Source organism: Oncorhynchus mykiss, chromosome 18 (genome assembly GCF_057628025.1).
Source record: "Oncorhynchus mykiss isolate SJ-2025 chromosome 18, ASM5762802v1, whole genome shotgun sequence".
Classification (NCBI taxonomy): domain Eukaryota; kingdom Metazoa; phylum Chordata; class Actinopteri; order Salmoniformes; family Salmonidae; genus Oncorhynchus; species Oncorhynchus mykiss.
Window position 1 is genome coordinate 35,481,906 of NC_143039.1, and position 115,152 is coordinate 35,597,057.

General features: G+C 43.6%; 3 protein-coding genes and 1 long non-coding RNA gene across 19 annotated transcripts; 2 read left to right on the forward strand and 2 right to left on the reverse strand.

Moving 5' to 3' along the window:
- Positions 1-247: 247 nt before the first annotated feature.
- Positions 248-14,909, reverse strand: cpb2 (carboxypeptidase B2 (plasma)). Of its 2 annotated transcripts, none has more exons than XM_021571501.3 (11): positions 14,695-14,909; positions 13,758-13,833; positions 13,414-13,538; positions 12,987-13,095; positions 12,532-12,633; positions 12,263-12,370; positions 11,913-12,023; positions 11,295-11,385; positions 10,836-11,038; positions 9,423-9,507; positions 248-4,601 (listed from the first exon to the last, which is right to left on the reverse strand). In XM_021571501.3, exons 1-11 carry the CDS (start codon positions 14,769-14,771, stop codon positions 4,405-4,407), a joined length of 1,284 nt encoding a protein of 427 aa, XP_021427176.1. In that variant the 5' UTR covers positions 14,772-14,909; the 3' UTR covers positions 248-4,404. The 2 variants fall into 2 exon arrangements, with proteins under 2 accessions (XP_021427176.1, XP_090064406.1); XM_090208280.1 differs by having other exon boundaries at positions 13,758-13,907; positions 14,695-14,870.
- A 732-nt stretch (positions 14,910-15,641) lies between these two features.
- alg11 (ALG11 alpha-1,2-mannosyltransferase) lies at positions 15,642-24,142 on the forward strand. 7 transcript variants are annotated; one of them, XM_090208281.1, is made up of 7 exons: positions 15,660-15,746; positions 17,099-17,207; positions 17,496-17,702; positions 19,989-20,210; positions 21,004-21,375; positions 21,847-22,424; positions 22,847-24,142. In XM_090208281.1, the coding sequence occupies exons 4-7, from the start codon at positions 20,029-20,031 to the stop codon at positions 23,128-23,130; spliced, it is 1,416 nt and encodes a 471-aa protein (XP_090064407.1). In that variant the 5' UTR covers positions 15,660-15,746; positions 17,099-17,207; positions 17,496-17,702; positions 19,989-20,028; the 3' UTR covers positions 23,131-24,142. The 7 variants fall into 7 exon arrangements, with proteins under 7 accessions (XP_021427172.1, XP_090064407.1, XP_090064408.1 ...); XM_090208282.1 differs by having other exon boundaries at positions 15,665-15,746; positions 17,020-17,207; XM_090208284.1 differs by having other exon boundaries at positions 15,667-15,746; positions 17,123-17,207.
- A 341-nt stretch (positions 24,143-24,483) lies between these two features.
- On the forward strand, positions 24,484-27,083 carry LOC110495952 (uncharacterized). Its single transcript, XR_002469493.3, has 3 exons — positions 24,484-25,124; positions 25,561-25,619; positions 25,758-27,083. It is a non-coding gene; the product is annotated as an uncharacterized LOC110495952 (long non-coding RNA).
- A 4,322-nt stretch (positions 27,084-31,405) lies between these two features.
- Positions 31,406-109,116, reverse strand: raph1b (Ras association (RalGDS/AF-6) and pleckstrin homology domains 1b). 9 transcript variants are annotated; one of them, XM_036952458.2, is made up of 17 exons: positions 108,763-109,116; positions 81,155-81,239; positions 57,677-57,799; positions 55,045-55,150; positions 54,193-54,812; positions 52,991-53,080; positions 52,545-52,619; positions 47,633-47,710; positions 44,168-44,327; positions 43,548-43,669; positions 43,198-43,263; positions 42,952-43,095; positions 39,756-39,866; positions 38,221-38,319; positions 37,809-37,935; positions 37,054-37,190; positions 31,406-36,503 (listed from the first exon to the last, which is right to left on the reverse strand). In XM_036952458.2, the coding sequence occupies exons 3-17, from the start codon at positions 57,797-57,799 to the stop codon at positions 33,534-33,536; spliced, it is 5,028 nt and encodes a 1,675-aa protein (XP_036808353.2). In that variant the 5' UTR covers positions 81,155-81,239; positions 108,763-109,116; the 3' UTR covers positions 31,406-33,533. The 9 variants fall into 9 exon arrangements, with proteins under 9 accessions (XP_036808353.2, XP_036808356.2, XP_036808355.2 ...); XM_036952461.2 differs by lacking the exon at positions 52,991-53,080; XM_036952460.2 differs by lacking the exon at positions 52,545-52,619.
- Between the last annotated feature and the right edge of the window lie 6,036 nt (positions 109,117-115,152).

The following is a 115,152-nucleotide window of genomic DNA, read 5'->3' on the forward strand; positions in this document are numbered from 1 at the left end:
TAACTGTACATCTGCTCTGTGTTTGCATTGTGTCGCTATCAGATGAAAACATCTTATCTTAAACTTTTAAGGAAATTGAAAAAACTGCCATAATTGGTAGCACTTTATAATAACACCTGGTAGTAAAGCATTGATATTGCATTAATAAATAGTTCAAGTATTAATCATTATTCCTAAATGTTTAAATGTTAGTAAGCTATTCATAAACAATTGTGGAAGTCCTACACAGGGACACTCAAAGACAATCTTAAATTAGAAATTCTTTATTATCAGTGCGCTGGAGAGGTTCCAACCAACTCAATGCACCAAGTACACATGTCGATCAGGAGCTCTACCCGGGGCAGTCCTGTTAGTTATCTTATATACAGACAAGTTATATTTGCATGATTTAGCTTATTCATCATTCATAATTAATTCATCATTAACGTTTACTTCCTTCATGTGACCGACCAATACTGGGTCATGCATGTGACAGACTAATACCTCCCAAGGCTGCTTCTCTCTAAGCTGAGACCTTGAAACTGAGATATCTCTTTCTCAAAATAAGGTTCTGGACATACCATAGTGCCAAATTGCAGATACTGATAGTTAGGATTCGTTCAATGAGTCACTCATGATCACAGAAATTGGCTATTAGAAAAGCACATTAATAGAACAGAGAAATTGATTATTAGAAAAGCACAAACATAAACATTTCCACCAAGCAGCATTTTCATAAACACTGTAACAACATATTTTGTCATGTTTAATATAATACAATTATGACTAAGGTGTCTGTTAATTGTATTTTTATACTTTCTAAATGATTTATTATTTAAATTACAAACCAGTTGTAAATGAGTTATTGGTTCATGAGATCACTTAGAAAACATACACATAATGAATTGGATATTTACTAATGGTTATTAAGTGTGATTAGAACTATTATCATCAACATTTACTAATACTGCAATTGATGAATAGACATGGAAAACCAATCATTATTATTTAACTGTCTTTTTCGTCAGTATGCTAGACTAGCTAATTCCAGAAGTATTTCAATCTTCTTGATTTTGCCATATCGGATAATGGGATCATGAGGAGTACAGGCACATCTTCCATCCCTGGATTGGGTACGTTTTCTAGCCATATCCGCATTCATCACCGTGGTACAAACATTATGGCTGAGGATCGTTTTGACTTGAAGGGGAAGATGTATTTACTGCTGAACCTCAAGTCGAAACATATCGGCTAATAGAAACCCTAATACCACGGCCTCAGTCTTTCTATCTCTCTCTGAAGCTGGTTTGCGCTCTTTAAGTCAGGTTGTTGTGGCTGGTCTCTAGTTGGTCTCTCTCTTTAGTCAGGTTGTTGTGGCTGGTCTCTAGTTGGTCTCTCTCTTTAGTCAGGTTGTTGTACTCATCACAGCAGGCACATCGAACTATGATCCTAGCCGGTAGGAGAACAAACAGCAGCCCCAGACACACTGCAGCAGCTCCAGAGGGTCTCTTCCACCAAACGAAAATTGCTATTATAACATCAATCTGACAGACATTTTCTTCTCTTGCAACCTCATCTTTATTTGTGTCTTTATTTGTGTCAAGCTCTGAGAATCTTTAAAAATGTTCTTCTGGTAAGAGATTTGATGTGTGTGTTTGTATTGTTGCCTGAATGATGAGCACCAGCTCTAACCTTCTTGCTGGGCTTCAAGGTTCTCGCTTTGACAGAGACTACATGACAAAAAGTACGTGGACACCTACTTTTCGAACATCTCATTCCAAAATCATGAGCATTAATATGGAGTAGGTCCCTCCATTGCTGCGACAACAGCCACCACTCTTCTGGGAAGGCTTTCCACTAGATATTGGAACATTGCTGAGGGACTTGCTTTCATTCAGCCACAAGAGCATCAGGGAGGTCAGGCACTGATGTTGGGCTATTAGGCCTGGCTCGCAGTCGGAGTTCCAATTCATCACAAAGGTGTTTGATGGGTTTAAGGTCAGGGCTCTGTGCAGGCCAGCCAAGCTCTTCCACACCTATCTCAACAAACCATTTCTGTATGGACCTCGCTTTGTGCACGGGGGCCTTGTCTTGCTGAAACAGGAAAGGGCCTTCCCCAAACTGTTGCCACAAAGTTGGAAGCACAGAATCGTCTACAATGCCATTGTATGCTGTAGCATTAAGATTTCCCTTCACTGCATGAAAACCACCCCAGATCATTATTCTTCTTCCACCAAAATTTCCAGTTAGCACTATGCATTTGGACAGGTAGCATTCTCCAGGCATCAGCCAAACCCAGATGTGTCCGTTTCCACTGCTCCAGAGTCCAATGGCGGCGAGCTTTACACCACTCCAGCCAACACTTGGCATTGCTCATGGTGATCTTAGGCTTGTGTGCAGCTGCTCGGCCATGTATATCGATGTCATTAATGTGCTGATGTTTCTTCTGAGAACAGACAATTTTTATGCCCTACATGCTTCAGCACTCGGCAGTACCGTTCTGTGAGCCATTGTTGCTCCTAGACGTTTCCACTTCACAATAACAGCCCTTACAGTTGACCAGGGCAGCTCTAGCAGACATTTGAACTGACTTGTTGGAAAGGTGGCATCTTATGACGGTGCCACGTTGAAATTCACTGAGCTCTTCAGTAAGGCCATTCTACTGCCAATGTGTGTCTATGGAGATTGCATGGCTGTGTGTTTGATTTATATACCTGTCATCAACGGGTGTGACTGAAATAGCCAAATCCACTCATTTGAAGGGGTGTCCATTCTTTTGTATATATAGTATATTGTCCACATACTTTTGGTCACCTGTACTGCTCTGGTCTGTGTGTGATTTATTGTGAACTATTTTTACATTTTCAACTACAATGAACAGGAAATCAACACACTCTGATCACCTTGTGACTCCTGCCAACCTTAGCTTCCCACAGTGTATTGTAGTTTTAAAACATGCAATTGAATAATTGAAGTCAATATGTATTAATAGGACACAGTGAAGTGACCAATATAGAATGACTAAGGTTTTGACAGTTCGGCTTGCACATGTGACCAGCCAACAATGGCCATAAAGGGGTCTTTTTTCTATCTATGCGGTCTGTATATGGCAATGACATCTGTGTGAAGATTATTCTGAGATGTGTGTGTCACCATAGCAGTGCAATGATGGTATGTTTTCTAGCCATGCTTCAAACTAAAGGGAAGCCAGTGGAAAAAATTGACATTCTCAGAAAGGCCAAAACATCAACATTTAAATATCTAATTTCATTATTGTTTTCTGTTGGAATATTCATCTTGTTACACCATTAGAAGCCTACACACAGAGAACTGTCAACACAATTATAGTTTTAAGCTTCAAAGCTGTAGGAGGATATACAGTTGGAATAAAACAAGTGTCTATGATTTCTTACTACAAAAACATGAATGCTGTGCTAGGGTGACACTAGGCTGGCCTAGCGGTCTAAGACGCTGCCCATGGAACACCACTTGCAGCTGCATGGGTTCACATCAGACCCATTGCTATTTCAGCACTCTCTCCCCCGTCTCTCCTCTCCTCCAACAAACAACTCATTATGTCATGATTGGGACTGCCCTACTCCTTAAAAACACAAAATGATGATACAATTTACAATCATGTTTGACAGACACGCACACAAAACATACTTTGATAAAAGGGATTACTTTGGACAAAATCAGATGTGAAACTGCTCAGGTTTTCACAGACAACTTCTCAGGGGCATAAAGGGTTGCAGGCTGACTACACTGCTCTCGTTGCGTGCGCCAGCGTTGCAAAATAAATGTAGAAATCCATGTTATTCAATTATTGCACACACACTGCTCGCGCCCGCCAACGAGCGTCTGCGTTGCCAAGGGCTAAAATAGAAGTCAGTTCTATTTCTGACGCAGATCGCGCTGCAAGTCCTGCCTCTCCCATCTCCTCATTGGTTTATAGAAGCAGGTACCCACGTGCCATCTCCTCATTGGTGATACCCACGTGGGTGACTGAAAGACGAACGAGGTCAGTGGCGGTAATGCACCTAATTTATGAAAGTTGCCAATCGCATTATAAAGTCAAGAGAAGAAAAGGCCTGGAAGGTGTAGAAATGACTAGAAACGATTCGGTTGACCGTTTTATGTGTGGATTAATTGGCGGAGTAGAGGACCTTGTGCATTTCAGGTAAAATAACAACTCAATGTTTATATCCTAGGACAAATTAGGTAGCAACAGCAAGCTAGCTAAATAGGACAAATTAACTAGTAAGTGCAAGCTAGCTAGCTAAATTGCCATACATGTTTAATGCTTTCGACCTGTTCCCAAATTAATATCAATGGTTCAGAGTTTGTTTTGATATTTTAACCTGATAGCGTTTGGTGTGGGGGGACAAAATACATTTATGCACAATGGCGCACACACGTTCCGTGTTAGGGTTGGGGTTGTGTTTTCTGAATGACTCTGAGAGCGATACTCTTAAGAGCGAGGAGGGCTTCATTGCAGGCCTTGGAGATTAATGATGGCGGTAGGAGGAAACCATATCGACCACGGTCCTCCAGCTCAAAAGTGAAGGAGTAGTGGATGCCCAGGTTGTAGGCCCAGTCGTCAGAACCTCCAGGAGCTAAGTCTGTAGAAGGACGAAGGAAGAACAAGGAATTTAACTGGTTTTGTAGTGACTGTTTATAAAGAAATAACTTAAAACAGCTTTACAAAGCAATTGTCAGCATTTTATTATGAAACAGCCTGGTCTCATAGACTATCTGGGACACTCAAATTAGTATGATATGTTGCATTTGGTATGGTTACATAAGAGTGATGGTTGCTTAATGAAAAAACGAAAGTAGAATGGTTGGTCAAGGTGGATTGGTGGGCGTGTAACGCGAACATCTAGCAACCCAATGGTTGCGAGTTTGAATCTCATCATGGGGAACTTTAGCATTTTAAGCTAATGAGAAACTTTTCAACTACTTACTACTGTTTTGCTACTTTGCAACTACTTAGCATGTTAGCTAACCCATCCCCTAACTCTAACCTTAACCTCAACCTAAATCAAAAAACATTGTACATTTGCACATTCGTAATACCGGGAGCACCCCCCTATCCACATCGACAGGACAGTAGTGGAGAGGGTAGTAAGTTTTAAGTTCCTCGGCGTACACATCACGGACAAACTGAATTGGTCCACCCACACAGACAGCGTCGTGAAGAAGGCGCAGCAACGCCTCTTCAACCTCAGAAGGCTGAAGAAACTCGGCTTGTCACCAAAAGCACTCACAAACTTCTACAGATGCACAATCGAGAGCATCCTGTCGGGCTGTATCACCGCCTGGTACGGCAACTGCTCCACCCACAACCGTAAGGCTCTCCAGAGGGTAGTGAGGTCTGCACAACGCATCACCGGGGGAAAACTACCTGCCCTCCAGGACATCTACACCACCTGATGTCACAGGAAGGCTATAAGGATCATCAAGGACAAAAACCACCCGAGCCACTGCCTGTTCACCCCGCTATCATCCAGAAGGCGAGGTCAGTACAGGTGCATCAAAGCAGGGACTGAGTAATACATGTATCACTAGCCACTTTAAACTATGCCACTTTGTTTACATACCCTACATTTCTCATCTCATATGTATATACTGTACTCTATACCATCTACTCCGTCTTGCCCATGCCGTTCTGTACCATCACTTATTCATATATCTTTATGTACAAATTCTTCATTCCTTTACACTTGTGTGTATAAGGTAGTAGTTTTGGAATTGTTAGGTTAGATTACTCGTTGGTTATTACTGCATTGTCGGAACTAGAAGCACAAGCATTTCGCTACACTCGTACTAACATCTGCTAACCATGTGTATGTGACAAATACATTTTATTTGGATTTGATACATTGTACCTTTTGAAAATTTGTAACATACAGTACCAGTCAAAAGTTTGGACACGCCTGCTCATTCAAGGGTCTATCTTTATTTGTACTATTTTTTACATTGCAGAATAATAGTGAAGACATCAAAACCATGAAATAACATATGGAATCATGTAGTAACAAAAAGTGTTGAACAAATCTAAATCTATTTTATATTTGAGATTCTTCAAAGTAGCCAGCCTTGATGACAGGTTTGCACACTCTTGGCATTCTCTCAACCAGCTTCATGAGGTAGTCATCTGGAATGCATTTCAATTAACTGGTGTGCCTTGTTAAATTGTGGAATTTCTTTCCTTCTTAATGCGTTTGAGCCAATCAGTTGTGCTGTGACAAGGTAGGGGTGGTATACAGAAGACAGTCCTATTTGGTAAAATACCAAGTCCATATTATGGCAAGAACAGCTCAAATAAGCAAAGAGAAACAAAAGTCCATCATTACTTTGAGACATGAAGGTTGTGCAGTTGCAAAAACCATCAAGCGCTATGATGAAACTGGCTCTCATGAGGATCGGCACTGGAAAGGAAGACCCAGAGTTACCTCTGGTGCAGCTGCAGAGGATAAGTTCATTAGAGTTAACTGCACCTCAGATTGCAGCCCAAATAAATGCTTTGCAGAGTTCAAGTAACAAACGCATCTCAACATCAACTGTTCAGAGGCGACTGTGTGAATCAGGCTTTCGGGGTGGAATTGCTGCAAAGAAATCACTATTAAAGGCCACTAATAATAAGAAGAGAATTGTTTGGGCTAAGAAAAATGAGCAATGGACATTAGACCGGTGGAAATCCATCCTTTGGTCTGATGAGTCCAAATGTGAGATTTTTGGTTCCAACCACCGTGTCTTTGTGAGACACAGAGTAGGTGAACAGATGATCTCCGCATGTGTGGTTCCACGGTGAAGTATGGAGGAGGAGGTGTGATGGTTCTTTGCTGGTGACACTCTGATTTATTTAGAATTCAAGGCACACTTTACCAGCATGGCTACCACAGCATTCTGCAGCGATACGCCATCCCATCTGGTTTGCGCTTAGTGGGACTATGATTTGTTTTTCAATAGGACAATGACTCAACACACCTCCAGGCTGTGTAAGGGCTATTTGACCAAGAAGGAGAGTGAGTGCTGCATCAGATGACCTGGCCTCCACAATCACCTGACCTCAACCTAATTGAGATGGTTTGGGATGAGTTGGACTGCAGAGTGAAGGAAAAGCAGCCAACAAGTGTTCCGAATATGTGAGAACTCCTTCAAGACTGTTGGAAAAGCATTCCAGGTGAAGCTGGTTGAGAGAATGCCAAGAGTGCACAAAGCTGTCATCAAGACAAAGGGTGGCTACTTTGAAGAATCTAAAATAGATTTTGATTTGTTGAATAGTTTTTTGGTTACTACATGATTCCATGCATGTTATTTTATAGTTTTGATGTCTTCACTATTATTATTATACAATGCAGAAAATAGTGAAAATAAAGAAAAACCCTTGAATGAGTAGGTGTGTCCAAACTTTTGACTGGTATTGTATATACTGAACAAAAAATAAACACAACATTTAAACTATTCGTCCTATGTTTCATGAGCTGAAATAAAAGATCCCAGAATTTTTCCATACGCAGAAAAAGCTTATTTCTCTAAAATTGGGTGCACTAATGTTTGTATCCCTGTTAATTAGCATTTTCCTTTGCCAAGATAATCCATCCACCTGACATGTGTGGCATATCAAGAAGCTGATTACACAGCATAATCATTACAAAGGTGCACCTTGTGCTGGGGACAATAAAAGTCCACTCTAAAATGTGCAGTTTTGTCATCAAACAATGCCACAGTTGTCTTTAGTTTTGAGGGAGCGTGCAATTGGCATGCTGATTGCAGGAATGTCCGCCAGAGTTGTTGCTAAACAATTGAATGTTAATTTCTCTACCATAAGCAGCCTCCAATGTCGTTTTAGAGAATTTGGCAGTACGTCCAACCGGCCTCACAACCACAGACTACATATAACCACGTCTGCCCAAGACCTCCACATCCAGCTTCTTCACCTGCGGAATCGTTTGAGACCAGCCACCCAGACAGCTGATAAAACTGTGGGTTTGCACAACCAAAGAATTTCTGGACAAAGTGTCAGAAACCATCTCAGGGAAGCTCTTCTGTATGCTTGTTGTCCTCACCAGGGTCTTGACCTGACTGCAGTTTGGCGTCTTAACTGACTTCAGTGGGCAAATGCTCACCTTCGATGGCCACTGGCACACTGGAGAAGTGTGCTCTTCACGGATGAATCCCGGTTTCAACTGTACCGGGCAGATGGCAGACAGCGTGTATGGCGTTGTGTGGGCGAGCGGTTTGCTGATGTCAACGTTGTGAACAGAGTGCCCCATGGTGGTGGTGGGGTTATGCTATAGGCCGGCATAAGCTATGGACTATGAACACAATTGCATTTTATCAATGGCAGTTTGAATGCACAGAGATACCGTGACGAGATCCTGAGGCCCATTGTTGTGCCATTTATCCATCAGCATCACCTGAAGTTTCAGGATGATAATGCACGGACCAATGTCAGAAGGATCTGTACACAATTCCTGGAAGCTGAAAATGTCCCAGTTTTTCCATGGCCTGCGTACTCACCAGACATGTCCCCCATCGACTTGTACGACAGTGCATTCCAGTTCCTGCCAATATCCAGCAACTTCGCACAGCCTTTGAAGAGGAGTGGGACAATATTCCACAGGCCACAATCAATAGCCTAATCAACTCTATGCGAAGGAGATGTGTTGCGCTGCATTAGGCAAATGGTGGTCACACCAGATACTGACTGGTTTTCTGATCTACGCCCCTACCTTTTTTGTTGTTTAAGGTATCTGTGACCAACAGATGCATATCTGTATTCCCAGTCATCCATAGACTAGGGCCTAATTCATTTATTTACAATGACTGATTTCCTTATTGAAACTGTAACTGAGTCAAATCTTTGAAATTGTTGCGTTTATATTTTTGTTTAGTGTTATACGAATTGTAATTCGTAACATATTATATGAATTGGGTGATGGACATCCACAAATTAATACATACTATACGAAAAGTAACATATCATACTAATGGATTTATGTACAGAATACTACTAAATGCTCTGAGACCAGGTTGTATTAAACGGTATATTTGGATCCTGGATGCTGATAGCCAGGAGTTATTCACAATAATTCCCGGGTAATACCTGTTAACATTTCCATTTGAATTATCAATGTGCATCCACTGTCCCACCGCCCAGCCAGGCAATTCATAAACATAATCTCCACTGGAAAAAAGCATCTAAACATTATATCCCCATGCTTCTAGCCAGCATTTGGTTTGCAACAGTGGGGGTTTGTCTGAACCTTGCTGCCTGCCTCACCAACCTATGTGATGCAGACAAAATGCTGTGAGTATCACAATGTTGTTTTTGATGGAGACTAGGGTTGGGGTCAATTAATTAATTCCAATGCTTCCTGAGTTGGCAAAATGTAAAATGGAATTGACCCCAACTCTGATGAAGACCAACTCACATATTGTTTTTGCTGATGCGCCGTATTTGTAGTTGTTCCTGTAGTATCTTCTGACTTTCATGGCTGCCTCCTGTACAAGCTCAAACTGTTAAAAAAAAACAATGGAACAGAGTTAATAAAAAAGAAAGTCATTTTTTGTTGTTGATTATATACAGTGAGGTCCAAAAGTATTTGGACAGTGACACATTGTTTGCTATTTAACTCTGTACTCCAGCACTTTGGACTTGAAATTATACAATCACTATGATGTCAAAGTGCAGACTGTCAGCTTTAATTTGAGGGTAGTTACAGCCCTTTTTGTACATAGTTTAGGGAACCAAAAGTATTTGGACAAATTGTATTAAAGTAGTCAAAATGTCAAGCCCTGATCTATTTCACCTGTCTGTGATTGTGTCCACCCACCTCCAGGTGTCTCCTGTTTTCCCCATTAGTCCCCGGTGTATTTATCCCTGTGTTTCCTGTTTCTCTGTGCCAGTTCGTCTTGTTTTGCCAAGTCAACCAGGATTCTCCTAGCTCCTATTCTTCCCAGTCTCTGGTTTTTTGACGCTTGCCTGTCCTGACGCCGTATTCGCCTGCCTGACCACTCTGTCTGATCTGACCTCGAGCCTGCTTATCCCCTGGTACTGTTTGGACTTGGACCTGTTCACTGAACCCCTGCCTGTCCTGACTTCGAGCCTGCCTATCGCATGGCCCTGTTTGGACTCTGACCTGTTTTATGAACTCTCGCCTGTCCCCGACCTGCCTTTTGCCTAACCCTTTTGGTATAATAAGTATCGGAGCTCAACCTCCTGCCTGTGTCAGCATTTGGGTCTCGCCTTGTGCCCTTATACAAAAGCTTAGTATTTGGTCCCAAATTCCCAGCACGAAATGACTTCGTCAAGCTATAGACTCTACAAACTTGTTGGATGCGTTAAAGATTATTTTGTGCCAAATAGAAATTAATGGTAAATAATGTAGTGTCATTTTGGAGTCACTTTGCTTGTAAATAAGAATATAATATATTTCTGAACACTTGATTACCATAATTACGGATAAGCCTGAATGAATTGTGAATAATGATGATTGAGAACGTTAGAGGCACAAAGACACCCACAAGACATGCTAACCTCTCACCATTACCAATACCAGGGGAGGTTAGCATTTTTTGGGGTAATGATATTTACTGACTGTTCAAAAACCAGTATATGGATCACCATATAGGCATTTATAAGTAGCATCCTATGCCATTTCAGGTACTATTAGCCATTTATTGTTTGTGTGAATAGAAAAACACTGAAAAGGCTTAATAAATGGCTAATTATACAGAATATTGGCCTAATTAGCTGCCTACAAACACCTTTATCAACTGCAAATGAATGCCTAATATGTGATCCCTAGGATTCATCCACCCATTCATCTCTTCCAACAACTCACCAACTCGGCGTGGTTAGGCACCTCCTCATTGGAGCAGGAGTATGGGAAGAGCAGCATCTGACCATAGGAATGGATGGAGAGATAGAGCTTTACTGAGTCTTTGTGGCTGCGCAAGAAGTTAGCCACGGCTTCTGCCTCAGGCTCCGACTCTGGGAACTGGCCGCAGTATATCTCATCACAGGGCCTGTTGGAGGCTCCCTTTGCTGCAGAGGGAATATAATAGAGCGTTTATTTTCCATTTGGTTAGAACACAAAGTCGTCTTCTGCCTTTTTCCCAACACCCCCAGAAACAAACACATGCGTTGAGCGACACAGAGTCAGTTGCTGTGCAACACCCCTGGATGGAGAGCAATTTTAGGGATAAGAGGCTTGCCCAAGGGAACAACGGCAGTAGTTTGATTGTGGGATCAGAGACCAGTAGCCCTCAAGCTGCCAGTTCAGTTTCCATTTCAGACTTACTGCACCAGTTTGCGTCAAAGTTTCTATTGAGGTCGGTTCCAACACAGTTGCTTTCCTTGCTCATGGAACGATTCTTTCTCCACATTCGGTTCTGGTCAAACAAAGGAGCACACACAGTATAATCACAAAACAAATACTGACATACTGTATCCACTCAAAACATATAGCCTACTCATAAAACGTACACTGACGTAAACTCACAAAATAAAAAATCTCTCTGACATTCTGTTTATACATTATGCAGAATAAAGTTGAGTTGTTTAGGAGTGAGTGGAATGGATCTGTGTGTTAGATCATGGATCTTGGCTCATAGATCATTCATATGCACTAAGTATGTCCATATGATGCACAGTGCCCGTAGAGATGACCATTTTTGTGTAGCTCAGATTGACATATTTGAAGGCACTGGCAGCATTCCAGACTGACATTGCAGACTCATGCCAGATCTCACTGGATCGGTGTTTAACATATGAGCTAACCACATCACATAGCAATCTGACACATGACTGCACAGTCGATGAGGTGGCACACAACTATTGGTCAATACCACGTCTGCAATGTTGTCGTCCCGGAACGCAACCACTGACTCAATTTCTTATTAATCGTCTTGTTCTTTACCGTTGTCCATGTGTACTTGTATCCATCCGGGTTCATGACAGGCAGCACATAGATGTCCATACTGTTCAGCATCTCAGTGATGTCATTGTTTAGATTATAGAAGTTCAAGGACTGAGGAAAGAGCACAAGGAAGAGTCAACAGTTTAATATAGCTGTCTATGTTCCAAATCAAAATAGTGAGCAATACGATTTAATACAATTCCAGAGCCATCATAAACATTTTCAATCCAACTTCATCACCAATGAGTTATGAAGACGCTATATAACCAAATATGTATACAGTAGGGCCTATCAGAATAGATAGAGCATAAGTTGGTGTGGAATCGGGATTTTAGGAACAAGGTACTGACATATTGCACAAACCACAGGCAGAAAGCTGGGGAGATCCACTCTCTAGCATGAATGCCACAGTCAATCCATATTGCTCTCTTTTCAGCTCTCTCTTGTCGTCCAGACAACTGATGAAGACAACAGAGAAATGCAATCATTTGATCAGATGATTTGGATGTGACTGTTGCTTGTATGAAATGACTAGGACTTATAAACGGACTATGACAATGACATTACTTTCAAATATAATAATTGTACGAATCATTGCTAAAAAAGCAGCTTGGGGAACCTTGAGAACGTAAAGTGGGCGTTTTTCATATGATGAGCCAATCAGGGTGACTTTGACCATGTCTGGGTAGTCCTGGGCAGTCTTGTTGATCCAATAGTAGATCTATAAAATAGACAGCATGTAAACATTTTCATAATAAATACAAACTTGATATCTAGCAGCTGGGACCACAATGACCAGGGCCTTGTATTCATAAAGTGTTTCACAGTAGTAGAACTGATCTAAGGCTAGCTGCCCCTGGCTATATAAAGTTATTCATTATTATCTAAAAGGCATCATAATGATCCTAGATCAGCACTCTTACACTGAGACGTTGTATGAATAAGGGCCCAGAAAAGGTTATGACTTTAAAATAATGTTAATGGGATGTTACATTGAGATTATGTCAATGTTACATTACATTACAGTTATGTTAATAGCATTAGGAAATGACATGACACAATCCGGTATCTTACGTCCTCCAGAGAATGGTATCTCTCATAATAAGATGCACTGCTTCTAGGGTCCGACGATTCATTCCTGGTCTGCATCTCGATCAGTTCCTCTGTGTTGTCCAGTAGCACTCTGAAACAAACACACATTCCTGCTCTTGGGGATTTCTCTGAACTATTAAAAACATTCTATCTGCATTTCATAATACTGATAGCTTATTCAATGTCATGGATATGACCATAATATGGGCATAACACAACAAAATCAATATTGAAGTTAAAGCGAAGTCAGCTGGTAGTCCAAACCGGGGCTTGAACTCAATCTCTTGCTACTGTAAACCCAACACCTTAGCCATTAAGCCAATAAAACAGAACTTCTTGATGAGGCAGTTAGGTGTTGTGTTAACATTGCTAGTGTCACTAAAATATGACAATTGATCACATGACATACTGGTGTGTTAGGTGGTGTGTCTGCAGCAGGTCTGTGACAGTCCCCAATTTGTTGGCAGGAACAAACAGGTGCACCTCAGTGTGTGCTCCGATGTACTCAGGTGAAGTAGGTGACCACAAAACTGTCTGGGAGACACACACAAACACACATGTTCATACACACACAAATGCATGAATAAACTTTAAAAGAATATATCCTAATTGTGCGTAATATGAAGTCTGAAAACAACACACCGTAACCTAGTACAGAAACAAAAATAGTAATTGGCACAATGTTTTTGGTTTAAGTGAAACGTTTTTTTAAAACAAGATAATTATTTGTTTATTATCACATCATTATCGTACCTCATATTGGCTGGATATGTTCTTCACAATATCTGCTTGTTGATGTGTTGTGACTTGGATTGAGAGAACTTGGTCACTGCGAAAGACAAAGGAAAAATAGGCTAGGTCTCAATAGTCCTATGTGGCTTCCTTTCCTCGTCTCCTCTTCATCTGCACATAGGAAAGGAGATGAGGAGAGGTCACTAGACTATTGAGATATAGAGGAGAGTGAGGTAAGTTGAGCCAAAGGGGTAAGTTGAGCCACCCTTGTTTCTAGGAAACCAAACACAAAATTAATAATTTGACCAAATATTTAGGAAGAGGTCATCATTTCATGGAGTCTGTGAAGGAATAAACCACATGGAAAAAGTGTTAAGCAATTTCATAAAAAATAAAAAAAACAGATTTTCACCAAGTCAAATTAATTTATTGGGTTACAGGTTTCATGATGCTTGTATCTAAACCAAAGTAGATCATTTTGAGATTTTTCTATACACCAGTTGGGGTCTCTATAAGCTTAAATATGAGGTCTTAAACCTAGCATGAAAGTGCATCCTTGAAGCTGTGTGGGCTAACATAGTCAAAATGTTTGGCGTGGACTAAGTTGAGCCAAAGGCAAATTGACCAAATTGAAGTGTTATCCTTCACAGATTCATATAGTTCGTTATTCATTACAGTTCTGTATTATAGCAAATACATGGGTTTATATTTATCCTGTCATCTCATGAATTCTTGTGAATGTGAATTCCTTAAATCATATCAATGATGTCAACTTCATGTCAATGATCACTTCATTCTACTTTAAATAAAATACAGAAAACATGTAGGAGGATATACAGTGGAAAGAGTAAAAATTATCATGTCCTTCTGGATCTGTCAATCAAGCGCATCTATTTTTCATTTAAGTTAAGCAAAGTTTCCTAAACAATTATGATAATGTTTACTGTGGGAAACTTACTGTGTTGAAGCGCAGTCACCCGTCTTAGGGAGCTTGTAAAAGTTCAGTAAAACAGCCCATATTAGAAGAGCCTTCATGTTTAATGTGTCCAAAACTTATGCAAGATGTTTGGTTAACATGAGAGAGAGAGAGAGAGAGAGAGAGAGAGATCTGTGTTGATTTAGCCAGAGTAAAGTCTAAGTTAAACTTTACTTTTTCGAGGAGAGCTTTGGGCTGCTTTGCAATAACAGTGAGCTGTTTACTACACCATGACCCCCCCCCCCCCCCCCCCCCGGAAAAAAAAGATTCAATAATATAGGTCTTTCTTTTCAAACCTTTCCACACCTTGAAATTATATATTGTCATTTATTTGGGTTAAACTTTATCCTGGAACTGCCTTTAGCCAAAAAATAATTTTCTTAAGCTAGGCCTAATATTTGCTTTGGTAGGTCTACAGAATATTGTATATTCATTATGCAAAATCTGTCAGCTCACAGACAAATTCACTGTGCTACACCCAATGATGTGTATAAATCATAGATTGCAATTTGTTATTTATTGGCCATTGAGAGGCTTTGAAGCCACCAGACGGCCATGTTGGCCACCAGTCGGCCGTATTCTACAGCATTTCAATTTCAAGGTTTCAAGGACATATCACATGTTTTTAAGTTGTTGTTTTTTTGTAGTGGGGACATTAATATTAGTACTCTTAAAAAAATACTTTAATACTTTTTTATTTATTTTATGTTTAGCACACAGAATATAATTTAAAAGTATGCATTAAGGTGTCTGTAATAGAATAAACGTGAAAAACGAATGTAGACATTCATAAATTACTTTCTATAGCTTCCAAAATATTTGGTACAATTGAGGAGTGCCAAAATGATTTTATACACATCATTCACTACACCAGGTGGCGCTATGCTCTCACCGAGGTATAATAAGAACGGACGCGCTAACCTCAAATAAAAACCAATAGTGAACTTGCAGCACAAACATTTCCGGTTTGGAGGTTGTGTTGTCAAGATGTCTGTCCATGATCAACTTGCTCAATGTTTGTGTGATCTAATCAGGTTGGATTTTTTTTATTTTATGTACATCTTTATCTAATGATGTTAGATATTTGCCCAGCTAACTAGACAAAACATTGTGCTATTTATTGTTTTAGTCAGCTAGCTAGGCATTATCGCTAACCAGCTGGCTAGCTAATTAGCTGTCAACAGCAGTACATCACCTACGTTAGTTAGCTAACGTTAAGTCAGCTATTATTTTATCACAAGTAATTCATAGCTTATGTTTATCAATGTCGACTCGTGTCATTTTTCTTAAGTCGTGTCTTGTTGCTCATGGAATGTAGCTAGCTAGCTGTCAAACTCTTATTCATGGCGTAGGGTTTTCAGCGCTTAGCTTCGCCCACGCAGTAAGTTTGGGTGGCTGCATATGAACTACAATTCCGACGCTGTGTATTTTGACGTTTAGAAACGTCAATCATCGCTTGCAAAATGGTTTTTGAAACACGCTGATATGCCACCCCTTATCTTTCATGTCAACTAGAAAGATGCATACAAAATAGTTACTGTAGTAGTTTTACACATCCATAATCCACATCCCCCATCCCCTTAACACTAGTTAAGTCATAAACCCTGCCTATTTCTACAATGTATCTTCTTAAATATCTGATTTTAAACCTAACCTTAACCCCATTAACATTATACCTAACCATAAATTAAGAACACAAAGCTCATTTTTTATTTTCATGAATTTTTACAATAGCCAATTTTGACTTTGTATTTGTGGTAAGTGACAACCAGATGTCTGCCTATTTCTTCAGTCTTCTGTAAACAAAGGTAACATGGAGATATGGCCATGTGAGAACACTAACACTATCAAGATGTGTAATAATTTAACCATTTTGTTTTTTGAAAATGATTTCTGATATGAAAGATACGTTCATTATGTTTCCATAACCGTACCGCAAGCAATGTGTTTAAGCATTCAGAATGATCGTCGGGGATCTTAACAAACCTCCCCTGGCCAGAATATACTATCAATAGGGTATATCAGAACATGTTTTGTAAACCAGTTTGAAAGCCATGATTATTTACGTTTCTAACATTAATACACAGCGTCGGAATTGGAGCCAATGGTGGGCGAATGTAACCGCTGAAATCCTACGTGCGAAGGTTTTTCTAAAGCAAACTTTTGGTATAGATAGGGTCGGAAACTTTCCAGTAAATTTCCAGATTTCCCCCGGAAATGTTCTATGGGAAGTTAAGTCTGGGAATTTAGCTTAAATTCAACCAAAAAGTTAGCATATAACAGTGAACCTTTTTTTGTGGGATACAGGAGGCAATTCTAGGTCTTGTGGCATATTTTGGTTAAACTGTCCCCAATTAAATGGAATTGCAACCCTCTGCATGCACAGTGTATTCTTCCATCACATGTACAGTTGATTCTCAAGATCTTGCACAATAATGAGATGCTATTGAGCCCACACTACTACACTGTCTGAGCCAAGGACTGCATGCTTTCTGGTAAGTTTTGATTACAATGCAGGGTGGGGTGAATATATTTTATGACATGCATGATTTTTTGTTAACTAGTAAATACAGCCTGGAACTAACTTATTAACAATTTCTGCTAGTTCGTTTTTGCTACCATGTGGGTTTTAGCTTGCTTGAGCTTGCTGAGGAGTGTTACTTCACCTGTTTCCATACATGTTTAATTTTAAAACATGTATCTTACAAAGGAGTTGTTTTAATCTAGCTATCTGTACATGGAATTGTATTTGTTTTGTTTTTTACTCATTTTTTTCTTTGCAGGAAAATGCCACGGGCACTATCTGATGTGATAGAGACATTTCACTGCAGCTTATGTAGAAAGAAAAGTGGTGTACATTTGAAAATACTATGCCAAATCATATGTGAAGAATGCATCAAAGATGCAGAATCATCTGGCCAAGTGCATAAAGTTCCCTCAGCGCTCTCAACAAGCAACCTCTGACAAAAGTCCCTCTACTTTTATTCAAGGTGAAAATGATGAATCCGACACCTTATCGATAGCAACAGCTCATGGTCCTCCTGGAATTTTGACTCAATGGAGGAACATAGTCAGAGAAATGCTGATGAATGTCTTGCTCGAGCTGTGTATGCAACTGGTTCACCTCTTGATGCTCACAGGCAATGTGTATTGGAATAGATTTCTGAATGTTCTTCGCCCAGCATACACCCCTCCAACCAGACATTTTCTATCTACTGATTTGCTGGATGCAGTATTCAAGTGAAGGTCAATCAAATCGAAGAGAAAGCAGAATGTATTGCAATCATCTTTGATGGGTGGTCGAATGTTCGGCCATGGAATAATTAACGACAATCTCCTCCCCTCAACCGGTATTCTACAAGAGCACAGACACACGGGACAACAGACACACCTGTCTCTACGTTGCAGATGAGCTTAAGGCAGTCATCAATGACCTTGGACCACAGAAGGTATTTGCACTGGTGACAGACAATGCTGCGAACATGAAGGCTGCTTGGTCTAAAGTGGAGGAGTCTTACCCTCAAATCACACACATTGGCTGTGCTGCTCATGCATTGAATCTGCTCCTCAAGGACTTCGTGGCACTGAAAACAATGGGATACACTCTACAAGAGAGCCAAGGAAATGGTAAAGTATGTAAAGGGTCATCAAGTTATAGCAGTAATATGAGAAGCATAAGAGCACCACATTGAAGCTGCCCAGCAACACCCATTGGGGTGGTGTTGTCATTATGTTTGACAGTCTCCTGGAGGGGAAGGAGTCTCTCCAAGAAATGTCCATATCACAGTCTGCCGATAAGGACAGCCCCATCAAGAGGATCCTCCTGGATTTTGTATTTTGGGAGAGTGGTAAGCAGCCTGAAACTCCTGAAACCTATGGCAGTAGCCATTGCATGGATTGAGGGAGACAATACCATCCTGTCTGATGTTCAGACTCTGCTTGCAGATGTAAGAGAATAAATCCGTACTGCCCTGCCCACTTCACTGTTCCTCCAAGCAGAGGAAACTGCAGTTCTGAAATCCATCAAAAAGCGTGAAGACTTCTGCCTGAAGCCCATACACGCCACAGCGTACATGTTGGACCCCAAGTATGCTGGCAAGAGCATCCTGTCTGGTGCAGAGATCAATAAGGCCTATGGTGTCATCACTACTGTGTCTTGCCACCTTGGCCTGGATGAGGGCAAGGTTCTTGGCAGTCTGGCGAAGTACACTATGTACAATATGGTAGTTGTGCCAACATATCTCATCAGCCACTTGGTGGAAGGGACTTTGTGGATCTGAGGATCTTTCCCCTGTTGCCTCCATCCTCCAAATCCCACCAACATCAGGTGCCTCAGAGCGCAACTGGTCTTTGTTTGGGAACACCCACCAAAGCACGCAACAGGCTGACCAATACAAGGTTTGAAAAATTGGTGGCCATCTGGGCAAATTTGAGTTTTTTTTTTAGGCTGACAACGAGCCATCCTCAACAAGGTTGGAAAGTGACAGGGAAGATGAGGCCTCAGAGTCTGATGTTCAAGAGGTGGACATTGAGGAGGTCCAGGGAAAAGGCATGGAAGCCTGAGAGGAAGAGCTTTCATTTCTAGACTATCATTTTACAGATGTATGTTGAAAACATTTTTGGGCATTGGGGGTCATTCAATATCCCTTTCTTTTGGTGTTCAGTGAAATCATCCCATGTGAAGAGTCAACTCATTTAAAGTTCAATTCGTAGCTAAATAGTTTTATTTCTATTGGGAGGATTTTATAATTTGCAATTAGGTCTACTTATATGGTAAAAGGTTTATGTTTCTGTCTCCATATGATATTGTAAATATATCCAATGCAAAAAACATCTACATTAGATTCCGTAAATTCCCATATATTCCCACGGAAAGTTTCCACCTTAAGTGTAGATTATCAGTTTAACAGGGTTCCTGGGCCTTGTTCAGTAGTAACGTTTGGCAAACGTTGTGGAACGTTGCAGGTAGAAATGTCATGAATAGAGCTGCTATAGCTCATATGGCTCTCTTTTTCTACATGTCAGAGCGGTATGTTTGCTCTAGCTAGCTACATATCTGAGCATTCAGTGGGAAAATAACAGATGGTTGCAGATAGAAATGGCATAAATACAGCTGATGTGATTCCACATTCTACAAGTCAGAGATGCGTGATTGTTCTTGCTACATTATATATTTCTATCTGAACGTTACACAACGTTGTCTTACTGAATTGGCCTTACCTTTTCTGTAGAGCAGGTCTGTCACCTTATCTCTTATAGTTCTCTCATTACCCCAGGTTGTTGTGGACATTGCTTCTGCCATGCGTGTTTCTGTGCATGCTCCTGACCGCCACCCTGGTCGTGCTTGTCATGGGGGTGCGCGTGTGGCTGCAGGCAAACAGGAACGCACGGCGAGCGCGTGATGGGCGTCCCACGGTGGCTTTCTTTCACCCGTACTGCAACGCGGGAGGTGGTGGTGAGAGAGTGCTGTGGTGTGCCCTCAGAGCTTTGCAGAATAGGTAAGGGAAAATTGCACTTTCAATGTATGTCGTTGCACCTTGACTAAGCTAAGCCACACCAGCTAATAATCACCAGTGACTAATAATATTATTATTGTAAACTGGGTGGTTCGAGCCCTGAATGCTGATTGGCTGACAGCTGTGGTGTATCAGACTGTATACCACCGGTATGACAAAACATTAATTTCTACTGCACTAATTACGTTGGTAACCAGTTTATAATTGCAATAAGGCACCTTGGGGGTATGAGACGTGTTGCGTTGTGCATAAGAAAAGCCTCGGGCCTTATTGCTTAATAATAATATTCCTAGCTATAGGATGTTACTACATATTGCTCAGTGCATTCAGCATGAATAATATACTTTGGTGGATTATCTACCGAATCTCAGCTTGCTACCTGTTTCTCAAGCATTATGTTGATTATAATGTTCACACAGTATGAAAAAACCCATATCCAACAGTAATTCGTTGCCATGTTCATTAGGCACCAAAGGGAAGAAAAAGGATTGGAACAGGGAGGGACTTAACGCCCATTTTAATTTCTCCTTGCGTAACATTTTCTGTATTGTGCCCTAATGAACATCTCCCAGTCTTCCACATTAATTCACTCACCTGGGTCATATTCACTAGGAACCAAATGGAAGCAAACAGACCCACAGGGAAGGGAAGTACAACCAACTGGGGACTACCTGAACTTGTCCAATAAACTTTTGTTTTCGTTGCAAAACGTTATCCATTGCAAAAGGGTTTGCTACTGTATGCAATAATAAATATGGTCTTCTCCATGTCATAGGTACCAAGATGTCAACTTCATGGTGTACACGGGCGACCAGGGTGTGACGAACCAGCAGATTCTTGATGGCGCCCGGCGGCGCTTCAACATCCTTTTACCTCGACCCGTCCAGTTTGTCTTCCTCAAACACCGCCTGTTGGTCGAGGCCAGCCTCTTCCCCCACTTCACTCTGATTGGTCAAAGTGTAGGCTCAATCTTCCTTGGTTGGGAAGCCCTTACGGAGTTTGTCCCAGATGTCTACATCGACTCCATGGGTTACGCCTTCACTCTGCCTGTGTTTAAATACCTAGGGGGTTGTCACGTGGCTAGCTACGTGCACTACCCCACCATCAGCACAGACATGCTGTCGGTGGTGCGCGAGAGGAACCCCAGGTAGGTAATCGTCTCAGAACCCTGTTTCTCACTACAGACCCCTGGCCCCCGAGACAGTCAAACTAGGATAATATAGCCAGGTCCATATCGGAATGCGCTTTAGCCAATGCCTCTCTGCCGATTTATTGTCAATGTCACACTCTGACTACCATGGCATGACAATGTTAGTCAGAAAAGTTAGCTAAAAAGTCACCTACAGATCTGGACTAGGCTAAGATCAAGATCAAATCAGGCTAATGGGAAATTGGGAATGCTCTGGAAACTTACAAGCACTATCTAACACATAGCACCGCTGTCATTGTTTTGACTGTCATCAATCCTGCATCAATCAGTGTTGTAACTTAGGTACACTTTCCGCTATATCATTGACATCAGGGCATGACTTCCCCTTGTTGTTTATTCTTCCCTTCACCTGATCCTATCATGTTATCATTTACCATTCCCTAACCAACCTCCCCCCTATGTTTCCAGGTTCAACAACGCAGACTACATCTCCAACAACCTGTTCCTGAGCGCGGTCAAGGTTGTCTACTACTGCCTGCTGGCGCTGCTCTATGGTCTGGCCGGCTCCTGCAGCGACGTGGTCATGGTCAACTCCAGCTGGACCCTGAACCACATCCTGACCCTATGGCGAGCGACCAACCGCACCTGCCTAGTCTTCCCGCCCTGCGACACCCGCGCCTTCCTCCAGCTCCCGTTGGACGAGGACTCGGACCGGAAGTGCCATTCCATCGTTTCCATTGGTCAGTTTCGACCGGAGAAGGACCATCGGCTTCAGATTCGCGCCTTCCGGAAGGTGCTGCAGAAGAAAGAAGCGGGGCTAGTTGCGGGGCCGGGAGGAAGGGAGTCGCTGAGGTTGGTGCTGATTGGTGGATGCCGGAACCAAGAGGATGAGGATAGGGTGTTGATGCTGAGAGGTCTGTGCCAGGAGCTGGGCGTGGCGGACAGGGTGGAGTTTAAACTCAACGTGCCGTTTGAGGAGCTGAAGAGGGAGTTGGGGGAAGCTACGGTGGGACTGCACACCATGTGGAACGAACACTTCGGGATAGGTAAAAACAGAATTACCATCATTCTATACAACTGTCATTTATATTATTCAACAGCTGAAGTGGCTATTATTCCAAAGCAAAGCGCTCATTCTCTACATTCCGAAAATGTAGTACTGTATAATCCTGTACTGACTGGAGTTCTCATACACCTATATTCAACAGCCCATTCTGAAATTGTAGTACATTGTTCTGTTACAATATGCTTTTGTTAATCCTCCTCTTTATAAAAATAAAAGATGAAGGCATACAGGCATTTTTAACACCCATAGCAAGTTTCTCAAAATGGCTGGGTTGCTAGCCAGGTGGCTGTGGATGCTAAAATGCTATTTTCAGTGTTCAATATACATGCAGTCTTAGGTAATGCAATTATACACCCTGTAATGTGTCTAACTTTAAAGCCAACACTTACCCTCTGCTCTCAGGGGTGGTGGAGTGCATGGCGGCTGGGACCGTCGTCCTGGCCCACAAGTCTGGAGGCCCCAGGCTGGACATTGTGGTGCCCTACGAGGGCCGCCAGACGGGCTTCCTGGCCGAGGATGAGGACGGCTACGCAGACGCCATTGAGCGCATCCTGGCCCTGTCACCCTCGGCCCGCCTGGAGATCCGACGCAACGCCCGCCTCTCGGTCACCCGCTTCTCCGACCAGGAGTTTGAGGCCTGCTTCCTGGCCGCCATGGAGCCTCTCATGGGGACACTGGAGCGATGAGGGGGGGTGGGTGGAAGTGTGTCACGCTCATGGGTGTGCGCGTGCATGCATACTAGCCATTCTTTTAGTTGACATAGGATACAGTTTGTGTTAAAATGCACCAGGAATACGTTGACTTAAATGAAAGAGATGTATTTATTGACGTGTCAGTCCAGGCGTCCACTCTCTTTCTAGAGGGTCTTAAATGTTTAGTATTTGTTTTGTTTTCAAGACCATTGTATTTTGTACTTGAGGCATAAGATTAGTGCTCGTCTAGCCTCCCAAGTTCCCCGTCTCGATTGTCAACGCATACAGAGAGCCGGCTGGTAGACTAGATTAGTCCTCGTCTAGCCTCCCAAGTTCCCCGTCTCGATTGTCAACGCGTACAGAGAGCCGGCTGGTAGACTAGATTAGTGCTCGTCTAGCAAGGACTGGACACAACTGTGATTTTGATGGCATTCCAGGTTGTCTTTTTTTCAGTCAAACTACAAATATCAGAAGATTAAGATAATTAGGTGGGTGCTTACATTTGTATTATTTCACACGTGTGAATTGGAAATTGTTTATATCCCACCCAGTCAGGGATCAGCCGTTATTGACGGCAACCCTGGAGCAGTTGCCTTGCTCACGGGCATGTCAACATATTTTTTTCACCTAGTTGGCTCGGGATTTGAACCAGCGACCTCTTACTGGCCCAACGCTCCTAACCGCTAGGCTACATATAGTGTTTAATGTGGTTCTTGGGATGTGAAACATCTCTAGGCATTGTGAGATCTGATCTCTTGTGTAGTGTGACTACAAAAAAAAGACTACCTGGAATGACAGCAGTATCTGACTGTCTTTGATGATGACCAAACTCTGTTTGCTGACATCAGCGAGAGGGTGGTGATGAGCCTGTAGAGACTAACTTTACAATTCTGATGACTGCTGTGATAATTAAGATTGTTACTTAACATTTTTAAATAACTAGAAATGCCGTTCTGTATCCTAAGTAGGAAGTTGTTTTTTTTTATATTAAAACATTTATAAAATACATTGGTTTTGTCATCTTTAGTGCAATGATAAATTGTTCAAACATTTGAGTGCAAACATGAATAGGACAATCAGAAAACTGTTGTAGCGGTCTTCTTGCAAGCAAACTTGTGTTTTTTTAGCACTGCCTTCGCACATGGCGGCTATTTGAAGGTTTTACTTGCTATATATAGTAATTTCCGGACTATAAGCCGCTACTTTATTCCCACACTTTGAACCTCGCGGTTTATACAATGACCCGGCTAATTTATGGATTTTTCCCGCATTCACAAGATTCATGCCGCCAAAAAACTGAGCACCGTCACATAATGTGACGTAAATCGAGGGCGCTCAAACTTCATCATTCTGATTACGGTAGTAATTTTGTCACCCTCATCATGGCAAAGACACGGAGAAATGCATATGATGCAGCTTTCAGCTTTCAAGCGATCGATCTGGCTGTTGGAAAAGGAAATAGAGCTGCTGCATGGGAGCTTAGCCTTAATGAGTCGATAAGACGTTGGAAACGGCAGCGTGAGGAACTGACTCAGTGCAAAAAGACAAAAGCTTTCAGAGGGAAGAAAAGCAGATGGCCCAAAGTATTTGCAGCCACTCGACATCAGTGTAAATCGTGCATTTAAGGTGGCGCTCCTTGTTCAGTGGAAAGCTTGGATGACAAGTGGGGAGAAATCCTTCACTAAAACGGGCTGCAGGCGAATAGCATCTTATGGTCAAGTCTGCCAGTGGGTCCTGACAGCGTGGAGCATTGTCAAAAAATCCACTATCATCAACGGGTTTCGAAAGGCTGGACTGCTGCGTGTTGAAGGGGGCAGCATGAGCTCAGCGGGGAATTTGCATCCGGATGAAAGTGACGAGAGCGACAATGAAAACGATCCAACATCGGATGAAGCAATTCTGAGGCTATTCAACTCCGACACCGAAGGAGATGACTTCAGTGGTTTCAGTGCACAGGAGGAGAAAGATAGTGACCAATTACTTTCTTGGTAGGCTGTTTTAATTTTTGTTACAAGCCGTGTTTCGTTTAAAGGCTGTGTAAAGTTCATTTGTTTCAATGTACCGGTAGGCACCTGCGGCTTATAGACATGTGCGGCTTATTTATGTACAAAATACATCTTTTTTAATAATTCAGTGGGTGCGGTTTATATTCAGGTGCGCTTAATAGTCCAGCAATTACGGTAGTTGTTTGCACTGATTTGTAAGATTGAAAGTGCATCTGGTAAATGAACATGTGGCAAGTTTAGTTCCAGGAAGAAGACCACTTGAAAGTAATGAGATTTCCTTCTGTAGGTCAATACTGTTGGCATTGAAATAAACCCAAAGCACTAAGGTTAGTGGAAGGAACAGTGCTGGGTAGAGTCTGATCGTACTGTATTTAAGGAATGGGGGAGTTGATGATCGAGGTGCTTTGTTTTATGATAGACAGAAGATGAAGTGGTGTGTTGTTCTGCTGGCCTTGCTGCAGTCTTTGTGCTGCTCAGGTAAGTGATATACAATCCTTTCAGGTGTAGAACTCAATTTTGCAGCTGGTTCTAATAGGGCTTCTACACATGCCTCAGTCCATTTGATTTTGTTCATTACACGTCATCACATGCATTAAGATCTATCTTCTCTTCCAGGTAGTTAATTTGGGATAAAGGAGACAAACTGTCTGAAGAGCTCTGGAGAACTCACAGAGATGTACTTTCAGAGTGGGACCTTTGTGGTGAGACCCAATCCTCGATTATTGGCCAAAGAAAAGATCTGATTTGTCTGAATTGGGCACGTGTCATCGCAGCCTATGAACTCAGTACAAGAAATAGAACCTGGCCTTATCAAGCATCTCAGAATAAGAGTGATGATCGGTTTTCCCTTTCAGATCGTAATTAATAAAAATACACTATGGACAGGGAGGCCCTGATCCTAGATCAGCACTCTACTCTCTATACACTACTTTGAGACTGAAATGTTCATAAATCATTTCTCCCCAATACGCAGCTGATGAAGGATTGGGACTGATAAATACATGAACACATCTCTTTAGCAAAAAAAAAAAATCTTGACCCACAAATCGAATATCTTTTCTCAATCTTCGACCAGACAAACAGCTACAGCTGTATTTTACATCAATATGAGCAAATTTTTTGGTCGTAGACTACTGTGGTAGTCCGATAAAGGGTTTGTGAGGTTCATCTATAAACTGATGGTTTTTAGGACATTCTCAACTGTTGACAGACTCCACACACTGTTGATTTTGGCATGGGATGCTGTGTTTGTGACAGACAGGGGAGAACAGAATGTCACCAAATTAGTTTCTCTGCCTTGATCATTCCAACAGGACTGGTGCCTGTTATAAAAGCTAAAGATATAGATTTTTAGATAAAGAAGCCTTCATTGTGTACTAGCATAGTGATCAAAGTGCTTTATTGTATGCCCATTTACTTAACTACCACTAATCCTCCCCTCCCTCCCACCTCCTGCACAACACGTGTGTGCAGAGCTCACTCAGGTTGTGTCCCTGAACTGTGGCCAGGACACCGCCGAGTCCAGTAGTGAAGAGGTGAGAGGGGGGGGGGGGGGGGGGTTGCCCAACAGATTAAGAGAAATAAAGGGTGTTTTCACATTAGTCCTCTTTAAAATAATCCATCTCAGTCCTCTTTAAAGTGAGCTCTGGGGATTTGAATGAGGACTCGGCTCCTTTGGGAGTCCTTTTTGCTTAGAAAATAACCAAGATTTTTCAAAAATGTACTCATAACATCAGAACCGGTTATGGAACAGCCAGGGGTTTCCCTACATACATTTTGGAAGTTAATGTTGTTTGCATTTAGTTACAAAATTAAATGTACATGTAAAAATTACTGGTAAAAGGATAAATGGCAGAACAATAACTGCAGATTAAATAATGCTGTAATTGGGCTCCCGGGTGGCGCAGCATCTCAGTCCCTGGTTCGAATCCAGGCGGTGTCCCATAGGGAGACACCTGTCCACAAGCTCAAACAGTCAAACTCCACTATGGCCAAGACCAAAGAGCTGTCAAAGGACACCAGAAACAAAATTGTAGACCTGCACCAGGCTGGGAAGACTGAATATGCAATAGGTAAGCAGCTTGGTTTGAAGAAATCAACTGTGGGAGCAATTATTAGGAAATGGAAGACATACTGATAATCTCCCTGGATCTGGGGCCCCACGCAAGATCTCACCTCGTGGGGTCAAAAATCCCAGAACCACACGGGGGGACCTAGTGAATGACCTGCAGAGAGCTGGGACCAAAGTAACAGCCTATCATCAGCAAGGGCATTGAAAATGAAACGTGGCTGGGTCTTTCAGCATGACAATGATCCCAAACACACCGCCCGGGCAACGAAGGAGTGGCTTCGTAAGAAGCATTTCAACGTCCTGGAGTGGCCTAGCCAGTCTCCAGATCTCAACCCCATAGAAAATCTTTGGAGGGAGTTGAAAGTCCGTGTTGCCCAGCAACAGTCCCAAAACATCACTGCTCTAGAGGAGATCTGCATGGAGGAATGGGCCAAAATACCAGCAACAGTGTGTGAAAACCTTGTGAAAACTTACAGAAAACATTTGACCTCTGTCATTGCCAACAAAGGGTATATAAAGGTATTGAGAAACTTGTTATTGACCAAATACTTATTTTCCACCATAATTTGCAAATAAATTCATTAAAAATCCTACAATGTGATTTTCTGGATTTTTTTCTCTCATTTTGTCTCATAGTTGAAGTGTACCTATGATAAATTACAGGCCTCATCTTTTTAAGTGGGAGAACTTGCACAATTGGTGGCTGACTAAATACTTTTTTGCCCCACTATGTTAACGTGGGCTACTTGTAGAGGCATTTCTTGAAATGAGGGCAAAATCGGAATGTAGACAAGACCAGGACAAAGGATTCATGTTTACACCAGGTATAAACAGAGCTAAAGTGTCTAGCTGGGGCATACAGAAAAATAACTAAATCCAGATTCTCTATCAACAGAACTTCACGAGTAAGAGGCAGCAGTTGAATGTGTAACAATTTGGGAACAGGGGTAAGCAAACCTAGCCTGTTCCCAGATCTGCTATTGTGGTCTTTATCTCCTTTGGTCAGTCGGCAAGATGGCACAAACAGATCTAGGGACCAGGCTAAAGCAAATCTGCTTCAGTTGACACCAATGTATAGAACACTCAAAATAATCACTGTGCTAACCAAAATAATGTATTGCTGCAGGCCCTGCCCTGCCTGTGCCTGGCATCTGAGGCCCCTCTCTTTCCCAGCCACTCTTTCTCCAGACAGGAAATGGAGCCTCTGCTGTCGCCTCTTTGGGATCAGCTTCGGCAACCACCTGGAGTATATTCAGTGATGTGAAACGTTCTGAGTGTTGCAGATAGAATAGTGAATTGTCAGCTCTATACATTACAATTCTGACAGACAACCATATCTGTTCTACACCATACAATTCTATAACGTGACATTCTCCTGATCAGGCCCTGACAGTACTCGTTGGAAAGAAGGGAGGTTCTGATGGTGGCGATGGAACATGAGCTAATTTCCAATTAAATTGATTACTCGTCTGAATGTGAGTCGTCATTCATTTTCATGTTCAGTCAATGGGACATACAAGCCTCTGGGATTTAATTTCTAAGAATGACAAATTATCCACTGTCCATCGTGATTGAAAGACGGATGCAGGGTGATCCTGTGTATGCAGACCACAAGAGAGCACTCAAAGCCCATCAACCCAGAGCCACATTCCCTCTTATCAAAGATAGTGTTTGTCTTCGTTTATACAGGCAGCCCTATTATGATATTTTGCCCCATTATTGGTAATAGAGCTCATTTGACTAGTCAAAAGACCGATTAATGGAAAATAAGAATTGGATGGCCTGAGTGTACAAAACATTAGGAACACCTTTCTAATATTGAGTTGCAACCCCTTTTGCCCTCAATTCGTCAGGGCATGGACTCAAAGGTGTCGAAAGCGTTCCACAGGGATGCTGGCACATGTTGACTCCAATGCTTCCCACGGTTGTGTCAAGTTGACTGGATGTCCTTTGGGTAGTGGCCCATTCCTGATACACACAGCAGACAGGCGCTTCTACACCTGCATTGCTTGCTGTTTGGGGTTTTAGGCTGGGTTTCTGTACAGCACTTTGAGATATCAGCTGATGTACGAAGGGCTATATAAAAATAAATAATATTAGATATGAAACGGTTGAGTGTGAAAAACCCAGCAGCGTTGCAGTTCTTGACACCCTGATACCTACTACCATAACCTGTTTAAAAGGAACTTAAGTATTTTGTCTGAATGGCACACAATCCACATCTCAATTGTCTCTAGGCTTAAAAATCCTTCTTTAACCTGTCTCCTCCCCTTTATCGACATTGATTGAAGTGGATTTTTAACAAGTGACATCAATAAAGGACCATAGCTTTCACCTGGTTCGTTTCATAGAAAGAGCAAGTGTTCCTAAATGTTTTGTACACAATGCTTATCATACCAGTGACGGGTATACAAATTAGCTCTTCTAGAATACAACAGGACACTAAGCCTATTTTTTTTTTAAACGTTCTTTCCTTGAAGTAACCACTGATCCAACATAACTGGATTTGTATAAGCAACCTCTCAATTGCATTGGTTACACTATATACAAAGTATGTGGACACCATTTCAAATGAGTGGAGTTGACCACTTCAGCCACACCTGTTGCTGACAGGTGTATAAAATCGAGCACACAGCCATGCATCCTCTGAATGGCACACAATCCACATCTCAATTGTCTCTAGGCTTAAAAATCCATAGGCAAATATTGGCAGTAGAATGGCCTTAGGAAGAGCTTAGTGACTTTCAACGTGGCACTGTCAAGTCAGTTTGTAAAATGTCTGCCCTGCTAGAGCTGCCCTGGTCAACTGTAAGTGCTGTTATTGTGATGTGGAAACATCTAGGAGCAAAAACGTCTCAGCCACGAAGTGGTAGGCCACACAGGCTCTCAGAACGGGACCACCGAGTGCTAACGCATGTAGCGTGTAAAAATAGTCTGTCCTCAGTTGCAACACTCACTACCGAGTGTTGCAATATCAGCACAAGAACTGTTCGTCGGTAGCTTAATGAAATGTATTTCCGTGGCCCAGCAGCCGCACACAAGCCTAAGATCACCATGCGCAATGCCAAGCGTCAGCTGGAGAGGTGTAAAGCTTTCCGCCATTGGACTCTGGAGCAGTGGAAACGTGTTCTCTGGAGTGATTAATCACACGTCACCATCTGGGTTTGGCGGATGCCAGGAGAGCGCTACCTGCCACAATACTGTGCCAATTGTAAAGTTTGGTGGAGGAGTAATAATGATCTGGGGCTGTTTTTCATGGTTCGGGCTATGCCCCTTAGTTCCATTGAAGGGAAATAACGCTACAGCATACAATGACATTCTAGACGATTCTGTGCTTCCAACTTTGTGGCAACAGTTTGGGGAAGGCCCCTTCCTGTTTCAGCATGACAATGCGTCCTTGCACAAAGCGAGGTCCATGTCGAGATCGGTGTGGAAGAACTTGACCGGCCTGCACAGAGCCCTGACCTCAACCCCATTGAACACCTTTGGGATGAATTGGAACGCTGGCTGCGAGTCACGCCTAATCGTCTGGCCTCGCTAATACTGTTGTAGCTGAATGGAAGCAAGTCCCAGCAGCAATATTCCAGCATCTAGTGGAAAGCCTTCCCAGAAGAGTGTAGATAGTTATAGCAGCAAAGGTGGACCAACTTCATATCAATGCCCAGGATTTTGGAATGATGTTTGACAAGCAGGTGTCCACATACTTTTGGTCATGTAGTGTATGTCAGATCAGTGACTACTTCAAGGAAGGAAGCATTAGATGCTCCAGCCTCAATCTTTAAGTTCCATTCTTTCACAACAGTAGACAAAGGTTAAAGGGACAATCTGAGATTGGTACATCCAATTCGACTTCTAAATCAATTATATATAGCCATTATTTTTGAATAATGCCTTGTGAGCTTAATAACACTTACCACAATCAAAATATAAGCTTGTTTTACTCCATTGCATTCACGATAAATGCTGCAGATGTCGGTTAAATTGTAAATTACCTTATGGTGCATCGTTGACAGGCACAAGCAGAATGAATCCCAGCCCTGGTTAATCGTTTTAGTGGTTATATTGCTCCAGTCCCATTTCCTTAGCTATTTAGCAACAACAACAAAAAAGCTGTTTGAGTCCCAGATTTCCCCTTTAAGTTAACCAATACATTAACCATAGAGTTGGTGATAAACAAGACACTGGGACATGGTCGAGGTATGATTTGAACATTTATATTGTGATCTTCGGTTTATATGCAAGTAAAGACATTTAGTCTGCAATCTCCCCCCGTTTTCTTCATTTGGCTCCCAAAATCAGAAACAACACTTCAATAATTTAATGCCTACTTCAGTTTGACATACTGCAAACCAACAACCTGAAAAGGATGACATTCAATCATGAAAATGCACAGGCTCTGGGGTGAAGTTTCCCCTAGGTACAGATCTAGGATCAGCTTCCCTGCCCCCAACCATTAGCGGCAAAAACGACCCAAGATCAGCAACTAGAGCCAACTTCACCAATACAGAGCAATGTAGATACGCAAGATTAATATGACAGCATGTTGTGTGTCTAGTAGTGGTCCCTCAACATTCATGGTCCACTTGAGTTCAGCACGGGCAATTCAGCTTTGTGGTTATGGTCGCTATACTGTACCTATTGCTAACAATGGTGGGAACCGTAGCTAATGCTTTTATCAATCCAATCCAGGATGTTCACAATTCGGGAGAAGAGTGGAGAATTGGGACAAACCCTACATTGAACATAAGATGTCTACCCATTGATATCCAGGCTTATTAGGATAATAAGCACTAGCACCCTTGAAATGAAGGCATTGCTGCGAGAACACCGCCCCCTTTCTCTGCACTGCACTTTGGCAGGAGAAGCAGGAAAGTGCACTACACTGGAATGTTTAGGCCATAAAAACAGGATATAGAAAGCAACAGAGTAGAAAGCAACATTCAATTTTAATGCGAGCCAGACAGGAATTTGTGGGTTAATTTTGCCAGTCAGGTCTAGCTTAATGCTAATGACAACATAATTCAATGCTCAGTACCTTCAAGCACCAACGTGTTGCTTCAATTTTAGCCACCATGTTGAGAATAACTGAGTATATAGTAAACTGCACCTGGAGCACAGCTGTCCCCACTCTGTACATTATATTTCTATCATTTTTAGGCCATGTCATGTAACAATTTAAAGGCAGCAGGGGGCAATGGGAGGGAAGCAAGGGCTGTTACTGTACAGAAACAGAAGCAGATGTTCATTAGGCACCAAACGTTTTAGAACATGTAGCAACGAAAAGTGAATGTGTGTGTTTATTGGACAATCCAGTAAATTCCTCCCTGTTTCACAATCCGTTTTCTTCTGCTTGGTGCCTAATAAACACGACCCAGATGCAGGTCAGGTCAAACAAACACAGCACACACCCCACAGGGCCCTCGAAGACATAAACACAATATGCCTCGTGCCATTTCAGTCTTCAGTTAAGCAAAAAAATTGTTACGCATTAAATAAAACATTTATGAAAAAAATTATTTCAAGTCACAAATGTTTCCAGTTGCACAGTCATGGCTTCGTGCCTTTAGGAGGAGGGAATTTCCTTTTTTCATTTGGAGATTCTTTCGAGAGGGCAATCGTCTGAAAAAAAGGCGTCCTGATTCACGTGTCACCGAATGACAGCACAAAGAGCGAGACACTTGTAAAACATTCAGGGAATACTTAGGAAATGTTGGGAATTCGTAGCTCATTGATTAAAATAACCTCTCAGCCTATACTCTAAAGTTTTTCGATCTCATGATTTCCAATCAAATTGATTTATCCAACTAGCTTTTAAAAACTTAACAAAAAAATAAGAAAATCCTTTCATGTATTAAATTATTTCATATAAAAACAGAGGCAAAATAACAATCCCTATTACAGAGGCCTTCCATTATGGGCTGTTAACCCATTTCCCCTTCTATCTCTCGCTCTCACACACGGATGCATGTGAACACGCGCATGCACACATACACGCACACAAACGGGTCCACATACACACACACTCACCAAAGAGCGTCATGTTTTACAGCATGTCCATGCAGTACCAATGCAGAATGAATCCTAACGTCGTTATTATGGTTTTCTGATTACGTGGCACAAACATATGGCAAAGAAGAAGCGGATACATGGTTTGGCGTTTCCTTATTTACATGGTTAAGTATTCACCATCATAATCATGGAACACGAGGAGTTCAGTTTGTCAATGTCCACTGACGGTCCTGTGTGATAGATAGAAGCTCCTCTCCAAGAGAGGTAATGTAGGCATCATCCAACAGTCTCCTTTTCTACCACTCCCCTGGTCAGTGTGTCAGTTTGGTGTTGCCCCCCCTCTTGGGTGGGGCCGGAGGGGGCCCCCGCCGTAGCGTTGCATAGCCTGAGACGTTCCCCCCCGACAGCAACTCGGGTGGCGGTGGGGGCAGCGCCAACTCCATGTCGTCCATGGTGCCCGCAGCGGGTTCCAGGTTGGGACCGGAGAGGCGGGACGAGGAGAGCGAACCCTGCCGGCTCACTGACTTGCGCTTCAGAGTCCGGTTCAGGTCGTCCATGAAGTTGCCTGGCTGGGGGACGCCGTTGTTGCCGTTCCCATTGGGGGGCGAGGTGGGCAGCTTGGGAGGTGGGGACAGGGCTGGGGGAGATGGCTGGTTCCGCTGCAGCGTAGGGGGAGGGGCCTTCTTCAGGGAGCCCTTGCCCCAGGAGGAGTTGATGGTGGCGGGGGGAGGGGGACCCGGGGGGGCGGGCGGTACTTTTGGCTGGGGGTTGACCACTGCCACCTTAGGTGCCCCGACGTGGCCGTCACTGGGCAGCGGAGGAGGGGGGAAGAGATCAAAAGTCGGCGGGGGAGGGGGGAAGTCAGCGGTGGACTGGCGCTGCTGACCCACTTTGGCCTGCAGGGCCAGGTTGGCCAGGTTCAGCTTGCCTGGCTTTGGGGGCGCCGCGGGGCCGGCCGGGGAGGGGTCCTTAGAGGGAAAACTACCCAGGGGTACGGCAGGGGAGGACGGGAAGGTGGAGGGGGAAGAGGACTGGGAGGCAAACTTGCTGAGAAGGTTCCTGCGGGACTCCTGGTATTCAGCAGAGGAGTTAGACTTGATGCTGGAGGCCTTCTGGGGGGTGGCAGGCAGGGGTTTCTTGCCCCCCCAGACAGAGGAGCCCGAGGAGGAGGTGGAGGAGCCCAATGGAGATCTCTTCAGGGGCGAGCCTAGGTTGCCGGTGGGGAGAGGGGGAGGCGGAGGGGTGGGGCCAGTGATGGGAGGGGGAGGGGGAGCAGGTGGGGCAGGGCCGGTGACCGGAGCAGGTGGAGGCGGGGGAGGAGGGGGGAAAGGCAGGCTGCTCTCAGAAGGGGGTGGAGGGAACTCTGGGGCCTGTTGCTGGGCCTGTCCACCACCTGGCTGCCATCTTGGTTTGGCCTTCACCGCAGGAGGAGACAGGGGGGCTTTGGGGCTCTCAGTGTGATTGGTAGACAGTGTGGACCCTGGGAACTGGCCTGCCATCTGTTTGACCAGAGAGGTGGTGGTGGGCGGAGCCATGAAGGACAGGGGTGGCGGCTTGGAGAGGCTGTGCTGCTTGGGAAATGTGGGAGGGGGCTGGTTGGGGGTGTGGCCTATCTGTAGGCTGTGCTGCTTCTTCATTGACACCGGCGGGGGCGGTGGTGGGGGAGGAGTTGGGGCAGCAGGTGGGGTGGGAGGGAGAGGGGAAACTGGGTAGGGAGGCTTCTGGGCACCATGGTGGAGCAGAAAGCCTGGGGAGAAGGTTTTGGGTAGGGCAGTGGGGGGAGCAGCTGCGGGCGAGTACTGCTGCTGAGGAGGTGGGGGAGGAAAAGGGGGTGTCTGCACCGAGAGCTGCTGGGGAGGCGGTGGGGGAGGAGGGGGTGTCAGCACCGAGAGCTGCTGGGAAGGCAGTGGGGTAGGAGGGGGAGGAGGTGGGGGGGGAGGAGGAGGAGGAGGGGGTGTCAGCACCGAGACCTGCTGGGGAGGCGGTGGGGTAGGAGGGGGAGGTGGTGGGGGAGGAGGAGGAGGGGGTGTCGGCATCGAGAGCTGCTGGGGAGGCGGAGGCGTTGCCAGGGGCGACTCGACCAGTCTGGCAGTGGAGGGAGAGGGGCCCTGGGGGGGACCGCTGGGGAACTTCTGGGCCAGTGCCTGCTGGAGGGTGTTGGCGCCGTAGCGCGATGTACACAGACCTGGCATGGTGTCTGGGTGAAGAGGAGGGGGAGGGGGGATGTCGTTGCTCTGCGGCGGCGGTGGGATGAACTGGGGCACGACAGCCGGGGTGGGGGGCCCGAGCCGGAGTGCGGCCATGGCCGACCCCAGGGCAGGCATGGATGGTGGGGGAGGGGGAGGCGGAGGAGGCGGGACATTGATGTTGTTGACCAGCGGTTTGACAGCCGTCTGATGGGGAGGAGGCGGGGCTTGAGCTAGCACCCTTGGTGGGCTCTGGTGGTTGTTTTGCGCCCTATGGAGATTGGCGGCCTGGTGGGCGGCGTTCTGGTTCTGCAGCCGGGTGATGGTGCTGTACTTGGCGAACACGGTGGGGCCCGAGTGGTGGGGGGTGCTGCTGGCAGGCAGGGGCGGCGGGGGAGGAGGCGGCGGGGGAGGGGGCGGCGGGGGAGGTGGGGGTGGAGGGGGTACAGCTTGGTTGTAGCTGCTGCAGGGCTGTGGGGACAGCTGTTCTAGTGGTGCAGGAGAGGGCTGTGGCGGCAGGGAGGGCAAGACCTGGGTGTAACTGCTACGGATGTGGGGGGGCAGCTGTTGGGCTGGTGGAGAAAGTTGGGGGGGCAGGGAGGGTGGTGTAGGGGAGGGCAGAGAGGGCAAGACCTGGGTGTAACTACTGCGGATCTGGGGGGGCAGCTGTTGGGGTGGTGGAGGGAAAGGCTGGGGAGGCAGGACATGGGTGTAACTGCTGTGGATCTGGGGGGGAAGCTGTTGGGGTGGTGGAGGGGAGGGCTGGCGGGGCAGGCAAGGCAGGACCTGGGTGTAACTGCTGCGTATCTGGGGGGGCAGCTGTTGGGGGGGCAGCTGTTGGGGTGGCGGAGGGGAGGGCTGAGGGGACATGGACTGGGTGTAACCGCTGCGGATCTGGGGGGGCAGTTGCTGTTGAAGCAGGGGGGAGGTGCCCTCCTGTGGCTGGGGGGGTGCAGCATGGGTGTAGCTGCTGCGAGACTGGGGAGGCGGCTGCTGTTGTGGCGGCGTAGCCGACGCAGGGGGCTCCAGTTGTGGGGTCTGGCGGTGCGCAAGGACAGGGTGGGGGAGGGTGGCGCCTCTGGTGGACTCCCTCATCTGTGTGGGGACAGAAGTACACACAATGAGTACAGGATCAACATGGACCATCTGTTGATACGCAACAGTTACAGGTAAGGGTTAGGATAAGGTTTAAGGTTAGGGCTAGGGTTAACTTTAGGATAAGGGTTAGTAGATAGTGAAATTAGCCCCGGCGTTATGAGTGGGCATTAGGTGGCCTGGACCGCCCTACCGTACCTCCTTGTCCCCCCCCCTATGGAAATCAAAGGCGTCCAACTGATTTGTTCTGGCGCCGGCCCTGGTTGAAATGTTACTGATTGTAGAGCATCTACAGATGGACTGACTATCAAAATAAAGTGTTACCCTAAAGTAGAACCTTACTAGAACCAGCAGTGAGTGAAAGAAAAATTCAAGCAAAGAGAGAGGAAAAACTTGCGACCGAGACAAAAATCAACCATTTCAGTAAAAAAATCTGATGGAGACAAAGAGGAGAAAGGAGGGATGCAATGGAGAGACATATAGAGAGAAGAGAGGAAATACAAAGGAGGGATATGCTGGAGTGAAGAGGTCAAAGGGGAGAAGGACTAACCCTGGTGTTCTCCTCCATCTGCGTTCCTCTCTTCCAGGCCTCAGAGAAGATGGAGCTGACCACGCTCTGGGAGCGCCCGTGGCTGGAGGCCGTGTCCACTCCACTGTCTGACTGGCCCGAGTGGTTCGACTGGGACTCTAGGGGGACACACACACAGCCATGGAAGAGAGCCGCTAGATGCTGATCTTGGGTCATTGTTGAATTTCCCCACTAATGGTTAAGGTTAGGATTGGGCAAGGGGAAGCTGATCCTAGATCTGTACCTAGGGGGAAACTTCACCCCGGAGCATATAAACACTAGATTGCTGACCTATGCATTAGCTAACAAGAGGCTCTGAAGCCACCGAACTGCCATATTAGTACTCGCTATTTTGCAGATTTGAGTAATGGGAGTGAGTGTGTAAAAAAAAGGTGAATCCATGTGTCTATAGATAGACTCAAAGCCACAACAACTGATTCAAGATCAGAACTAGAATCAATTTACCTACTGCTTGACAGGGGTTGTGGTCAATTCCATCTGAACTCCAATTCAGAAATTGAATCAAAAAGTAGTCTTTGAAAATAATAGGATATCAATTGATTAATAGCATGTCAATCTCTTCTGAATCGACTGAATTCGAAATGACAACCAAGCTGATGCCGGATCTGTGCTTGTCTATCATAGTCCCCCAGCCACTACCATTAGGTCTCAGTGGACCACCGTGGACATGAGCAGCTGATCCCACACCAGTTAGAAGCCCTGGAAGACTGACTCACCGGGCAGACTGGCTGACCCGGAGCTGGAGCCAGAGCGGATGCTGGAGGTGGAGAGGGAGGACCAGTCGTAGGCCGCCTCCGTGCGTTTCATGGCCTCCTGGTAGTTCACATACAGCTGTTTCCCGTACTACACCACCGCCATCGTGGGGGAAAGAGAGAGGTCACAGTTGCTAATTGTTTACATCGAATGGTGTATATTTTTTTCCCCCAGTGTATTTTGGTTGCATGCTTCATGTAAATATAGGATTTAATATTGACCAAATCTTGTAACACACCATCTTTAGTTTTCGGGGAAATTAAAAAAATTAAAATAAAAGCTTTAAGTTTAGGGGACCCCTTTTGGCTTAAGAGCAAAAGTTCTATATAGCCTCTAATAGTCATGTTTGAGAGTGACGAGGAGGTTAAGGTTTACCTTGGCGATGCGAATGCCGTTGAACCATTGGTGGAGGGTCCTGACATCATCACAGCACAGATACTTGATGTACTGGGACTTTTTCTGGATCTGGGGGTGCTGAACACACAGAGACATGCGTGTTACCATGACAACACAACACATGTAGTTTCACTTCGTTCTTTGGAGGAATGGACAATATGGAATGGCCAATCAGGTCCTTCTGCTGTCCAGAAGTTTGATCCCATGGGCTAAATTGTCCTGATCAGTGGTTTTAAGTTTGTATTTTTTACAAGCTGATCATAGTGAAAAAGGAAACACATCTACATTTCCCGCTGTGTAAACACATTGCAAATAGGTTCAGGATAACTCCCCCGGAAAAAGTTGGGTAGCTGATATTCAGAGTTTAAATAGCCAAATTGATTACTCACAGGAATCAGGACTAATAAAGACAATGCAACAGACAGTTTATTTATTTATTTTTTACAAACGGTGGGCCTACCCACATGAATGGGCATTCCTAAAATTCCATTGTGGGCCACACGGTAGGCTACACCCCAGTAAGCGTGGACCGACACTGACGTATTTTTGGATCTGTCCGGACGTCTTTTTTGGGTGTTTTACAAACGGTAGGCCCACCACATAGATGGGCATCCTAAAATTCAATTTCAGGTGACACTGTGGTCTATACCTCAATAAGCAGGGACCAACACTGACACCTTTTGGATGTGTTTTTTTGGTCCTGTCCAGACGCCTTTTTTTGTGCAGTTTAAAACGGTCTGGATTTCCACGTACGTTGGTTTTTGGTCCAGTCCGGAACAAATTGAACCAATCATAGATGTCTATGTTCAGATTTTGTCCGGTCTAGACCAGCCTTGATTTGGCCCAAACATAGACAGGCTATAAATTCCATCTGTTCAACTTTCATTCAGAACCGATTTGAACATCCAGAAAATACATATTTACAACGTTCATTCAGCACCTAAATTGAACCCAACTTCAACGTCGGGAACACACAGATTTTAGACGTCTTCTCAAAGTCATTTTCCTTTCTAGTTCTATTTGAGTTTTACTGAGTGCTGCAAATATTCTGTCTAGGTGTCTGAGCAGCCATGATCGTTCCGGTAAAGATATTGATTCCAAAACCATCCTTGATAATTGCCTTTGTGCCTGTTAGTTTGACTACAGCTAAAGACAGATCAACATTAATAATATAGGAGAGTGGCGCCTTAAAACTTATTGTTGGTGTTTTTCAGGGGTTGTGTGATTTTAAAAAGAAGTGGCGTGGAGACAAACGATCTTTCCAGTATGCAGATCGTAATGGTCCTATTAAGTGGACAGGGCATTGGTGTTAAGACCTCACAGGATGGCATTACCCAGACCACATCCACTCACACAGCAGATCCATCTTAATGGGCTTGTCCAGGCTCACCGCAACATCTCTACTCTAAAAATGTGCCACCCCTTGTCTAAAAATGAGTCCCTAATCAATTCTCCACAAGAAGCAGAAGTGGAGTGTTCCATTAGGTGAAAGGGAGGAGGGGGGTTTGGCTTACCTTAAGGGCCAGGCAGTAGTCTGTGGGGGCCTTGTACTTGCTGCGGTAGTCTTGGCCGTAGTACACATTAACGTGGTCCAGCTGTAGAAAGCATACCAGGTCCCGGGAGGCCTATATAGAAGGAGAGACAGGATTCATATCTTTAGATATGATTGGTTATATCATTAATTGCAAGGGTACTCAAATACTATTTGATAAGGTCCGGTCACACAATTTCCTAGGTGGCAAAGGTCCGGATGGATATTGTTGTTTATCGGCATAGCAACAAACCCCCACTCGGACCACCTTCCAACATTGGGGAACATCCCCCCCCCCCCCCCCGCGCATCTATTTCTACTGGCACAAGCACCGTTCATGACACAAACGGTTCACACCCCTCTTGTTGGTGGAGAGAATGTTGCAACGTTAAAACCTATTTCCTGCAATTCAAACATTAAGTCATGGGGTGCAAAGACAGTTTTGCAGTTTTAAAGCACATTTTCTTGCAATTCTATACATTTTGCCATGTCTAATGTGTATTCATGTGATATTTAGTGACATGAAAATTACAACAATATCTATGGGCTACAAAAACGAAATAAAATTGTTAACCGACATGGGCTAGTTGATCTGGACATTTCTAGCTCTCTAAAGGTATATAATGACTAACATGACAAGAGGAAGTGATGATACACTACCCAATTTCCAAATTGCACCTTGTGCATTCCACTATTACAAGCGAGTTTAAAGCCGGACTGAATTCCTTTTTTTATTTTTTAGTTTGGGAACAACTGCTCTAAGGTCTGTCAGTGAATGACGAGAGGAAAACTGCCCATGCAATACCACATTTCTAAATACTTCTTGTGCCGTCTACTATTGCAACTCTCAACAGCAGTTCAAGTTAAAAGGCCGACCGATTTTCGCAAAAACTTTAAATAAATAAATTGTCCGAGGCTTTAGACTAGAGAAGTCTATATGGAGGGAGAAAGAGGAGAGTGAGTAGAGATATACTCAGCAAAAAAAAGAAACATCCCTTTCTCAGGACCCTGTCTTTCAAAGATAATTCGTAAAAATCCAAATAACTTCACAGTTCATCATTGTAAAGGGTTTAAACACTGTTTCCCATGTTTGTTCAATGAACCATAAACAAGTAATGAACATGCACCTGTGGAACGGTCGTTAAGACACTAACAGCTTACAGACGGTAGGCAATTATGGTCACAGTTATGAAAACTTAGGGCACTAAAGAGGCCTTTCTACTGACTCAAAAACACCTAAAGAAAGATGCACAGGGTCCCTGCTCATCTGCGTGAACGTGCCTTAGGCATGCTGCAAGGAGGCATGAGGACTGCAGATGTGGCCAGGGCAAGAAATTGCAATGTCCGTAATATGAGACGCCGAAGACAGCGCTACAGGGAGACAGGACAGACAGCTGACCGTCCTCTGAGTGGCAGACCACGTGTAACAACACCTGCACAGGATCAGTACATCCGAACATCACACCTGCAGGACAGGTACAGGATGGCAACAACCACTGCCCGAAGTACACCAGGAGCGCACAATCCCTCCATCAGTGCTCAGACTGTCCGCAATAGGCTGAGAGAGGCTGGACTGAGGGCTTGTAGGCCTGTGGTAAGGAAGGTCCTCACCAGACATCACCGGCAACAACGTCATCTATGTTGCACAAACCCACCGTCGCTGGACCAGACAGGACTGGCAAAAAGTGCTTTTCTCTGACGAGTCGTGGTTTTGTATCACCAGGGGTGACGGTCGGATTCGTGTTTATCGTCGAAGGAATGAGCGCTACACCGAGGCCTGTACTCTGGAGCGGGATCGACTTGGAGGTGGAGGGTCTGTCATGGTCTGGGGCGGTGTGTCACAGTATCATCAGACTGAGCTTGTTGTCATTGCAGGCAGTCGCAACGCTGTGCGTTACAGGTAAGACATCCTCCTCCCTCATCCTGACATGACCCTACAGTATGACGATGCCACCAGCCATACTGCTCGTTCTGTGCGTGATTTCCTGCAAGACAGGAATGTCAGTGTTCTGCCATGGCCAGCGAAGAGCCCAGATCTCAACCCCATTGAGCACATCTGGGACCTGTTGGATAGGAGGGTGAGGGCTAGGGCCATTCTCCCCAGAAATGTCCGGAAACTTGCAGGTGCCTTGGTGGAAGAGTGGGGTAACATCTCATAGCAAGAACTGGAAAATCTGGTGCAGTCCATGAGGAGGAGATGCACTGCAGTACTTAATGCAGCTGGTGGCCACACCAGATACAGACAGTTAATTTTGATTTGACCACCCTTTGTTCAGGGACACATTATTCAATTTCTGTTGGTCACATGTCTGTGGAACTTCAGTTTATGTCTCAGTTGTTGAATCTTGTCATGTTCATACAAATATTTCCAATGTTAAGTTTGCTGAAAATAAACTCAGTTGACAGTGAGGACGTTTCATTTTTTGCTGAGTTTATATTGACATATAATTGATTATATGATATTGGTTACAGGCGGGCCAAGGCCCATGTCTAGAGGCCAAACTGGTTTGTTAAGGTATTAATGTAAGTAGAGGTTGAAATACGCACTGTTTTGCCAACACACAGTGACAGGCTTTTAGTGTTGTGCGTGTGTCTGTTGCAACAACTCAACGTGCCAAATCTTATCAGATTTCTGGTTCATTCACTGCAGAATTAACACCCCACAAGGTGGCATTGTATATACATAAAAAAAGGAGACAACTGATGGGATAATCAGAGAGGACAAGAAAGAGAATACAGAAACGGTGTGGGAGTGGGACAAAAAATACGATTTGAACCTCTACTAACCCCAACGCAATGGGAAAACGCTTTGAAAAATACAAGTCCAAGGTTAACTTCTGAACACAACCCTGGGTTAAAAGCTAAAGCATATACACACACACACAACACGGGGCTGCAGTTGAGAAATATTGGTCTCGGGGGGTAACCAATGACCCATGATGCAATAGGAGAGGAGGCACATGCTCGGTCGATCCCGGTGGAGTCATATCCCGAAACAGGAAATACCAGAGAGATGGTGTAGATCTGTTTCTCATTAACTGACAACATGTGAACCGAATACACACGATCAGGGACACACACACACACACACACACACACACAGGGTTAATTTTAAACACTTTTTACATCAGCAGTTGTCACAAAGTGGTTATGATCGACGTAGTCAGTGGGTGGCTCACCTTAGCTTTGCCTTTGGGCACGTAGTAGATCCCTGATGCGCGCAGCAGGAAGTATCGTTTCTTCCACGACTTCTTCCCGTCATCCTTCAGCCATAGGATTCCCTCTATTTCTGGTACCGAAACCGAGCTGCCACAGAAACACTCCTGCACAAACACATCATTATTAGTGTAATCAAAGGGCGGGGGGCGAGAGAGATGTGGGTGGTAGATTGGGAGAGACTGTGTGAGTGAGCATGTATGTCTCACCTCCAGTAGGGCCTCTTTATTCCTATCGGCCATTTCAGAGGTCTCCTTCCTCCCCAACAAGTAGTTCTGTAAATAAGTGGGGAAAATAGAGAGAACGAGGCAAGGAAAGCAAAGGAGAATTAGACATGAGTTGAAAACAGCAGATCACACACACTCCTCCAGGCAAGCTGGCTCACCTAGCCTTCTCATGTCCAATGCATTATTCAGTCGTTTATTGCCAGAGCTGTGACCTACTTCTTAAAAACACACACTCAAGGGCTCTTAGCAGGCATAAGAAATGTGTATACTCCACACTAAAGCTGTGCGAGTAGTGTACACACAACACATTGGGAGGGTTTCCTAGTTCCTACCTGGGGGTTCTTGAAGAGGGCATATTTCTCGATGCGCTCGATGAACATCAGTTTGTTATGGCTGTCTCTGGTCCAATTCAGTAGGTTCTCCACCAAGTTCTCATGGTCCTCAAAGATCCGCTCTGAGGACAGAAAGAGCGAGGGAGTGTGTGTGTGAAACATGATTCAATCCGGACTAAGCATACCCTGGTCACTATAGAAGGAAAAGGGCGCTATGTGTGACGCAGCTTAAATAACCACGCTGCCTGCGCCTAAACACGAGTGCTTCGTCTAGCATTATAAAGGCTGGGCGCCCATACCTGCCTCACGCCGTCAGACAGATCAACAGTTACAGAGGCACTCTAGGGCAGTCTTGAAAACACAAACGGATACAATACGAGCTACTACCTAGACTACCTAACACTACAAGCCGACACTGTCCGAGTGTCCACGTTTGTCTCAGTGGCACAGTACTTCCCCAGTATGCCTCACTCCCCCCCCCCCCCCAGTATATCCACCAGTATCATCCTCAATATCGCACTCGCCCCCAGGGTCCTCCAGTATCTTCTCAAGTATCTCCCCAATATCTGACCTCTCCCCCCCAGTATATTCCCAGTATCTGTCTGACAGTATATCCATACCCATTTGCAGCTCGTTGATGGTCTCCACCAGTGCCCAGTCGGGGCTGTAGCCACAGTGGGACTTGTCCAGCAGGCTGTCCAGCACCTGTCTGACAGTCTGTCTCTCATCCACCATCACGGTCTTGGAGCTCTCGTCCGACATGTGCACCCGGATCACCAGCTGAGGAGGACGACGAAGAGGGATGAGGAGAAAGAGGCGGCGGAAGAGGTGCAGAACATTCAGGCTCTTTGTATGGAACGGTTCTCACACTAGCCTGAGTGCCAGGCTCTTTGTATGGAACAGTTCTCACACTAGCCTGAGTGCCAGGCTCTTTGTATGGAACAGTTCTCACACTAGCCCGAGTGCCAGGCTCTTTGTAAGGAACAGTTCTCACACTAGCCCGAGTGCCAGGCTCTTTGTAAGGAACAGTTCTCACACTAGCCTGAGTGCCAGGCTATTTGTATGGAACAGTTCTCACACTAGCCTGAGTGCCAGGCTATTTGTATGGAACAGTTCTCACACTAGCCTGAGTGCCAGGCTCTTTGTATGGAACAGTTCTCACACTAGCCTGAGTGCCAGGCTCTTTGTATGGAACAGTTCTCACACTAGCCTGAGTGCCAGGCTGTTTGTGCCACCGTGCCAAACCTCTGGTCATAACGAATGTTTTGGCTTGAGAATGACGGCAATGGAGTTAGCAAGAACTTAACCTCGTCCACCAGCTGGCTCCCTCTCGGTTGAACTGTCGAGTTTTACAGCGCCTCAGAACAGGACTTGACCGAAAGTCTATGGCAGGAGCGGACTAAACAACCGCTGGTTTTGAATTGGCTGATCTATTAGTCCATCACCATCTAGCATAACCCCTAACTCCCCCCTACATTGTAGACTTCAAAGGACGTGAGTTTGGAAAGTCTGAAAGTACATACCTTAGAAATAGTTCACACATAACAACGTTATACGCCCTAACAAATGGGTCTTCCCCCAAATAATATGGTCAATGTGATAAAACGTTTATTTTGATTGGCAATTTGCAATTTTTCATCGAATACAAGTCCCATCTAATACAAGTCCCATCTAATACAAGTCCCATCTAATACAAGTCCCATCTAATACATCTAATACAAGTCCCATCTAATACAGCTGAAGCAGCCTCGCTCTCTCTCCTGCCTCAATTTTTAAAATCACACCCCTTTCAAGTCACACTTTGTTGCACAGTGTTACCAGGCTCTATGCACCAGATACTTGAGCCTGGGGACGAGGTCAGCAAGAGCATAAACAGATCTTGGACCAGGCTACTTCATAACATAATTGTTGATATGAAATCAATAAGAGGGATGTTTCCATGCCCCCAGGACCACTATTGAGGATGTAATTTGAACCAGTGATATCAAATCAAATGTATTTATATAGCCCTTCGTACATCAGCTGATATCTCAAAGTGCTGTACAGAAACCCAGCCTAAAACCCCAAACAGCAAGCAATGCAGGTGTAGAAGCATGTAGAAGATATGCCACAGCGTGGAGTATGGTGTCACGACATGATGGTTAAAATGCAGGCTGCACCTGAAATGGCACCCTATTCCCTATATAGTGCACTACTTTTGACCAGAGCCTTCATACAGAGAATAGGGTGCCATTTTGGATACAGCCACAGTGTATTTACCAAGTGGATCTAAAAAGGTCATGGCTCCAAAGACTGAAACAGTCTTCAAATGAACTTAGTCCTGTCTCCATGCTGCCATCTAGAAAACATTTCTAAAGTATACAATGTTCAACCAATTCAGGCCTCTGTTCTGCTGCAGTCCTAGTCTCCAGCGCTGGTTTGGTCCATTGACTGCACCCCATAGGCTTAACCTTATCTGAGACCACTGCGACAAAATCCCCCTTGTGACACAACCGGGCTCCCATAGCCCCAGCAGTGAGAGTCTAGGCGGCAGGTAGCCTAGCAGTTAGAGAGGTGGGTTAGTAATCAAAAAGGTTGCTGGTTCAAATATCAGAGCCAACAAGGTGAAAAATCTGTCAATGTGCCTTTGAGCAAGGCACTTAACCCTAATTTGTTCCAGGGGCGCCGTACTTCTAATGGCTGACCCTGTAAAATAACATTTCACTGCACCTAATCTGGTGTATGTGACAATAAAAATGTTTTTGTTGTTGTGTGTACGTGCTTATGAGCGTGTGTGACATGGTAGGGAGTAAAAAACAGCAAGCACCCACGGAAGTGCCCAGTAATCCCCTTCCACAGGGACTACAGCATCCAATCACTAAGTTAGTAGAGCCGATCAAATAGATCGCTAAACCAAACTGTAGCCAGGAAGCGACTGTGCCCTAGACATGGGCATCCATTAAGTTTGACCTACATCCACAGTCATGGGTTTAGTCCCAAATGGCACCCTTTTGGTCAAAAGTCATGCACTATATAGGGAATAGGGTTCCATTAGGGATGCTTCCATAGACCCCCCCACCCTAAAAAAATCCTCCCATTCTAAATCATAGGAGTCCAAAATCTGCCCTCCTAAAAACAAATCTAAAATCCAAGCCTCTAGCAAAGTGGAGGTGTAATCGGTTTCAATACAACGTTCAATCTTTGCTGCATTTTATATTGCAATACGGTAATATAGAGCAAATTCAACAACACACACAGTTTCAAAGCAAGATTCACAAAATGTCACATATTTTTCTGTGTTCTATACATTTAACATACTATATCTACCGTGGTGAAAACACCAACATATTTGAAAAGGGCACAATTGTTGCATGCTAATATCTTGTGCATTTTGTTGGGCTCAAACAGCTGGCTCAATCAGTCAGGGTGGGTCTGCTCTCTCCATAATGTACTGGGAGAAAAAAAAAAAACACTGTGTTCAATGGAGCTGTTTCATTCAGAGCAGTTGCACTTCATTCAAGCTCACTCACACTGGTGAACTGGTCCGATGGGCTGAAATGGTGCCTGGTGTGGCTCACAGAACCAATTCACTGACTGGAACACAATGCAAAGGACCCCAGTTGTTCACGAAAACAAGACTTGTTTAAATCAACCCAAAGAATAAGCAGTCTTACGGATGCCAGTGCAAAATGTCTGATTGTCTCTCATTCTCTGTCTCTTTCAGAGGCACACACTGCAGTGACCTATTTTCACAGCGCTTCACTGCAGCTCTCTGAATGAAGTCAGTTCACGCAGTGAATCTGAAGCAGATATGGAGGAGAGGATCTTAGGGAACTATGTATCCCAATGGGAATGTAAAGCACATACTGTGGAAAAACAGGTGTAGAAAAACACAGTGTATACTGTGGGTTAGGTCAGAACTTAGGGTTGCAAAATTCTGGTCACTTTCAATAAATTCCCTGCTTTTACAGAAGTCCTGGTTGGAGGTCTTCGGATTTCCTGCTTATTTCCTCCTGATTCCAGAAATCCTCCAACCGGTATTTTGGGAAAAACCAGATAATTTATTGAAAGTTCCAGGAATTTTGCAACCCTAGTCAGAACCTTACCTTTTTGACTTGCGCCTCCTTGATCTTCTCCAGGGCCACTCGGATCTTCTCGGCCTTCACTTTGGCACCCTGCTCCTCCTACAGACACACAGCAACAGTTAACACACACACACAGGCAATGGTCAAACACATACATGCACAAAAACCAACAGGAGCCTTCAATACTGAGCCAACCTCCTCCTCTATCACCTTCTCCTACTCGTTCCATACCTCTCCTCATCATAGGGCAGACAGTTCAGTTGATGCCCTCTGAACTCCATTTGACAGAGTGAGACCAACACCTCACATATCACTTTCTACCTCTCAGTCAGCCAGAGATGCGTAATCGTATACATACTGTGCATTCCATCAATGGCACTGGAATCGTTTACCTGGCCCCTCCAGCAAGACGCCATCACCTCCATCTCTGGTAGCCACCACAACACAGAAGGCGTGTGTCCTCACACACAGATCAGCCCAACACTTCCGACTCCAACCCAACGGTAGATTGCCCTAAATCACCAGTGCTCCATTGGTAAAAAATGAGGGGGAAAAAAGCGCTCAAAGATGGCCGCTCTTTCATCCCTTTCTCCCCATTATCGTCCTCTCGCTCTTTCTCTCTACTAGAGCAGCAGCCGAGGTGTGGATTTCCCTTTGGTCTCGCTACACGGTGGATGGGAGACAATAGTGGAGGATTCCCCAAACGGCAAGAATCTGCAGATGATATGAAGTTGGGTCCTAAAAGTATGCGTTTCCTCCACAACAAAACAAAAAACCAAAGACACTTACATAGTATATAGAGAAAGCCTAGATACTACAAAAACAAATTGATTTTCCCGATGTTGGAATGTCACCATTCCAAAATCCCGATCTTCTCCTTCCAAGACCCTATCGAGTCAAGATGAATGGCAGAAAGCAATGTATTTAAGAAAAGGAAATAAGAACAAGAGCGAAGGAGAGATATTTGTTTAAGTCCTTCGGGAGTAACTGAGACCAATGCAAAGCGACTTCAACCTGCTTCCACTCACAGACTACAGCCAGGAAAGCAAGACCGGAGTGGAGTGTGAGAGTACAGGCTCCTTGGCATACACACACGTACTCTACGCACAGGATGAGCACCACTAACCCCTCTAACTCAGAGAGACTGGGAGGCGAGACGCCCCTCCCCCTTCCATCCTTCCACATTCTCTTGTTTCCCCCCTCTCTGTCTCCCCACTCTCTCTGTGGAACAGCTGCGGAGTCCTGGGAGCGTGCCCAATCGCCGAGCCATAATCCCCATACAAACAGGAGAACCCCTTCACCGGCTGGCGACAGAGAGGACCCCTCTGTCCCGTCACCCAATCACAATGTGTACCCGCTCTCCTCTCACCAACCAAGGGGACCCATTCGCCAGAACCTCTTCCCCCTTATCTAATCAGTGCAGGGTAGCTGACCCCCCGCCCCCGGATAACAGTAAACAGGGTATTAGAGGAGTGGGGCAGTGAATATTTGGAGGGGGGGGGTGTTGTGGTATTAAGATCCAAGCCTCTTATCTGGGCACCCCATCCTTGACCCAGACTACCTTTCTGCATGAGAGGCAGGGGTAATGCAAGAAACGCACTGTTTGGCCAACACGCAGTGTGGAGTGTGTTTGTATGTGTGTGTAAGGGTTCAAAGGACCAATGGAGGATTACAATATGGAGTCAATCCCAGTCACACTGTTAATTTAGCTTTTGGACTTCCATCCAGAGAGACCGCAAAACCTCTTCTCCAAGCCGCCCGCCCCCGCCTCTACAGCACTTTGCTTCCTGCATCCTCCTCGGTAAATACTGGAAACTAGATACCCCTCCGTCTCTACTGTAGGCACTTTCCTACTGCATTTTCACAGGATTCCATGGAGGCTGAATTCAAAACAGGATTTTCTGCTGCGCCTATAAAAAGCCGGTCTCGCTATTTCCCTTTGAAGTTTGACCCTCTTTCCCTTTCTCTTGTTCCCCTCCCTCTCTCCCTCATCATCCCTCTGTACTTCGTTGTTCTATTCTGACTCATGAAGCAGGAGAGAAGGGATAGTGTGGTGAAACGGCAACCCTTTCTTTCCCTCGCACTCTCGCCGTCTCTGTGTAAAAGTGTAGTGTAACACTGACATACAAACCCTCCCATTGCCACAAACACCTCAGGCACTCTCGCTCTCCCTCTAAACCCATTTACATGGCATTCTGAATACAGACATGGACGGACGGCTTGAAAACAGCTCATAAACAAATAGCCTTGTGCAACATGGGACTATAATAACTCCATAATTAGTCCATAATTAGTCTATTAAATCATACGGCCCCAGGTCCTAGCCATGAAATTTTGCGTTTGCATGTGTGTTTAATAATTTGAGATACTATGTCAGAAGACATACAGATGTGTGTCTCCTCCTACCCACAATCCTCCAGGTGTTGGCATCCAAAATATTCGAATGAGCAGAAATACAGTTAGCGTCCCCCCGAGAATGACTGCATAATTACGTTCCCATACATTATGATAATTTAGGCCTTCCGTATGAATTAAAAAGTGCTTGACGAATTTGTTTTGAGTCTTTTGTGTAGAGATAATTGTTTATTAACAGATGTACTAATATGTCAGATGGCCTTGGCTAGCGTTTGCGCTAATAAAGGAAAGCTGAAAACAAACGCTCTTGGGTCTGTGCATCCAAAACAATGTTGAAGCATCACAATAGAGAGATTTGTCAAAATGTTGCCTCCTGGGTGGCGCAGTGGTTAAGGGCGCTGTACTGCAGTGCCAGCTGTGCCACCTGGGTTCGCGCCCAGGCTCTGTCGTAACCGGCCGCGACCGGGAGGTCCATGGGGTGATGCACAATCGGCATAGCGTCGTCAGGGTTTGGGAGGGTTTGGCCGGTAGGGATATCCTTGTCTCATCGCGCACCAGCGACTCCTGTGGCGGGCCGGGCGCAGTGCACGCTAGCCAAGGTTGCCAGGTGCATGGTGTTTCCTCTGACACATTGGTGCGGCTGGCTTCCGGGTTGGATGCGCGCTTATTTAAGAAGCAGTGCGGGTTGTGTATCGGAGGACGCATTACTTTCAACCTTCGTCTCTCCCGAGCCCGTACGGGAGTTGTAGCGATGAGACAAGATAGTAACTACTAACAATTGGATACCACGAAATTGGGGAGAAAAGGGGGGTAAAATTGTATTTTTTTGCCATTTACAGCATTGACAGAAATACAGTATATCTCCATTCTTCACCCTGGAATACAGTATCTATCACTACTGCTCCCTGTGTATCCCAGGACGAGCACTTGGCTCAGCGGCTTTTGTTTTGAAGGCAAAATAAATCATGATCGAAAGTGGCCAACTTTTACAATCCACCAAAGTCAACATCTGACACACAACCATCAAACAAATGCCAAGAATGTACTTTACTGTGCAAAGCTGTGGGGAGGGAGGGGAGAAGGGGTTCTAGATTAAAGATGATGGATAAATAAACACACATGATAGAGAGAGAGAGAAAAAGAGAGCGAAGGAAGAGTGGAGCACCGAGAGGGGGAGAGAGCGACCCTCTTTTCTAACCCGAAAGAGGATTAGGCCGATTCAAATTAAACAGGCCAGCTATTTGAGACAAATATCTTAAACATACTACACTGCTCCTTATTTTCTTCATGGAAATTTCCCTGTGTCATTTCACTGCACCAGACCAGTCAGTCATCTATAAAATGACCGGGCTTGTTATTTCTCTTTAGCTTTGGAGAGGAGGGCTCAGGTCAAATCCATTGACGTTTTCAGCTAAGTAACAATGTCAAAGTCTCAGCTCCTGTTGGTTTCAGGATCATGCTTACCATACCAGACAGGGTTGGGGTCAATTCCATGAACATTGTCTCAATTCAGTAAGAAACAATAAAGAACATTGGAATATGAATTTCTGTTAACTTCCTGGATTGATCTAATTGAAATGGAATCGACACCAACCTTGATACCAGTGTTTCTCAACCTTTTTTGGACCAGGGAGCTGCAAGCTACTGTTCACGTATGTAAAATAACCATTCTTCCCTGGTTGACCACTTCCATTAAACCGAGCACTGGAAAGTTGACCAAATCAGTGTCCGACAACTAACCGCCTGAGGGACCGGTAAGCAACATCCTAAGGACCAGACCCGGCCCGTGGACCGCAGGTTGAGGAACACTGGTTTATACCATAGCATTAGTGGCTCACACATCAAAGACTTCATAATATAAAAGGGAGCGTTCAGTCACACACACACACACACACACACACACACATCTAGCTCCATTTCTCTAAGCTCAGGCACATATCAACCAGCATCGACGCACACAGGCATGCAGTCATGCTCCAGACCTAGTGCAACTGAACACAGCCCATTTGTATGGGGTTATTATAAAACAACACTCCAGATTTGGGTCAAACGCATGTCACGTACTTTCAAATTCAACTCAGGAAAAGTATGGTCGGTAGGTGTGCTTGGTTTTGCACTTTTGGGATTATGTTGGTTCTATTGTCCCAGGCAAATCAAGTCAAGAACATTTGAAAGTATTTTACATAAGTGTATATTGACCCAGGTCTGTCTGCAAGACTGTCATGACAGTGAAGTTAGATAGAGTGCAAAACTGTACTGAGCCGCAGTGCCAGTTACCTACCCTACATTTCTTTCCCCCTACCAGAGGAAAGGAGGGCAGGTAATAAAATGGACACATCGGCACAGGGAGGAACACGAGAAAAATAAAATGGACAAAGGAGGGATATAAGCAGGGGGCTGCATACAGGAGAAAGGCGAGAAAAGAAAGCTACGGAAGGATGAGAGAGAAGTGAAACAAGCCAAATCAGGTCAATCGAGCATTGTGGGTGGGTGTTGGCACTGTGGGAGGAGCTTAGGGAGATGGTAAAGAAGTGTAGTTCAATCACAAGCAAGCATAAGCAAGCGAATGAGGCGTCACCTTGGTCAGCAGGTGAGAAGGCTTTCCTGCAATGCTTTTCAGAATGAGGGACGTTTCTCTGTCCAGATAAGAGTGCTTGGTGGCGCAGAGGTGAGGAGAGAAACAGATAAGACAGTCAGGGCAATGATTCTCAATGGCTCATTAAAAATGCTTTTGAAAGGGGGGGGGGGGGGGGTTAAAGTGTGGAAGCAAGAGAGGTCCAAAAGTTGGCGCATTGTTTGTGGTGGTAGTCATATTAGATCGCTGTGGATGGGGAAGAGAGACGATTTATCAAAAGCACATTTTCTAAAGATTATACTGCTGTGATTACTGAAGTTGATTGCTAATACCCACCTGTACACAATCACACACCTACTGTATACTACATACAGGTCTTGCTTTTTCTCCAGCACGCGCGCGCACACGCACACACACACACACACACGCACACACACACACACACTTACAGTGTCCAGATCCACTTCACCCTCCCGTGAGGTGAAGTCAAGCTGCCGTCTGGCCGGCTTACCATTGGCCCGTCGCAGTAGTGAGGCATGCTGGGAAATGGGGAGGTGCATTATGGGTGCAGAGAGGATGCAAACACACACAAACAGTAAACATGCAAGGGGACGGGGGAAGGTGCACTTTATTCAAGTAGGCGTTAAGCTCTCTTTCTCCATTTAAAATGTTCACATTATCCTTTCAACACCTTACCTTCCACTTATTCAATCTCTCCATCGCATACTGATTCTATATGTGGTCATGTGTGGCGCTAGCAATGCCAGGGTGTGGGTTCAAATAGTGACAACATACTACATACTGTATGTATGCAGGCACTGTTCTGTTAGTCGCTTCGGATAAAAGCCTCTGCTAAGTGGCATATATATTTTCTCCTTTCCATCTTGTAAACCTAAACTAAGTTCCCGTACTTAAGTCAAGCAGGTTGAGTTTACAGCAAAACGGGTACAGTAGATACATTGTAATCCATATCACACATGCAGACTTCAGTGATTACAATGATTACAATGCATTCACTGTACTGTAAATGTATACTACCCATGTTTCCAATGGGTAGTATACACACACACACACACACACACACACAACATTGCGTGTTACACGGATAGCAAACAAATGTAATACAATGAGTTGTACGGTGCACACTTGACATGCAGTTGGGACGTGAAAGTGGAAGTGTACCATGCAAGGAACTAGAGAGGGTGGTTTCGAGAGGACGTGCGTACACACACACACACACTCATCATCATACCATTCATCATCATTCATCATATTTGGACAAACAAACCACTGCAGCAGTTTATTTTCCCCCCTAACCAAACAGCCTTTCACTGTCATAACTCAGATAGCCAGCCCACCCTTTTAGTCTGAATAAAGGAAGTCCCACAATGCCCCATAAACGGCAATCATTACCCTGCCCGAACTAAAAGCCTGCACATGAAAAAGGGCTTTTGATAGGCTGAGATAACTGGGCCTTGTTTGCAGGTTGACTCTCATACAGACAACAGAGGATAGAAATGAACTATCAGTGGTAATAATGTTTCACGAAGAGATATTGCTATTCATGGTACATTTTAGTTAGTTTTTAGGAAACAATTGGGAAAAGAGGATTGTGAAGATTGGAGTGTGTGTATGAGTGTGTGTGCCTTACCTCAGTACTGGCCGGGCCCTGTGGCGGCTGGGGGCCTTGTGAACCCCCGTCCTGCTCGGGCCCTCCTACTGTCTTAGACAGCACCTTGTCGATATCCAGAGAGTCCATGCTGGACGCGGATGCAGAATTAACACTGGACCTCGAGGAGTGGCCCCCCGCCTCGTGTTCACTAACCGTGCCCACCGAGCCCGTCCTCCGGTGCTGCGAGGACGAGGAACCTGCCGAGGAGCGCCGGAGGGTGGTCGAGGAGTAGGAGGAAGAAGTCTGGTGTGCCGCCTCATCCATGCTGAGTGACGCCTGCTCCAACTGGGCCGTGATGTCGTCCAGCGAGAGGTTCGATGCCGACGGGCGCCCGTGGGAGTTGGAGCTGCCCCCTCGGACGGTGGAGGCCGGTGAGGCCCGGGTACTACTGCTGGTGCTGCCCCCGCTGCTACTCCCCCCACCACTGCCAGTTTGCTTGACACTGGCGCTGCGACCCCCCGGGCATCGCTGTTGACATTTAGCCTGGCGGGCGGTGCCGGTGTTGGGCTTGCCGATGGTGCTGAGCTCCTGTTCTATGGAACACAGGTCAGCCATCAGGGCATCCAGGTCTACGGTCTCTGTCGTCTGGTTCAAAGCCTCTGTAAGGAGGGGGAAAAGGGGAGTGTGAATCCATGTTATTTTGTATACACACATGCTAGTACACACACACTAAATAGAAGCTAAAATATTGATTTCATGAAAGTGTGACAGTTGAAAAGGTACTTTTGCACAGCAGTAAAGCAATGGTTGTGTGGGTCACACAGGCATGTCACAGACACCATTGTTCTGCAGGAAGTAGGTAGGGCATATAGGTCTGAGTGTGTGTCTTACCGTTGATGTTGTACATGGAGAAGCGGTACGAAAAGTTAGCCATGTTGGTTTCCTGTCTGAGAGGGGCCTTCTGGACCGACTTCTGTGGCTTCCCGTCATCCAGACTCTGTAGAGGACAAATCACACTATCAAAATCCCCAACATCTTAAAGATGGTCTCTGATACTTTTTAGCCACTCGTTCTGAATAGTCACCGAATATTGCGTACTACCTCACAAATTATTGCCCTCTCGCTCTACTGTGTGTGCGTCTTGCTAGCTGTCACTCAAATGGCGAGGGGCGGAAGCTCATTGGCTGAAACGCAAATTGCTAGGGGACTGGCCCAAATGTAGGGAAAATGGCACCCCACGGATTCCAGAAAACAGTCGCTGTTCAAACTAGGGATTCCATGGCTAATTGAGGTAAGACTTTCTCATAGATTATGCATGTATGAACTACACAGAGGTTGACCGATTAATTAGCATGGCCGATTAATTAGGGCCGATTTCAAGTTTTTCATAACAATCGGTAATCTGCATTTCTGGACACCGATTATGGCCAATTACATTGCAATCCACGAGGAAACTGCGTGGCAGGCTGACCACCTGTTATGCGAGTGCAGCAAGGAGCCAAGGTAAGGTGCTAGCTAGCATTAAACTTATCTTATAAAACAACTATCAATCTTAACATAATCACTAGTTAACTACACATGGTTGATGATATTACTAGTTTAAATAGTGTCATGACGTTGGCCTGGGGGTAGGTTTATGACAGTCAAATACCTCTACCCCCCTTTTTCCTCTCTCTACCCTACTGATGTTACATTTGCAAAGTTAACAGAGATTCTGGGAACATCAGAAGGTGGGGGGAAATGAACTATATTCTGGTAATCCGACCAATTGAACATATGCGGTGGTACTTAATAAATATGATGTCAGTTCGGTTGTCAATTGAGATATTCTCATCAATGATAAGATGACAAACTCTACAGTGGAAAGTCTACACATCAGAGTTATCGGATTCACATGGAATTGTTGTTCAATTTAAATGTTTTAATATGAAATTATTTGTGATGGGATGAAATGTGATTTTAGCATCTAAAATGTGAGATTTGGGTTTTCATAAGATAGGGCTCTGCTCAATCAGTGGCCCGCCCCTGTGACGGGACATGGGCTATGAAACTTTTCAAACACGCCCTCCTCTTCCTTCCTATATAAGCCCTTGACGACAATATAACCTCCTGTTCCGAGGATGTAGGACGGCGGTCCTATGTCAGAATGGTTCTGATAATAACTACAGAACGAAGCCAACGTGAGCTTTGGTTGTGAATGGTATGAACTTTGCACTCTTATTCACTACAGAAGTGATACCTCCTAGCCGTTGAGATAGCAACAGCAGCTGCAGCGAGGGTTAGGAAGGAACAGACAGAGTATTCCGTCTATCACCCAGCGACGTTACTACAACGTATCCAATTGACAACCAGAGACATTCTTCAAAGGACTTGGTTTGGCAACACGGACTTCCATCTACCTCCAACCTACCAAAGCGCAGCTCAGAGTAAATATTTATTGCATTTTCCTTTTCCAAATGGTAATTTAGAATGCATCAGATACTGTATTTACGATAGCACAGTTTCTCCCTATGTCCCTCAGTCTTCCCGCTCTTTCACTCAAACCAAGCCCTTTTCTTTTGTGTAACCAGCTGTCATATCTGTTTCGCCCGCTAGGGACGTTTCCTTTATGACATAATTTGTAATCAAGTTATGATTTAATTATGTGTAATTCTGTGTGATTAGTTAGGTATTTAGTAAATAAATAATTAAACCCAATTTTGTATTGCTGATTCAAATTGTTAGCCAGGTTTCGTGCAGATAACCAAGAATTTACAACTTTCAGATGAGACTGAATTAAGATGACGATTGATATTGACTGCTATTGATGTAAAATATTACTAGGTCTTATATTACAGCTCTATAAATATTATTTTGTGGTGCCCGACTCTCTAGTTAATTACATTTACATGATTAGCTCAATCAGGTAATATTAATTACGGAGAAATTATTTTATAGAATAGCATGTCATATCACTTAATCCGGCATAGCCAAAGACACGACACTAGCTTGTCCTGAGTTGCATATAATCAATGCGATGCCTGTTATTTCATCATCGAATCACAGCCTACTTCGCCAAATGGGTGATGATTTAACAAAGGCGCATTCGCGAAAAAAAGCACAATCATTGCACAAATGTACTTAACCATAAACATATTTTGCTGTTTTAAAATCGGTATCGGCGTTGAAAAATCAGAATCGGTCGACCGCTACTACACATAAAACAAAGTACAGGAGCAAGTCTTTAATGCATAACAATACCAGCTTTTAACAGGCTTGAAGGAAGTGGAAGAAAGCTAACATGACTCAGCGAATGGGTGGGAAACTAGGATAATATAGTTGGCGAGATACGGTTACCAGGATACGATTGCAAGGGTACGGTTACTAGGTTACAGTTACTAAGACATGGTTGCATGGATACTATTACTATGATATTGTTACTAGAATATGGTTACTTGGATTTGGTTTGCTAGGATTCCATTGCCAAGATATGGTATCCATGACACGGCTACCAGGATACGCCCATCCTCCCCTACTGCAATACCTGTGTGAGTTTGTCCAGTTCTCCCAACCAGGCTCCAAACATTTTGTCCAGATCCTGGTCTTCCTTATCACTGTCCTCCTCCTCTGCCCCGTGGTCCAGCTCATCGTCAGACATATCCGCCATCTGTAGGCAGACACAGAGTACCTCATTTGAATACAGGAATCACATTACAATTGAAAGGATTAAAACATTTAAATTCACGTGCACACAAGCATACGCAGACACATTTACTAAGAGAGAATTTCATCGCACAGTGGCCGCGATGAATCCACAACTTCACCAGCTCAACCTTCTTACATGTTACCATGGCAACCGCCAAAAAGAGCTCTATAATGTGGATAGATACGGCTGCGCAACGGCAGGAGGCTATTCCCTGTTGTCTGCCAGAGATCCAGTATAACACATGCTGGATGCCATCATACCTATGTTCAGACATTGGCGATAAGAGTCGAAGTGGACTGTCAGCCACATCTAGTCAATAACTGTGTCCCAAATTTCACCCTATTCCCTTATTGTGCACTAGGGCTCTGTAATGCACTATGAAGGGAATGGGGTGCCACTTGGGACGTTACCGTGGTATTCTGTATCACAAAGCCTCGTTGTGCCATCTAATGACAATGACAGAGCGCCCTCTTGTGGACAGATTAGAAAATAGGTGATTTAATTATTTATTTCCCACCTTTTACACTGCTGACTAAATGCCACACCGGTAGATCTTGAGCCAGTGACACTACAAGCCTTTAAAGCCCCTAGAGGTTTTAAAGGCACACACACACACACACAGACACACACGTCACCGAAGCCACTTCCCCTAACCCCCACCCACATCTGTGTGACTAAACCAATCTCTGACCACATTCCTTTCTGATCCCCTCCAACCTCGGGCAGACAGAATCATATTGGTGTAATAGCTGACCCCTTCACATCCTGTTCCTATTGCATCACTTCCTGGTTGGAGAGGGAAACAGTTTAGTGGAGTATTACTGTCACACAACCTTAGGAATGAAAACACAGCACGGGATCCAGTCAGGGGAACGCTTTCTTATCTTTATCTACTGATAGGCTGCATGAGGACATGGGGAGGCACAGCCACACACAGTGGGACACAAGAAAACACTCCCTCACACATGGTCACATGCAGTTGAAGTTGGAAGTTTACATCCACCTGAGCCAAATACATTTAAACTCAGTTTTTCACATTTAATCCTAGTAAAAATTCCATGTCTTAGGATCACCCCTATTTTAAGAATGTGAAATGTCAGAATAATTGTAGAGAGAATGATTTCTTTTAGCTTTTATTTCTTTCATCACATTCCCAGTGGGTCAGAAGTTTACATATACTCAATTAGTATTTGGTAGCATTGCCTTTAAAATTGTTTAACTTGGTTCAAACATTTTGGGTAGCCTTCCACAAGCTCCCATAATAAGTTGGGTGAATTTAGTTTTTTTGGTGAGCTATATTTGTTTCATCAGACCAGAGGACATTTCTCCAAAAAGTACAAATCTTTGCCCCCATGTGCAGTTGCAAACCGTAGTCTGGCTTTTTTATGGCAGTTTTGGAGCAGTGACTTCTTCCTTACTGAGCGGCCTTTCAGGTTATGTCAATATAGAACTTGTTTTATTGTGGATATAAATCCTCTTGTACCCGTTTTCTTCAGCATCTTATTCTGGGATTTGCACTTTTCGCACCAAAGTACGTTCATCTCAAGGAGACAGAACGCGTCTCCTTCCTGAGCGGTATGACGGCTGCGTGGTCCCATGGTGTTTATACTTCCGTACTATTGTTTGTACCAATGAACGTGATACATTTGGAATTTGGCATTTGGAAATTGCTCCCAAGGATGAACCAGACTTGTGGAGGTCTACATTCTTCTGAGGTCTTGGCTGATTTCTTTTGATTTTCCCATGATGTCAAGCAAAGAGGCACTGAGTTTGAAGGTAGGCCTTGAAATTCACCCACCGGTACACCTCAAATTTACTCAAATGATGTCAATTAGCCTATCAGAAGCTTCTAAAGCCATGACATCATTTTCTGGAATTTTCCAAGCTGTTTAATTACACAGTCAGCTTACTGTGTATGTCAACTTCTGACCCACTGGAATTGTGATACAGTGAATCATAAGTGAAATAATCGGTCTGTAAAGAAATTGTTGGAAAAATTACTTGTGTCATGCACACAGTAGATGTCCTAACCGACTTGCCAAAACTATAGTTTGTTTACAAGAAATGTGTGGAGTGGTTGAAAAACGAGTTTTAATGAATCCAACCTAAGTGTATGCAGCTTCCGACTTCAAATGTACACACGCACGGACGCACACCCTCCTACCACTAAACTGTAACCACAGATTTCAATGACTCGCCCCCCCGTTCTCTCTTTTCACACACACACACACACACACACACACACACACAACTAGTGAGAAGTGAGACAGAAACAAGCACACACACGGCGACATGGTATCACAGGCATGGCAGCAGTGTGTGACAAAGTAGCCTAAAGACACAAAGGCACAGTGTTATCCCCACAATATTTCCCTGTGTTCCTACAGTACATTAACCCCTACAACAGCCAGACCTGGGTTCAAATACTATTTGAAATCCAGGCAGGCAGGTTTGCAGTTTGGGGTATATTCTATGGGTTCCATTGAGCTCAATCAAGTATTTGAAGCCAGGTCTGATCGCAGCCCATTCAGATGAACAGACTATTTAGAAGCTCAGGCCTCTCATTGGCCAGGCCTAAGGTAATCTCATTGGTCTTCCAGGGGGGTATAGTGCTTCCCCTTAACCGTGCTGTGAGCCCCTTGATGGGTGACTGTACTGTACCAGACAACAGGACCCTGCACAGGTACATAGGGGGGAAAACCCCAAATTGAGCGCTGCTTTTGATACTGTGTGTGTGTGTGCGCACTTGTTTTCCTAGCTTAACAGGACCCCAATGCCCTAATAATTCACCCGAATATCTTTAGTGTAGAAAAACACTTTTTTTCAAATGCTATTTTAAAGCTTAAGGGTTAGGTTTATGGTTTTGGGGTTAAGGTTTAGGAGTTAGGGATAAATAGGATTGTTAATGGTCAAACATTTTTTGTCAAAAATTCCTGAAATTTCACAAGAATAAAGCTGTGTGTGACCCGCAATCTGATCCAAGATCAGCATTGAGCTTAATTGAGATTGTATCTGTACAGTATAATTTTCTGCAGCATTATGTTGGAGTGTGTGTGTGTGGAAGGTAGTATAATGTAATAGCAATGTCTCAAAGAGAGGAGCAATGTGTTTAAGTGTGGAGGGAGCAGTGGAGAGGAAAGGCAGGAAGGGCTTGCTTTGAAAATCCCCTCTCCTCTTATTCCCCTGAGAGAGAGCAGAAAGAAAAGAGAGCGTACATATTTCGCTGCATTCTCTACCTCCAAATCTTTATTTTCTTCTGTGTTAACAGCTCAAAGAAAGAGTGAGAGGAAGAAGCAGAAGAGTGAGAGAGGAAGGGAGAAAGAAAAGCAGAGAGCGAGAGAGAGAGCAGGGAGGGATCAGAGTGAGGGAAAGAAGAGAGAACAGGGAGGGATCAGAGTGAGGGAAAGAAGAGGGAGCAGGGAGGGATCAGAGTGAGGGAAGGAAGAGAGAACAGGGAGGGATCAGAGTGAGGGAAAGAAGAGGGAGCAGGGAGGGATCAGAGTGAGGGAAAGAAGAGAGAACAGGGAGGGATCAGAGTGAGGGAAAGAAGAGAGAACAGGGAGGGATCAGAGTGAGGGAAAGAAGAGAGAACAGGGAGGGATCAGAGTAAGGGAAAGAAGAGAGAACAGGGAGGGATCAGAGTAAGGGAAAGAAGAGAGAACAGGGAGGGATCAGAGTGAGGGAAAGAAGAGAGAACAGGGAGGGAGAAAAGGCCTGCTGTGCTAAGTTGCAGTTAGCATCCTGTGGTTAAACAGCCTGTGATTTGGGCCTAGTTTGGCTGAGTGTGTGTGAGTGGGCCTGGTGGGCACTGGCACAGGCCATAAACACACAGACAGACACGTATACCCTCACTCACAACACACAAAAGTTAATGCGTGCAAAATACGCAAAGCAGCTGGAAAGGAGTCTGTTTCGGATCATGGGCGGACACATTCAAGATAGCTAGCTTACACAGAACCACTGTTGTGTGTGTGTGTGTGTGTGTGTGTGTGTGTGTGTGTCTGTGTGTGTGTGTGACTGTGCAAATTTACAGGCATGGACAGTTACACGCACAGTCTTTCCACACGGTGTCACTTCAGCTGCCCAACCATCGCCTACCTAAAGCCCCTTGGCCATCCCAGTCAACCATTTAGTTGGCATGGCCACCATATATGTGAGATACACAATGTACAGTGAACAGGGCACACACCCGTGTGTATGTAGTAGCTGTGCGCGCGGCAAGTGGGGGGGGGGGGGGGGGGGGGGCAGGGTGTCCAGAACAGGAAATGGCCTAATTTCCCCCACGGGCTGTTCCATAACAACGCCCAAGCCCAGCAGTCAATCAAAACCCAGCATCGCCATTGTTACAGCGCCGGGGACAGGGCTTCTTTACAGCATGACATCATGGCTAACCGAGGAGGACAGGAAAATAACAGAATGAAATAAGCCTCCTTTCTGTTTGCAAATACACTGGTGGTGCTATCATATAGACTGCTGTGTCTGAAATGACACCCTATGGGCCCCGGTCAAAAGTAGGACACTATATAGGGAATAGGGTGCCATTTGGGAAGCAAGTACAGAGATGAGCGATCAGCCACCGTCTATAGTCTGACAGCACTCCCCTTGCTGTAATAATTATAGACACGCACACTTTTTGGGTTGTTGACCATAAGCTTTAAACAGTGCTGCCAACTATTGAAGATAGGAATTCTCACTCCAAGCTGTTGTCATTGGCTCCACTCCTAACTGGTGGTCTGGTGGTTCCCAAAAATTCTGTTTTAAAGCAAATTTCCTGCAATTCTACATATTTTTTACATGGCTAAGGCCCATGACCTGGGTGGATTTAGATGTTTTTTTTAAATTATCACAGGTCAGGATTCTCCACGACTTGGCTTCAATTACTTTGAGATTATATGGGCATGACATTTAGAGTATGCTAATTGGGGGTCATTAAATGGCATTGGTTTTTGGTTAGAAAATGCTAATACTAAAAGTTGGTGGCAGAGTCTAACCAATAGGACCATAGAAAATACTGCATAGGAGGTAGCTCTCTAAGAGGGTTCGCCGCCCCTGATCTAAGCTTCCCAAATACTTGGGGTTTGAATATGTCCACGTGACATTTGATTTCTACAAAATTACCCCACATTCAAGAAGAATCTCATGAAAATAAATCTTCAGTGAGTGAGGATGACTGGCAAAACATTGCCACCATCTGACTCTACATAGGCAGGATACGTTGCATTTATGCATACCGTTTCTGCCTAGCAGCTTGTGCACAATACTAAAGACCGGATATTTTAGGCAATGGCCGTTTCAATATAGCCTATTCTCATGACTTCTCCTACACTACCTGGCCAGTGTATTAGGTACACCACCCCGTTAACAAAAAATGGATTGCTCCAACAGTGAGTCACGTGGCCGTGGCTTGCTATATAAAGCAGGCAGACAGGCATCCAGTAACTGTTCGATTGAACGTTAGAATGGGCAAAACGAGTGACATAAGCGACTAATGAAAACATTATGAACACCTCTTTCCATGACAGACTGACCAGGTGAATGCTATGATCCCTTACTGACGTCCCTTCAAAATCAGTGTAGATGAAGGGGAGGTGGTTTGTGGCAAGAACTGCAACGCTGTTTTAAGAATGGTCCACCCACCAAAGGACATCCAGCCAATTTGACAACAGTGGGAAGCACTGGAGTCAACATGAGCCAGCATCCCCATGGAATGCTTTCGACAACTTGTAGAGTCCATATGCCCCAACGAATTGAGGCTGTTCTGAGGGCAAAAGACTCAAGCAGGCATAATCGATTTCAAATAGCCTAAACTACACCAGAAAAATTGGTAAGTGAAAATAATAACAAGTAGGTGGAATAACAGTAGTGTTCTTGCTAAGATAAGCACACTCAGTCTATTTTAGCCCATTGTAGGGGATGGGAAATGTTGTTATGACATCAGCTATTGTGAAAGGCCAAATACATTAACCAGGTGAATCTTATCAACTGTGCCTGAAAATCATTTTGAAATTGGAGCATATGCGTCCGCCTTTCTACACCACGAGCATTGTAACAGTAGCTAATGCAAGTGGTGGATTAAACTAATTTAAATAACTAACTAGGCTGTATAATCACATGCTGTAATAAGGAAGCATTCTGCGACAGGGACAGTAGTAACAGCAAATTCATTTGGTACAAAACAGTGCTACAAGTTGCCGTGTTGCTCTTTTGGAAATTGAATTCATAAAATGCCCGTCTTGTCTGCTGTGCCTGCACACCAGACACAGCATAGAGGGGCGTTTCTTTATAAAATGTGCATCCAATTGCCTTGGCCCCGGACCCTTACTAAACCAATTACAACCTTCAATCTGTCGGGGTACACAGTGCAGTGGCAGGAAGATGATGGATCTCCCAGGTGAAGCTGCCACGGTTACAAAGCAAACTTTATTTGTCACATGCACCAAATACAACAAGTGTAGAACTTACCGTGAAATGCACTGTTGGTTAAGAAAATATTGACCAAATAAAGTAAAGTTAAAAAAATAGCAAAAAGTAACAAAATAACAATAACGAGGCTATATATGTGGGTATGTGCGGAGGTACTGGTTAGTCGAGGTAATTTGTACATGTAGGTAGGGGTGAAGCGACTATGCATAGATAATAAAACAGCGAGTAGCAGCAGTGTACAAAACAAAAATGGAGGGGCGGGGGGGGTTAGAAGTCTGGTGGCATTTGATTAATTGTTCAGCATTCTTAAGGCTTGGGGGTAGAAGCTGTTAAGGAGCCTTTTGGTCCTAGACTTGACAATTGTATGGGCTTTCCTCTGACACTGCCTAGTATATAGGTCCTGGATGGCAGGATCTTGGCCCCAGTGATGCACTGGGCCATTCGCACTACCCTCTGTAGCGCCTTGCAGTCAGATGCCGAGCAGTTGCCATGCATTGATGCAACCGGTCAGGATGCTCTCGATGGTGCAGCTGTAGAACTTTGAGGATCTTGGGACCCATGCCAAATCTTTTCAGTCTCTTGAGGGGGAAAAGGTTTTGTCGTGCCCTCTTCACAACTGTCTTGATGTGTTTGGACCATGATAGATCGTTGGTGATGTGGACACCGAGGAACTTGAAACTCTCGACCCGCTCCATTACAGCCCCATCGATGTTAATGGGGGCCTGTTCGGCCCGGCTTTTCCTATAGTCCACGATCAGCTCCTTTCTTGCTCACATTGAGGGAGAGGTGGTTGTCCTGACCTCCTCCTATAGGCTGTCTCATCATTGTCGGTAATCAGGCCCTGTTGTGTCATCAGCGAACTTGGTGTTGGAGTCTTGTTTGGCCACGCAGTTGTGGGTGAACCGGGAGTACAGGAGGGGACTAAGTACACACCCGAGGAGCCTCTGTGTTGAGGATCAGTGTAGCAGACGTGTTGTTGCCTACCCTTACCACCTGGGGATGGCCCGTCAGGAAGTCCAGGATCCAGTTGCAGAGGGAGGCGTTTAGTCCCAGAGTCCTTAGCTTAGTGATGAGCTTCGTGGGCACTATGGTGTTGAACGCTGAGCTGTAGTCAATGAACAGCATTCCCACATAGCTGTTCCTTTTGTCCTGGTGGGAAAGGGCAGTGTGGAGTGCGATTGAGATTGCGTCATCTGTGGATCTGTTATGGCGGTATGCGAATTGGAGTGGGTCTAGGGTATCCAGGATGATGTTGATGTGAGCCATGACCAGCCTTTCAAAGCATGGCTACCGATATGAGTGCTACTGGGCGGTAATCATTAGGCAGATTACCGTCGCTTCCTTGGGCACAGGGACTATGGTGGTCTGCTTGAAACATGTAGGTATTACAGACTCAGTCAGGGAGAGGTTGAAAATGTCAGTGAAGACACTTGCCAGTTGGTCCGGGCATGCTTTGAGTACACGTCTTGGTAATCTGTCTGGCCCCACGGCTTTGTGAATGTTGACCTGTTTAAAAGGTCTGGCTCACATCGGTTACCGAGAGCGTTATCACTTATTCATCCAGAACAGCTGGTGCTCACGTGCATGCTTCAGTGTTGCTTGCATAAAAGGCATTTAGCTCGTCTGGTAGGCTTGCGTCCCTGGGCAGCTCACGTCTAGGTTTCCCTTTGTAGTCTGTAATAGTTTTCAAGCCCTGCCACATCCGAAGAGCATCAGAGCCGGTGTAGTAGGATTCAATCTTAATCCTGTATTGACACTTTGCTTGTTTGATGGTTTATCTGAGGGCATAGCGGGATTTCTTATAAGCATCCGGATTAGTGTCCCGCTCCTTGAATGCTCATGATATAGAATTGCAGATGAATATGATCCCATTTCCAAACACAGTTGATAAGTTAAACACACTGAATTGGATTAATTACAAAATAAAAGTAGTATTTTTTTAATAAGTGAAAAATAAAAAGGTGTGGTGTCTGAAGAGTGTCAAATGCATCTCAAGGTCCAACACGTGAGAGTTGGCCGCACCGTTTAAATCAGCGTCCCAGGTGATAATTCACTTAAAACGGTTAGAACACCTGCTACGAAGGGCATGATTGATTTACAACCGGGGACATCACCACTACCTGAAACAGACAGCGTGTGGGTGTGTGAGTTATATGTGAGTTATCACAAAAACAAACACCAATCCCTTCTTCACTCCCTCTCACCATCTTTCTCTCCCTCTCACCATCTTTCTCCCTCCATCACTCTCTCTCCAGGCTTCTGTGTCTATGAGAAGCCTGAGCATGACACTCACTCATCTGTCTCCCATCACCACCGGGGTCAGAGCAAAGGGGCCACCTCAGGGTTCAGAGGTCACCCCACTGGGGATGTTGTGGTGTTAAGCCTCTGCCAGAGAGGGAGGGGTACATAGGAAACACACACACACACACGTCTGCCCCACAGAAGGCCACCAGTTTGGGTTGGCCTGTGCCTCCGAGGAGGGGGATATAGAGGGAGAGAAGAGAAAGAGAAAGGGGGAGAAAGATTGAGGGGACTGTTCTGGAAAAGCACTTCTCTAAATTAAAGAAGGTAATGGCTGGCTTCCAGTTCTTAACCATGAGGCTGGGAATAGAGAACAGAACACAAACTGTCAATGTACTGTTGAGTGCTCAAGCTGGGCAAGGGCGAAGAGTGTTTCATATAGAGAAGGGAAAGGATGCGATGTTGGCCTATGGAGGGTCAACAGGCAGTGTCATTAAAGGTCATACATGGGATGCTCACTGACAGTCAAGTCAGGAGGTGTAGAACCCTAACCTGTAGCCAATGCATCTGTATATAACCACACACACACACACACACCAAATGTGAATTTTAAACACTACATAAATCTCAATGACAGAGATAAATGCAGGCTGATGTTATGTAGCATGTAGCCTAGTAGAACAGTGTTTAACCTAGGTGTTTGGTTGACTTCCGTGTAATCTGAATGGAAATCAGCTAGCCACTCATGCTTCACATGCAAACCAATTGACCCTATATAAGTATATTTGAGAGGGGGAGGGAAGGAGAGAGATAAGAAGCGTTTCGAAAAGAATGGAGAAAAACAAGGATATGAGGATTGATAGAGCAGAAAGTAGGGAGAGAGGGGGAATGGAAGGCAGAGAGAGGAGGGGAGGAGAGAGAAAAATGGAGAGAATAGAAGGAGAGTTAGGCAGAGAGAGGGAAGGAGCATGAGGGAGAGAGAAATAGGGAGGGAGCTAGAGAGAATGAGGACGAGAGTGGGGGGGGGGGGAAAGAACAGGAGAAGGCATTCGGACAACTCCACACTAATAGAATGAAACTGGCAGCTTCATTAAATAGTACCCGCAAAACACCAGTCTCAACGTCAACAGTGAAGAGGCAACTCCGGGATGCTGGCCTTCTAGGCAGAGTTCCTCTGTCCAGTGTCTGTGTTCTTTTGCCCATCTTAATCTTTTACTGGCCAGTCTGATATGTTTTTTTCTTTGCAACTCTGCCTACAAGGCCAGAATCCCGGAGTCATCTCTTCACTGTTTAAGGTAAGACTGGGGTTTTTGCGGGTACTATTTAATAAAGCTGCCTGTTGGAGGACTTGTGAGGCGTCGGTTTCTTAAACTAGACACTCTAATGTACTTGTCCTCTTGCTCAGTTGTGCACCGGGGATTGCTTTCTATTCTGGTTAGAGACAGTTTGCGCTGTTCTGCGAAGAGAGTAGTACACAGCGTTGTACGAGATCTTCAGTTTCTTGGCAATTTCTTGCATGGAATAACCTTCATTTCTCAGAAAAAGAATAGACTGATGAGTATCAGAAGGAAGGTCTTTGTTTCTGGGCATTTTGAGCCTGTAATTGAACCCACAAATGCTGATGCTCCAGATACTCAACTAGTCTAAATAAGGACAGTTTTATTGGTTCTTTAAATCAGCACAACAGTTTTCAGCTGTGCTAACAATTGCAAATCTTGCAACCTTACAGTTAACTAGTCCAACGCAATAACGACCTGCCTCTCTCTCGTTGCACTTCACAAGGAGATTGCCTTTTACGCAAATGCAGTAAGCCAAGGTAAGTTGCTAGCTAGCATTAAACGTATATTATAAAAACAATCATAATCACTAGTTAACTACACATGGTTGATGATATTACTAGATATTATCTAGCGTGTCTTGCGTTGCATATAATCTGACTGAGCATACAAGTATCTAAGTATCTGACTGAGCGGTGGTAGGCAGAAGCAGGCGCGTAAACATTAATTCAAACAGCACTTTCGTGTGTTTTGCTAGCAGCTCAAAGTTGTGCGTCAAGCCTATCAACTCTCGAGATGAGGCTCGTGTAACCGAAGTGAAATGGCTAGCTAGTTGGCATGCGCTAATAGCATTTGAAACGTCACTCGCTCTGAGCCTTCTAGTAGTTGTTCCCCCTGCTCTGCATGGCAACGCTGCTTCGAGCTTGGCTGTTGTTGTTGTGTTGCTGGTTCGAGCCCAGGGAGGAGCGAGGAGAGGGACGGAAGCTATACTGTTACACTGGCAATACTAAAGTGCCTATAAGAACATCCAATAGTCAAAGGTTAATGAAATACAAAATGGTATAGAGAGAAATAGTCCTATAATTCCTATAATAACTACAACCTAAAACTTCTTACCTGGGAATATGGAAGACTCATGTTAAAAGGAACCACCAGCTTTCATATGTTTTCATGTTCTGAGCAAGGAACTGAAACGTTAGCTTTCTTACATAGCACATATTGCACTTTTACTTTCTTCTCCAACACTTTGTTTTTGCATTATTTAAAGCAAATTGAACATATTTCAGTATTTACTTGAGGCTAAATGGATTTTATTGATGTATTATATTAAGTTAAAATAAGTGTTCATTCAGTATTGTTGTAATTGTCATTATTACAATGTTTAAAAAAAAAAATATATATATATATATATATATATATATATATATATATATATATATATATATATATATATATATTTTTTTTTTTTTTTTATTTTTTTTTTTTTAAACAGGCCGATTAATCGGTATCGGCTTTTTTGGTCCTCCAATAATTGGTTTCGGCGTTGAAAAATCATAAAATCGGTCGACCTCTACTCTGTACACCTATGTAGATATTCCATAAAAAATCCGCCATTTCCAGCTACAATAGTCATTTACAACATCTACACTGTATTTCTGATCAATTTGGAGTTATTTTAAATGGACAAAAATGTTGTTTTTCTTTCAAAAACAAGGACATTTCTAAGTGACCCCAAACTTTTGAATGGTAGTGTATGTACTGAAAGTGAATTAATGAAGAGGCCACAGAGTTCCAGAGTTCCAATTTCCAGAGAATTTGACAAAACCCATTTACTTGAAGAACAGTACAGATGCAAAGTTTGGTAACATGATGACGTTTTGTGTGCTTTGTGTCATCATTTTGTTACTGTGGAATTGCCCATTACATCATAGATAAGATTACGTGGAACTCTGCAGTCTCTTCATTAATTCACTTTGCATCCGAGTAGGAACAGAACACTTGTTTATTTGGTTTGTTCTCAGCCTCGTCCTGGGTCCTGTTCATTAGAGCTTACAGGAGCAGAACGTTTTGCCAAGGAAAACAGAGTGTTTCTTGTTTCTTACTGAACAAGTTCAGAATCAGATAGAACATCACTTAGTTTTGGAGCGCTCTCTGACTTTGTGCCCACCGAACAAGACCATGGTAAGGGTGAATGCAAGTGTGCACACACACACACACACACACACACACACCACACACACACACACACCTCACCTTTCTACACTAGCTTCACTATCTCCAACACAGAGGATTGATGACCCTTTTATGATTCAGAAAGTGGAAGTTGTAAAGTTTGTGACTATGCCGTAAGCTGTATGAAAACACATCATGACTAATGGCTGAATAGACATTTCCATAAACCAAACTTCTAAATGGGCGTGGATGTAGTCTAATTTTGGTGTCGTACCCCACCCACCCACACAATGCTCTCACACACACAACCAACTCCCTTGTGTGTGTGTGTGTGTGTGTGTCTGATGCATGAATGACAGAGGGGCTAATAAAACAGTGGCAGCAGTGACACATCGTCTCAACAGCATCCTCCATAGAAAAACATGACAGCCAGACAACACACAGACCAACCCATAATACTATTTCTCACTCTGCAACTCATTTTCTCTGTCTCTCAAACTACAAACTCCATCGTGACCCCAATGTAGATGAGAGCCTTTTCAAGTCCAAAAATACATCAACATCACATCACAATGAATGAATTCTCAAAAGGAGAAAAACACTCTTATTACAACAATGGTAACATTTTAGGAAAATCAGCTACAGGGGAAGTTAATAATAAATGCCAAGTAGAAGGCGCTTTTATCCAAAAATACTTAGTCATGTGTGTACACGTTACTTACGGGTGGCCCCCGGAATCAAACCCATAATCCTGGAGTTGAAAGTGTCATGCTCTACCAACTAAGCCATACAGGATGAGTAACAGTCTTACATTAAGTTGTAAAATGCTGAATTTCCCCTTTAACCCCACTATTCCATTCTGGAGAGGTAGATGAAAAAGAGGGGGGGCACATTCCTGTGAGTTTGGTAGGGCTCAGCTGTAGTCTCCTGAGGGGGTGGAACAAAAATTAACACCAAGAACAAAAAACATTTAGGGAGGATTGCTGGGTTAAGAATAGCACTCCAGTGTGTGAGGTAATGGCTCATTATAGAGTGGGTCCCATATTCTCAGCACCGCTAAATTGTCCCCTGGGAAGTGTGTGCGCGCGCGCGTGTGAGCATCTCAAACTAAGGCTGCTATAGAAGACAGTGGCTTGTTTTTCCCTTACCATGCACACATGAGTCTAGTCTATAACATTTAACACTGACTAAATTTAGAAAGTCTGCTTCAACAGCTGTCGACACACCTCGTAACCCCCCCCCCCCCCCATGTCACAATACCCTCCACTGTTCCTGTGGGTGAGTCACCCCTGGCCTTGGGTTCTGTTCTGGAGAGGAACATAGATAAGGGTGTGGCTGGACTCTCCCAAATGGTAGGAGGGGGTGGGCGGGGGTTATATGAGTAGGCCAAACACAGTTGGTATTACTGCTCTCAAGTGCTTTGATCGCCTATGCGACAAAGCAGGCGGGTGAGCGTGGACGAATGAATAGCGGCTATTTCAGGGCACAACGCACTGCTCATTTTCTTTTCTTTCACCCCTCTCCATCCCCTCTTCTCACCCTCTCTCCCGAATCCCCTCTGGGCAAACAGGCCTCATCCATCATGCTCAGTCAGTCAATGAAAGGGGCCATTTGCACACTGAGGGAGGGGCCAAAGAGATCATTAAACGTAGGCTGAGAACGTCATCAGTTCATAACTGTAAGACTACTGTATACGGCTAGTAGGCTACAACCCCATACGGTATGCAAAAAGGAGAATATCGTCTCCACACTGGCTATTAAAGAAACCCATTGACAACGGCAACAAGTCTAAAGTCAATTTGGGTGTAGATCACTCCTGGCCCCGCATTCAAAAAGCGTCTTGGCGTAGGAGTACAGTTCTAGGATCCGTTTGTCCTTTTAGATGATAACGAATACGATTACGTGGACAGTGAGGACCTAATCCTAGATCAGCACTCTTAGTCTGAGACTTTATGAACACAGGCCCTGGAACCTTTGTGCTCGGGAGAGTAATTCGAGAGGAACTCACTCCAGGCCAAGGTTGTGTTCATTAGGGCACACCGTAGACATGTTCTGATGGTACCCGAAGGTTTAGTGCCTAATGAACATGACCTTGCTTTGATTCAACATCATACAGTATATCAACATCCCCTGGTAATATCATCAATGGGAAAACCGCACAAAATTACATACAGCCTAGATATAAAATCAACAAAATGCATACAATGAAGCAGAGATCCAATCCAGAGACATTTTGCCATCTTTGTGCCATTAAAGAAAGCTAGAACACAGCACTTCCTACAATAAGCAGATAAAGGGAAGGATGGGCAAGTGGGAGAGAGGAAGACAGAGATGGTGAGATGATGGGGGAGGGAATGGACCATTGTAATATGTGTAGGGGGAGGGCCAGACTGACAAAACAGCATCAGTCAAGCACAACTGACAGCCAGCAGACAGAGGAAAAGAGGAGAATGGAAAGAGTAGGAGGAGAGGATCACTCAGAGTGACTCTGGCATACGCTGCCAATTAAAACAGGGGGGGAGAAAGGAGAGAGCAAGAAAGCAAACTAACAGAGATATAGAGGAGAGAGAAAGAGATGAGAAAGACAGAGGGATACGGGAAAAGAAAGAAAGACTAAAGAAATAAGGAGCGAGAGGAGCTGACCAGCTGATATGTTCCCATCCAGAGGCAGCAGCTAGAGGTCAGCAGCTAGAGGTCAGCAGGTTTCTCCATAGTAACAGCAACAGCCCATAGTAACAGCAACAGCCCAACCCCCATTGCAGCCGTCTTACTGTGCAAATACAGTGTCTTCAGAATGTATTCACACCGCTGGACCTATCCCACATTTTTCTGTGTTACAGCCTGAATTTAAAATGGATTCAATTAAGATTGTGCTACTAATCTATACAAAATACCCAATAATGTCAAAGTGTAATTATGTTTACAAATACATAAAAAAAATTAAAAAAAATTAAAAAAAATGTCAATAAGTATTCAATCATTTCATTATGGCAAGCAGAAAAAAGTTCAGGAGTAAACATTTGCTTAACCTCTTGAAACTAGGGGGCACTATTTTCATTTTTGGAAAAATAACGTTCCCAAAGTAAACGGGCTATTTTGTCAGGACAAGATAGAAGACACTAAAGTTTCCAAAACTGTACAAATATTGTCTGTGAGTATAACAGAACTGATATTGCAGGCGAAAGCCTGAGAAAAATCCAATCAGAAAGGGACTCTTATTTAGAAAGCTCTACGCAGAGTCCCTATTGAGCAGTAAATGAGATATCAACCAGATTCCTTTTTCTATGGCTTCCCTAATGTGTCTAGTGTCACAATACATAGTTTCAGGATTTTATTTTGAAAAATGAGCCTGAACGACAACATTGCGTCAGTGGTCAGCTGGAGGCGCTGAGTGTTTTGTGCGTAAAAGACAAATGCGGCCATTGTTTCTCTCTTTCCTACTAAGAAGCCACCTGTCCCGGTTGATATATTATCGAATAGATATTTGAAAAACACCTTGAGGATTGATTTTTTTGCCATGTTTCTATCGATATTATGGATCTAATTTGGAATATGTTTCGCCGTTGTCGTGACCTCAGTTTCCGGTGGATTTCTCAACCAAACGTGAAGTACAAACAGAGGTGTTTCAGCTATAAAAATAATCTTTATGGGACAAAATGAACATTTGCTGTCTAACTGGGAGTCTCGTGAGTGAAAACATCTGAAGCTCATCAAAGGTAAACGATTTAATTTGATTGCTTTTCTGATTTTCGTGACCAAGCTGCCTGCTGCTAGCTAGGCATAATGCTATGCTAGGCTATCGATAAACTTACACAAATGCTTGTCTAGCTTTGGCTGTAAAGCATCATTTCAAAATCTGAGATGACAGGGTGATTGACAAAAGGCTAAGCTGTGTTTCAATATATTTCACTTGTGATTTCATGAATATGAATATTTTCTAGTAATATTTTTTGTCTGTTGCGTTATGCTAATTAGTGTCAGTTGATGACAATTCTCCCGGATCCGGGAGAGGGAGTTCCAAGAGGTTTTAACAAGTCACATAATAAGTTGCATGGACTCACTGTGTGGGTGCAATAGTGTTTAAAGTGATTTTTAAACGACTACTCCATCTCTGTTCCCCACACATGCAGATAAGTGTAAGGTTCCTAAGTGGAGCAGTGAATTTCAAGCACAGATTCAACCACAAAAGACAGGAGGAGAGGTTTTCATATGGATTGTAAAAAGGGGCACCTATTGGTAGATGGGTATTATTATTAATAGCCATTATTATTATTACTTTTACAATTTGGGTGGTGTATCAATACACCCAGTAACTACAAAGATACAGGTGCTCGTCCTACTAACTCAGTTGCTTGAGACGAAGGAAACAGCTAAGGGAGTTCACCGTGAGGCCAATGATGATTTGAAAGAGTTTAAAGACCTGTGATAGAAGGTAACTGTGGATGGATCAACATTGTAGTTACTCTACAATCCTGTTTGCATCAAGGCACTGAAGTAGTACTGCAAAAAATGTGGCGAAAACATTTATAAAAGCGTTACGTTTGAGGCAAATCTCTTCATGTTGTCAAGATTGGTGGTGGCTGCATCATGTTATGGGTATTCTAGGGAGTTTTTTGGGCTACAATAAACAGAATAGAGCTAAAATTCCTTGAGGAAAACCTGGTTGTCTGCTTTCCAACAGACAAATTCACCTTTCAGCAGGATAACCTAAAACACAATGCTAAATATACACTGGAGTTGCTTACCAAGACAACATTGATTGTTTTGACGTAAATCTACTTGAAAATATATGTCAAAACATGAAAATGGCTGTCGAGAAACAATAAACCAACAACCAACTTGACCGAGCTTGACAACTTTGTTTAAGAATAATGGGCAAATATTGTACAACCCGGGCATTCAAAGCTTACTAGTAACTTACCCAGAAAGACTCACAGCTGTAAATCGCTGCCATAGGGGATAGTAACATGTATTGACTCAGTGGGTTGAATACTTATCTAAATCAAGATAGTGCTGTATTTTCCATTAAAAAAAAAAAGAAATAGTGTACCTCTGTGCCACTGAGCTGTTATGTAGCTCTGCTAAAAATGGCACATAGTATACAATTCATTTCTGTTGTGCATGGTCCTTGGAAATGCAAATTACTTTGGAAATGTATGATGCAGGAATAAATAGGCATTTATGTATGAGAACCACTAGCTCTGTAACCATAGACTATCTGACATCAATCAAATCCATTTATAAAGCCCTTTTTACATCAGCGGATATCTCAAAGTGCTGTACCGAAACCCCAAACAGCAAGCAATGCAGGTGTAGAAGCACGGTGGCTAGGAAAAACTCCCTAGAAAGGCAGGAACCTAGGAAGAAACCTAGAGAGGAACCAAGCTCTGAGGGGTGGCCAGTCCTCTTCTGGCTGTAATGGGTGGCGAATAAAACAGAACATGGCCAAGATGTTCAAATATTCATAGATGACCAGCAGGGTCAAATAATAATAATAATCATCACAGTAGTTGTCGATGGTGCAGCAAGTTAGCACCTGAGGAGTAAATGTTAGCTGACTTTTCATAGCTGATCATTCAGAGTATCTATACGGCTCCTGCTGTCTCTAGAGAGTTGGAAACAGAAGGTCTGGGACAGGAAGCACGTCCGGTGAACAGGTCAGGGTTCCATAACAGCAGGCAGAACAGTTGAAAGTGTATCATTAATATCCTTGGGTAATGAATAACACATAGTTTCCAGGCGCATAACAACCATCAGTTTGTTCATCGTGGGCAAGTATAATTTCTGGGTTTGATTTTCAAATTTGGCAATCATCATTAAGCCAATTTAGACAGAGAAAGAGACTACTCACTAGGGTAACAAAAAACACAGTCACACACACACAATAGAAGTGCAGTCACCCAGCACAGACATAACCCATTAATGTGTTAAAAGTCCTCAATCTCCTTGCAGAGTAACACTAACTTGGCAACTTAGGATATTGGCTCAATAACAACGTTGCTGTACGTTTATATTTGTACTATTCGGTTTCTTTTACTAGTTATCCTAGTATTTAAGTATCAGTGTCAAACCGTGGTGTGTCCATAGTAGACAGATTGTGCATGACACACACCTATTTGGGAACAATGAGCACAGAGGGTATAGAGCTGTCAAACAACTATACTGTTCCCCACTAGTTCATTTTCAGCTCCAGGGGGCTTACTCTCCATCTTCAAGAGTCAGATTCCCTCACCACCAAAGGGGTGGTTAGCTTTTAAAGGACACACACAAACAGTCAACGTCACGCACACACAGTACACACCCTCCAATAGCACACAATACATGTGGTTTTTATCATCTCCATGGAGACCATAGCAACAACAGCATCCTGCCAGTCAGAAGCAGACCTGCTAACCCTGTCCAAATTTTTTGGGTACCAGACACACGCGGCAAATTGGAGACTCAACTCGCGCACATAATACTTGACGAACTGGGGGGGTTCTTTCCCAGCCCCCTGCTCACACGGTTTGTGAGTCTGATCGCAATTGTACCAAATCAAGTCTATAAAAAAGGTTGGAATAATTTGACAGCATTCCATTTACACATATGGTAAAAGTCACTAACAAGATCTAATAAGTTAATTGTTTAGACACAAAATGTACAAATGTCTTATCGACAATAATTTTTTTTAAAGTCTGATATGATAAGAACAACAAATGTTTGAAGCAGAGCCTTCGTATCAAATAAACATGTTATCCATAATGAAAAGGAAAAAGCTATGACAGGAAACAGTGGGTGAGAACAAATCTTCTGGAGACCTTCAAAATGTTCAGGAAATCATTTCCTAGACAGATTTGCCTGGTAGCTAGCAGATTTAGCCTTACGCAGCAGAGCATCAGGGTAGACTTCTCTGTGGCAAACAGTTCCTCTGGCAATCATTGAAACCTTTTTGGTAACGAGGGCACTCAGCATGTCTGTACTGAGGGAGGCTTTGTACTGGGTTTTGTTCTTGGAAACAGGACTGAATATTTGTTCGTATTGCTATGGAATATGACCAATATATGACCAATAATATAGCCTGATAGAGTCTAAACTCATCTTCCACCAGATCAACAGAGGCTCCCTCAGGGATAATGTAGGGAAAGCATGCCATGAAAAAGTTGAGGGATGAGAACATGGCAGCCTGCCTGTTGGCAACGTCAGCGACCACTGCATGCTGGAGGAGCACATCTCCAAATGGAAATGTCGGCAATATGTAGTCTACTGCAGAAGAAAATACATTTCTGACATCTGCAGAGATCCAGCTTGCCTTGGCTTTTTTTCTCCCCAATTTCGTGGTATCCAATTGTTTAGTAGCTACTATCTTGTCTCATCGCTACAACTCCTGTACGGGCTCGGGAGAAACGAAGGTTGTCATGCGTCCTCCGATACACAACCCAGCCAAGCCGCACTGCTTCTTAACACAGCGCCATCCAACCCGGAAGCCAGCCGCACCAATGTGTCGGAGGAAACACTGTGCACCTGGCAACCATGGTTAGCGCGCACTGCGCCGGCACGCCACAGGAGTCGCTGGTGCGCGATGAGACAAGGATTTCCCTACCGGCCAAGCCCTCCCTAACCCGGACGACACTAGGCCAATTGTGCGTCGCCCCACAGACCTCCCGGTCGCGGCCGGTTACGACAGAGCCTGGGCGCGAACCCAGAGTCTCTGGTGGCGCAGCTGACCCTTAACCACTGCACCACCCAGGAGGCCAAGGCAAGCTAAGGAGGTGGCCAATGGACAGCTCCTAGTCAGAAAGCTGGTTGTGTCTCTCCAGGTAGAGTGTAGGCTTGACACCACTATTCCTCCCCCCCCCCCCCCCCAATGAGCACATGTGATTAGACAAACATTACGGATCACACCTGGTTCAGTTCAGTCTTCTGAAAAGGTATTTACAAAACATAAATAAAAAGATTCATACTGATAAGTACAGAACATATTAAATAAATATGGTTTTGTGGAATTAGCACAGGTTGTCTGTATGTTTATTCCATTACATGTACAGTGGAGAGAATGGAGATAATTATCGATGACGTTTTTCTTAGCACATGCCCCCAAGTTTAGTCTCTATAGTAGAGGAACGTTTGTCACCTCCCAAACAGGGCCAATCAACATGGCCAGCTTTTTTATTTTTTATTTATTTTACCTTTACCGCAAAGGGAATCTTTTTATTTATTTATACCTTTAGTTAACTAGGCAAGTCAGTTAAGAACACATTCTTATTTTCAATGACTGCCTAGGAACGGTGGGTTAACTGCCTTGTTCAGGGGCAGAACGACCGATTTTCACCTTGTCGGCTCGGGGGATCCAATCTTGCAACCTTACAGTTACCTAGTCCAACACTAACCATTGCACTCCACAAGTAGACTGCCTGTTACGCGAATGCAGTAGAAGCCAAGGTAAGTTGCTAGCTAGCATTAAACTTATCTTACAAAAAAAAAATCTATCAATCATAATAACTACTAATCCAGGTTAGCAGGCAATATTAACCAGGTGAAATTGTGTCATTTCTCTTGCGTTCATTGCACGCAGAGTCAGGGTATATGCAACAGTTTGGGCAGCCTGGCTCATTGCAAACTAATTTGCCAGAGTTTCACGTAATTATGACATAACATTGAAGGTTGTGCAATGGAACAAGAATATTTAGAATATTTAGCCACCCGTTAGATAAAATACCGAACGGTTCCGTATTTCACTGAAATGATAAACACTTTGTTTTCAAAATGATAGTTTCTGGATTCGACCATATTAATGACCAAAGGCTCGTATTTCTGCGTGTTATTATGTTATAATTAGGTCTGATTTGATAGAGCAGTCTGACTGAGCAGCAGCAGGCTCGTAATCATTCATTCAAACAGCACTTTCGTGCGTTTTGCCAGCATTTCTTCGCAAGCACAGTGCTGTTTATGACTTCAAGCTTATCAGCTTGATGGCTGGTATAATCGATGTGAAATGGCTAGCTAGCTGGGTGTGTGCTAATAGCATTTCAAACGTAACTCGCTCTGAGACTGAGTAGTTATTCCCCTTGCTCTGCAAGGGCCGCGACTTTTGTGGAGCGATGGGTAACGATGCTTTGAGTGTGGCTGTTGTCGATGTGTTCCTGGTTCGAGCCCAGGTAGGGGCGAGGAGAGGGACAGAAGCTACTGTTACACTGGCAATACTATAGTGCCTAAAAGAACATCCAATAGTCAAAGGTATATGAAATACAAATGGTAGAGGGAAATAGTCCTATAAATACTATATTAACTACAACCTAAAACCTCTTACCTTGGAATATTGAAGTCTCATGTTAAAAGGAACCACCAACTTTCATATGTTCTCATGTTCTGAGCAAGGAACTTAAACGTTAGCTTTTTTACATGGTACATATTGCACTTTTACTTTCTTCTTCAACACTGTTCTTGCATTATTTAAACCAAATTGAACATGTTTCATTATTTTTTGAGGTTAAATTGATTTTATTGATGTATTATATTAAGTTAAAACAAGTGTTCATTCAGTATTGTTGTAATTGTCATTATTACAACAACAACAAAAAATATATATATATATATATTTTTAAACATTATTCGGCTGATTAATCAGTATCGGCTTTTTTGATCCTCCAATAATTGACATTGAAAAATCATAATCGGCCGATCTCGAACTAGGACATCTGATTTGACTTATCAAAGGCTCAATGATTAGTTGGGTGTGTTAGTGCGGGGCTAGAACAAAAAAAACGTGCACCCCTCTGGGTCCCCCCTAGAGAACCAGAATTGGGACACACACACACACACACACACACACACACACACACACACACACACACCACTATAAGGGCAGACAGCGTGACAGCCAGGAAACACGAGAGAGCAAGTTCTCCACAGTGGCGGTGGAGGGGACAAGACAGTGCAGGACACAAACTCTCAAAACACGCGTGACAATTTACTTCAACGCTACTTCTCCACTCTACGGGAACAGGCCAGTGCAGGGGAGAAAACTTGTTCATTACACCCCTCAGGAAGCCACAGAGACTATATCCCAAATAGCACCCTATTCCCTACATAGTGCACTACTTTAGTCCTGGTAGTGAACTATGTAGGGAATGGGGTGACATTTGGGCCACAAGCAAACATCATTTGAGTCCACCCCTTCACATGGTTCCACTTTAGCCTGACTGGAATTATCCCAGGCCCAAAGACAAGATCCTCGCCTTAACTCCTTTTTCATTTGGGACCTTATTTACGAGGCTAGCTCAGGGAGGCTCCCCTCGTCTGGGCCCCCCTGGCTGTGTTTCATTCCAGGAAGATGTTCCCTCCTTTTTGCACTCGTTCACTCCCCTTTGTGGCTCCCGAGTCACGCAGCGGTCTAAGACTCTGAATCTCAGTGCAAGAGGTGTCACTACAGTCCCTGGTTTGAAAACAGGCTGTATCACATCACATCTGTGATTGGGAGTCCCATAGGGCGGCGCACAATTGGCCCAGCATCGTCCGGGTTTGGCCGGGTTAGGACGTCGATGCAAATAAAAATTTGTTCTTAACTGACTTGCCTAATTAAATAAAGGTTCAATAAATTAAATGAGAAAACGACTCCACCCAGTTTCCACCATATTGCTTTCAAATATACAGTCCTATTAGATCTGTGAAGGGGAGTATATGGAGGGCAGAAGGGAGGGAACATGTTCATGGGATGAAACGCAGCCCCTCTCTCCCCCAACTCCCTCCCCTGTCTGGCCTCTATCTTTCCTGGGTCTGCTCTTCAACTTACAGAAAAAAAATTGCCAAGCATGGGGCAAGAGCATTGGAATAGAATAACAGAACATTGACTTGAATGGGAATGGCCATTCTAGTAATTATATTTCTATGCGCAAGAGCCTCTCACTGTGGAGTCTTGGTACAGCCATGATAAAATGTCCATGACTGGTTCCAATGGCTCACTGAGCTAGAGCATGGTGCTGGCAACACCAGGGTTGTGGGTTCCATCTTCTAAAATGTCCATATTATTATACAATAACAACAGGGGTCAGAAAGAATCGAAAGAATTGCAAGAGGAGCCAATTTATTGGCTAGCCTGGTAGTTGCAGATTGGTTTGTGTCGTCTTGCCATGTCATCAACTAACATCCACGACCACCTAGCTATGTGGCGGTGGCTGGCAACCGACTAAACATCAAGCTAAAGGAAGGCGTTAAAAGTGCATCTTACCTCTGGTGTCTCTCTCCCTTTGTCCCACTCAGGTCAAAAAGGTCAAATGAAGCCAACGCAACAGTCAGGACCAAGCTTTTATGCCCTGGAGAGAAGAGAAGAAAGAATATCAAGCAGATTTGATTCACCATCTATTTTTGTTTTAAAGTGGAGACAGAAAGGTTGGCTGAAATTCAGCTCAGCAAGGGCCATTACTGAGTGAAAAAAGGAAATTGTGGATCGATGATGCTTGTTCTCATAGTGCTGTAGAGAAATCACATGGACTGTCGCTGTACACACACACACACACACACACACACACACACACACACGCACGCACAGAGAGAGGGATCAATCTTACCGCCACAGGGATTAGCTTCAGAGCAAGCCTGGGTGTGGAGCGCTCATAGAAAGGTACACTGGGTTGAGCAATTGCATCAAGCTTAGAAACTAACACATGCACTGTGGCAGGGTAGCTTGTGACAAACACACACACACATTTAAATGAGGAGCAACGCACTTCCACGGGCAGATATTCACAGAGTCACATACCAAAAACTACAATGCTAATCAAAACCCTGACACACATTATGATTCACTAATCATCAGGCTTGTCCCGTATGCTGATTCAGACGAATGTGTCTCGTGTCCAAAAAGAATGCCGACCCATATGTTAAACATGATTCAAATGAATCATATAGATGGAAGACTAGGCTCGTGTAAAAAAACAAAATGCTGACTCATGGCCTGGCTGGTCAACCTCTAGCACACATCTACAGTGTTGGGATAGGTTTGAATTTGGCCTAATGCCCTTTGACACAACCTCTATCTTTCCCCATGGTCTTCCTCTATCTGTTCTTTATTTCTACATTGTAGAATAATAGTGAATACATCAAAACTATGAAATAACACATATGGAATCATGTAGTAAGCAAAAAAGTGTTTTATATTGAGATTCTTCAAAGTAGCCAACCTTTTCAGAAGAGACTGTGTGGATCAGGAAAGAAAGCACTACTAAAGGACACCAATAAGAAGAAGAGATTTGCTTGGCCTAAGAAACAAGGAATGGATATTAAACCGGTGGAAATCTGTCCTTTGGTCTGATTAGTCAAAATGTGACATTTTTCAAACCGCTGTATTTGAGACGCAGAGTAGGTGAACGGTTCGTCTCCGCATGTGTGCTTCCCACCGTGAAGCATGGAGGTGGTGTGGGGGTGCTTTGCTGGTGACACCGTCAGTGATTTATTTTGAATGCAAGGCACACTTAACCAGCATGGCTACCACAGCATTCTGCAGAGATACACCATCCCATCTGGATTGCACTTAGCGGGAATACCATTTGGTTTTCAACAGGACAATGACCCAAAACACACCTCCGGGCTGTGTAAGGGCTATTTGACTAAGAAGGAGAGTGACGGAGTGCTGCATGAGTTGACCTGGCCTCCACAATCATCCGACCTCAACCCAATTGAGATGGTTTGGGATGAGTTGGACTACAGAGTAAAGGAAACGCAGCCAACAAGTGCTCAGCATGTGGGAACTCCTTCAAGACTGTTGGAAAATCATTCCAGGTGAAGCTGGTTGAGATAATGCAAAGTGTCAAAAGCTGTCATCAAGGCAAAGGTAAAATATATTTTGACTTGTTTACTACATGATTCCATAAGTGTTATTTCATAGTTTTGATGACTCCACTATTATTCTACAATGTAGAAAATAGTAAAATAAAGAAAAACCCTGGAATTAGTAGGTGTCCAAACTTTTTACTGGTACTGTATACATTTTTGTTTTTAATACTGACTCATATGTTAAACCTTATGTTCAACATGATTCAAATGAATCACATAGATGGACCATTAGGCTGGTGTGAAAATTAGCTGACTCGTGTGGTGAACAGGGCCACACGGTGGGTGTTTGTTTGCCTCGGGGGAGTACACACTCTAGCCTTCGCTATCCCAGCTGGCCTCAGCTGTCCCTTTGTAGAACAACTGTGCAGATGGACTGTCCACACGAAGCATGTGGCTCCCACTCAAAACACAGGGGGTGTGTTCTTTCATGGTGCGTGTGTCTGATACACACACAGACATGAAAACACCTCTCACACACACACTGTGTTAGCGTCTGTTTTTGATACTATCACTCAGCTTGACTTACAGTGAGTGATCAAGTCTTCTCTGTGTGATATCTGCCCAGCAATTATGCGTGTCTGTCAACACTGACATTGTATTGGAGGTGACATGTAGGTTTGAACAGCTGTATGCGCTGCAGTAGCAGCAGTGCGGCTGCCGCTTCTCTCTCAGCACACAGGAAGTAAACAAGTGTGACATCATTATCCCAGGTGCTAGAGAGGGAGGATGTGTGCGTAGGGAGTGGACATTTCTCCCAGGATCCAAAAGAGCAGGACCTTAATCGTCAATCTCTTACACTGGGTGTATTCTAAGTGCAGGAGTTGAGTTTCAAGAGCCAAAGCCAAGGTTAGAGAATCAAGTCCTCTATTTGGGATAGGGTTGAAAAACATCTAAAAAAACAAACAGTATTTATCCCCTACAGCCACTAAGGCTGCACATCTTGTCTCTGTTGATTTCCATTCAGACAAATGTTGATGTTGGTGTAGGCTTCTGCACTCCACCAAAAAAACTAAATGTAGGGAAAACACCACTTCCTGTACTGTATATTCAAATCTCCCTGGGATACAGGTGTTTCCTTCTCCCACCCATACTTCCTGCTCTGGCACAATCCCACATTTCCTGTCTGAGCAGGAAGCGGGAAAGAGGGCACTATGCAGAGGTGATGTCAGAGGATAATAAAAACTTGTATTGTTACATAGAGGAAAGTGAGAGAGAAATTGGGAGCGTGTACAGTAATGGACATTACCCACCACGAAAGCAGTAGGAGGCAAAAACATGTGTGTGTGTGTGCATGTGACACGTCCAAACCGGTGACCTCCACCCCACAGATCACATTGCATTCGCAGTAGTTAGTACATCCATCACACTGCCTCATGCATTCTCTAACTAATGCTCCGCTTACATTGTGCCGCATTTCATTACATGGACTCTTGCCCCGCTAGTGAGCGGACAACTGTACAGTTTAACGCAAGATGGAGGAGAACACGCCGCTTGTCAGAGATGACATTTATTTTGGAAGATTGCAAAATATGACCTTTTCAAATGAGACAGGATAAACACACTGAACAATAATAAAAAACATGCAACAATTTCAAAGATTTTACCGAGTTACAGTTAAGGCTGGGGTGGTCACGAAATTTAGTCAGCTGGTGACTGTCAAGCACCAGCTGTCAGTCACCACGGTAATTGACCTTTAATTAACATAAACACATTTAGCATCTCCTGGCTTCCACACTGACGCAGTCATTTGGAACATCAACATTTTTAAAAAGTCTAATAAATCCATTTAATAAAGCCTACACCTTCACAATAAATACATTTTAGACAAGTCTAAAGAAACAGGATATGAAGAAAATGTTGACTATTTCAGAAGAACAGAATAGCATACTCTGAGTTGTTCTTATGTTAGGTCCTGATGTGGCTATGCTAAATGGCTGTGGGCTACACTAGTTGATTTAGCAGACAAGATTAGCTTAGAATTCATTGGCATTATTGTATAGTATGAAGAATACAATTGAACAAAGCTGAATAAAATATACATATTTTTTCCAAACAATTTGAGGGAGTGCGGCTATTCTGTGTTGAACAGTTAACAAAGAAATAGGTACTCTTATATGCTCAATTTAGAGTTCATGTAACTTAGTTCTACAATTATTATTGATTTTAATACATTTTAAGGCTGCATGATGCAACTAATGATGATTTGAAAAAACTTGCATAAAAGGCATGAGCTCTGCTTCGTTTTATGTGTAGGCCTGTACACACTTCATCAATCTCTCATTCACAATTTGACAAGAAATTGACAGTGCCTCGAATTTCCCGGCGGAATCTCCTTTGTGGCCGTATGCTTTTGTTGTACCCTACTCCCGGAGTGCTGCGCGCTCTCCATCACGTGATTGGGTCTTTCTCACAGACAACAAGTGAAGACCGACACACCGGGGACGCAACTGCGCCTGTCAATATTATCCAATTCCGAGGTGCATATTGAAGGTATTGGAAGAACTGTCCACCTTTACATTTCATCAGCCAACAAGATGGTTATCCCTAACGAACAGCAAAATCACTAGCCTATGTTAATCTACTATCCTCGTAGTACAAAAGCCAACCTATTGTGTTCTGTGCAAGAAATAAATATTCCAAACAAAGCATGGGACAGTTGTGGGATGCGATAGATCCCAAATTAATACAACCACTCGCATTAAAAAAAAAACTTTCTGTAATGTGGTTGACAACAGATCAGAATATTTAGATTAAAAATGTAGATAAAGTATTAGGCTATTTCTTCACATTATAAGCGTAACATTAGCGGGAAAACACCATTATCAAAAGTGACCGCAAATACAATTAAGCATGGAATGCCTTTATTATAAAAAAACTGTGCATTTTTATGGTGAACATTATCTTCCCCAAACTTGAAACTCACCTGCTGCTTATGTATGCCAGTTAGGCTCTAAACCCCTTGTAAAGCGGATCAATGTGCTTCATTTTTATTTGTTTTTTGGCCACTTTAGTTGTGATACAAAACATGTAGGTCTATGGGCTAGATTACATGAGGTGTGCAACTATGATTGGAAAAAGTCTGTCTTATGCTGGGCATCATTCACAAGTGATAGGCTAATAGCTCCCCATCAGACTATTCTTCATTTAATCTCATCTTTGCATATACTAAATATTATGTGTGAACTTTGTTTTAATTTAGAAAGGTACATAATAAGGGTCCAGTCTCGAAACAGGGGGAGCGGGGGGGAATGCATATCACCTATGCACTTAAATAGGGGAAGGAGGACTCTTTTCCCGTGATTCCTTTTCATGCCAGTCAGGGAGGCGATACTCCTGTTATAAATCTAAGCAATGTGCTTAATATTAGGGAAGTTGAGAAATAAATATTGTAAACCTATAAACAGCTGATGGGATCCTCCTCCTCCATTCAGTAGAGGCCATCACTGTTTTCTCACACAATTGCATAGCCTATAGAAATGTTGCGCAACATGAGCTCTCATGAAGTGTTTGATTAGATTTTTGAATACATTTGCATTGATGTCAGTGTGATTAGAGGGACAATACAGTGCTGAGTACCAGGCAGTTAGCAAGTTAGGTAGGCTACTAATGACCATCAGCAGCATCAGAGCTTGGAGAAGCCTAATTACCGTGACTATATGGTGTGGCGGTAATATGATCAAGCGCAACAGCCTTGGTTACAAGTCATAAGGAAATCAGTCCATTTAAATAAATAAATTAGGCCCTAATCTATGGATTTCATATGACTGGGAATACAGATATGCATCAGTTGGTCACTCATCCTTTTATTTTTTTTAAGGTAATGCAGTGCGACATTTCCTTCACATAGAGTTGATCAGGCTGTTGATTGTGGCCTGTGGAGTGTTGTCCCACTTCATAGTTGCTAGATGTAACACTTCACATGTTGTGTAAACGTAAAGGGTATTGTGAACGAGGCTTAAGAGGACGAGTAGGTTAGGTCTTTCAGAAGAGCAAATCACAAGTGACCATAGAGCACGAGTCATCATAACCAGAGAAATGCATGGCCATCACTGGATTAGGGTGAAGTTGCGTCGACCTTAAGTTAGTTTTGAGACCACCCTTTTTTATCAAAACAGCGTGAGTTGTTTAGTTCACTCCTGAGTGCAGATACAGTGCCTTGCGAAAGTATTCGGCCCCCTTGAACTTTGCGACCTTTTGCCACATTTCAGGCTTCAAACATAAAGATATAAAACTGTATTTTTTTGTGAAGAATCAACAACAAGTGGGACACAATCATGAAGTGGAACAACATTTATTTGATATTTCAAACTTTTTTAACAAATCAAAAACTGAAAAATTGGGCGTGCAAAATTATTCAGCCCCTTTACTTTCAGTGCAGCAAACTCTCTCCAGAAGTTCAATGAGGATCTCTGAATGATCCAATGTTGACCTAAATGACTAATGATGATAAATACAATCCACCTGTGTGTAATCAAGTCTCCGTATAAATGCACCTGCACTGTGATAGTCTCAGAGGTCCGTTAAAAGCGCAGAGAGCATCATGAAGAACAAGGAACACACCAGGCAGGTCCGAGATACTGTTGTGAAGAAGTTTAAAGCCGGATTTGGATACAAAAAGATTTCCCGAGCTTTAAACATCCCAAGGAGCACTGTGCAAGCGATAATATTGAAATGGAAGGAGTATCAGACCACTGCAAATCTACCAAGACCTGGCCGTCCCTCTAAACTTTCAGCTCATACAAGGAGAAGACTGATCAGAGATGCAGCCAAGAGGCCCATGATCACTCTGGATGAACTGCAGAGATCTACAGCTGAGGTGGGAGACTCTGTCCATAGGACAACAATCAGTCGTATATTGCACAAATCTGGCCTTTATGGAAGAGTGGCAAGAAGAAATACATTTCTTAAAGATCTCCATAAAAAGTGGCATTTAAAGTTTGCCACAAGCCACCTGGGAGACACACCAAACATGTGGAAGAAGGTGCTCTGGTCAGATGAAACCAAAATTGAACTTTTTGGCAACAATGCAAAACGTTATGTTTGGCGTAAAAGCGACACAGCTGAACACACCATCCCCACTGTCAAACATGGTGGTGGCAGCATCATGGTTTGGGCCTGCTTTTCTTCAGCAGGGACAGGGAAGATGGTTAAAATTGATGGGAAGATGGATGGAGCCAAATACAGGACCATTCTGGAAGAAAACCTGATGGAGTCTGCAAAAGACCTGAGACTGGGACGGAGATTTGTCTTCCAACAAGACAATGATCCAAAACATAAAGCAAAATCTACAATGGAATGGTTAAAAAATAAACATACCCAGGTGTTAGAATGGCCAAGTCAAAGTCCAGACCTGAATCCAATCGAGAATCTGTGGAAAGAACTGAAAACTGCTGTTCACAAATGCTCTCCATCCAACCTCACTGAGCTCGAGCTGTTTTGCAAGGAGGAATGGGAAAAAATGTCAGTCTCTCGATGTGCAAAACTGATAGAGACATACCCCAAGCGACTTACAGCTGTAATCGCAGCAAAAGGTGGCGCTACAAAGTATTAACTTAAGGGGGCTGAATAATATTGCACGCCCAATTTTTCAGTTTTTGATTTGTTAAAAAAGTTTGAAATATCCAATAAATGTCGTTCCACTTCATGATTGTGTCCCACTTGTTGTTGATTCTTCACAAAAAAAATACAGTTTTATATCTTTATGTTTGAAGCCTGAAATGTGGCAAAAGGTCGCAAAGTTCAAGGGGGCCGAATACTTTCGCAAGGCACTGTAGTTCAGTGTGAAAACACTAAAGGGGTAAACGCACCAGAGTTCAGAAAATCTGAACCAAACCAATTTGGTGTTAAAGACCCCTCAGACTAGGAGCACTAGGATCAGGCCCTCCCGGTCCATTATGACAGAAAAGGCTAAATTGATCCAAGAGCAGCACTCCTACTTAGAAGATTAATGAATATGGGCCTTGACTCTCTCACTCTCTGTAAACTTCACTTGTTGCAGCAACAGGTTCATTCATGTTGGCTGGCCCTCTGATGCCCCATATAACCAATAGGGATGATAAGCTCGGCAGCTGATCTGGAACCAGGCCGCACTACATTTGGCACGACAGTGTGTAATCAGGATCACTACACAACAAACCAGGACCCAGCCAAGAGATTAGCCCAGTCAGCCCAGCGGGTGAGTCAGGGAGTTGGACTCGGTAAGGCAGGGTATTAGTCAATGAGAGAGTGTGTGAGAGTGAGCCACTCACACACACTTAACATGAGCTGGTGTTCTCACACACACACACACACACACACACACACACGTCAGAGAAACAAATGAGTGCATGCACACGCACGATGACTGTGTGTGAGTGGTAAAACACTCACATGTGCCTCCAGTGTGAGTGACTAAAGCTACAAGTGTTGGTTTGCTACGAGTCACCATCTCTTTTCTGGAGAGAGGGGTGTAAGGTGAAGTGAAATATCTACAGTAGGCTAGCCAAAGCAGTTGAAACCTTTTCAAATGACATTATTGGCCTGGTCTACCTTTATTCAAAGCCCAGTGACATCCCTGTGCAAGGGAACAGCACACTGTTGCATAACATTTAACATTCAGACGTTGACCAATATAACTCCCTCTGAAGTTTGGACTACAGTGGTATACCAGGGTCACATTCATTAGGGACTAAATGTAAAAAAAATACAGACAAACAGGGAGGAACTACCTGAACTTGTTCAATAAGAAACCCTCATTTTCTGTTGAAAAGCTATTTGTTCAGTGTTCCCTAATGAACACCACATAATGAACACTGGTATTAAAGCTGCAAAGCATTACAAAGTGAAACTGCTACACGGCCAAGTGTTCCAGATGTTGACTGTGTAAAACTGATCAAATGACTTGAGGAAAAATGATGAGAATGACCTCAGAGTTCAAAAGCACGCATTTCCGGATGACATCACTTACACTAAGAGCAGCACGGTCTTGCTCAGACATCTCGCTTTTATTAATTTCTTTCTCTCTTCTCTCCATCTGATCACTTGGGTCATTTTCATTATCACTAGGCACCAAACTGAAGGAAACAGATTGAAACAGGGAGGGAGGGACCACTTGGACATGTCCAATAGGAAACGCTCAATTTCCTTTTCTTTTTCAAAACGTTTTTTAAAAAATGTGACGGTGTGCCCTACTGGAAATGACCCAGTTCCCAACCACTGTCTTCTAACTACTGAGGTGGCAACTTGGTAGCTGAAGGTTGAGGAAAACCCCTAGTGAGGTTATTGGCTCAATGATGTGCGTCGGACCCTCCTCCCTTGGCTCGCTGTAAAATGGGCAATGTGACAGGGAGATGCTGTCTGCATCCCGATTCTCCACCCTTCTCCTAAACCATACACTTGCACACTTCTCCTCATGGATTTAACAATGGTGGAAACTCCCTCCAGCCAATGCTTACACCAATGCAATGCATTTAGATCAATGATGGGGAGTGTGCATGTGCACACTAAGGCTGAAGGCATGGAATATTGAGACAAAGCCGCTGTTTTGCCTTCCAACTCTTCTCACAGGTCCAGAACAAATTCAAGGAAACATACAGTATTATACAGAGCCTATATAAAACCTACCATAACCAGAAACCGTGGATAGATGGCAGTATTCACGCTAAACTGAAAGCGCAAACTACCACATTTAACCATAGAAAGTTGGCCGGGAATATGGCCGAACACAAACAGTGTAGTTATTCCCTCCGCAAGGCAATCAAGCAAGGGAAATGTCAGTATATCGAGGCAAAGTGGAGTCGCAATTAAACAGCTCAGACAAGAAACATAGGTGGCAGGGTCTACAGACAATTATGGACTGCAAAAAGAAAACCAGTCACAGACAGACATCTTTCTTCCAGACAAGCTAAAAACACCTTCTCTGCCCACTGAGGATAATACAGTGCCACCGACACAGCCCGCTACCAAGGACTGTGGGCTCTCCTTCTCCGTGGCTGACGTAAGTAAGACATTTAAACGTGTTAACCCTCGCAAGGCTGCGGCCAAGACGGCATCCCTGGCCGTGTCCTCAGAGCATGCGCAGACCAGCTGGCTGGAGTTCACAGATATATTCTCTCCCTATCCCAGTCTGTTGTCCACACATGCTTTAACTTCTTCGATATAGGGGGCGTTCTTTTAATTTTTGGATGAAAAACGTTCCCGTTTTAAACAAGATATTTTGTCACAAAAAAGATGCTCGGCTATGCATATAATTGACAGCTTTGGAAAGAAAACACTGACGTTTCCAAAACTGCAAAGATATTGTCTGTGAGTGCCACAGAACTGATGTTACAGAAAAAACCCAGATAAAAATACAATCAGGAAGTGCCGCATTTTTTGAAACCGCCTCATGGCAATGATTCCTTATATGGCTGTGAAGGAGCTAGGAGTCAGCTTACCTTTTCCACGTTTTCCCCAAGGTGTCTGCAGCATTGTGACGTATTTGTAGGCATATCATTGGAAGATTGACCATAAGAGACTACATCTACCAGGTGGTCGCTTGGTGTCCTCCGTCGCAATTATTGCGTAATCTCCAGCTGCAGTATTTTTCCGTTTGCCTCTGATGAGAAACCGACTGCCAGGAATGATTTTTCACCGAATAGAATTGTGAAAAACACCTTGAGGATTGATTCTAAACGTTTGCCACGTTTGTCGATATTATGGAGCTAATTTTGAAAAAAGTTTGGCGTTGTAAGTGACTGCATTTTCGTTTTTTTTTTCTTAGCCAAACGTGATGAACAAAACGGAGCTATTTCTCTTACACAAATAATATTTTTGGAAAATTTTTTACATTTGCTATCTAACTGAGAGTCGTCATTGAAAACATCCGAAGTTCTTCAAAGGTAAATTATTTTATTTGAATGCTTTTCTTGTTTTTGTGAAAATGTTGCCTGCTGAATGCTAGGCTTAATGCTATTCTAGGCTATCAATACTCTTACACAAATGCTTGTGTAGCTTTGGTTGAAAAGCATATTTTGAACATCTGAGATGACAGTGGTGTTAACAAAAGGCTAAGCTTGTGTTTCAATATATTTATTTCATTTGCGATTTTCATGAATAGGAAACGGTGCGTTATGGTAAAGAGCTTGAGGCTATGATTACGCTCCCGGATATGGGATTGCTCGACGCTAGTGGTTAAGATTGTTCCTGTACCCAAGATAACTAAATTACTATCGCCCAGTAGCCCTCACTTCTGTCATCATGAAGTGCTTTGAGAGACTAGTCACGGATCATATCACCTCCACCTTACCTGTCACCCTAGACCCACTTCAAATTGGGTCCCGCCCGAATAGGTCCACAGACGATGCAATTGCCATCACACTGCATATTGCCCTATCCCACCTGGACAAGAGGACTACATTTGTAAGAATGCTGTTCATTGACTACAGCTCAGCTTTCAAACACCATTGTATCCTCCAAGCTCATCATTAAGCTTGAAGCCCTGGCTCTCAACCCCGCCCTGTGCAATTGGGAACTGGACTTCTTGACAGGCCGCCCCCAGGTGGTGAAGGTAGGAAACAACATCTTCACTTCACTGATCCTCAACACTGGGGACCCGCAACATTGCGTGCTCAGCCCCCTCCAGTACTCCCTGTTCACCCATGACTGCATGGCTATGCACACCTCCAATTCAAATCATCAAGTTTGCAGACAACACAACAGTAGTAGGCTTGAGTACCAACAACGACAATACAGCCTATAGGGAGGAGGTGAGGGCACTCCGAGTGTGGTGTCAGGAAAATAACTTCTCACTCAACGTCAACAAAACAAAGGAGATGATTGTGGACTTCAGGAAAGAGCAGAGGGAGCACCCCTCTTATCCTTGGGACAGGTGGAAAGTTTTGTTCCTCGGCATACACATCACAGACAAACTGAAATGGTCCACCCACACAGACAGTGTGGTGAAGGCGGCGCAACAGCGCCTCTTCAACCTCAGGAGGTCTAAGAAACTTTTACAGACAGACAATCGAGAGCATCCTGTCAGGCTGCATCACCGCCTGGTACGGCAACTTCACCGCTCATAACTGCAGGGCTCTTCAGGGGGGTGGTGTGGTATGCACAACGCATCACCGGGGGCAAATTACCTGCCCTCCAGGACACCTACAGCACCCGATGTCACAGGAAGGCCAAAAAGATCATCAAGGAGAACAACCACCCGAGCCACTGCCTGTTCACCCCGCTATCATCCAGTACAGGTGCATCAACGCAGGGACCGAGAGACTGAAAAACAGCTTCTATCTCAAGGCCATCAGACTGTTAAAACAGCCATCACTAACAGTGAGGTTGCTGCCTACATAGACTTGAAATCGTTGGCCACTTTAATAAATGGATCACTAGTCACTTTAATAATGTTTACATAGCTTGCATTACTCATCTCATATGTATATACTGTATTTTATACCATCTATTGCATCTTGCCCATGTCGCTCGGTTATTGCTCATCCATCCATATATATATATATATATATATATATATATATATATATATATATATATATATATATATATATATATATATATATATATATATATATATATATATGTGTGTGTGTGTGTGTGTGTATACAGTGCCTTGCGAAAGTATTCGGCCCCCTTGAACTATGCGACCTTTTGCCACATTTCAGGCTTCAAACATAAAGATATAAAACTGTATTTTTTTGTGAAGAATCAACAACAAGTGGATTGGAACGAATCATGAAGTGGAACGACATTTATTGGATATTTCAAACTTTTTTAACAAATCAAAAACTGAAAAATTGGGCGTGCAAAATTATTCAGCCCCTTTACTTTCAGTGCAGCAAACTCTCTCCAGAAGTTCAGTGAGGATCTCTGAATGATCCAATGTTGACCTAAATGACTAATGATGATAAATACAATCCACCTGTGTGTAATCAAGTCTCCGTATAAATGCACCTGCACTGTGATAGTCTCAGAGGTCCGTTAAAAGCGCAGAGAGCATCATGAAGAACAAGGAACACACCAGGCAGGTCCGATATACTGTTGTGAAGAAGTTTAAAGCCGGATTTGGTTACAAAAAGATTTCCCAAGCTTTAAACATCCCAAGGAGCACTGTGCAAGCGATAATATTGAAATGGAAGGAGTATCAGACCACTGCAAATCTACCAAGACCTGGCCGTCCCTCTAAACGTTCAGCTCATAAAAGGAGAAGACTGATCAGAGATGCAGCCAAGAGGCCCATGATCACTCTGGATGAACTGCAGAGATCTACAGCTGAGGTGGGAGACTCTGTCCATAGGACAACAATCAGTCGTATATTGCACAAATCTGGCCTTTATGGAAGAGTGGCAAGAAGAAAGCCATTTCTTAAAGATATCCATAAAAAGTGTTGTTTAAAGTTTGCCACAAGCCACCTGGGAGACACACCAAACATGTGGAAGAAGGTGCTCTGCTCAGATGAAACCAAAATTGAACTTTTTGGCAACAATGCAAAACGTTATGTTTGGCGTAAAAGCAACACAGCTGAACACACCATCCCCACTGTCAAACATGGTGGTGGCAGCATCATGGTTTGGGCCTGCTTTTCTTCAGCAGGGACAAGGAAGATGGTTAAAATTGATGGGAAGATGGATGGAGCCAAATACAGGACCATTCTGGAAGAAAACCTGATGGAGTCTGCAAAAGACCTGAGACTGGGATGGAGATTTGTCTTCCAACAAGACAATGATCCAAAACATAAAGCAAAATCTACAATGGAATGGTTCAAAAATAAACATATCCAGGTGTTAGAATGGCCAAGTCAAAGTCCAGACCTGAATCCAATCGAGAATCTGTGGAAAGAACTGAAAACTGCTGTTCACAAATGCTCTCCATCCAACCTCACTGAGCTTGAGCTGTTTTGCAAGGAGGAATGGGAAAAAATGTCAGTCTCTCGATGTGCAAAACTGATAGAGACATACCCCAAGCGACTTACAGCTGTAATCGCAGCAAAAGGTGGCGCTACAAAGTATTAACTTAAGGGGGCTGAATAATTTTGCACGCCCAATTTTTCAGTTTTTGATTTGTTAAAAAAGTTTGAAATATCCAATAAATGTCGTTCCACTTCATGATTGTGTCCCACTTGTTGTTGATTCTTCACAAAAAAATACAGTTTTATATCTTTATGTTTGAAGCCTGAAATGTGGCAAAAGGTCGCAAAGTTATATATATATATATATATATACACACTTAATCCATTCCTTTACTTAGATTGTGTGTATTTGGTAGTTGTGAAATTGTTAGATGACTTGTTAAATATTACTGCACTGTTGGAACTGGAAGCACAAGCATTTCGCTGCACTTCCAATAACATCTGCTAACCATGTGTATGTGACCAACACAATGTGATTTTTAAAAAGAGCCATGAGCGCAGGGAACTCCCATCTCAAACAGCGTGAGTGAACAGCAAACCTGGTTTCAAAAGACAAATGAAGCAACACCTCACGGCACAAGTGATCTACTTTTTGTGTGTACGTACTGACCTGTGTAACTGATAGATGCAAAACACACACACTACATGTTCATGTTTTTAAATGCATGTCAATTGTAAAGTCTTCTGTCTAATGTTGTTTTCGCTGCGTGTCGGACCCCAGTAGGACTAACTGTGGCCATTGGCGTCGGCTAACGGGGATCCTAACAAAATATAAATCACTCCCATCCGTATGGCCATTCGCCACATCTGTAAAGTGAATTCTATTCCACAACGGATGTGAAGAGATTAATGTGTGTAATGCATCTTGCATGTTTTAAATAGGTCATATTTGCCTGGGCCTGGAAAGCCAAGAAAGTGAAGGCAAGTTGTACATCTTTAATGGATAATGGAGGTTTTCTATTCTAGACTGAGCCCAGTCTCAGCTCATAATATAGAGAATGCTATAAGAGACTCCGTGGAAAAAACTAAAACGTACAACAGACCAGAGTCCTTCCACCTCAAAAAGGAGAAGAGGATTTTGTCACCCACCATCTAAGATTATTCTGAAACCGTTTCTGTAGTTAGAAACAGATGAGACCATCATTCCTGAAACCTTATTTGGTTGAAATATAATTTGATCTGAGAAATTAAAGCTGATTGATTGCACCCAAATTACCCATTTTAAAATGTATAGGATTCATCAAATCTAAAATAAATACAGTACATAACATAACACGCAGGTCAAAATATCAAAACAAACTCTGAACCAATTATATTAATTTGGGGACAGGTCGAAAAGCATGAAACATGTACGGCAATTTAGCTAGTTAGCTTGCTAGCTAATTTGTCCTATTTAGCTAGCTTGCTGTTGCTAGCTAATTTGTCCTATTTAGCTAGCTTGCTGTTGCTAGCTAATTTGTCTTGGGATTTAAAACATTGAGTTGTTATTTTACCTGAAATGCACAAGGTCCTCTACTCCGACAATTAATCCACACATAAAACGGACAACTGAATCGTTTCTAGTAGTCTCTCCTCCTTCCAGGCTTTTTCTTCTCTTGACTTTATAATGCGATTGGCAACTTTCATAAAATAGGTGCATTACCGCCACTGACCCCGTTCGTCTTTCAGTCACCCACGTGGGTATCACCAATGACGAGATGGCATGTGGGTACCTGCTTCTATAAACCAATGAGGAGATGGGAGAGGCAGGACTTGCAGCGCGATCTGCGTCAGAAATAGAACTGATTCTATTTTAGCCCTTGGCATAGCAGACGCTCACTGGCGCGCGCGAGCAGAGTGGGTGCAATAATTGAATAACATGGATGTCTGAATTTATTTTGCGACGCTCGCGCACGCGACGTTTCCGGTCTGGTCAGCATGTAATTCTTCCCAACAATGAGTAAGACATGAGGAATCCAATACAATTATCAATAGCCACCTACAGACCCCACACACCCCTCGCCAACCCCACCCTTACAACCAGTATCAGTTCTCTGTCTGGCAAGAAGTATGGAGCTGCTGCTTGAAATCTGGCTTCTTCAACCTTTGTAATGTGTTATCTGTGAATCTGGTTAAAAGTTAATTAAATGGAAAAGGGTACTACCTGAACTTGTCAATTTCCTTTGCAAAAAGTTTTGCTAAAGTGTAACTTTACTGAACACCACCCATATAGCTAATGTCTAGATTCTATGGTAAGAGAGAATCATCCAAGTGCCAAAAGTACAAAAGGCTGTTTACAGCCATTCAGCTCTTCCAAGACAAATACATGCTGAGCATAGACACACACACACACACACACACACACACACAACCCCAATAGAAAAGAGCAGAGTGTCGCAAAGAAAGACAATTGCCCACTCATTTTTTCTTGAATAACAAAAACACATCTACAAAAATGCATGTATTCATAGGACAAAAACAGTTCCCTGAGGATTTAAAAGGAATGTGACCAAGAGACCACTCAGGGGAAACAGAGAAAACAAAAAACTACGGGCAAGATAAATAGCGGAGGACTTTCACAGTGGGGTGAATGGAAGAGCTAGCTTAATCTGCACCGCTAATGACCTGATACTAGAGTTCACAGAGTTCACACACACACAGACAAACGCAAATCTCAGGCAAATCCTGGCTCCTCTCTACCACTCCATATCAACACAACAAACAGTCAGAACCTCACAGGGTGTGTCTTTCTCCTCATCTCCCTCACCTCCTAATGTCAATCTTGGCTTCTCTCTACCACCCCATACATAAACACACATCAGTGCTGCTCTCAGTGTTCCATGAGAACCAGCTGAACTCTGGGAGGGGAGAGCAGCGAGCACACAGGATGGGAAGGATAATGATGTCTATTCCACCTGGCTGATGGGAGACAGCCTGTTTCCATGGCACCGAAGAAAACATCACAGGGGTCATAGGAAGTCACTCAGAACAGAACTTCTCACTGGAGGGAAAGAGGACATACTGCATCCCAAAAATGGCACCTTACTCCCACTACCTTTCCTGCGGGCACCATAGATCTCATTTGGGACACAACCAGATCGGAGAACCCAGCACAGGCTGGGCTCAAACACCTCAACTAAACCACTGATTTGGTCCGTTGGGTCTTCTTAGATTGTGCTCTGCCTCGAAACTAATCTAAAGGCCATCAAAAGCTACATCCACGCCCTTTGGCATCAAAACGGCCAATTGAAACCAATAGAATAGACTGACTAGGCTAAAAATAAAAACGTGATCTCGTTTCCCGGACTGGATTGGTGAAAGCAATATGGAAGAGTGCAACCTTCAGGTTATTAGGCCTATGTTATGGTGGGAAAGCAGTCATAATGCTTACTCTGACTTGGGCATGGGTCAATGCTTCATTGCTTCTTGAGCTTCCGTGCCTTGAATAATCATTTAGGTAAAAGAGATGGGCCATAGGAGAGACCTTTTCAGTTTTGGAATGCAGCCATTCTGTACTTCAGACCTGGATCATACTCGTTAGAGCAAAGCCTAGCAAAATGTTTTGCAACGGAAACGGAGTTCAGGTTACAGTCAATTTCCAACATCCTGTCACATGACACTAATGGCAACACTGATTGGACCACAGTAGGAGCAAGCAGAGGCCATCTGCCTGTAGCTAACAGAGGGGGGCCTTTGAGGACACAGGCTAAAGGCGTCCGCATGCTTCCTATACGAAACAGTTTGTGCATACAGTTGACGTCGGAAGTTTACATACACTTAGTATGGAGTCATTAGAAATCATTTTTCAACCATTCCACAAATTTCTTGTGAACAAACTATAGTTTTGGCAAGTGGTTTAGGACATCTACTTTGTGCATGAGAAGTAATTTTCTCCAACAATTGAATACAGACAGATTATTTCACTTTAAATTCACTGTATCACAATTCCAGTGGGTCAGAAGTTTACATACACTAAGTTGACTGTGGCATTAAACAGCTTGAAAAATTCTAGAAAATGATGTCATGGCTTTAGAAGCTTCTGATAGGCTAATTGACATAATGAGTCAATTGGAGGTGTACCTGTGGATGAATTCCAAGGCCTACCTTCAAAGTCAGTGCCTCTTTGCTTGACATCATGGGAAAATCAAAAGCAATCAGCCAAAAGCTAAAGAAAAAAAAAAGAATTGTAGACCCCCACAGGTCTGGTTCATCCTTGGGAGCAATTTCCAAATGCCTGAAGGTACCACGTTCATCTGTACAAACAATAGTACGCAAGTATAAACACCATGGGACCACGCAGCTGTCATACCACTCAGGAAGGAGACACGTTCTGTCTCCTAGAGATGAACGTATTTTGGTGAGAAAAGTGCAAATCAATCGCAGAACAACAGCAAAGGACCTTGTGAAGACACTGGAGGAAACAGGTACAAAAGTATCTATATCCACAGTAAAACGAGTCCTATATCGACATAACCTGAAAGGGCGCTCAGCAAGGAAGAAGCCACTGCTCCAAAACCGCCATAAAAAGCCAGACTACGGTTTGCAACTGCACATGGGGACAAAGATAATATTATCGGGAGAAATGTCCTCTGTTCTGAAGAAACAAAAATATAACTGTTTGGCCATAATGACCAACGTTATGTTTGGAGGAAAAAGGGGGAGGCTTTCAAGCCAAAGAACACCATCCCAACCGTGAAGCACGGGGGTGGCAGCATCATGTTCTGGGACTGGTACACTCCACAAAATAGATGGCATCATGAGGATGGAAAATTATGTGGACATATTGAAGAAACATCTCAAGACATCGGTCAGGAAGTTAAAGCTTGGTCGCAAATCGGTCTTCCAAATGGACTATGACCCCAAGCATAACAACAAAGTCAAGGTATTGGAGTGGCCATCACAAAGCCCTGACCTCAATCCTATAGAAACTTTGTGGGCAGAACTGAGAAAGCGTGTGCGAGCAAGGAGGCCTACAAACCTGACTCCGTTACACCAGCTCTGTCAGGAAGAATGGGCCAAAATTCACCCAACTTATCGTGGGAAGCTTGTGGAAGACTACCCAAAACATTTGACCCAAGTTAAACAATTGAAAGGCAATGCTACCAAATACTAATTGAGTGTATGTAAACTTCTGACCCACTGGGAATGTGATGAAATAAATAAAAGCTGAAATTAATCATTCTCTCAACTATTATTCTGACATTTCACATTCTTAAAATAAAGTGGTGATCCTAACTGACCTAAACCGGGAATTTTACTAGGATTAAATGTCAGGAATTGTGATTTTTTTTAAAAATGTATTTGGCTAAGGTGTATGTAAACTCCGACTTCAACTGTATATGATGACGACATTTTGGTCTTCGGTAAGGTTTTTCTTTGGGTGGTTGCAAGCATTTTCTTCCTCTCGAGGCAAGCTGAAGTTCAGAGCCGAAGTCTACGCCCCTTCATTGGTGTTTTGTTGTCATTCAACTATATGACTCGTTTCCATGCACATTTTTTCACTTGAGAAATACTGCACCAAACATCTTGGTTAGATGTAAAATTGTGTGACTAAGATCTATGCAAAAATGTCTAAATTAATGACAGATTTCTTGTGTTATCTTACACTGAACAAAAATAAAAGGAAATCAGTTAATTGAAATAAATTCATTAGGCCCTATTCTATGGATTTCACATGACTGGGAATACAGATATGCATCTGTTGGTCAGAGATACCTTAAAATAATTTTTTAAGTAGGGGTGTGGATCAGAAACCAGTCAGTATCTGGTGTGACCACCATTTGCCTCATGCAGCACGACATCTCCTTCAGAGTTGATCAGGCTGTTGATTGTGGCCTGTGGAATGTTGTCCCACTCTTCTTCAATGGCTGTGCGAAGTTGCTGGATAAATGGAACCCGCTGTCGTACACCGGTCCAGAGCACCACAAACATGCTCAATGTGTGACATGGCCTGCATACTCACCAGACATGGAAGAACTGGGACATTTTCAGATTCCAGGAAATTTGTACAGATCCTGGTGACATAGGTCCGTGCATTATCATGCTGAAACATGAGGAGATGGCAGCGGATGAACAGCACGACAATGGGCCTCAGGATCTCGTCACGGTATCTCTGTGCATTCAAATTGCAATCGATAAAATGCAATTGTGTTCATTGTCCGTAGCTTATGTCTGCCCATACCATAACCCCACCGCCACCATGGAGCACTCGGTTCACAACGTTGACATCAGCAAAATGTTCGCCGACGCACTGTTTGCCATCTGCACAGTACAGTTGAAACCAGGATTCATCCGTGAAAAGCGCACTTCTCCAGTGTGCCAGTGGCCATCGAGGGGGGAGCATTTGCCCACTGAAGTCGGCTATGACACCGACATGTAGTCAGGTCACGACCCTGGTGAGGGCGACAAGCACACAAAGGAGCTTCCCTAAGATGGTTTCTGACAGTTTGTCCAGAAATTCTTTGGTTGTGCAAACCCACAGTTTTATCAGCTGTCCGGGTGGCTAGTCTCAAGACGATCCCGCAGGTGAAGAAGCCAGATGTGGAGGTCCTGGACTGGTTACACGTGGTCTGCGGTTGTGAGGCCAGTTGGACGTTCTGACAAATTCTCTAAAACAACATTGGAGGGGGTTTATGGTAGAGAAATCAATGATCTGGCAACAGCTCTGGTGGACATTCCTGCAGTCAGCATGCCAAGTGCACGCTCCCTTAAAACATCTGTGGAATTGTGTTGTGTGACAAAACAGCACATTTTAGTGGGTCTTTTGTACCCAGCACAAGGTGCATCTGTGTAATGATCATGCTTTTTAAATCAGCTTTTTGATATGCCACACCAGTCAGGTGGATGGATTATCTTGGCAAATGAGAAATGCTCACTAACAGGGATGTAAACAAATTTGTGCACAACATTTGATAGAAATAAGCTTTTTGTGAGTACGCAAAATATATTATATTTCAACGCATGAAACATCAGACCAGCCAAACCTAAGCATGCGGAAGCTTTAAAAATCAGCCACCATTGTGCTCATGCTATTGACTGATTAATAACTACACAAGCTGCTTATAATGACACTATATGGAGAGAGGGAGGGAGGAAGGGAAAGAGAAGGTAGAGAGAGGGGGAGGGGGAGAAGAGAGATGTACAGGGTAGAGGCGGGAGAGAGCATTTCCTTTCATTGTGGGGCAACACTGCCTCTGCCTCACTTTGTTCATCACTCCTGTGCGGCCTGCATGGCATCGCTTGAGCGCTCCTGCTAAATGAGAACCCAGATGTATTCCTGCATTCCCCTCAACACGGGCAAGGGTGCCCTCCTTCTGCCTGTTCCAATCAGACAGACAGAACAGAGAGTCTGAACACCAGCGCTTTAACAGTCTGAAAACATGATCTAGACATGGACCCACAGATGTGTGCTGCCGATCCATTTAAAACATCCAGATAAGAACCCCTGTTCATTTCTTAGTGCAAAGAAATCAAAAACGACACACGTGGATTACAGTATCAATCAAATAACACTATGTAAATTAAAAATATTGATGTTCTTGTTCATTTCATTGAGTCATCTAGATTTGGATTTTGTTCATTTCTGTGAACAATTGGTCAGTGAAAATGTCCTTCTCCATCTTTGTCCATAGGAGGGGATCTAGGGCAGGCAGGCTGGCTGCCTTTGTTCCAAAATAGCAGCTGCAGCTGTCCTCAAAAGGTCAAGAAAATGCTATATGAACCCTAAGGGACCTAAGAGACAGAGGCCATGTACCAGGGCAAACTACAATAGGGGAAACTCACGCCTAGGAAAGCAGGGTGGGCTCCGGTTTGTATGAGGGTAGCACTCGGTCGGGCACCATGGCGCCAGCTGCCCTTCGCAGGCCCCTACCACGCCCACTACCAAACCCCCAACCCTGCCCAAGGCACTGGCAGCAGGGATATCTCCTTTATCAGCAGGCCCCGTCACAGGTTTCCCTGCCCTCCCCCCACCAGCTCTTTATCACAGTAAGTTATGAATATCTTTGAAGTGCCCCCCACACCCCCTCTGGGTGTAACACATCCTGGGTAAGCCTACACCCGTCATCTCAGTGGCATTGCTGCTCTTTGTGTGGCTCGAGGGCTGCCTTTTGTGCCTAGGGACATGTGGTGGGTGGCAGAGCAGAGGGCCTTCTACATGTGCTTCACTACTACCTTGCACACAGAGGCCTTTCCATTATTTTTGTATATTTGAAAGGGGTAGGGGGATTTTTTTTTTTTTTTTAAACAGGTGGTACCTTTTTACCACTAAAAACTACTTTCACTGTGAAATGAAAGGGAAGAGGGTGAGATAAATATGGGAGCAGACAAGGTAGAGAACTTTTTTTTTAAACAAAAGTAGTGAATGGGAAAACCATGCAGTGGCTGTAAGATGTGGTTTTTGTTGTGCTCTGCAGTTCTCTCAGACATGCAGTCTCTCTCTTGTTTTCTTCCCACTCTTCTCCCTCCCTGGCCTCGGGGAAAAAGTGGAACACTGAACTCACTTACATCTGCCCTTCAAAAAAGAGAAACTAAAATGACACCAGGTTTGCATCCCAAATGGCATCCTATTGCCCATATATTGCACTACTTTTGATCAAAGCACTATGGGCCCTGATCAAAAGTAGTGCACTACATGGGGAATAGGGTGCCATTTGGGACGCTCACCAGCTCCTCCTGACAGATGGTCCCCCACAATCAATGGAAAACTTAAACCATGACTGTGCTGTTTACGTACACAAAGCCTGGGTCGTGTTCAGTAGGCACCAAATGGAAGGGGAATGAAGTAAAACGGGAATGGAATACCTGAATTTGTCAAATAATAAGTGCATTTACATTTTTTGTTGCACAACGTTTTGAACTAATGAACACAACCCAGGCTACATCAGCCCCAAAGAACACAGCTAACAAAGTCCTTTGGCTTTCAAAATAATGTGGCCACACAGCTGCCTGCCGATGTAAGTTGCAATGCGATCCTTCATAAACAAAACCACACAGCTACCCTAATAACATTTATTGTCAAGACTGACAATCAAGCCGCCATCTCAAGTCAACCAGCCCCTACCCCCTAGACCAGTGGTACCCTTAATTTGCAGATCACAGTGATTTTCCATTCATAACAATGATACAATTTCAAATCAATGTGTTTAATGCAGGCCTGAATCACTTCATTGAATATATCTATTGTTCCCTGGACGGCAAATAGATGGAAGTATAGCGCAGCTGTTGAACAAATCCCCAAATAGAACATTTACCGAAATAGAACGCAACTGCACAGCTACCGACCTATATCAGTTTGCGGCCAGCTAATTTTACAGTCTGGTAGACATGGATCGATTTATTGTAAAAAAAGAAACGTAAATCTATTGACAAGGAAAATGAGGGGGAAGAGCTGGAGAACAACGTGGCAGCTGTGAACGAACAACCATCAGAGAACCAGGAGAAAACAAAAATGTATCTGCAAATGGCAGCAGGAAAATGCAGCTAGCTAACGTAGCGCCGGTGGCTAAGACAGGGATACGGTCGATTCAAGAAGAACACAGAAAGTTCCAAGAGAAATGGACAGACAAGTATTCTTGTACTGCATGATGGGACGAGCTCAATGTCTTATTTGCCAGAAGACAGTCAATTGTTTTAAACGAGCAAATTTCCAGTCACACCATGGCCACTTGGACAAAACATATCCGTCACAAAGCAACAAAATAGTGCAACTCAAAAGGACAGGTCAAAGAACAACAAATGGACAGATCTACTAGCACTGTTGCAGAGAAAACGTCAGACAACATATGAGATTGCTTGGATACTCGCAAGAAACAAGAAGGCCTTCAGACGTGGAGATTGTCAAATAATGTTTTTTGCCCTCAGACAAAACATTGCATCCCAGGATATAGACATATCTGATATAGGCAGAAAGCTTAAATTCTTGTTAATCTAACAGCACTGTCCAATTTACAGTAGCTATTACAGTGAAATAATACCATGCTATTGTTTGAGGAGAGTGCACAATTATGAACTTGAAACTGGATTAATAAACCATATTAGGCACATTTGGGGAGTCTTGGTAAACAATGTTGAACAGATATGCAGTGGTTCATTGGATCAGTCTAAAACTTCAAACATACGCTGCTGCCATCAGTGGCCGAAATCTAAATTGCGCTTGGGCTGGAATAATACATTATGGATTTTCTCTTGCATTTCAAAGATGGTACAAAAAAAAAAGTTTTTTTTCTTTGTATTATCTTGTAGTAGGTCTAATGTGTTAAATTCACCTACATTACTTTCACATTTCCACAAACTTCAAAGTGTTTCCTTTTAATTGGTATCAAGAACATGCATATCCTTGCTTCAGGTCCTGAGCTACAGGCAGTTAGATTTCAGTATGTTATTTCAGGCGAAAAGTGGGAAAAAAGGGGGGTCACATCCTTAAGATTAAGGGACTGAAACTCTCAGAGACTCGACCATAACAATAGGCAGAGAAGACATCAGCAAGCAACTGATTACTGACAACCATGGAGCAGTGTTTTAGTACTGCACTTGATAAAAGCACTGATTTAAGTGAAATTGCCAAATTGTGTGTTTGGGTCTGCTTCCCTCAAAATGAGTCATTCAGAGAGTTACTTTTATGTTTACTGCCCCTTCAGGTACAAACACGAGAGGATATTCAATTTTTTTCTAATAATATTGACTGGTCAAATCTGGTATCTATGTGCACTTCCGGCGCCCCAAACATGCGAGGGAAAGAGAAAGGACTCAATGAACATTGTGAAACAAAAACAGAGAAACAGACTGACCAATGCACACCTGGATTGCCTCACAAGGATAGCAACAGACTATACATTTAAAATTAATTCAGCCAGGGAGCAGAAGGGACATCTTCACTCATCCAACTACTGAGGTAACCCTTAATATGTGTCAAATACATGTGATGTAGCCTAATTAATGTATGTATATATTTGTAAAGTGCTGGAAAACAAAACAATTGCATGTGCTCCATTGCTCTGAAATTGCTCTCAAAAGATATTGAAAGAAAAATTACAACAATCTGTGCCCCCTTACAAAAAATAGTAACTGCCCTAGATAGACACTTGTGGAGATCTGTGAGGACTGGATAGGAGCACGCAATAACAACAAAAATTCAATCTAGCCTATTGAAAGGCAAGGTGGAACTACTAGAAGTTCTTTCAGAACTCCAAAGGTGAACGGGAGGTAGGGGTCAGCTTAAGATTGCATACGTCTTTGTTGTGATATGCACAACACTTCACTTATGCGCTTCCTTCCATTATTTTCCCTGTTCTTTTGGCATGACAGTGAAATCTCTGTCAAAAGTGAAACCACAACTCCTGCTGCTTGCTGTCCTTGTAAATGTAAACAGCGTTCACAAGAAAAATATGAAACCACCTAGTGATAGTTGGTTGTTATCATCTGGCCCGTAACTTAGGTGTATTCACCTAGAACCAAAGCAAACAGTCCCAAATGGGGAGGGACCTACCTGTATGTGTCCAATATAAGTGATAGGACTTCACTGCCTATAGAAAGGTTACTGTGGAAAGGTTACTGTGGCAGTTTCGGTGTTTCCGTGCCTCATGGAGGTAAGGTAGGCTACATTACATGCTTGCCTAAAAAAATACCATATGGTCATAAAATGTTGGACAGATAGAAAGGCGTCATAAGTTCTCGTCAGCTTCACCCAGTAGGCCTCGTTTCACTATCAATCTTACAGCGTGCCAGCAGTGCTTGTGCCCCCTCACAAGAGGAGCTCATCAAAAAGAAACCTCTGCTTTCCACACCCTACTAGAGTAACAAATGCCCACCCAACACATGTTTGTTTTGATATTTTAGCAGTTATTGGGAACCTGGGTACATTTGGCATCCAGAGAGAGGCCTTGCACTCTGCTCCTCTTTGCAAAATAAGCTATGAACTCTACATTCAATGAAGGGTCATTAACTTTACAGTGTGAATGTCTGTCTGAAGCTATGAGCAGAGAAACCCAGTCATACTCTCAATTCTGTGTTTGTGTTGGGGTCTATTGCCAGAGTCTACTTAGCCAAGAAACACTCGTATACATACAGTACCAGTCAATGACACACCTACTCATTCCAAGGTTTTCCTTTATTTTTACTATATTCTACATTGTGAAGACATCACAACTATGAAATAACACATATGGAATTATGTAGTCACCAAAAATGTGCTAAACAAATAAAAATCAAAAGCCCTGCGTGCTAGCTAACAAAAATAAATGAAATATCACATTTACAGACCCTAAACTCAGTACTTCGTTGAAGCACCTTTGGCAGCGATTACCACCTTGAGTCTTCTGAGGTATATGACGCTACAAGCTTGGCACACCTGTATTGGGGAGTTTCTCCCATTCTCAGATCCTCTCAAGCTCTGTCAGGTTGGATGGGGAGCGTCGCTGCACAGCTATTTTCAGGTCTCTCCAGAGATGTTAGATCGGGTTCAAGTCAGATTGAAGAACATTCAAGGACATTCAGAGACTTATGCCGAAGCCACCCCTGCATTGTCTGTGTTGTCTGTTGGCTGTGTGCTTAGGGTCTTTGTCCTGTTGGAAGGTGAACCTTCACCCCAGTCTGAGGTCCTGAGTGCTGACACCACCATGCTTCACCGTAGGGACGGTGCCAGGTTTCCTCCAGACTTGACGCTTGGCATTCAAGCCTTCGGAAAGTATTCAGACCTCTTGACTTAACTACTTTTTGCTACGTTACAGCCTAATGCTAAAATGGATTAAATAGGTTTTTACTAGGTGGCTAACGTTAGATAGCTGGCTAACGTTAACCCCTAGAGCTAAGTTAAATGGTTAGGGTTAGCTAAAAGGTTTAGGGTTAGCTAACATGCGAAGTAGCTAAACATGTAAGTAGTTGCTAATTGTCCATGATGAGATTTGTGCACCACCTTTGGGTGGCTAGACGTTCGCGTTATATGTCCAGGACTGGGAGACAATATATCCACAGGGAAAGTATAATTACATCAACTTTTCAAAGTGCTGTTAGTGCTTTCAGATTTCTATCACCTGAAGCATGTGCAGAACCATGTAAACACGTGCACAAACTCAGCAAGTGTGCATGTATTTGTATCTACTGATCATGCTTCAGGTGATATAAATCGGAATGCACTACCAATGCTTTGAAAAGTTCATGTAATTATACTTTCCTGTGGATGTATCATCTCACATTCCTACCACCGAAAGGACCAGCCACAAGAACCGGTAAATGTATGTTAATATATAATTGTATTAAACATTCTGGCTTGGAGAAATCGTGAGAGCAACTTCCCGGATTCAAACGCTCATTTCTGCCAGACATATAATTTAATGCAATTCAACCTCACGTATCCAGAGAACATACAAATTTGGTGTCCCAAATTTACGTTTACTATTATGTCTAGTCCGAGACCAGTCAGAACAGGGTGGGGACACTGGCAGCAATATAGCTGTTCAACGAGGCACTAGGCCTATCATAATATGTCGCTGAAAATGGCATGACATTGCGCAGTATAGGCTGTTCTCCGTTACACAAATCGACTTTGATGAGAGACGATGTCAGCAAATTTGCATTAAAACATTTTACCCATCCTAGACCATCAACGAACTGACTGACATTCATGAGTAATTCACACAGACAGTGCTACTTTGTATCCCCGGCCTGTTCATAAAAAACATTCACTAGTATGACGACCTAACAACAGTTGTCCAGTAATATTTTTCAATAGGTCATGGTCAGCCCGTGGTGTTCCCTAATCTGGCCAGCCACACACACCCTTTATCCAAGGAGTGTTCAATGGCCGCATAAGAGCACCGCAAAAGCATAACTCTTTCAAACATACCACTAGTTTTGACATCATAGACTTTATAAAAAGGTAAATGTTTAACTAAAAACATAGCCATATTTCAAATGTGAGGTCCTATACAACAAACTACCCTTCCTCCACAAACAATTCACACCCAGCAGGCTATCAATTCCCGTCTCTCGGCCCTTTTTTCATGGAGACTCTACAATAAGGATCACATAGGCTGGTACACCATAACTCGTGGTATTTTTTGTTTAGTAGATTGTTAGTTTTTAATCAATAAATAAATCCTAAACACATCTATAGGTGAGAAAAGCTGATTTCACAACCCACTTACAGTCAAATTGGGATTTTAACAGCGGCTCCTCTTCTGTATTCCCACCAATGATTGATGAAAACCAAACGCAGTAATCACGGTATTTGTTCCAAAAACTTAATGGTCCAAATAACACGCTTCTGTGAAACAGTTGAAACAATTGTAGTGCCCGTTGTCCTCATCTTTTTTTAACTAACCGCTCGTCGTGAAAATACATACATATTCCCATCCTCATTCTCTTTCCCAGGATTGTTGCGCGAGGCACGCCAAGCGTCTCCTGTTTCCTGTCCAGCCCAGAATTAGGCTCGACTAATCAACAGCGCTATCCTGGGAGTGAGCAAGTACCTCTCCAACCCAGTGTACTGGTGTGCAACTGCAGCACGCAAATAGGGGCGTTCCTGCATGTGGGCATTTCTGCATCTGCAGGAACATTCCTCTCGAGCATCCCATTGGTTCCTTCACGACCCCCCCCTCGATCATCCCATTGGTTTCTGCATGACTGCCCTCCCCACCCCCCTTGTATACCCATTGGTTCCTGTATGAAGGCCCCCCTCCAAGCAGGACATCTTAATGCTTGGGTATGTCGTGTGGCGCTTTCGAATGTGGGTCAAAATGGAAATATGTTTTTTTCGACCACGCCTCCTGGTTACCGGAGTCCTCTTTGCTAACTGGACATTGTCCTTCTCTCTTTGTTGTGAATAGAACTGCAGGAAGCCGTACAGCAGGCGGGAGCGACACCGTGTTCTAGCTAACACACGGTTTCGCACCCTCCTCCCGCCAGCTGTGTACCCAAGAAAACCAAGCTGACAGGCGGGATACTGTCTACCGGTCGCCCCTGCCACCCGCTAGCCACGCCGTGGCTTGTGCTAGCTAATATGCGGTGTCAAGTCAGCACACCTTGTTGCCTCCCGCATGCTGCGTACAGACTTAAGACAGGCAGACTTAAGTGGAATTCTACAAAATTAACTCTAATTGTAAAATTGTCTCCTGTTTTGGTTGCAGTTTGTATTTGGGGGTATGGAGTGAAGTTGCACCCTTCTCAACCAGGCTGCTGAAGAAGCCGATTCCATGTACCATGTTTTGCAAATTCATATGGACTGATTCATTATTATCAAACCTCATTCATTATCCTGTCAAATTCAAATTTATTTTTTTGCAAATTCTTTCTAATCTCGCAAATTCTAAAATTATTTACCATTTGTTGGTGTTTCTATTCTACCAACCCCAGACCCATGTACAGTTCACATTTTATTGGTCACATACACATTTGTAGCAGATGGTATTGCGGGTGTAGCGAAATGCTTGTAAAAAAAAAAAAAAAGTTATTTCCATCTGAATGTAATAACACAAAAAATGTCTGTGCCAGTAATGTAAGAAATAACACACAAAAAAACAAAATACTGCAAAGTTGCTTAGGAGCTAGAAGCAGAGCTGCGATATCTGTCGGCGCCATCTAACCCAGTTGCAGGATACTGCAAGTTCATTAACACCGTTGACCATTACCTAATTAGGCTAAATCTGAAAGTGGTAACCCAGTAAAGTGGCAATGGTGTACAAAGGACTTATGTGATAATACATATAATATATATAAGTGCTTGAAAAATCATTTGTCAAAAGTGTGTTTAAATGTGTCACACAAATATAATTATCAACAGCAGAGATACATCTAAACGAATTATGCCACCTAGTGGACAATATTGCCATTACATTTTTTATTCCTTCTCCCTGGCTCTGGGCCAGAGAGAAACATTTGTTGAGCTGAATACTTGAATCTGGGTGTGTCAGGCTGCATTTAGATAGTAAAAAAATCTGAATTGGACTGCCTAACTGGTCTTTTGACAAATCAGATTTGAAAAATCTAATTAAAAACACAATTGGTCAAAAGACCAATAAGTTGAAAAAATATCAGAATTGGGCTGCCTGTCTAAACACAGTCTGACAGTGATGTGCAAGCAAGCACCAGTTGGCTCTGGTTTTGATATAATCAGCATTTTCAATCTGTGATGTTTTGACCCATCACTGGCCTTTACCATTGCTCTCTCCTCTCTGACATGTCAGTCCCTCAGTGTTTCAGAGAAAGAGATGAGAAGATATTAGGCTTTGTTCAATAGCATCTTTCAGAAAACGGAACATTCTACTGGCTGTTCTGATCGGAACCATCCATGCTGTCAAAGAAGGCTATGAAAAGCAGAAGTTATGTGAGCTGTGTTCAAATACCCATAGTAACATACTGTATACTGCATACTTAATGAGTATATACACTACAAGTTAATTGTAGTATACTGTAAACAAACAGTATCCTTTCAGTTAAGTGTACTAGCACTTCACCTGTCTACCGGAAGTTGATGCTGTTGCTATGCAACTTCTTGCTAGCTAGTTAGCATAGCAAAAAAAAAATACTAGCACGACATCTTACGACTTCATTAACACTGTCCATTGAGAAGCTAAGCTAAGAATGACATGAATGATCAAGTCAAAACATTGGGTAGTTGGTTAGTATATAGTTAACATACTGGCAATTTCAATGTATTAGTAGCCAACTAACGTTAGGGGAAAGGGGGATACCTAGTCAGTTGTACAACTGGACGGTAGCTAGCTAACATACCGGTACATACAACAACTGCTGTAATGATGTGCTATGCGGTTCATGAGGCTAGTGAAGCTAATTGTCATACAACATGTAATGTAACTTATTTGAAAATACATTACTTTATTATATTGCTTAACATTTGTCATAATTTGTTAAAGCAATTCATTTGTATCTGCTCTTGACAGACTTCGGCTGCATATTTTCTGCCATTTTCTTCAAATCTGAAAATGATGTGAAGCCACGCCCACTTCTGAAGAATTGCATTATGGACCCCAAAAGCTCAGAAATATTGTCCACTGATTGTATACTTCGCATTTTTGCAAATGTAGTACGACGTCTGGGAACTTTTGGCATATTAACGATATCCATACTATGACCAATAAGCATACTACATACTCAATTTACATCACTAATAGTGCTGTTAGTATGAGTATTCGAACACAGCTATGGTCTAGACCAGGCTTATTCAACTCTTACCCTACAAGGTCCAGAGCCTGCTGGTTATCTGTTTGCCCTGATAATTATTTACACCCACCTGGTGTCCCTGGTCTAGATCAGTCCCTGATTAGAGGGGAGTAATGAAAACTTGCTTCAAGGTCCAGTTGAGTTTAAGGGGTCTAGAGCAGGCCTTTCCAAGTCTGTTTCTTGAAAGCTACAACGCTGAAGGCTTTTGTCCAGATTCAGCTTAATAACCGGCTAATTATTTGAATCAGGTGTGCTAGACTAGGTTTGGAGTGAAAACCTACAGAACTGTCGCTCACCAGGAACTGGTCTAGAGAGTAGCTCTCTGACCCTGGTCAAGGGAGAAGACCATGATTAGTTGAATACTTGAATCAGGTGTGTTAGTGATGGGAAAAAATGACTCCTCTATATTCTAAATCTATGCCTGCAGCACTTCAGCCTTGATATGATTGACAGCATATAGAAAAGCACAATCATAGAACATATAAATTGGTAAATAGAAAAGCACAAGTATAACATTTCCCTCACATTCCATACTCTTATCACTTGTGTGATAATAATCATACCATTTTAATGTAAGCATTTAGATTTTAGCTTCTATATCATAATATTCTTAAAAATCCTTTAACCTGTCTCCTCCCCTTCATCGACACTGATTGAAGTGGATTTAACAACTGACATTACAGTTTTTTTCGATTGCTAAACGACAGTGGGCACAACTGGAGTCACATGTGCAAAACTCTAACCACAGTCTGCATTACCAACAGTCACCTGAGCTAAACAGTTCACATCACCTGCAAAACTCATTCCAAGCAACACAACTCTTAACACATGGCTCAAAACACGCTCAGTGCAGCCAAACACTATGCACAACCCTCACTGAGATAACACACACTGTCACTCAGAACACACTGAGAGTAAAAACACTAGCATCAAACACCAATACAGAAAATACAAACTTTTCATCTTTACAGTTTGAACAATTTCAGACTTCATACAAAGTAATATTTTCTTCAAAGAAAAGAGTGACATTCTTTCACATGATTTATTAACATTTTTAGAACATAACAATTCTTTAAGGTAAATGAAAATTAGCAGTTTGCTTCAATAGTCTGTAGTAATTTACGGAATTACAGTAATGAGAAAAAAAAGGTAGAAACTAAAAGTACATACTGTAATTAGAACAAATAATTGAGGGGCTAATACTGCCTCTCTCTAGCATCAGGCCACAGGTTTTCTTCAACATCACATCTAATGTTTTCTCTTGCCATGCACCTGGGGAAGAACCTTCTGGTGTGCCTTATCCATCCCTGGCAGTCCTCTGGACTCGTGTCCTCACATCCGGCACGCATGGCTTCCAAAAGAGACATTTGGTCATGTGGGTGGTGACCAAACACTTTCCACCTCCAGGCAGAGAAAAACTCCTCTATTGGGTTGAGGAAAGGTGAATATGCAGGTAGGTACAAAACCATAAATCTGTGATGTGCTGCAAACCAATCTGTGACAGCTGCAGAGTGGTGAAAAGCAACGTTATCGCAAACTATGACAAAAACTTGTGGGTTTCTTACTGGCTCCCCCTGATCTGCTGGCACTAGCTGAGCATAGAGCTGTTCTAGGAAAGCTATAAGCCTTTCTGTGTTGTATGGGCCAATGAGTGGTGTGTTGAGAAGCAAACCATCATTGGCCATTGCAGCACACATGGTGATATTTCCCCCCCTTTGGGCTGGAACCTCCACAGTGGCCCTATAACATTCCTTCCTCTGCGCCGTGTTTTGGCAAAGTTAAATCCAGCTTCATCGATAAATACAAAATGAATGTGGTCTTTCCAGTGCTTCCACCTCCATTACTCTCTGAAAAACAGTAAGTGCACAGTTTTACTGTAGAAATGCTAGTGTTTTTTTTACTGTAAATATTTTGTATAGCTGTGTACGTAACCTCAGACGTCTTACCTGGACATATTGGTATCTTTGCTCTTTTACCCGTTCACTGTTTCTCTCGAACGGTACAGTGTATAACTGTTTCATTGTAACTTGGTGTTTCTTTAGGACTCGAGCAATAGTTGTTGTGCTGACAGAATTAACATTTTCAAATATATCATTATCAGCCAGCACTCTATCTTGAATAGAGTTTTATTGCATTGCATTGTTGACAACAACCATGTCAACAATAGCATTTTCCTGCGCATCTGAAAATATTTTTCCTCTTCCCCCTGTTGGGGGCAGCCTTTGGGTCCTGTTGTAAAAATATATTTTACAGTCAAACTTACTGTAATATATATATGTGTAAATATTCTATAATTGCAATACAAAATAGATTCCTGTAATGTTTTCATTTACTGTAAGGATGTAACTCTCACCTGTTTGCATGATGGAAAATTCGCATTACAGATGCCACTGTGGATCTTTGCAGATTGGGTTGCACCCTCAACCCTGCCTCTCTCAATGAGAGACCATGGTTCACAACATGGTCTATAAGTGTAGCCCTTATTTAATCTGAAATAACAGCTCTTTGTCTTCTTTGTCTTCCTCCACACATCCGCCCTCTCCCTGCCACCTTTCTCCCTCCACGAACCCATCTTCCTTGTTCCATTTCCAAAATGAGTCTTTCTGAGCTCTATATATATATATATATATATATACTGTATATGTGTGTGTGTTCACTAACAAGTCTAAAACAAGACACCTGCTTAGCCTTTCAGCTGAAATTGCAATCAGCAGTGTTTGAAAGGCACAAGGCTGAAATCTATTCCGTTTTGAATGTGTGGTTCACAGTTTTGACAGCAGTGTGTTCGCATTTGAACAAAGTGCTGTAAATCCACAGTGTTGTGCAGGTTGTGGTTAAAGTCATGGGATAAGTGTGTAGAGTTTTGAAAACTGTGTTCAAGCAATGAAAAACGAACTAGAGTTTGGTCCACATGAACTGCTGCTGTGCAGACTGTAGTTAGAGTTTTGCACATGTGACTCCAGTTGTGTCCACTGTCGTTTAGCAATCAAAAAAAACTGTAATAAGGGACCATAGCTTTCACCTTGTCAGTCTATGTCATGGGAAAGAGCAGGTGTTTGTGATCTTTTGTATACTCAGTATATGACAGGCACTAATTTGCAATATAGCCTATGTCGGTGGCTTCGCTTTTATAACATACAAGGCTTAAGCAGACAGACAAGAAGAAGCACAGTGTGACCGCAGAGAAGATGCTGAGACAGATAGACAGCACAAGAGGGAGGCAAATAAAATGACTAGAGCAGAGGCACAGTTATAGTGATGAGTTAGTTGTATCTCCAGTGGTGTTTTTACACATTGTATTTGTTTTAAACATGAGCTGGTTAAAATAGAGGAGGAGGGACATGTCCCGCCAGTCA

Bases quoted from the DNA above. Each gene is read 5' to 3' on its own strand.
- cpb2 (XM_021571501.3), bottom strand. From the start codon at position 14,771: ATGAAGGCTCTTCTAATATGGGCTGTTTTACTGAACTTTTACAAGCTC. The intron at 12,024-12,262 runs GTCAGTACCTTG...CTCTTTCCTCAG, and splicing joins GCCTGTGGTTTGTGCAATAT to TCCTTGAACTTCTATAATCT. The intron at 11,039-11,294 runs GTAAGTCTGAAA...TTCCCTCTGCAG, and splicing joins CTTTGACGCAAACTGGTGCA to CAAAGGGAGCCTCCAACAGG.
- alg11 (XM_021571497.3), top strand. From the start codon at position 15,700: ATGTCTGTCCATGATCAACTTGCTCAATGTTTGTGTGATCTAATCAG. The intron at 21,376-21,846 runs GTAGGTAATCGT...CTATGTTTCCAG, and splicing joins GTGCGCGAGAGGAACCCCAG to GTTCAACAACGCAGACTACA. The intron at 22,425-22,846 runs GTAAAAACAGAA...CTCTGCTCTCAG, and splicing joins GAACGAACACTTCGGGATAG to GGGTGGTGGAGTGCATGGCG.
- raph1b (XM_036952458.2), bottom strand. From the start codon at position 57,799: ATGGCGGATATGTCTGACGATGAGCTGGACCACGGGGCAGAGGAGGAG. The intron at 43,096-43,197 runs GTGAGACATACA...GTGTTTGTGCAG, and splicing joins ATAAAGAGGCCCTACTGGAG to GAGTGTTTCTGTGGCAGCTC. The intron at 37,936-38,220 runs GTAAACCTTAAC...GCGGTGGTGTAG, and splicing joins ACGGCATTCGCATCGCCAAG to TACGGGAAACAGCTGTATGT.